Here is a 144,179-nt window from a genome sequence, read left to right on the forward strand (position 1 = left end):
CTGAACTCGAGGACACAGTCGACGTATTTACTGAGCTGTACGAAAGCATGAGCCTTAAGCTAAACATCCGTAAGACAAAGGTCCTCCACCAGCCTGTCCTCACCACACAGCACTGTCCCCCAGTCATCAAGATCTACAGCGCGACCGTGAACACCGTGGACCACTTCCAATATATCGGGAGCCTCTTATCAACAAGAGCAAGCATCGAGGATGAGATCCAACACTCCCTCCAGTGCACCAGTGCAGCCTTCGGCCACCTGAGGAAAAGAGTGTTTGAAGACCAGGCCCTCAAAACTGCCACCAAGATCATGGTCTACAGGGCTGTAGTAATAGCTGCCCTTCTGTATGGCTCAGAGACATGGCCCATGTACAGCAGTTACCTCAAGTCGCTGGAGAAATATCACCAACGATGTCTCCACAAGATCCTACAAATCCCCTGTGAGGACAGGCACACCAACATCAGCGTCCTTGTCCAGGCTAACATCCCCAGCATTGAAGCAGTGACCACACTCGATCAATCTGCTGGGCAGGCCACATAGTTTGCATGCCAGACACGAGACTCCAAAGCAAGTGCTTTACTCGGAGCTCCTTCACGGCAAACGAGCCAAAGGTGGGCAGTGGAAACATTCCAAAACACCCTCAAAGCCTCCCTGATAAAGTGCGACATCGCCACTGATACCTGGAAGTCCCTGGCCCAAGACTGCCCTAAGTGGAGGAAGTGCATCCGAGAGGGCGCTGAACACCACAAGTCTCAACGCCGAGAGCATGCAGAAATCTTGCACAGGCAGCGGAAAGAGAGTGCGGCAAATCAGTCCCACCCACCCCTTCCCTCAGCGACTATCTGTCCCACCTGTGACAGAGTCTGTGGCTCTCGTATTGGACTGTTCAGCCACCAAAGAACTCACTTCAGGAGTGGAAGCAAGTCTTCCTTGATTCCGAGGGACTGCCTATGATATCCATGCTAATATATTACCCTCAACCCCATGAACTTTTATTTTGTACAGTAACCTTTTATGTGGCACCTTGTCAAATGCCTTCTGGAAGTCCAAGTACACCATATCCACTGGTTCTCCTTTATCCACCCTGTTTTTTACATCCTCAAAGAACTCCAGCAAATTTGTCAATGGGTTGGCCATTTAAGACTGAGATGAGGAGGAAGTTCTTCACTCAATGGGTTCTGAATCTTGGAACTTCCTACCCCAAAGGGCTATGGATGTTGAGTCATTGAGTGTATTTGACGCTGAGATAGATAGACTTTTGGACTCTAGAGGAATCAAGGGATATGGGAATCAGACGGGAAAGTGGAGTTGAGGTCGAAGATCAGCCATGATCTTGTTGAACGGCGGAGCAGGCTCGAGGGGCTGAGTGGCCTACTCCTGCTCTTAATTCTTATGTTCTTAATTCGAAACTGGTCTAACCAGCAAATTAGAAATACACGTACAATGGGGGCTGAGGTGTCTGAGTTTCCACGTTTGGATTGTCAGAGCTTGGGGCAAACATTTGGGCCATGGGTTACAGTGTAGCCTGCCTTAGTGCAACATACCATGGTATCAATTCTTACTTTTGCTTCTCTGAAATCATTAACACGAATATGAAATGTTAAGGAAGCACCAGTGCAGGTAGTGAATGTAAAACTCGGGCTTTATCTTGAGAGAATTATGGTTGCCATTTCCTGCAGATATTGTAAGTCCATGGTATAATGATGAGTTGCACCGCTATGATTAGTCAGAGATGTGAAAGGATTATTTATTCTCCATTTTTTCCCTGGCAGAAGTTACTCTGCATTGAAGGCCCCATCATTTTTTCTGACTTCTCTCCCCTCGTGTATGTTCACTATGGCCCTATATCTTTGTTGCTCTCTTCAGAATGTTACTAAATGGTAAAAAAGCCACATAGCTTTTTACTTGGACAATTTCATTACTAAATATTGACATGAAACCAAATTCCGGGATGTGGGCATCACTGGCAAGGCCGGCATTTATTGCCCATCCCTAATTGCCCTTGAGAAGGTGGTGGTGAGCCGCCCTCTTGAACCGCTGCAGTCCCGTGTGGTGAAGGTGCTCCCACAATGCTGTTAGGGAGGGAGTTCCAGGATTTTGACCCAGCGACGATGAAGGAACGGCGAAATATTTACAAGTCAGGATGGTATGTGACTTGGAGGGGAACTTGCAGGTGATGGTGTTCCCATGGGCCTGCTGCCCTTGTCCTTCTAGGCAGTAGAGGTCGCGGGTTTGGGAGGTGCAGCCGAAGAAGCCTTGGCGAGTTGCTGCAGTGCATCTTATACATGATTCACCCTGCAGCCACGGTGCGCTGGCGGTGGAGGGAGTAAATGTTGAAGGTGGTAGTTGGGGTGCCAATCAAGCGGGCTGCTTTGTCCTGGATGTTGTCGAACTTCTTGAGTGTTGTTGGAGCTGCCCTCATCCAGGCAAGTGGAGAGTATTCCATCACACTCATGACTTGTGCTTGTAGATGGTGGAAAGGCTTTGGGGAGTCAGGAGGTGAGACACTCGCTACAGAATACCCAGCCTCTGACCTGCTCTTGTTGCCACAGTATTTATGTGGCTGGTCCAGTTATGTTTCTGGTCAATCGTTACGCCCAGGATGTTGATGGTGGGGAATTTGGTGACGGCAATGCAGTTGAATGTCAAGGGAGGTGGTTAGAGCTAAGATAACAGGAGCACTATAAAGCATTTCTTACATAAACTTGGCCAAGGTAGGTTTTTTGAATGAACATGATGTCTGGTGCAATTTCTAATACTGCAGGTTTCCAGTGGCAATCCAAAGCTAGTGTTGGCTATGGCTCAGTGGGTAGCATCCTTGCCTCTGAGGAAGAAAGTGGTGGGTTCAAGTCCCACTCCAGGGACCTGAGCATATAAATCTAAGCTGAATACTCCAGTGCAATACTGAGGGAGCAGTGTAGTGACAGAGGTGCTGTCTTTCGGATGAGATGTTAAACCGTTGGCCCTCTCTGCTCTCTCAAGTGGACGTAAAAGATCCTATGGCACTATTTCGAAGAAGAGCAGAGGAATTATCCCTGGTGTCGTCTTGGGTAATCCTTGCCACTGGACCAAGACCTAGTTATGTCAAGCCCGTGATGTGGCTGGTATGCAACAGCCACCACACTGTAAAAAAATCCACACACAGACATCTTCCACCCTTGAGGATGTAGTTTGGGTCATTCATTGAAATACCTGTGAACTCATCCTTTTTTGGCGTGGAAGCAAGTCATCCTCGTTTTGAGGGACCACCTATGGGACCTGGCCAATATTTATCCCTCAATCAACATCACAAAAAAAACAGATGATTTGGTTATTCTCACATTGCTGTTTGTGGAAGCTTGCTGTGTGCAAATTGGCTGCCGCGTTTCCTACATTACAACAGTGACAACAATTCAAAAGTACTTTATTGTCTGTAAAACACTGTGAGACATCCGGTGGTCGTGAAAGGCGCTATAGAAACGCAAGTCGTTCTTTGCACTTTTTCAGGTTTGCCAAGCAGTTTGCAGATCACACATTATGAAGTTTACATATTGCTAATAAACACCTATTGTGCCAATCTGTGCTGACATGTTCAAATTGCTCCCTCTCCCCATGCTTTATAACAAACTTAACTCAGCTGAACTGCTCCGAATGAATAATGTGACTGTGTGACTTCCAGCAATTTAACAGTGTGAATTTTACTGTTCATCGTCATAATCATTACTCACTGTTTTAAAATATTGGTTCGGTAACTATTAAGCTGATACTTCATAAAATAATTAACAGATTTTCTCTTCATTATTTCTGATGATGTTTGAATTTCTTGGAAATGCAGGAAGATAAAATTTGCATTAATTTAGCACCTTACACATCCTCAGGACGTCCCGAAGCGCATTACAACCAACGAAGTACTTTTGAAGTGTTGGCTCGGCTGTAATATAAGAAATTTGGCACAGCAAGCTCCCATAAATAGCAGTGAATTAAATGATCTGTTTTAAGTGTTGGTTGAGGGATAGATATCGGCCAGAACAATAGGGAGAACTCCCTTGCTCTTTTCTGAATTAGTGCCAAAGGATCTTTTATGTCCATCTGAGGGGATAGACGGGGTCTCATCTGCAAGGCAGCACCTCTGACATTGCCGCACTCTCTCAGAACTGCGCACTCTGGAGTGGGGCTTGAATCTACAAACTTCGCATTATGAGGCAAGCTTGATACCCACTAAGCCCAGGCTGACACCCAATGGAGGCTCAAGCTGGAAAAGTCAGAGTGTGAATGGGCAGGGTAGTTGAAGTGTTAAGGTATAGAGAGATCAGAATCATGCTTTTGGAGAGAATCAATGAACCACCTTTGAAGTGTAGTCACTGTTTTATGAAGGCAAATGCAGCAGCCAATTGTCACACAGCAAGATCCCATAAAACAGCAAATAGGCAGTTAATGTGGATTTGGAGGTGTTATTGAGGGGGCAATTTTGGCCCAGACACTCAAATCAAATTTCTCTGCACTTTCCTTAGAGTAGAAAATTATAATAACACAATCACAGTAATGAATCAATTGGTATTAGCAATACAGGTTGGGCCTCTGGTGGTCCGGCACCCTCAGGGTCTGACCGGTGCCGAACCAGAGAATTTTCCGAACCAGAAAGGTGGAGGCGAAGCACTCTCTGGTGAGTTTGTAGAGTTCACTATGCGAGTTATTAGCAGCTCCTAGTACCCATTATCTAGCTCAGGGATTCTCAACCAGAAGTCCACGACCACCTGGGGGTTCGCCCTAAATAACCACCAGGATTTTTTTTAAAGGAAAAAATGCGAGGTGGGATCGAGCTGAAACAACTGGCAGCTCCGGTCCAGTGCGGTTTCCCCCCTCCCGACCATCTGCACAATGACGGCGGCAGCTGCTACTGACCCCCAGGTCCTTGTTCGCTGAGAAGGGAGAGACAGTGGTTGCTGAGCGCAGATCCCCCAGCTCGAGCCCTCCGTCCTCTGCTCTCTTCTCCTCTCCTTTCACCAAGTTCCGCTGTATGTAAGGGCGGAGCGGCCTACTGTCCAAACAGTTACAGTGCAACTGGCATAATTCCTCCAGAATCACCTACCTGTCGAACTGATTCAACTTCTAGAGTTACCACCAAAAGCATCCGACTGCACCTTTAACTTATTCTGCGCAATATCGGAAACTTCCGGTTAGCGTATAGATTTTAGCCCAGACACTGCTGCGAGCAATTTGGGAGAAAAATCATGAGTATTAAAACTGTGGGGTTTTTTCCCGCAAACTAATGCCCAACCATGGATGTTTCGGGACCAGAGAGTCCCGGACCAGAGAGGTTCAGCCTGTATATCCTGATATTAACACTCTGTGCATATATAATATATATTGGATCGGATTTTGCGGTGGTAATGATGGTGAAACTGTTCGCAGATAAACTCGGAAATCCTGAAGGTGCGGTCAGTCACTCCCTGCTCCATCACAGATTGCAGTGTGGAACTCCCCAGATCCAACGATCAATTTAAATCACACTGAAAGATGAAAACATCCCCTATTACGCTGGAATATCGCAGTTAAACCCACCCCTTTTCCCTGAAAAAGTTAAGTCTTATTGGAAGAGGTGAAACTGGGTTTTTAACGGCGTATTGACTGCTGAACAACTGTTCTGTCCATAAAAAATGAATTTTTTATTTGTGGAATGGCAACAGTTTCTATTAATATGTTTAAGAATTACAAATGTTAAAAAAAATGTAAGTTTGTTTATGATGTTTTAGTTTCTACCTTAATCCCCTATCTGTATGTTCCAATCTTTATTTTGCTATATTTGTGAGAGACCCAGGTCTTTGGGAATATTTCGCTTCAATATCAATTGATTTTCCAGTACATTTAAAGCAGCAATTATGTTTTTTTTAATTTAATGGAGACAATTTGAAAAATGAGACTTTTTCATTTCTTCCAGGATTCACCGTTACTAGGTTTCTCCTGTGTTACTGTTTTGTATTCTACTCTATTTAAATAAGTAACTTTAGAATTTGTGCATTTTACTTCCTGGTTTGCTGTCTGTGAGAATTCTTCAATATGATTGGCTGCTTAGCCTGCTTGATGACATCACTGTTGTTGGACACTGGAGATTCACTTGATGTGGCAGCAGATTCAAACTAAGGCCTGGAGAACTGAAATTCGCACCACAGAGATCGCGAGATCTTTGTGGGCAACTTTCTTCGAGTTCAGTGATGAGCGCTGTTGCCTTGCCGCTGACCGGAAAATCCGGGCCATTCTATTTGCATCTGATTTAACGGTATTTAGCACACAATCAGCTTTTGGGTAATGCAAGATAAAATGTAGGAATCCAAAATTACTAATGTAAACCATTTGTGTAATATGGTACCTCAATGTCAAGGACACGTTGTGATAGCTATTCAACAATCTGAATGACAGAACATAACAACAAAAGAAATAGGAGCAGGAGTAGGTCATACGGCCCTTCGAGCCTGCTCCACCATTTAATACAATCATGGCTGATCCGATCATGGACTCGGGTCCACTTCCCTGCCCGCTCCCCATAACCCTTTATTCTCTTATCGGTTAAGAAACTGTCTATCTCTGTCTTAAATTTATTCAATGACCCAGCTTCCACAGCTCTCTGAGGCAGCGAATTCCACAGATTTACAATCCTGAGAGAAGAAATTTCTCCTCATCTCAGTTTTAAATGGGTGGCCCCCTATTCTAAGATTATGCCCCCTAGTTCTAGTCTCCCCCATCAGTGGAAACATCCTCTCTGCATCCACCTAGTCAAGCTCCCTCATAATCTTATACATTTCGATAAGATCACCTCTCATTCTTCTGAATTCCAATGAGTCGAGGCCCAACCTATTCAACCTTTCCTTATAAGGCAATCCCCTCATCTTCGGAATCAACCTAGTGAACCTTAGACAGCCATGAACTCTAATATTGAATTCCAAGCAGACAATGGGACCCTGCTTCGAGGCTGCATTGATGTAGCACTGCGCTTACCGACCCCAGTTTTAGTTACTTCGAAAGGCAAGAGTTAGAATTCAGCTCAGACAACAAGGGCAATAAAGTCTTCTCTCATCGACCTCAGGGGTGAAATAGGGGATGGCAAATGAGAGATGACTTCAGGCAATTCCAATTTCATTCCTGCAGGGCAATATAAAAGGGAGATAAACATAGAGACTGGCCCGTGTCATCACCGGCCTGGGGATGTGTCGTACTGTCACGGAATACAAAACGGCAACACAACAGAAGCCTGGTAACTGCGAGTCCTGGCAGAAATGAAATAGTCTCATTTTTCAAATTGTCTCCATTAAATAAAAAAAAACCATCATTGCTACTTTAAATGTACTGGAAAATCAATTGATATTGAAGCGAAATTTGTTCCCAAAGACCCGGGTCTCTCACAAGTGGCAAACGGCTGTGAATTTATTTCTGCAGAAGTGCCGCAATACAACTCAAGATATTCTGTTAACTAAGCAATAAAATACAAGAATGGAACCAATGCTACTGATAGAGTGATCAAACTCCAGTTTACTGCTTGGCCATGGGAAGGATTTATAAACTGTAAGGTGTGATTTATCTTTCAGGTACACAGGAAATTCGACACTGCACTATTTTAGAAGAATGTGAAAGTAAGCACCCCATGGATTTGTAGGGGTCATTTGCCAGGTCTTGATGTGCCAGCAAATAAATGATCTGTTCCTATCTGGAACAGTCTGCTTTATAAATAAAATCTGAAAGCTCGTGCATCATTGACTGCCTTCCAATCCGGCAGGGGGAGAGATAACTTGTTACAATACTCACGGGAAGAAGATGAAATATTAGTATTTGTGTTTGGTAATTTCTGAGGTTAAGACTGTCCTTAATTTCAGTGAGGCCCGCCATGCATGTATGTGCGCAGGTAAGCGAAACAGGCTTTGTATCTCAACTACATGTGGATAAAATTTGCAGGAGGGGAGGGAATTGTAGGCATTAACTGGGTAGGTTGCATCAATATTAATAACCTGGAGAACAAATAATACCGTGCCACTGAATTTAACCAGAGATTATATTTGCAGATGATTCATGCAAATCTAGGTATTATCCAGGTTTTATATATTAGCCGTGGCTCAGTGGGTAGCACTCTCGCCTCAGAGTCAGAAGGTTACGGGTTTAAGTTCCATTCCAAATACTTGAGCACAAAATCCAGGCTGACACTGCAGTGCAGTGCTGAGTGAGTGCTACGCTGTCGGAGGTGCCGTCTTTCAAACAAAAGTCCTGTCTGCCTTCTCAGGTGGATGTAAAAGATCCCATGATGCTGTCTTGAAGAAGAACAGGGGAGTTCTCCCCTGGGTGTCCTGGTCACTATTTATTCCTCAACCAACATCACTAAAAATAGATTGTCTGGAAATATTACATTGCTTTTGTGGGAGCTTGCTGTGTGCAAGCTGGCTCCGTGTTTTCTACATTACAACAGTACTTCATTGGCTATAAAGTGCTTTGGGGCAACCTGAGAATGTAGAAGGTGCTGTATAATGCAAATTCTTTTCTTTACTGTCAGTCCCGTGTTTGACCTACGTTATAACGATTACATTGGGACTGGTATGTCGAACACTTTATTGCAATTACTCCAGAAAGTCGGGAATGGGTCAGTTTTGGGAATTTGCGGGCGCAGAGTTTTGTTCATGGCGAGTGTGTGTATCAGGGATTCGAACACAGGGGTCAGGGCTCTGCTCACCTCCAGGCTCAAATCCCAATCTGTTTTTCCAGTGAGTGGAATTCTACCATCAGCAGTGCAAACTCATAACAATCATTCTTAAATGTATAGGTTTATTTATTTGACAGATACGTCTTTACCCATAAATCCTGTGTAATATTGTGCTGGAAATTCTGTCCTCTCCGGGTGTGTACCACCTGGCAAGGCCTCACAAAAGCCGGTTCTCGGGACGCGATATGCATGCGCCGAAAAATAGCTTTTCCGATCTGTCAAAATTTGGCCATGCAGATCCTCCGCATCCGTGGGAGAAGAACATCCGCGCGGGAGAGATTGGGCTGTTTGCCCAACTCATGCCCAAAGAATGTCCTTCAAACTTTTATACCTGGTAAAACTAGGGACATAGCTTACTTTTGCCAGTGTAAGAGTTTTAAAACCTGTAAAAATGTTATTTAATCTTACATTTTTATGTTAAAAACCCAATCCATTTAAGTAAATTTATTTTAAACACATTAGAACACATTAAAAAAAATGCCCCAAAATATATCTTTTTTCTAAAACATTTAATTAACTTTAATTTCAATGAATTTTAAATATGTGAGTTTTTTTTAAATTTATTATGCTTTGTTTCTTGTTTTAGGGGGTTACTCTCATTGATAGTAATGGTAACTCATAAAAAGGGAGTTTCCATTGTTATCAATGAGAATACTAGTCAGTGACTGGTGGTTCAGGCCCACGTGACTCCAGCATGTCCGTATGTATAGGGAAGTCCTGTCCCCGTGCACTGCGCGTCGAATGAAGGCCTCCGACCGCAATCGAAGGTGCCTCCGGGACCACCAGGTATTTTCCAAAACCTTTTTTCGGGTCCGAGGCATTCATCCGAAGGAAGCCTCCGACCAGAATGCTCCCCCCATTAAAATTTATACATTGCAGACGTTAAGCAGCAGGTCGAATGTTTTTCTTTCCCCAATCAGCTTTCTTCCCTCCTTTTCTCAAGGCGCTAGACCCAATTTCCCACTTGTATTCCACCTGGTTTTGGATGAGAATGAATCGGGGAACCAGCCTGTGGGCTATCCGCCAGTTGTTGTCACTTCATAGAGTCACAGAAAGTTATGGCACGGAAGGAGACCATTCGGCCTATCGTGTCTGTGCCAGCTGAAAAAAAGCTACCCAGCCTAATCCCATTTTCCAGCTCTTGGTCCGTAGCCCTGTAGGTTACAGCACTTCAAGTGCACATCTAGGTATTTTTTAAACGTGATGAGGGTTTCTGCCTCTACTAGCCTTTCAGGCAGTGAGTTCCAGACACCCACGACTATCTGGCTGACAAAAGTTCTCCTCAACTCCCCTCTAAACCTTCTACCGATCACTTTAAATCTATGCCCCCTGGTTAATGACCTTCCAACCGCCCAACCCATGCTTGACAAGGTGGATGCAGAGAGGATGTTTCCACTGATAGGGGAGACTAGAACTAGGGAGCATAATCTTAGAATAAAGGGCCGCCCATTTGAAACTGAGATGAGGAGGAATTTCTTCTCTCAGAGTGTTGTATATCTGTGGAATTCACTGCCTCAAGGAGCTGTGGAAACTGGGACATTGAATAAATGTAAGACAGAAATAGACAGTTTTTTAAACGATAAGGGAATAAGGGGTTATGGGGAGCGGGCAGCGAAGTGGAACTGAATCCATGATCAGATCAGCCATGATCGTATTAAATGGCGGAGCAGGCTCGAGGAGCCGTATGGGTTACTTCCGATCCTATTTCTTATATTCTTATGTTCAATCTAGGCTGCTCATAATTTTATGCACCTCAATTGATTCTGGCAATTTCCACCAAATCTGATATTGGCCGTTTTGACTATTCCACCCAAATATGGGTGGGTGCATTCAAATAGCAAGTAACAACGCCATTCCATAAAAGGGCGACGAATTGCACACCAGAGCACTGGTATTTATTTTTTTTTACAAATTTCTCTCTTCTTTTCAGCCACATTCTGCTGTTGCAGGTTCCTGAAGTTTATGGCAGCCATTTCCTCCTCTCCCCACCAAACCCATCCCCCAACCACCAGAGCAGGCTCCCCTGTAAAGACTGGAATCCCACCAGGAGTGTGCCAAATGTATCTAAACTAAGCTGATACACCCGGACAACCTGCAGGCACCATCAGCGGTCAGGCGCACAACGCACCCCGCCCAACTTCGCACAGAACGGGAAAATCCTGGCGGTTAACTGTTCGGGTGGGGACACCTCCACAGGCTCCGCTCACCCTCTTCTGTCTTGTCCAAGTGTAAAGAGACCTGGGTGTCATGCTACATCAGTCATTGAAAGTTGACATGCAGGTACAGCAGGCGGTGAAGAAGGCAAATGGCATGTTGGCCGTCATAGCTAGGGGATTTGAGTATAGGAGCAGGGAGATCTTATTGCAGTTGTACAGGGACTTGGTGAGGCCTCACCTGGAATATTGTGTTCAGTTTTGGTCTCCTAATCTGAGGAAGGACGTTCTTGCTATTGAGGGAGTGCAGCGAAGGCTCACCAGACTGATTCCCGGGTTGGCTGGACTGACTTATGAGGAGAGATTGGATCGACTGGGTCTGTATTCACTGGAGTTTAGAAGAATGAGAGGGGATCTCATAGAAACATATAAAATTCTGACGGGACTGGATAGATGTTCCTGATGTTGGGGAAGTCCAGAACCACAGTCTAAGGATAAGGGGTAAGCCATTAAGGACCGAGTTGAGGAGAAATTTTTTCACTCAGAGAGTTGTCTCTACCACAGAGAGTTGTTGATGCCAGTTCGTTAGATATATTCAAGAGGGAGTTAGATATGGCACTTACAGCTAAAGGGGTACTGAGGTGAATGATCAGCCATAATCTTATTGAATGGTGGTGGAGGCTCAAAGGGACACACACACACACACACACACACACACACACACACACACACACACACACACACACACACACCATTTCAAAGTTTAGTCACTGTTGTAACATGGGACACACAGCAAGCTCCCACAAACAGCAATGTGATAATGAGCACACCTCTGACAGTGCAGCACTCTCTCAGAGTGTCCACCTAGATTTTTGTGTTCAATTCTCTGGAGTGGGCCTTGAACTCACAACCTTTTGACTCAGAGACAAGAGGGCTACCCTCTGCACCACAGCTGACACATGTATATTCAGCAAGGGTAACTGAATAATCAACAGGAGGGAGAATAAGAACATAAGAACATAAGAAATAGGAGCAGGAGTAGGCCATACAGCCCCTCGAGCCTGCTCCATCATTCAATAAGATCGTGGCAGATTGGATCATGGACTCAGCTCCACTTTTTGCCCGCTCCCCATAACCCCTTATCCCCTTATCGTTTAAGAAACTGTCTATTTCTGTCAGAATGCTGGCAGATTTCCCAGCCCTCTCCCACCCCTCTCAAACACAGGGATGCACCTGTGTCACTCCTACCGTTGTCCCTAACTGAGGTCAACCAATAGCAAACCAGACCCTGGATGAAACATGGGACCAGGTCGAATTTAATGGCAATAAATTTGGACTGGTTTCCCCTCCACTCCTGGAAAGGTCGACACTTCAGTAGGATTTGGGTCTCATATTTCAGAGCAGAGCCATTCTCTTGGGTGCTCACGGTTGATGCTTGTAGGCGGCAGTGTCCAACCATCCACACTGATACAGGCTCCAAATTGTGCAGCTCAGTGATACAACACATTGAAAATAGCTCCTGGCATCATCTATGGGTCAGTGAAGATGCAATGTCCTTCAAAGGTTCTTAAATCATTGGAGGATTGGAAGCAAATTATGCACAAGCAGATATAATCTTAGGTTTTATGCTACCTTCCAGCTGAGAACTTTGGGTGCCTTGAGATTGTAGGCATTTGTAATGGCAGAATCTGATCCCAAAAGCAAGGCTGGTGCAAGAGCTTCCCTGGGCTTGCAGAGGACAAAGCACACCATCGGGGCTGGCTGCCTCTTAGCTGTGAAATCATCGTGCATATCATGTGAAATTCTTCCCTCCAGACACAGCATCTCACTGAACAGCGGGGCATGATTGGACAATCAGACGCAGAGGTCAAGATCACCTGATTTGCAGCCCTCCCCATATTTCTGCTTGTTCATTTTAATGATTGGATAAACAGGAGGTCAGCGAATTATATAAGAACATGATACTGTAAGAAATAGGAGCAGGAGTCGGCCATGCGGCCCCTCGAGCCAGCTCCGCCATTCAATGAGGTCATAGAAACATAGAATATAGGAGCAGTAGTAGGCCATTCAGCCCTTCGAGCCTGCATCGCCATTAAATATTGTCATGTATCTCACATTACTGTATATAACAGTATCTTACCATGCTATACATGACGGTAACTGGATATGACCTGTAACAATAAGCATACCTTACCACCAGGGGTGCACTTGCAGGAAACACTCAATACATGTCCCACTGAGGTATATAAAGAGAGGTCTCAGGCAAGTGCAGCACTGGAGAGCTGGAATTAAAGGTGCAGGTCCTGAGTGAGCTTGACTTCAGCATGTGTCTCGTGTAAGTCAGTACATTAGAGTCAGAACTTAACAAATATGATCATGGCTGATCCTCTATCTCAGCACCATATCCCGCTTTTTCCCCATACCCCTTGATGCCTTTTGTGTCTAGAAATCTATCTATCTTCTTGTTAACTATATTCAGTGACTTGGCCTCCACAGCCTCTGTGGTAGAGAATTCCACAGGTTCACCACCCTCTGAGTGAAAACATTTCTCCTCATCTCGGTCTTAAATTTCCTACCCCGTATCCTGAGACTGTGACCCCCTTGTTCTCGACTTCCCAGCCAAGGTCATGGTTGATCTTTGACCTCAACTCCACTTTCCCGCCCGATCACCCATATCCCTTGATTCCCCGAAGGTTCAGAAATATATCGATCTCAGCCTTGAATATACCCAACGACCGAGCAATTGATCACACCGACCTCGCCACGCCCATCCCTGAGCAAGGTTCCCCCCTGAGAGTGCCAGCTTATAAACTGTCTCCCCCTACGTACAATGGTATTGTTTTAAAGGCTTCACACTGTGAATGATCTTAACTGGGTTAAAAAAAACACCATCAGATCTGAGAGGGATGGGCTTGGTTTTATTCTTGCTTTCATTGAGCCTGCTGCCTCTCTCTCCTGCCTTCCTGATCTATATCAGTCTTATTAAGTTTTCACTCGGTGTGCTAGTTGAAACTAAATCACTAAAACCAGGGGAGGAATTGATTTGTTGTTAAGTGCAGCAATGTCGTGAATGTGCACAAGAAGCTTGTGCGTATGATGCGAGTAGCAAGCAGAGCAGCTCCTTGTCCCCATGTGATCCAAGCTTTAGATGGTCTGAAATCAATCACACGTCATGATTCAGCTCGTAACCCGTGCACTCTCTGGAAGAGAAAATATTTCATCTCACAGCTTGGTTTCTCCAGCGACACAGTCTGAGTCCTAACCCCATGTTCAAATTCCAGATTCAAATACAATTCAGGCCCATATGTTCTCGGGGGTGCGAGCTGCGATAGTGATCGTAAGACACACTGCCTCATTCTCGGAGGTCAGTCCTTTACCTTGTCCTGGCTGATGGACTGCGCGTTACTACGTCGAAGCGCCGATTCGTCATGGGTGAGTGTGGACAGTGAGTTTACCAGGCTGGCTGACCAAAGGGGAGGGGCATCGCTGAACCCGTCCTCACCTCTGGGAAAATTCATGCCCCCCCCCGCCAAACATGGAGCATCATTAGTGAATCAGCATTCCGATCCAATCTGCAGTCTGCACTCCTTCAGGCGCAAGTCCCCCCGGGAATGGGCAGCCATCATTATCATTATCATCATCATCATCATCATAGGTGGGCCCTCGAAAAGAGGATGACTTGCTTCCACACCAAAAAGGGATGAGTTCGCAGGTGTTTCAATGAAGGACCGAATATTCCAGATCCCGAACTACATGGAGAAGGGTGGAAGATGCCTGTGCGTGGATTTTTTTAAAGTGTGGTGGCCGTTGCAAACCAGCCACTACATGGGCTTGACAGAGCTAGGCCTTTATCCAGTGGCAAGGGTTAACCGTGACAACTGGAGACCAGCTCTGCTGCACGGACCTAGTGCACACACATATCGCAGTGTGGGCTGGCCCGTGCTGCCTCTGGGCCCTCGCCTCTTCTGGGTCCCAAACTCGAGCCTCTCCTGGGACCATGCCCACTGACATGTACATTCATACACTTCACAGCAAGGGTCACTGATAACAATTAGGAATGGGGCTCCTGGGGGAGGGAGGTGGGGGCCCGAGACTATCGCTCTGGTTAACTCAAAGCGGATCAAACCTGGACATGCCCTTGGTGTGTGTGTAGCTTGATACCGCACCACCCAGCCAGGGTCATTTAGACATTTAGCAACAGTGTTAAAATGGCCAATAATCAGCAACGCGTTTTGCATCCCACCCCAATTTTTATTTCCGTCGACTTCAGCAGGGAGAGAGGCAAAACGGGCTGCTGACTTGCTATCACCCGTTTTACACCTTGGCCCAGAGTCTAGAATTACTCCGGTGAATGTTAACCAGTAATCAACGCTCCCTTTAAGCTCTGCTCTTGAGGTCCCGTGCAACCAGTGAGCCAGCTTTTAAACAGATAAACTGCGCATGCGCGGAATTTTAAATGGGCCGGGCAGCCCAGTAAACCGAGGCCCCGTCTGCTCTCTCAGGTGAATGTAAAAGATCCCATGGCACTATTTTGAAGAAGAGCAGGGGGAGTTATCCCTAGTGTGCTGTCCAATATTTATCCCTCAATCAACAATAAACTGGCTGCATAGGCCCAAAAACATTAGCCAGAACATTGCCAGTAATATTTTTTTAATTAATGTTCATTTAACATTACAGTTCTGAAAGATATTTAGAAACTGTGTTTATACATCCTTATAATAATTTCTCATTATAATAAAGAAACCCAATAAAACACTTTATACCACACGAGGACTGAATCTCAATATATTTGCTATGAATTTCAGAAGGGAATTGGTTATGTACTTGAAAAGGGAAAATTGAAGGCTATGGGGAAAGAGTGGTGACATGGTAGAAAACACTAAAAACATCCCAATAGTGGATAATCAAGGGGCTATAGGTATGGAGGAACTTAATACAATCACTATCACTAATGAAGTAGTACTCGGTAAAATAATGGGACTAAAGGCAGACAAGTCCCCTGGACCTGATGGCTTACATCCTAGGGTCTTAAGAGAAGTGGCTGCAGAGATAATGGATGCATTGGTTGTAATCTACCAAAATTCCTTGAATTCTAGGTCAGTCCCAGCAGATTGGAAAACCGCAAATGTAACGCCTCCATTTAAAAAAGGAGGCGGACAAAAAGCAGGAAACAATAGACCAGTTAGCCTAATATCTGTCATTGGGAAAATGCTGGAGTCCATTATTAAGGAAGCAGTAGCGGGACATTTCTAAAAGCATGATTCAATCAAGCAGAGTCAGCATGGTTTTATGAAAAGGAAATCATATTTGACAAATTTGCTGGAGTTCTTTGAGGATGTAACGAGCAGGATGGATAAAGGGAAACCAGTGGATGTGGTGTATTTGGATCTCCAGAAGGCATTCAATAAGGTGCCATATAAAAGGTTACTGCACAAGATAGAAAATTCACGGAGTTGAGGGTAATATATCAGCATGGATAGAGGATTTGCTAACTAACAGAAAACAGAGAGTCGGGATAAATTGGTCATTTTCCGGTTGGCAAACAGTGACTAGTGGAGTGCCGCAGGGATTGGTGCTGGGGCCTCAACAATTTACAATCTATATTAATGACTTGGATGAAGGGACCGAGTGTAATGTAGCCAAGTTTGCTGATGATACAAAGATGGGTGGGAAAGCAAATTGTGAGGAGGACACAAAAAATCTGCAACAGGATATAGACAGGCTAAATGATGGTCAAAAATTTGGCAGATGGAGTATAATGTGGGAAAATGGGAGGTTATCCACTTTGGCAGAAATAATAGAAAAGCAAATTAAAATTTAAATGGAGAAAAATTGCAAAGTGCTGCAGGACTGAGAGACCTGGGGGTCCTTGTGCATGAAACACAAAAAGTTAGTATGCAGGTACAGCAAGTAATCAGGAAGGCAAATGGAATGTTGGCCTTTATTGCAAGGGGATAGAGTATAAAAGCAGAGAAGTCCTGCTACAACTGTACAGGGTATTGGCGAGGCCACACCTGGAGTACTGCGTGCAGATTTGGGCTCCTTATTTAAGGAAGGATATACTTGCTTTGGAGACAATTCAGAGAAGGTTCACTAGGTTGATTCCAGAGATGAGGGGGTTGAGTGAAGAGGATAGGTTGAGTAGATTGGGCCTATACACATTGGAGTTCAGAAGAATGAGAGGTGATCTTATCGAAACATATAAGATAATGAGGGGGCTCGACAAGGTGGATGAAGAGAGGATATTTCCACTCATAGGGGAAACTAAAACTAGAGGATGTTTCCACTGATGGGGGAGACTAGATCTAGAGGGCATGATCTTAGAATATCGGGCCGCCCATTTAAAACAGAGATGAGGAGGAATTTCTTCTCTCAGAAGGTTGTAAATCTGTGGAAGCTGGGACATTGAATAAATTTAAGACAGAAATAGACAGTTCCTTGAACGATAAGCGGATAAGGGGTTATGGGGAGCGGGCAGGGAATTGGAGATGAGTCCATGATCCGATCTGCCATGATCGTATTGAATGGTGGAGCAGGCTCAAGGGGCCGCATGGCCTACTACTGTTCCTGCTTCTATTTCTTATGTTCTTATGAGACTAATTGGATAGGTCTGACAAAGAGCTGGCACAGGAACGATGGGCCGAATGTCCTCCTTCTTTGAAGTAAGATTTGATTATTACTCATGTCAACATTCAGCAATTCCTGAAATTGTGCAGTGTATCATGTGACACTCGTACAAGTGTGCATTATTAGTAGCATTTGAATCTCTTATCCAATGGTTACTGCATGTACAGGCATTCGCAAAATTAAAAAAGTGCCACAGTAACTCCTTTAAGAGACATTGGGGGTTGATTTCCAGAGAATCAGAGTGACAGAAGGGAATCAAGGGATACGGGGACCGAGCGGGAAAGTGAAGTTGAGGTCAAAGATCAGCCGTGGCTCACTGGGTAACACACTTGCCTCTGAGTCAGAAGGTTGTGGGTTCAAAGTCCAACTCCAGAGACTTGAGCACAAATATCTAGGCTGATTCTCCAGTGCGGTGCTGAGGGAGTGCCGCACTGTCGGAGGTGCCATCTTTTGGATGAGACGTTAAATCGAGGCCCCGTCTGCTCTCTCAGGTGGACGTAAAAGATCCCATGGCCACTATTTTGAATAAGAGCAGGGGGGTTATCCCCCATATACTGTCCAATATTTTTCCCTCAATCAACAATAAATACAGATTATCTGGTCATTATCACATTGCTGTTTGTGGAGGCTTGCTGTGTGCAAATTGTCTGCCATTGCAACAGTGACTATACTTCATTGGCTGTAAAGCGCTTTGGCACGTCCTGAGGTTCAGAAAGGCGCTATATAAATGCAATGCTGCCTTTCTTTCTTATTGACTGGCGGGGCAGGCCTCGAGGGGCCGTGTGGCCTATGCTTGCTCCTATTTCTTATGTTCTTATGTAGAAAGGATGGTGTGGGGGCCAAGGAGGGAATTGTCGATCAGAGCAAGCGTTTGAAATTGATGCATTGAGGGACAGGGAACCATTGTAAGCTGAGCAAGGATCAAAGCGCTGGGCAACCAGGAGTTAGAACGCGAGGTTTAGTGTTCATCAGTTGTATCAAATTTGGAGAGTCTTGGGTATAGTCGATAACTGCAGCCTAGTGGGGTCCCCTCCCCCCACCGCTCCCCTTTCCTGCCCCCCCCCGAGTTTTTCCGAGAAAGATTCTGACAGATGCTGACAATTTATGATAGTTTGTCACTGAACATTCATTTTGCCTGAAGTAATAACAATATTTGACAGAGCATTGGGCAACATTTTGTAATTACTCTTCCAGCTGGTTCGTCTCATCCTTCGGAACATGTTAGATTTGTGCTGCTACCGGGACAGGAACAGCAGAGCAGATGTTCCCTGACTGACAGCCTGCTCATAGATACTTACAGGTCCATCACCACTTGTGTAGTAGTAACCAGTAAACAGTGACTTCCAGCTGCACTTACAAATGAACAAAGTATATTGCACGTGGATAACATTCGCAGGTTGTCATACTTTTGTAGTCCACACCACCTCAGCTGATATACGACAGTCAATGAACATTAGAACATAAGAAGTAGGAGCAGGAATAGGCCATTCGGCCCCTCGAGTCTGCTCCTCCATTCAATAAGATCATGGCTGATCTTTGACCTCAACTCCACTTTCCCGCCCAATCTCCATATCACTCAATTCCCCTAGAGTCCAAAAATCTATCGCTTTCAGCCTTGAATATACTCAACGGTTCAGCATCCACAGCCCTCTGCGGTAGAGAATTCCAAAGATTCACCACCCTCTGAGTGAAGACATTTCTCCTCATCTCAGTCTTAAATGGCCAACCCCTTATCCTGAGACTGTGCCCCCTAGTTCTAGACTCTCCAGCCAGGGGAAACATCCTCTCCGCACCTACCTTGTCAATCCCCCTCAGAATCTTTTTTGTTTCAATGAGATCATCTCTCATTCTTCTAAACTCCAGAGAGTACAGACCCATTCTACACAATCTCTAAATGAGATGTAATTCATACATGACAGTCCACTTAATGTTCATAGAATCAGAACGGTTCAGCACAGAAGGTGGCCATTCGGCCCATCGAATCCATGCCGGCTCTTTCAAAGAGCGATCCAATTAGTCCCATTCCCCCTGCTCTTTCCCCATATCCCTGCAATTTTTTTCTCATTCAATTATTTATCCAATTCTCTTTTAAAGGCTACTGTTGAATCTGTATCCACCACCCTATCACGCAGTGCATTCCAAATCCTAAACACTCGTTGCGTAACAAAGGTTACCCTCCTGTCTCCTCTGGTTCTTTTGCCAATCACCTTAATTCTGTGCCCTCTGGTTATCGACTCTTCAGCTATTCGAAACAGTGGTGGAAATTGCCCCCACCCGAAATGAGGCGCTCCCACCCCGTTTCGATGGTCTTTAACTGCAGCTGCAGTTCAGGTTGACTCTTTCACTAAATTTAGCTCTTTGTTTTTTTTTGTTTTGATCTGGAAGTTGGTGTAAATGGAGGCGGTGACTACACCTGAGGGGCGGAGATTAGGGGCGGTGCCACGTCACCACAGCTCTGCCCTGCACTTAAAGGGGAGAGCCTGCATGATTTTTAAAGTTTGACCCACTGAGCCACCAGGGAGGGTTTTGGCCGGGCAAGTGACCTGGCACCCAAGAGGGAATGCCAGGCTGCCTGTTGGCGGTCCGGCTGAACCCGGGGGCATAATTGCCGGGCCGACCTGGCAGTTGGCCGACAAAATAAAATATGGCGGCAGCGGCAGTGCGCCCTCCCCTTTAAGGGAAGTCGAACTGCCGGTGCAGAAGGCCACAGCCTCACTGGGCCTCCGGTGAAAGCTTGTTTTGGCAGCGTCGGGCGGGCCGAAGATTTTCGGAGGGGAATGTCACTGTCGAGGGGGTAGATCGGCGGTGTGCACGGTGATGACGCGCTTAACACGGATCGCCAGCAGTGGAGCGGTAAGGGGGGAGGGGGATCGTGGCACCACCGGGAAATCTCAGGAGGGCAACTGAGCTATTAGCAGCCATTCCACCAAAAGTTGCCGGCCACTCCACTCCGCAGCCTGGCCTTAAGGAAATTTCGGCTCTTAGTTTCTCTTTATTTACTCTGTCTAAATCCTTCATGATTTTGAACCCCTCTATCAAATCCCCTCCCCGCCTTCTCTGCTCAAAGGAGAACAACCCCGGCTTCTCCAGTCTATCCAGGTCACTGTAATCCCTCATCCCTGGAACCATTCCTGTAAATCTCTTCAGTCCCCTCTGCAAAGCCTATTAAGTGGTACTACAGTAAAAATTCATCATTTGTAACCATTCGTACCTTAACTTGATTTTACCATCGAAATAATCACTAAACATTATTATTTCTCTTCTTTTCTATGAACAGAAAGTGGTTCTCCTGGAGCGAGGATCGGAAACCAAAGGACACAGATTTAAGATAATTAGCAAACAAATCAGAGGGGAGATGAGGATAATTTTTTACACAGCGATTTGTTGTGATCTGGAATGCGCTGCCTGAAAGGATCGAGGAAGCAGTATCAATAGTAACTCTCACAAGGGAATTGGATATATACTTGAAAAGGAAACATTTGCAGGACTACAGGGGAAGAGCAGGGGGAGTGGGATTAATTGGATAGCTCTTTCATAAGAGCCAGCATAGGCACGATGGGCTGAATGGCCTCCTTCTGTGCTGTATGATTCTATGGGGGCAAAATTGGATTGCATCCCGTTTGGAGGCAGTAACTGCAGCGAGGCGGGAGTTCCTACGCCAGGCATGGAAGTTCCGCCCCTCTCGCGATATTGGGGTTACCGCCCCCGAGAGCGAGTGGAGTGCAATATAACACACTCCACGGGGTGTGAGCGGGCAGAATGGAAATGGGGGGGGTTCAGCACTGTGCACCGTGATGCATAGCGCTGTCGTGTAAACAGAGCCCTCCCTTTCATTAAAGGGGAAGGGCAAGCTGCAGGCTCCGAGGGTGCCTAGCTGGACCGTTGGGGAGCGGGGTGCCGGTGGCACGGACCCCGCGATCCAGCATTCAACAGGCCCCAACTGGTCAGACAGAAGATTTGTTTTTACAGCAAGCACCACCTCCCCTTTAATTAGCGAGCATCCTACAGCCTGGCACGCGCACCCTGAAGCTATCGCAGACATCGCTCGGCGCAGTTTCGGGGGGCGATACCGAATTTTCACTCTGAGGCGAAAACGGGTCGCTGCGCGTGGTGATGATGTCACCGTCGGCGCAGTGGGAGCAGTGAGCTACTGGTTACCGCCGCCAAACAGCCGTGGAATTTAACGGGAGTCGTTAGTGGCGCCGCACCCGGGTAAAAAGTCATTTGTTATCCCGCTAGCACCCCCCGGGGAGGCCCGGAGTGGAGGTGCAAACGGACCAAATTTTCCCTCTATATATTCTTGATACATTATTTGTCTCATAGCTGGCACTATTGTCTTCAAGCTATGGTTCAGGCTCCATCGGAAACCTGAGCCCATAATCGAGGCTGGCATCTCTCCTCCTCGCTCCTCCGATAACCTGCTCTAAATCCATCTTTTGAACCAGGTTTGTGGTTACCTCTCACAAGCTCACTTTTACTGGCTCATCGTCGTTCATTCGCTGCCCTGTCTTATTTAATCCAACTCTCCGATTGTGGGCGTCGCTGGCAAGGCCGCCGTTTATTGCCCGTCCCTTGGTTACCCCTCGAAAAGATGGTGGCACGTCTTCTCCTGGTGTCCTTGCAGTACCGTGTGGTGAAGGTACTCGATAAAACAAGTTGGGACATCGCTCATATTGAAAGCTCTATAGAAATGGAAACCATTGCTCCTGTTTACAGTTCAGTGCAGTACTGAGTGAGTGCTGCATAAGCGGAGGTGGTGGCTTTTTCGAATCAGTGCCTAACCGAGTATCTGCTGTGTTTGGTGGCTCAAATGGCTTTTCACACTTGCACTCAGGAAACCTCCTTCCTACATTCCCAGGGCACTAATCGAATAGAGCAGGGGGATTTCTTGACGGACAATACTCACTCACCCAACTCTGCCAAAAAAACAGATTAACTAGCGATTCACTGTCTGTGGGATCTTGCTGTGAGCAAATTGGCTGCTGCATTTGCTTTCAAAACAACAGCAATTTACCTCCAAAAGTAACTTGTTGGCTGTGATCTGCTTTGGATCTGATGTAGATTATTGTGTTGCAATGCATGCTACTCCATGTCAGAGTTTGTCTACATTTCTTCTCATTCGCAACGAAGAAATCTAATTGACATCAAGAGTCAAAACTTATCCCCATTTCTTCGGACGGATGTTGATTGCGTAGTTGTAGTATCTGAGCCTCTGTGGCATTGCCCCTCCCTATCTCTGTGATCTCCTCCAGCCCTACAACCTTCTGAGATATCTGCGTTCCTCCAATGCTGGTCTCCTGAGCATCCCCGATTTTAATTGCTAAGCTCTGGAATTCCCTCCGTGAACCTCTGCGCCTCTCTACCTTTATCTCCTCCTTTAAGATGCTCCTGAAAACCTACCTCATCTGCCCTAATATCTCCTTATGTGGCTCGGTGTCAAATTTTGTTTGATGACCGCTCCTGTGAAGCGCCTTGGGGACCTTTTACTACGTCAAAGGCGCTATATAAATGCAAGTTGTTGCTGTTGTTGTTGAGCCCAGTTCAGGGTCTTTATTTATGAGCAGCAATACCTCATTACTTTCCTCACTCAAAGGGAAAATATCCTTAATGAAAAAGCGTTTCCATTTGTTGTGTTTCTTCAACACTTCATTACCTTCGAAGCAATTTGTGATGTCCTGAAAGATACCATGAAAATTATTATTCTTTTTATATTCTTCATTGTTTTTTTGACCCCAGCAAAAAAAAGGCATTTTTAGTACCCCCTTCAAAAACCCAGACTCAGTGCCCCCTTCAAAAACTCAGCTGCCACATCCCTCGACATAAGCCTAGCATCGAAGCACTGACCACACTCAACCAGCTCTGTTGGTCGGGCCACATTGTTTGCATGCCTGACACAAGACTCCCAAAGCAAGCGCTCTACTCGGAACTCCTACACGGCAAGCGAGCCCCAGGTGGGCAGAGGAAACGCGTTACAAGGACACCCTCAAAACCTACTTGATAAAGTGCAACATCCCCATCGACACCTGGGAGTCCCTGGCCAAAGACCGCCCTAAGTGGAGGAAGTGCATCCGGGAGGGCACTAAGCACCTCGAGTCTCGTCGCCGAGAGCATGCAGAAAGCAAGCGCAGGCAACTGAAGGAGCGTGCGACAAACCAGACTCCCCTCCCACCTTTTCCTCCAACCACTGCCTGTCCCACTTGTGACAGAGATTGTAATTCCCATATTAGACTATTCAGTCACCTGAGTGCTCACTTTTAGAGTGGAAGCAAGTCTTCCTCGATTTCGAGGGACTGCCTATGATGATGAGTGTCCTTTTAAAGGCTAAGGTCCCTTCAGCATCTCTTCAAAGGCCCAAGCTGAACACTCTTCTTAAATAACTGGGCTGTTTACCCCTTCCTTCAGTCTTGCAATATTTTCCAGTTTAGTGTTCAAGGCTTATTTATTAAATGGAATGTTCCTGACTTCAAAGTCACCTTGAACGTAGCAAAATCTTCCCAAGGTGCTTCAAAGTGGATTTGGACAGAAATTGACACCAAGACAAAGAAGGAGATATTAGGACAGAAAGAAGTAGGTTTTAAGGAGTGTCTTAAAAGAGGAAAGAGAGGTAGCGAGGCGGAGAGGTTTAGCCAGGGAATTCCAGAGCATTGGGCCCAGACAGCTGAAGGCATGGCCACCAATGGTGTGGAGCGATTAAAATCGGAGATGCTCAAGAGGCTGCCTATTTGTTATTTTTGATTTGCTTTCCTTTTCTATTTTGGGGGTTATTCTTTCACTATTTTAGTTCATTTCTTTGCTTTTTTATTTAATATAGAATTGCATAGAATATACAATACAGAAATTGGTCATTTGGCCCAATTAGTCTGTGGGCCGAATGTGTTGCTGTAGTCAATGCTCATTCCCCTTTTCAAGTCCAATTTATACTGTTTCAGGGTTTTATTTTGTGATATTTTATTATTGGCAGCGAGAGATGTCACCAAAAGTCAACCCCAGACCTGCGGAAACTCAAGTTGGGCCACTTCAGCTCAATCGGAATCTGAGACTTCAGACCCCTTCACCTTTGATCCACATCAGATACACGCTGCTGTCACTGCCACGGCAACCTCCAGAGGCGTATTTCACCTTCAGTCACTTTACCTGGTCCAGTGTCAGTTGTCTGCTGTCACGGCGATGACACGTAGCCAAGTGTCTGCTGGATGAGTGACCAGAGTTTCAGTAACAAAGGTGGCACTGTTTAAAAAAAAAAGTGACCTAGCGAGTGGAGATGTCTCATTCGTGGAGACCTTGGTTGGTAATTTCCTGTTCAGCCTTCAGAAGTGCGATGCAAACCTGCAATGGAGTGGGGTCAACTCCCCAGGAAATATGCAGCCTTGGTGCTGGAACACGTGCCCGTTATATTTGGCACTATTTGTAGCCCAGCACCCTATAATAGTCTATACCACTTCCTGTGGTTCAGGTGGGCAGCGGTTAAAGATCCATCACGCTATTTGAAGATGAGAAGAGATTTCTTCCGATTACCCCCCGACATTCTTCCCTCCATCCAAAATAGCTGTAATTTATCTCATGCTGTGCTTGGGATCTTGCTGAATGTAAAATGGCTGCCACATTGACTGACCTACATGACAACAATCACTGTATTTCAAATTAATTCACTGGACAGGAAGCACTTGGAGACCTCCTGAGAGATGTGATAAGACAATATATAATGCAAATCCCTCCCTCCTTTCCTTCCCCTCTCTCCCTCCCTCCCTTCCTTCCTTCCTTCCTTCCTTCCATGTAATTCCTATAAAGGCAATTGTATATCAGTATTCCCTAAGAACAACGGATGTATTAGTGTTTCTTGCAACTAACCACTGTCCTAATTTACTAGATTCCTAACTCCAGGAAGCTTTAGCTAACTGCGGATTGAACAGCCTTACAGGACGCTCGCTATATCAGGGGATAAAAGCACACAGAAACTTCTGTTGAGGAAATGGAGTATCCCAGTGCAAAAAGATTGACGGTATATTGATGATAATGTTATGTATTATGTTAGAGCTCTGTGGATGAGGACAAAATATCTTCAGAACTAGGAAAGATCCCTGGCTCCAATCGTATGCAGTAGCTTCCACATGTTCCTCAATTTGGCAAACAGAACCGAGGTAGTGAGGAGGTCATGCGAAGAAATTTAATTTTTCAGAGATCTGCACACCTGAAAATCTAATAACATGACATATTGGTCTTATCCACTCGAAGGCACCAGAGGGTGACTAATCTGTTGGTGAGTAGGCTGCCGCTTAATTTTGCTGGCATGGAGCCCAAATCATTTCCAAGTGCAATGGCACAGGTAAATTACTTAGGCAACAGACTATCAAAAATGACATTGCCACGTTCCCAGATGGAACGATTCTTTCCAAAAATAAATTAATTCTTAACAAGAGTAAATATCGGGATGCATTTGCAATCAGAATAAAAATTTAATCCAATTTATTGTGAATTATTTTCTTTAGGAGCTAAAACTATCGAACTTTGGATGGCAAATTCTAAGGATTCATGAGATACACCCTAGAATGTATTGGATTCGAGCAAAGGAACGTAGAAACAGAAGGAGGCCACTCAACCCTGAGCCTGTTCTGCCATTCAGTTAGATCGTGGATGATCTGTACCCCAAATCCATTTACCTGCCTTTGTTCTGCACCCCTCGATTCCCTTGCTCAACAAAAATCTGTCGCATTCCATCTTGAAAATTTCAGTTGACCCCCAGCATCCACAGCATTTAAGCAGAGCAAATATGAGAATACCCTTTGTTAAAGTGCTTTCTGATTTCACTCCTGAAAGGCCTAGGTCTAATTTTAAGCTTATAGCCTCTTGTTCTGGATTCTCCCATCAGAGGAAATATTTTCTCTGTGTCCACCTTATCGAATCTGTTATATCTGTAATGTACTTATGAATGACTCGACGAGACAATGTGTTGTACTCAAACTGTAGTGACCTTGGTCCTTTATTTGTAACTCCAGAGTGAGGCACAAGCATGATGGGCAGCCTTTTATACTGGGCCCTGAAAACCCATGCAGGTGACCCTCAGGTCTCCCATTGCAGTGTCCTCTGGTGGAGAGCCTCTACCAGAGGGGCAGGAAACCCCGGTCTCCACCAGTTGCACCCTCTAGTGATGCCAGCATAGTATATACACAGTGTAAACGTTATTGATAATACATCAGGTAACAAGTCACCATCTTATGCAACTATACAGTGACTACACAGTAACTATAGTCTGCATATGTAACAGAATCCCTTCATCATTTCAAATACCCCGATCAGTTCACCCCTCAATCTTCTAAATGTAAGGGAATCCAAGCCAAGTTTATGCAACCTATCTTCATAATTTAACCCTTTCAGCCCTGGTGTTATTCGGGTGATTTCATGCTGCACCCTCTCCTAAGGCCAATATATCCTTCCTGAGGTGAGGTGCCCAAAACTGAGTGCATTACTCCAGATGGGGTCTGCGCTCCTCAAATTCTGCCCTCTTGAGCATCCCTGATTATAATCGCTCAACCATCGGTTGCCTAGGCCTTAAGTTCTGGAACTCCCTACCTAAACCTCTCCGCCTCTCTACTTCGCTTTCCTCCTTTAAGACGCTCATTAAAACCTACCTCTTTGACCCAGCTTTTGTTCATCTGCCGTAATTTCTTCTTATGTGGCTCAGTGTCAAATTTATCTGTTTTGTCTTCTAACACTGCTGTGAAGCGCCTTGGGATGTTTTATTACATTAAAGGCATTATATAAATACAAGTTGTTGTTGTTGTCTGACTAAGGCTCTGTACAATTGAAGTATCACTTCCTCATTTTTGAATTCCAGACCCCTTTGAGAAAAAGGCCAACATTCCATTCGTCTTTTTGATTACCTTTTGTACCTAACTTTTAGTGATTTGTGTACATGGACACCTCAACCCCTTTGCCTATTGACAGCTCCTAGGACTCAATTTTCCCCAGTCATTTGCGCCTTTTTTTTGGCGGGCGCCATTTTTTTTAGCGTATTTATTTTTTTCAACGTCTCCCCCTGCGATCTGAGCTGGCATTACTGACTTTGTTACGATTTTTCTAGGCTAGGATTTTTTGACGTCATGGGGGATTCCCTCATGTCTGCACAGGTTTTTATAATTGTTTGCAGTTTGGCCAACATTTTTTCCTCCGAGGTCGGAGTATCTGGCCACTCCCGATAAACCTTCTGGGCACTTAAGGAAACCTGCGCACATTGAGAAATCGACACTGAAAGATGCCATTGTTTTTAAATCGAAAATTTTGGAGGGAGTCAAGAACACTGTAAAAATCAATAATAAAGTTCAAATTTTTTTACCTGTCAACGTAGTAAATGTAAATTTGTTGAATTTGAGAAGTTTTCTCATTTTTTTACTCACTCACACACCACCACCAAACATCTTGAAGCAGGGCTGGAGGGTCGTCGCTTTGGCCGGCAGAATTGGCCCTGCACCCGGACACAGGAACTAGAAAACAAGCCTTGAGTGGGGGGCTCGGTGGAGGAGAGAGTGAGGGCGAGGTGCCGATCGAAAGGCTTCGAGCCCGGGGAGCGAGGTGGTGATCGGAAGCTTTCTGTACCGAGCCCTGGGAGCGAGGTACCGATCAGAAGCTTTCTGTACTGAGGCCGGGGAGCGAGGTGGTGATCGGAAGCTTTCTGTACCGAGCCCGGGGAGCGAGGTGGTGATCGGAAGCTTTCTGTACCGAGCCCTGGGAGCGAGGTACCGATCGGAAGCTTTCTGTACCGAGCCCGGGGAGTGAGGTGGTGATCGGAAGCTTTCTGTACTGAGGCCAGGGAGCGAGGTGGTGATCGGAAGCTTTCTGTACCGAGCCCTGGGAGCGAGGTGGTGATCGGAAGCTTTCTGTACCGAGCCCGGGGAGCGAGGTGGTGATCGGAAGCTTTCTGTACCGAGGCCGGGGAGCGAGGTACCGATCAGAAGCTTTCTGTACTGAGGCCGGGGAGCGAGGTGGTGATCGGAAGCTTTCTGTACTGAGGCCGGGGAGCGAGGTGGTGATCGGAAGCTTTCTGTACTGAGGCCAGGGAGCGAGGTGGTGATCGGAAGCTTTCTGTACTGAGGCCGGGGAGCGAGGTGGTGATCGGAAGCTTTCTGTACCGAGCCCGGGGAGTGAGGTGGTGATCGGAAGCTTTCTGTACCGAGCCCTGGGAGCGAGGTGGTGATCGGAAGCTTTCTGTACTGAGGCCGGGGAGCGAGGTGGTGATCGGAAGCTTTCTGTACCGAGCCCGGGGAGTGAGGTGGTGATCGGAAGCTTTCTGTACCGAGCCCGGGGAGTGAGGTGGTGATCGGAAGCTTTCTGTACCGAGCCCGGGGAGTGAGGTGGTGATCGGAAGCTTTCTGTACCGAGCCCGGGGAGCGAGGTGGTGATCGGAAGCTTTCTGTACTGAGGCCGGGGAGCGAGGTACCGATCGGAAGCTTTCTGTACCGAGCCCGGGGAGCGAGGTGGTGATCGGAAGCTTTCTGTACCGAGCCCGGGGAGCGAGGTACCGATCGGAAGCTCTCTGTACCGAGCCCGGAGAGCGAGGTACCGATCCGAAGCTTTCTGCACCGAGGCCGGGGAGCGAGGTGGTGATCGGAAGGCTTCTGAGGACTGCAATGAGTGGCGGCGGGACGGGGGGGGAGGCAGGGGGGGGAGGGTGGGGGCAGGGAGAGAGAAGGGGAGAAGTCACAAGACTGTAATTAGTTAAGGGGGGGGGGGGAGGAGGAGAAGTCACAAGACCTTGGGTGTGGTCCATCCATTCAGAACGTGGGGAGAGAAAGAACCTGTCCTGTCTGCTTTCCTGTCGTTTTGAGCTTCTTTCAAAGGTTAAATTTAAGTATGGGGGCAATACTGACAATGTAATGTCTTCTGCGAGCCTTCTGCATCATGGTGCTACGTAGGAGACAATTGATGCGATCATCGCACCAGGAACATCAGAGCCCATAGGGTGCTGGGCAGGAGACCTTACCCACCTCGGGTATATCGAAACAGTGATGCAGACTGTGTCAGAAGACTGAGTTTCTGCAAAGAAGTTGTAAGTGAGATCTGTGAGTTGGTCAAAGCAGACCTGCAACCTAGAAGCATCAGGAGGACTGCTTTGTCAGTTGAAGTGAAGGTTAAGCTGCACTTTTGTTCTATGCCTTCGGATCGTTTCAAGCTACAACTGGAGATGTGTGCGCCATCTCTCAACATGCAACACATGTCTCCATTCGCCAGGTCTTGGCTGCACTCTGCACACATAGGAATGACTTCATCAAGTTCCGCATGATCGCCCATGCAATCCATGACAGGGCTGTGGGCTTCTCCAGGATTGCTGGCTTCCCAAAGGTACAGCGCTGCATTGATTGTACCCAAATCGCCTTGCGAGCACCTTTGAAGAATTCTGAGATGTACAGGAACAGAAAAGGCTTCCACTCCATTAATGTACAGCTCGTGTGTGACGACATGCATCATATCATGTCAGTCGATGCAAGATACCCTGGGAGCACCCATGATGCGTTCATCCTACACGACAGCATTATATCTGCCATATTTCAGCAGCAGCAGCCAGAAGGGCAGAGCTGGCTACTGGGAGACAAAGCGTACAGCCTCGCCACCTGGCTCATGACGCCCCGACGCGTAACCCGGACGGAAGCTGACCGTGAATACAAACATGTCACACACTGCGACGCGTAGCCGCATAGAGAGGACCATTGGGATCTTGAAACAGCGTTTCCAATGCCTGGACCATTCCGGAGGCTCCTTGCTATACTCCCCTGAGATTGTCGGTCAGTTCACTGCTGTGTACTGCATGCTGAGGCAGCATGAAGCAGCAGGAGCTGGTAGTGGAAGATGCACCTGCAGTGAGAGTGGCTGATGATGATGATGTGGAAGATGTAGATGATGAGGAGGAGGAGGACAAGGATGAGGAAACCATGCAAGTGCCTGAGGCCGGAGCACGACGGCGGAGGAGGGCGGCCCATCGTGCCCCTTTAGCGATTGCTCGAGCCTTGCGCCAGCAGCTCATCCATGAACGCTTTGCTGATGCCTGAGTGCTCAGCGACAAGTATTCCACAAGGAAATGTTTACTGTTTGGAGCTGTTCCGTAACGTTGTGTTGTGTTAATGGAACAAATAATAGAAATGATTCAGTTTTAATGTAAAATATATTTTTTCAAAAGTTTAACAAACAGTTCTTTTGTACTTAACTTAACTTTAATAAAGATATTCTTGTATCAAACTTTACTTTAAGATCACTCTTTAAGATCACTTAAAAACTTTAAGATCACTGACAAACTTTTCAACTCGTAAATTTACATAACTTACAAAAAACTTTTAATTTGAGAACAACAGTAACAACCACAACAACAACAGCAAAGAAACCCATCTCTTCTCCACCTTATTCTAAGACCGCCCGCTGCGCTTAGCCTTGGACTCGCCACCATCCCTGCCCGCAGGCGGTGGCGCAGTGATTCTGGGCTTGGTACCAAACTTATTCTTTCTAAGATCTCAGGTACTGCGCATCTGTTGAGGGGTGGGGGGGGGGGGTGGTGACAGGGGGCGACGGTGTCGGGCAGCAAGTTGGAGGGCCCAAGTAGGAAGTTGGAGGGCCCGGCTTTGGGCTCTTCAGAGGCTGGTGTGGGGTTTGGAGTGGGAGTGACAGTTGATTCTGTCAATAGGCACGGGGTCTGGGCATGTTCCCTTATTGCAGCAGCTAATTCTAACATGCCGTCCCTCATGCGCCCTGACAGTGTCCAGTGCCTCAACGACCCGCAACATTTCCTCCCTCATGTTGAGCAAAACTGTCTCAACTACCTGTGACATTCCCTCCCCCATGGTCAGTGACAGTGTTTGTAGTATCTCTGACATTCCTTCCCTGATGGTCACTGACAGAGCATCAGCTACCTCTGACATTCCCTCCCTCATGGCCACTATTCCCTCACTGATTGTCCCAGACATCATTCCCATTTCTCGTGTCATTGCTATTACTTTTCCCGACAGTCCCGCTACCTCATCACTCACCCCACTCCCCACTGATGGCGCCCAGGAGTGATCGAGTACGGTCCTGCTCTCCGCACTCAATTACATCATCTGAACCACATCTGTTAGATCCTGCACCTCAGGAGAGCGCGGTCGAGCTCTCCTTCATCTCCTCCCCACGAGTGTGGCTCGCACCGCAACACTGGGACCTGCAGCCTGGGACGGTGGGGCCCTGGATGTGCCTCCCTTCACCACACCACTGGGAACTGCAACCTCGGAAGATGGGAAACCATGGATTGTCCCACCAACACTCAAACCACAAGTCACGGAAGGGGCTGGCACCGCAATGAGCGGCACCTCCTCCAAAGTCAGTAAAACAATGGGAGCTTCATCCAGCTCCATCTCCTCCCCCTACCCCCCCCCCCCCCCCCCCCCCATGTTCTTGTACTGGAGGGTTGGATTGGAAGATGTTCTCCTCTTCAGGCTCATCTGCGTCTGAATCGTCAGGGTTGGCCTCAAGTTCTGCAAAATATAACAGAACAGTCAAATGGTTAGCAGCAGAGGAGGGGGCAGGGTGGATGGTATGAGTAGGTTCACACATCGCAGGCCAGGCAGCAGGCTGATTTGAAGGACCACGATGAATTTGCAGGACTTACCCTCTCCCTCAAGTGTGGGGCCCAGCTTGTGCAGTGGTGGTTGCTTTTCTCCAGGCAGGACCCATCAAAGCAGCGACTCTCTCTTCCAAGGGTGTCAGTGGGTGCAGATTTGCCGGTCCTCCTCCTGTTCGAGTTCTTTCCCTTTTATTATGTGCCACCTTCCTCTGCAAAGATGAAAACCTAATTTTTTTAAGAGGGTGCCTTTCTGCTGGGTGGGACATACAGATGGTCACATTTACAATTGCAATTCCTTTGAATAAATGAAAATATTACTTACACTAACTACTTAACCAAGGTCCTGCTACTTCTTCTTACACTGGCCTCCAGATCTCGTATTGGTCACCATTGCACAGTAATCTTCTGCAACTGGGTTCCAGCGTTTCTTCATTTCTTTGGGTGGAATATTTATGTGACCTCTGCTGGTGTCCAGCTCGTGCCATCAGTTCTCAATCACAGTAACTGGTGCTTCCACTTCTTCCTGTAGAAATTTGTGGTCCTAGCACCATGTTGCATCTTGTATTGCGACAGCTGCGATTTTCCCAATGCTCTCACACAGCACTCCTTCTCACACACACAACTGGCTCTTTCAAAATGGCCGATTGCCAACTCGGATCTGTACTGCGCATGCGCGTCCATTGCAACGACGTCAGAAACTGAACTTTTTTCCCACGCATGCACAGAAGGTGCGGCATTGTTTTTCAGTGCAGACAGCAGGCTCTACCAGCCCCCCCCCGAGGCGACTGGACAGGCCTTAGACTGTTTCTGTCACTTTGTAACTTCCTGCTCCCGTCTACACAACTTACTGTACTTCACCTCCAAACTTGGTGCCAGCCGTGGCTCAGTGGGTAGCATTCTCACCTCTGAGTCAAAAGGTTGTGGGTTCAAGCCACACTCCAGAGATTTGAACACAAAAATCTAGGCTGACACTCCAGTGCAGTGCTGAGGGAGTGCTGGACTGTCGGAGGTGCTGTCTTTCAGATGAGGCATTAAACCAGGGCCCCGGTTTAATGACTGCCCTCTCAGATGGGTATAAAAGATCCCACGGTATTATTTTGAAGACAAATAGGGGAGTTCTCCTTGGTGTCCTGGCCAATATTTATCCCTCAATCAACATCACTAAAACAGATGATCTGGTCATCATCACATTGCTGATTGTGGGAGCTTGCTGAGCGCAAATTGGCTGCCGTGTTTCCTACATTACAACAGTGACTACACTCCAAAAGTACTTAATTGGTTGTAAAACGCTTTGGGATGTCATGAAAGGTGCTATATAAATGCAAGTCTTTCTTTCTTTAGTTATACCAATTATAGATGTAATCAGCACTACTGAACCAACATATACAAACATTGGCAGACAGGAAAAAAACCACTGGTTTATCTAGCCTGACGCAAACAACTGCAAAGCTTTGTGCATCACAATATGTACACTCCCCACCCCACCCGAAAGCCATGTGATCTCCTGGGAGAGGCGAAAAACCAGATTAAAACCAATTCGAGTGGGGAAATCTGGAAAATTCTTCTCCGACTTCCTTAAGCCATTGAAACTAGTCCAGGAGACTATTCTGACACTGATTAATACAGTACCTACCTTTTGTACGAGATGATCGCCACCACAGCCAGAAACAGGTCCAGTTCTCACTTGAAGGAATTCATTGAATCGGTGTCCACCGCATATGATGGCAGCCTATGCCAGAGGTGTACTATTCTCTGGAAAAAGAACCACCTCTTGACGTCGAGCATAGTTCTGGCCTTACGTAACTTGAGATGGCAACCCTGGTCCTCCCTATTGCAATAACTCATTTACCTGGGAGAATATCGAAGCAAGACCTAAATTTTGTCACATTTACACTGGTGATTGTAAGTACATATTACAGATGTCCACTTTTTGGAGGTATCAGAGGACTGTTGGCACTGGTAGACATTATTCCAGCATGGGCCAACACTTTTGGGGGAGATGAGGACAACATTGAGAATAAAATAAAGAGTGCGGAAAGCCCTAGATAAATATAGATATGATAATCAGTCAATTTGACTTGGATTCTGTGCAAAATTAGAGGACACAAGTTGAAGGTCAACAATCCTCGTAGAACTGGAGATTCAGAGGTATGTTTTGGCCCAGTGTTGGGGATAGCAAAAGCTCTTAATGCAACTTTGATTAATTTCTTTAAAAGGGTGCTGAATAAATATCTGCAGTAATGGGGTTCAAAGTTATAAGGACAAGTACAGACTGTGATCACAAGGTAAATACTGCTAAGGAAGGCCCATCTTCGGTCTATCAGAACTCGATATTTTCATCGTGGCATCCAACTGCTTCTTAACTGATTCCAGAAATTTTATTTCCACTACCTTATCCAGGAGTCTGTTCGACGTGTTGATCACTCTTTATGTTAAGCAGAAGTCCCTGACATCTTCGGTAGCACCTCCCAAACCCACAACCTCTACCACCTGGAAGGACAAGGTCAGCAGGCTCTTGGGAACACCACCACCTCCAAGTTTCCCTCCAAGTCACACACCATCCTGACTTGGAAATATATCAGCCGTTCCTTCATCGTCGCTGGGTCAAAATCCTGGAACACCCTCCCGAACAGCACTGTGGGACATCTTCACCACATGAACTGCAGCGGTCCTTGAATAAATTTAAGACAGAGATAGACAGTTTCTTAACCGATAAGAGAATAAGGGGTTATGGGGAGCAGGCAGGGAAGTGGACCTGAGTCCATGATCGGATCAGCCATGATCGTATTCATTGTGTTCCTAACACAGATGAGACTGCACACAGGGAGGTTAAAGAAACAGTGACCTCAGTCTTTATTAAGACACTCCAGAGTGAGGAACAGGCCGTAGGGGCCGGCTTATATACAGTGCTCCCAAGGGATGCTGGGATCCCTTGGGACTTCAGGGGATGCACTCCCTGGTGGCGGAACATGGGCAAGCATGCTTTAGAGATACACAACATCACTCCCCCCGCAAAGTCAAAGTGAAAACTATTTACAAGGTGAGGCGGTCGGGAGCCTTTCTTTCCCTGGTGGACCGCCTCGGTACAAATGTCTGTTCTGGTGTGATGGCTGTGCCCTCGCTGGGCTGGCGTGTTGTTGGCCCTGCAGGGCTGCTGGGTGAGCCTGGCCTTGCTGGGCTGTTGGGCATGATGGGTTCGATTTCCTGGTCCGGGGTGCTGTCGTTGATCCTTTGGGTGTGTGTTGTGGGCTCGAAAAAGGTGGCGTCTGTTGTGGGTTGTTCAGGGCAGTCTGTGAACCGCAGCCTCGTTTGGTCCAGATGCTTTCTGCAAATTTGTCCATTGTCGAGTTTGACGACAAACACCCTACTCCCTTCTTTAGCTATCACCGTGCCCGTGATCCACTTGGGACCATGTCCATAGTTAAGCACATACACAGGGTCATTCAGATCAATTTCCCGTGACACAGTGGCGCGACCATCGTTTACATTTTGTTGCTGTCGCCTGCTCTCTACCTGATCATGCAGGTTGAGGTGAACCAGTGAGAGTCTGGTTTTAAGTGTCCTTTTCATGAGTAGCTCAGTCAGGGGCACCCCTGTGAGCGAGTGGGGTCTCGTGCGGTAGCTGAGCAGTACTCGGGACAGGCGAATTTGAAGTGAGCCTTCTGTGACTCGTTTAAGGCTCTGTTTGATTGTTTGTACTGCCCGCTCTACCTGCCCATTGGAGGCTGTTTTAAACGGGGCCGCGGTGACATGTTTGATCCCATTGCGGGTCATGAATTCTTTAAATTTGGCACTTGTGAAACATGGCCCATTATCACTGACCAGTGTGTCAGGCAGGCCGTGGGTGGCAAACATGGCCCTCAGGCTTTCAATGGTGGTAGTGGCGGTGCTTCCCGACATTATTTCACATTCAATCCATTTTGAAAAAGCATCCACCACCACCAGGGACATTTTACCGAGAAACGGGCCCGCATAGTCGACATGGATCCTTGATCGTGGTCTGGAGAGCCAGGACCACAAACTTAGTGGTGCCTCTCTGGGCGCGTTGCTCAACTGAGCACACACGCTGCATTGCTGTACACAGGACTCTAAGTCAGAGTCGATACCGGGCCACCACACATGGGATCTGGCTATCGCTTTCATCATTACTATACCCGGGTGTATGCTGTGGAGATCCGAGATGAACGTCTCCCTGCCCTTTTTGGGTAGCACTACGCGGTTACCCCACAACAGGCAGTCTGCCTGAATGGACAGCTTGTCCTTTCGCCACTGGAACGGCTTGATTAGCTCTTGCATTTCAACGGGGATACTGGCCCAGCTCCCATGCAGTACACAGTTTTTTTACTAGGGACAGCAAAGGATCTTGGCTGGTCCAAGTCCAAATCTGGCGGGCCGTGACAGGTGATTTATCATTTTCAAACGCTTCCATGACCATCAACAAGTCTGCAGGCTGCGCCACCATCAACAAGTATGCAGGCTGCGCCAATTCCACCCCCGTGATGGGCAATGGTAGTCGACTGAGAGCATCCGCACAGTTCTCGGTGCCTGGCCTGTGGCGGATGGTATAGTTATACGCTGATAGCATGAGTGCCTACCTTTGTATGCGGGCTGAGGCATTAGTATTTATCCCCTTGTTTTCAGCGAACAGGGATATGAGAGGCTTGTGATCAGTTTCCAGCTCAATTATGAGGCCAAACAGGTACTGATGCATATTCTTTACCCCGAACACTCATGCTAATGCCTCTTTCTCAATCATGCTGTCGGCCCTCTCGGCCTTAGACAAGTTCCTGGAGGCATAGGCGACAGGTTGCAACTTCCCCGCAACGTTAGCTTGTTGTAATACACACCCGACTCCGTATGACGACGCATCACATGCTAGCAAAAGTCTTTTACACAGGTTATACAATACAAGCAGCTTGTTGGAGCATAAAATGTTTCTGGCCTTCTCAAAAGCAATTACCTGGTTTTTTCCCTATGCCCAGTTCTCACCTTTGCGCAATAACACATGTAGGGGCACTAAGAGGGTGCTTAACCCCGGTAGGAAGTTATCTAAATAGTTGAGGAGTCCCAGGAACGACCGCAGTTCCGTGACGTTCTGTGGCCTGGGCGCATTCCTGATAGCCTCTGTCTTGGCGTCTGTCGACCGAATGCCATCCGCCGCGATCTTTCTCCCCAAAAGCTCCACTTCTGTTGCCATGACGACGCATTTCGACCTCTTCAGCCACAGCCCTATGCGATCCAGTCACGGGAGGACCTCCTCCAGGTTTTGTAGGTGCTCGACAGTGTCCCAACCCATGACCAATATGTCGTCCTGTAAAACCACCGTGCGTGGTACCAACTTGAGTAAGCTCTCCATGTTTCTCTGGAAGATCGCTGCAGCCGATCGAATTCCAAACAGGCATCTGTTGTAGATGAACAGTCCCTTGTGCGTGTTGATGCAGGTGGGGCCCTTCGAAGACTCCTCCAGCTCCTGCGTCATGTAGGCCGAAGTCAGGTCAAGCTTGGTGAACATCTTGCCTCCTGCCAGTGTTGCAAATAGGTCGTCTGTCTTAGTTAGCGGGTATTGGTCCTGTAGCGAGAAACGATTAATAGTTACTTTATAATCGCCACAAATCCTGACCGTGCCATCACTTTTGAGTACTGGAACAATCGGGCTGGCCCACTCGCTGAATTCCACTGGGGAGATGATGCCCTCGCATTGCAGTCGGTCCAGCTCGATTTCCGCTCTCTCCTTCATCATGTGAGGTACTGCTCGCGCCTTGTGATGAATGGGTCGTGCCTCTGGGACCAAGTGAATCCGCACCTTCACCCCGGAAAAGTTTCCAATGCCTGCTCAAAAAGGGAAGGAAATTTGTTAAGAACCTGGGTACATGAGGCCTCATCGACATGAGATAGCGCTCGAATGCCATCCCAGTTCCAGTGGATTTTGCCCAGCCAGCTCCTTCCAAGCAGTGTGGGGCCATCGCCCAGGACAATCCAGAGTGGCAGTTTGTGCACTGTGCCCTAGTAGGTGACCTTGACCATGGCGCTGCCCAGGACAGTGATAAGCTCTTTGGTGTACGTTCTCAGTTTCGTGTGGATGGGGCTCAGGGCTGGCCTGAGTGCCTTGTTGCACCAGTCTCTCAAACATCTTTTTACTCATGATGGATTGGCGAGCACCAGTGTCCAGTTCCATGGCTACGGGTAAGCCATTCAATTTTACATTTAGCATTATAGATGGACATTTCGTCGAAAATGTGTGCACCCCATGTACTTCAGCATCTGCCTCCTCTCTCTGAGGCTCGAAATTGCTTTTATCCACCATGGACCGATCTTCCTCTGCCACGTGGTGGTTAGCAGGTTCTGCGGAGCTTGCAGCTCGTCTGCAAGCTCGTTGGAGGTGCCCCATTGTTCCACAGCTCTTGCAAACATACCCTTTGAAGCAGCATGAATAGGCTCAATGGGAGCCTCCACGATGCCAACAAGATGTGAATTGCCTTGCATTCATCCTTTGTTGCGGACTCTGTGTCATCTGGGTCAACTGAGACCTGCTGGCAGTTGCAGACTCGTGGTTTCTGCCCTGTACATTTCTGCTCGCAAACACAGTTCCAATTAATTTATGAACATTGCTAGCACTTGTGTGCTGAGAGATTTGTCTGGTGTTATCACTGGTGGACATAAACGCCTGTGCTATTGCAATGGCCTTACTGAGGGCTGGTGGCTCTACACTCAAAAGTTTTCGTAGGATAGTCTCGTGGCCAATGCCCAGTACAAAAAAGTCTCTGAGCATTTGCTCCAGGTAGCCATCAAACTCACATTGTCCTGCAAGTCGCCTTAGCTCGGCGACATAGCTCGCCACTTCCTGACCTTCAGATAGCTGGCACGTGTAGAACCGATATCTCGCCATCAGCGCACACTCCCTCGGGTTAAGATGCTCCGAACCAGTGTATATAGCTCCTCATATGACTTATCTGTGGGTTTCACCAGAGCCAGAAGATTCTTCATGAGGCTGTAGGTCGGTGCCCCGCAGACGGTGAGGAGGACCGCTCTCCTTTTTGCAGCGCTACCTTCTCCGTCCAGCTCGTTGGCTACAAAGTAATCATCTATCTGTTCGACATAGGCTTCCCAGTCCTCATCCTCCGAGAACTTCTCCAGGATGCCCACAGTTTGCTGCATCTTTGCGTTGGATTCGTATACTCATCGCCAGTTATTGTGTTCCCAACACAGATGAGACTGCACACAGGGAGGTTAAAGTCACAGTGACTTCAGTTTTTATCAAGACACTCCTGAGTGTGTAACAGGCCTTCGGGGCTGGTTTATATACAGTGCTCCCAAGGGATGCTGGGATCCCTTGGGACTTCAGGGGATGCACTCCCTGGTGGCGGAACATGGGAGTGCATGCTTTACAGATACACAACAGTATTAAATGATGGAGCAGGATCGAGGGACCGTATGACCTACTCCTGTTCCTATTTCTTATGTTCTTATGTTCAAGAAGGCAGCTCACCACCATCTGCTCAAGGGCAACTAGAGATGGGCAATAAATGCCGGCCTTGCCAGCGACGCCCACATCCCAAGTGTTATTTCGGAAAGAAGAAAGACTTGCATTTATATAGCATCTTTAACAACCTCAGGACATCCCAAAGTGCTTTACAACCAATGAAGTACTTTTGAAGTGCGGTCTAGATAGAATAGATTGCTTATGGTCTGCGGAAGAAGACAGCTTTATGGCATGAATAGCCTTTTAGCATTCCAAACTTTCTTGCAACACTGCGTTATACTTATCAGTGTCAGACAGGCTGATGTCTGGCGGGATCACTGAATTGCCCTGTATGACAGAATCTTTCCATAACTGCCACTGTAATCATTCATTCACAAGATTACATTAAATTAAGTATGTCTGTGCAGGAACATTTGCTGGTGCATAATCTAGATGTCCCATTTACAATATTGCGACCCTAACTGATTAGATCTTAATGAATTTTTAGAGACATGACAAAGCTGCTTCAAGACCCCGCTGACAGTATCAATTAACAATTAAACCAAGTGACAATGGCACTGCAATCGAGAGCAGATGTTAAACAATAACTATGATAACAAGGTAAAAAACATAGACCTATTATGTATCCAAGAGGCTTATTTTCACAGCACTCGCATTCTCCATTATGTTAGATTATGCAGACAACTATTATAATGTTACCCCAGGAACCAGCACTCATGCATTTTTAAACAAGGTGCATGATTTACAGTCCCATGGTAATATGTATTTTATACACAATGATAAAATCCAAATAGAAGATTACACCCTCGGCGTGACATATTTATTATATCCCCCTGCTCTGTGTTTTCTTACCTTTATCATTATTTCATAACACATGTGTTTACGTACCACCAGAGCTGTAAACACAGCTGCATCTACCTACAAAGATAAATGACAATTAAATCACCATTTGGCATCAAAATCAAAGCACTGCTTCTTTCAATACCTCCCTTTCGCTGATAAACCACTGACAGGTAATCATATTCAAAGATCTTCTATGATTGTGTACAGTTGGAACAAACACATTAAGATCCGACAGCAAACCCCGCTGTAAATTTGAAAGGATGTTTTTTTTAAAAGCGTCTCATCCTTACAATTTTCACAGCGCCATGTTTGTACGTTTTGTTAGATTTTGCAGACAGCTACAACGATGAAAGGTCATCGACCTAAAATGTTAACTCTGTTTTCCTCTCTCCACATACGTTACCTGACCCGCTGAGTGTTCTCCAGCATTTTCTGCTTTTATTTCATCTTTACAACGCCTATCAGTTTCTGTCACGGATTTCCCAGCAAATACTCTTCCGAAAATAAACCATTCCGCACCTCAGAAAGATGTGTTGTTGGCAGATTCACCGGCCATAATAAAGACTAAAAGAAGGAGTGGAGCCTTTTTGGCCCACCGGGGCCACTTCATCCTGAGTCCACATGTGATTGTTCTGCCATGGATTTCCCGTCGAATCTCCCCCAGTGGTTATCAGTTACTCAACACTGCGCTGAGAAGGGGTGAAAGGAAGTCTGATCATTCTCATCTCTCTTCCCTGACAGAAAATCCCAATGGAGCGTCGGCTTGTGGCTCATAAGATAGATGTGCAAAGTGTTCTTCTTTATGGTTCACAATTCTGGGCATGTAACACAGAGCTTCCCTTGGCCCATGTGCAAAATTTGAGACCAAGCTATCAGGCTTATTTTATGAGGAACAAGGGAGACTGTGCAGGATGGTCGGAATCCAACACGCACTAGCCGAACAATCAGTAGAACAACAACTTGCATTTATATAGCGCCTTTGCCATAGTAAAATGTCCCAAGGCTGCTTCCATCCTCATAGGCAGGCCGTTGTACATCAGCCACTACATGGGCTTGACAGAGCTAGGTCTTGGTCCAGTGGAAAGGATTACCCAAGATGACTGGAGACCAGCATTGCTGCACGGGCCTAGTGCACACACAAATCACAGTGTGGGGAGAGAGGTAGAGAAGTGGAGAGGTTTAGGGAGGAAATTCCAGAGCTTTGGACCGAGGCAGCTGAAAGGGCGGCCACCGATGGTGGAGCGTTTAAATTCAGGAATTCACAAGAGGCCAGAATTCGAGGAGCGCAGAGATCTCAGAGGGTTGTAGGACTGGAGAAGATTATAAGGTGGCCAATGTGTATAAGGTGGCCAAGGTTAGTGGGAAACTAGAAGATTGGGAAAATTTTAAACGACAGCAAAGAATGACTAAGAAAGCAATAAAGAAAGGAAAGATAGATTATGAAAGTAAATTTGCGCAAAACATAAAAACAGATAGTAAATGCTTTTACCGATATATAAAACGGAAAAGAGTGACTAAAGTAAATGTTGGTCACTTAGAAGATGAGAAGGGGGATTTAATAATGGGAAATGTGGAAATGGCTGAGACCTTAAACAATTATTTTGCTTCGGTCTTCACAGTAGAAGACACAAAAACCATGCCAAAAAGTGCTGGACATGCTAATGGGACTCAAGGTAGACAAGTCCCCTGGTCCTGATGAAATGCATCCCAGGGTATTAAAAGAGATGGCGGAAGTTATCGCAGATGCATTCGTTATAATCCACCAAAATTCTCTGGACTCTGGGGAGGTACCAGCGGATTGGAAAGCAGCTAATGTAGCGCCTCTGTTTAAAAAAGGGGGCAGACAAAAGGCAGGTAACTGTAGGCCGGTTAGTTTAACATCTGTAGTGGGGAAAATGCTTGAAGCTATCATTAAGGAAGAAATAGCGGGACATCTAGATAGGAATAGTGCAATCAAGCAGACGCAACATGGATTCATGAAGGGGAAATCATGTTTAACTAATTTACTGGAATTCTTTGAGGATATCACAAGCATGATGGATAGAGGTGTACCGATGAATGTGGTGTATTTAGATTTCCAAAAGGCATTCGATAAGGTGCCGCACAAAAGATTACTGCAGAAGATAAAGGTACGCGGAGTCAGTGGAAATGTATTAGCATGGATCGAGAATTGGCTGGCGAACAGAAAGCAGAGAGTCGGGATAAATGGGGCCTTTTCGGTTGGAAATCGGTGGTTAGTGGTCTGCCACCAGGATCGGTGCTGGGACCACAACTGTTTACAATATACATAGATGACCTGGAAGAGGGGACAGAGTGTAGTGTAACAAAATTTGCAGATGACACAAAGATTAGTGGGGAAGCGGGTTGTGTAGAGGACACAGAGAGGCTGCAAAGAGATTTGGATAGGTTAAGCGAATGGGCTAAGGTTTGGCAGATGGAATACAATGTCGGAAAATGTGAGGTCATCCACTTTGGAAAAAAAAACAGTAAAAGGGAATATTATTTGAATGGGGAGAAATTACAACATGCTGAGATGCAGAGGGACCTGGGGGTCCTTGTGCATGAATCCCAAAAAGTTAGTTTGCAGGTGCAGCAGGTAATCAGGAAGGCGAATGGAATGTTGGCCTTCATTGCGAGAGGGATGGAGTACAAAAGCAGGGAGGTCCTGCTGCAACTGTATAGAGTATTGGTGAGGCCGCACCTGGAGTATTGCGTGCAGTTTTGGTCACCTTACTTAAGGAAGGATATACTAGCTTTGGAGGGGGTACAGAGACAATTCACTAGGTTGATTCCGGAGATGAGAGGGTTACCTTATGATGATAGATTGAGTAGACTGGGTCTTTACTCATTGGAGTTCAGAAGGATGAGGGGTGATCTTATAGAAACATTTAAAATAATGAAAGGGATAGACAAGATAGAGGCAGAGAGGTTGTTTCCACTGGTCGGAGAGATTAGAACTAGGGGGCACAGCCTCAAAATACTGGGGAGCCAATTTAAAACCGATTTGAGAAGGAATTTCTTCTCCTAGAGGGTTGTGAATCTGTAGAATTCTCTGCCCAAGGAAGCAGTTGAGGCTCATTGAATGTATTCAAATCACAGATAGATAGATTTTTAACCAATAAGGGAATTAAGGGTTACGGGGAGCGGGCGGGTAAGTGGAGCTGAGTCCATGGCCAGATCAGCCATGATCTTGTTGAATGGCGGAGCAGGCTCGAGGGGCTAGATGGCCTACTCCTGTTCCTAATTCTTATGTTCTTATGTTCTTATTACAGAGATAGGGAGGGGGGAAGAGGCCATGGAGGGATTTGAAATCAAGGGTCAGACTTTTGAAATCGAGGTGTTGCTGGACCGGGAGCCAATGTAGATCAGCGAGCACAGGGGTGATGGGTCCTACAAATCCCCTGGGAGGACAGACACACCAACATCAGTGTCCTTATCCAGGCTAACCTCCCCAGCATTGAAGCACTGACCACACTCGATCAGCTGTGCTGGGCAGGCCACATAGTTCGCATGCCAGACACGAGACTCCCAAAGCAAGTGCTCTACTTGGAGCTCCTTCACGGCAAGCGAGCCAAAGGTGGGCAGAGGAAACATTTCAAGGACACCCTGAAAGCCTCTCTGATAAAGTGCGACATCCCCACTGATACCTGGGAGACCCTGGCCAAAAACCGCCCTAAGTGGAGAAAGTGCATCCCGGAGGGCGTTGAGCATCTCGAGTCTCAACGCCGAGAGCATGCAGAAATCAAGCGCAGGCAGCGGAAAGTGCGTGCGGCAAACCTGTCCCACCCACCCCTTCCCTCAAAGACTATCTGTCCCACATGTGACAGAGTCTGTGGGTCTCGTATTGGACTGTTCAGCCACCAAAGAACTCACATCAGGAGTGGGAGCAAGTCTTCCTCAATTCTGAGGGACTGCCTATGATGATGATGATGATGAGTGTACCATCATTGATGGCAAAAGGGAGGGCGAACAATGGAAGGCTGGACTTCAGAAAGGCTTGTAGGGCCGGAGGAGCTTGGAGAGGATGGATGGAGGAAGACCATGGAGGGATTTAAAGGCAAATACACAGATTTTAAATGTAATTAATTTAATCTCATGACAAACTAGTGACTATCTTTCTTGGGACGGAGGTAAATAAGATGTCTCTTTGACATTGACACACGTGCTGTTGGCAAGTTGCAACCAACTCAAGCCTCCATAGCAAACTCAATAATCCGATACCTGGGCCCGAAAGGACCGGGACATGTGGTCGAGTAACCAGCCTGCTATGCTCGTTCATGGGAACTGAAGGGGTAAGGCTGTTACTGGGGCCTGGGATGTTCACACATCTATGTCAGCTGTGGTTCAGTGGGTAGCACTCTTGCCTCTGACTCAGAGCCCCACTCCAGAGATTTAAGCACAAAATCCAGGCTGTCACACCAGTGCTGAGGGAGTTCTTTCTTTCCACTGGACAGCCGGTTCCCAAACGGGTGGGAGAGTCTCGCTACAAAAGCAGCAGGAAGCTGGTAAACTGAGCTGATCTATCTGCTTAGGACCCTTAAACACACTTGAGTGTACCTAAGTTTTAGTTATGCAATCCTGCGCCTAAGATCTTTGGGTTCGATAAATGGGTGGGATTCTACGGGGGAAGAATGTTGTGCACTCAAACAGAAACTCTATTTATGCAGATTGATAGTTTGGTTTGGCGTGGAGCAGTGTTTTGGATTTTCCTGAGTATCAAGCACCTAACTGACAAAAGAAAACAAATTGTTCGCGTCTGTTAATAAACGTAGAACGTCTGGTTTTCCTGCAATGTGACCCGATACAATGTTTGCTCAGTGTCTGTCTCTCAAGCATCCTCTTGTTCAGAGATTCAGATCACTATTGATTTTATGGGATAGACTTTAGCGGCTGTTAACAAGCCTTCACTGTGCTGGAATGAACTTGTAAATGTTGACAAAGTGCATGTTAGCAAAGTACGTGATCCGGGTTTAAAACGTGTCAACACCGCAGGTTTACCTGGCCTTTATGCATTGAAGCAAAATCTTGTTGGCGCAAAGCTTCTGATTGACTTTAACGAGAAACTCTATTGGGTAAAATTGGTAGGTGTTGCAGCCGTCATTTGGGCGAATAGAATTGCAAAGCAAGGGAAGTCATGTTAAACTTGTATTGAACCATAAATGCAAGTTATTTTCCTTCTTCTAAAATGCCTTCAGCCACCTCCCCCTTCTCCTCTGTTCCCCATCCTCTTCTGTTTATCGGTTTGCTAATTTCGACACCGGTCAATACGGTCCTTAAAAATTGCAAACCAAGAACTAGGGTTTATTTCTAGAGGTATAGAATTTAAAAGGAGGGAAGGTAGGCTAAACCTGTATTGAACCTTGGTTAGACCACACTTGGAGTACTGTGCACAGTTCTGGTTGCCATATTATAAAATTAATATAGAGGCATGGGAGAAGGTGCAACAAAGATTCACAAAAAATGATACCAGAACTGAGAGGTATAACTATCAGGAAAGACTGAACAGCCTGGGGCACTTTTCTCTAGAAAGCAGAATCATAGAATCATAGAATGGTTACAGCATAGAAAAAGGTCATTCGGCTCATCGAGCTGATGGCTGACCCGATAGAGCTCTTTAACATAATGAAATGATTTGATAGAGTTGACATAGAGAAGATGTTTCTACTTGTGGAAGAGACCAGAATTAGGGGCCATAAATATAAGATAGTCACTAATAAATCCAATAGGAAATTCAGGAGAAACTTCTTTACTCTAAGGGTGATTAGAATGTGGAACCTGCTACCACAAGGATTAGTTGTGGCAAATAGCATAAAAGCAGTTAAGGGAAAATGAGTTACGGACGCGAGAGAGAAAGTAACAGCAGGACTTGTTGATAGGGTGAGTTGAAGAGGGATGGGAGGAGGTTTGTGTCAAGGATAAACACCAGCATGGACCTGTTGGGCTGAATAGCCTGTTTATGAACCGTAGACTCGATGCAACTCCATGTAACCCTGACAAATTTAGCACTGTACAAAAACAAAAATACTGCGGATGCTGGAATCTGAAATAAAAACAGAGAATGCTGGAAATCTCAGCAGGTCAGGCAGCATCTGTGGAGAGAGAAACAGAGTTAATGTTTCCGTTCTGATGTAGGGTCATCGACCCAAAGCGTTAACACTTTTTCTCTCCACAGATACTGCCTGACCTGCTGAGATTTCTAGCATTCACTGTTTTTAATTTTAGCAGTGTGACGCCGACGAGACCATGTCGGTGATCTCGCCCCTAATCTTCCGTTGCTCAATCCACATGTGCGTCCGGGGCACTGCTAAATATGTCGGGCTTGTGTTTTTGGTGGACAGGGCATTAGGCCCCCTGCGTGTGTTAATTAGGGGCCTAACGTTTGTTTGAGGACCCTCTCTGGGAAACTTGTTTTCAATGACCAGGCCAAGTGCTGAGCTCCCAACGAAAGGTGAAGTTGCACCATACAGTGCAAGAGTGCTCCCCTGACCCCACTGTCCTAGCGATCCCACCCCACACGTCCACCACCCACCCACTGCCGCTCGACTCCGAAGACTTCAAGTGGCTTGTCATTCGGCACCTGCAAGGTACCACAGGTGGAGGCATACAATGCTAATGAGTCAGGAGGACCAATTTTGGGCCGAAGTCGTGGCTCTCAATTAGGGACCGCACAGCTCTGATTCTGGGTCTGAAAATGCGTCCATGCGAATTTCTTTAAATTCTTTAAAGAAAGAACATGGGCTAGACTTTCCACTTAGCTGGCTATCGCCCAAAAAATGGGTGATGTTCCAGCGTTAGCGATGTTTCAGCTTTCAGGATCGCTGGAAGATCCCCCATTTTTCTGATTGCTACTTTCGGCTTTTTTTTGGGGGGTGTGATAGCCCAACGGTAGCTCAGCGATGTGAAATGGGCTTCAGTGATGTGTAGGCAAGCCGTCCCGAGCAACTGCCTTTCTGCGCATGCGGTTTTTTTTTTGCAAAGAAGGTTTCCCATGAGGTCAGGGGTCATCTGGGCATGCGCAGAAGACAAAGAGGGGGAGAGAGAGAGGAGATATTGGAGAGTCAGACAGGAGAGAGAGATAGAGAGACAGAGACAGAGAGTGACAGAGAGTGACAAAGAGAGAGAGAGAGTGTGATCAAAATAATAACCATCATCAATAATCATCGTTATCATCATTATCATCAATAATCATCATTATTAATAATAGTAAGAAGAAGAATTATGTCCAACCTGGAAGAGTCGTCAGAGAGTGGCCATGATGTGGAGGGGAGGAGGAGAGCCAAACCCTTCTCCAACGAGGCCAATGAGGCCCTCGTCGGGAAGGTGCACTTGCGCTGGGCGCAATTAACCCAGGATGGTGTGGGAAACCTCCACCCTGGGCCTAATGGAAGATTTGGGGCGAGATTACCGATGTGGTCTCGTTGGCGTCCCACGAGGTGAGGGGGTCGGACCAGTGCCGCAAACGCTGGAACAGACTGGCTGCTTCAGCACTTTAAATAGATTTTAAATTGTAATGATCCACATCATATGTAAATGTCCCGGATTGAAATTAAGCTGGTTATTCTTGCATATATTCCATGCTAAGATCTGGACAGGGCTCAGAACCTGCGCCCTTTTTAAGTCTAATTTTGGCACTATCTCCTTTTGGGTTATGTTGGTGGATGGGGGCACGACTGAGTACTGAGGGGTCCAGTCACCTTTACCCAGGCTGTGTCAGTCTCTCCGGCTGCTGTCACTTACACAGTGAGCCAGCCTGGACTGGAGGAGAGCTGCCCTGGCTCACTGTCTGCCCTGGGATGCTTTCAGAGATTAACTCCTGTCATTGCCGAGCTCACCAATGGTCTTGATTTCTCCCGCCCCTCCCCCCTGCCCACCTGGGAGCCCTTCATGGAGATTGTAGTCAAGAGGTTTTGTGTCACGTATTAGATCCTAAACACGATCTTTGTTATAACCATGCATCAATTGTGGATACAAACCGTATTAGCATATAAATCGTATTAGCAGAAACTGTTGTCTTTCATGATAGTACCTAGTCAATTAGCTTATGCCATGCTCTTGTCACGTTTGCAGAGGAAGAATCGGGCTGAACGCAGATGCACAGGACGAGGCCCTGCCCAGCTCAGCATCCTTACCGACAGGGGAACGCGCTGCGGCACTGGTGGGAACCCAGTCACTCAGCCACCCGTGGTGGTGCAGATCCCTCTCTTGCATCACATGAGTAGTGTGTAAAGCAGTGGGAATTCAAAGTAATGTAACGGCATTTCATTATAATATGTGAATAATATCATTTTTTTCATGCAGCTTCTGTACTACGCTCAGGTTAACAACATAAGAAATAGGAGCAGGAGGAGGCTATCTGGCCCCTCGAGCCTGCTCTGCCATTTTATAAGATCATGGCTGATCTGATGTAAGGCTCAGCTGCACTTCCCTGCCCGCTCCCCAAAACCCTTCATTCCCTTATCATTCAGAAGTCTGTCTATCTCTGCCTCAAATATAGTCACTGATCCAGCCTCCCCAGCTCTCTGGGGCAGTGAATTCCACATAGATGTACTACCATATGATGTATTAATATGCAACATCTCTCGATCACATTTTTTGTAGTAGTGCTGCTCCTCCTACGTATGCCAGCGCAGCGCAAGAATGTGTACTCATCTACATAAGAATTAGGAACAGGAGTAGGCCATCTAGCCCCTCGAGCCTGCTCCGCCATCCAACAAGATCATGGCTGATCTGGCTGTGGACTCAGCTCCACTTACCCGCCCGCTCCCCATAACCCTTCATTCCCTTATTGGTTAAAAATCTATCGATCTGTGACTTGAATACATTCAATGAGCTAGCCTGAACTGCTTCCTCGGGCAGAGAATTGCACAGATTCACAACCCTCTAGGAGAAGAAATTCCTTCTCAACTCGGTTTTAAATTGGCTCCCCCGTATTTTGAGGCTGTTCCCCCTAGTTCTAGTCTCCCCGACCAGTGGAAACAACCTCTCTGCCTCGATCTTGTCTATCCCTTTCATTATTTTAAATGTTTCTATAAGATCACCCCTCATCCTTCTGAACTCCAACGAGTAAAGACCCAGTCTACTCAATCTATCATCATAAGGTAACCCCCTCATCTCCGGAATTAGCCGAGTGAATCGTCTCTGTACCCCCTCCAAGGCTAGTATATCCTTCCTTAAGTAAGGTGACCAAAACTGCACGCAGTACTCCAGGTGCGGCCTCACCAATACCCTGTACAGTTGCAGCAGGACCTCCCTGCTTTTGTACTCCATCCCTCTCGCAATGAAGGCCAGCATTCCATTCGCCTTCCTAATTACCTGCTGTACCTGCAAACTAACTTTTTGGGATTCATGCACAAGGACCCCCAGGTCCCTCTGCATCTCAGCATGTTGTAATTTCTCCCCATTCAAATAATATTCCCTTTTACTGTTCTTTTTTTCCAAGGAGGATGACCTCACATTTTCCAACATTGTAATCCATTTGCCAAACCTTAGCCCAGTCGCTTAACCTATCTAAATCTCTTTGCAGCCTCTCTGTGTCCTCTACACAACCCGCTTCCCCACTAATCTTTGTGTCATCTGCAAATTTTGTTACACTACATTCTGTCCCCTCTTCCAGGTCATCTATGTATATTGTAAACAGTTGTGGTCCCAGCACCAATCCCCGTGGCACACCACTAACCACGGATTTCCAACCCGAAAAGGACCCATTTATCCTGACTCTCTGCTTTCTGTTCGCCAGCCAATTCTCTATCCATGCTAATACATTTCCACTGACCCCGCGTACCTTTATCTTCTGCAGTAACCTTTTGTGTGGCACCTTATTGAATGCCTTTTGAAAATCTAAATACACCACCTCCATCGGTACACCTCTATCCACCATGCTTGTTATATCCTCAAAGAATTCCAGTAAATTAGTTAAACATGATTTCCCCTTCATGAATCCATGTTGCGTCTGCTTGATTGCACTATTCCTATCTAGATGTCCCGCTATTTCTTCCTTAATGATAGTTTCAAGCATTTTCCCCACTACAGATGTTAAACTAACCGGCCTATAGTTACCTGCCTTTTGTCTGCCTCCTTTTTTAAACAGAGGTGTTACATTAGCTGCTTTCCAATCTGCTGGTACCTCCCCAGAGTCCAGAGAATTTTGGTAGATTATAACGAATGCATCTGCTATAACTTCCGCCATCTCTTTTAATACCCTGGGATTTCATCAGGACCAGGGGACTTGTCTACCTTGAGTCCCATTAGCCTGTCCAGCACTACTCCCTAGTGATAGTAATTGTCTCAAGGTCCTCCCTTCCCACATTCCCGTGACCAGCAATTTTTGGCATGGTTTTTGTGTCTTCCACTGTGAAGACCGAAGCAAAATAATTGTTTAAGGTCTCAGCCATTTCCACATTTCCCATTATTAAATCCCCCTTCTCATCTTCTAAGGGACCAACATTTACTTTAGTCACTCTCTTCCGTTTTATATATCGGTAAAAGCTTTTACTATCTGTTTTTATGTTTTGCGCAATTTTACTTTCGTAATCTATCTTTCCTTTCTTTATCGCTTTCTTAGTCATTCTTTGCTGTTGTTTAAAATTTTCCCAATCTTCTATTTTCCCACTAACCTTGGCCACCTTATACGCATTGGTTTTTAATTTGATACTCTCCTTTATTTTCTTGGTTATCCACGGCTGGTTATCCCTTCTCTTACCGCCCTTCTTTTTCACTGGAATATATTTTTGCTGAGCACTATGAATGAACTCCTTAAAAGTCCTCCACTGTTCCTCAATTGTGCCACTGTTTAGTCTCTGTTCCCAGTCTACTTTAGCCAACTTTGCCCTCATCCCACGGTCGTCCCCTTTGTTTAAGCATAGTACGCTCGTTTGAGACACTACTTCCTCACCCTCAATCTGCATTACAAATTCAACCATACTGTGATCACTCATTCCGAGAGGATCTTTTACTAGGTGATCGTTTATTATTCCTGTCTCATTACACAGGACCAGATCTAAGATAGCTTGCTACCTTGTAGGTTCTGTAACATACTGTTCTAAGAAACAATCCCGTATGCATTCTATGAATTGCTCCTCAAGGCTATCCCATGCGATTTGATTTGACCAATCGATATGTAGGTTAAAATCCCCCATGATTACTGCCGTTCCTTTTTCACATGCCTCCATTATTCCCTTGATTATTGCCCGCCCCACTGTGAAGTTATTATTTGGGGGCCGATAAACTACGCCCACCAGTGACTTTTTCCCCTTACTATCTCTAATCTCCACCCACAATGATTCAACATTTTGTTCATTCGAGCCAATATCGTTTCTCACAACTGCCCTGATATCATCCTTTATTAACAGAGCTACCCCACCTCCTTTCCCTTCTTGTCTATCTTTCCGAATTGTCAGATACCCCTGTATGTTGAATTCCCAGTCTTGGCCACCCTGCAACCGCGTTTTTGTAATGGCCACCAAATCGTACCCATTTATAATGATTTGTGCCGTCAACTCATTTACTTTATTTCGAATGCTGCATGCGTTTAGGTCGAGTGTTTTAATACTAGTTTTTAAACCATAATTTTTAGTTTTGACCCCTCTTGCAGCCCCTTTATATTCATACATATTGTCCCTTCCAATCACCTTGTGGTTTACACTTACCCCAGTGCTACTCTGCTCTGTTGCCTCCTGCCTTTTGCATTCTTTCTTGGGGTCCTGTTCATCTGAGCTCTCACCCACTGTTCTCATCAGCTCAATACGCTCAGTTGTGTTTTGCAGGTCACCCAGCTCAACAGGTGCAAAGGGAGGCTGCACCTGTCCCTTTGCAGGTGATTATCACCATGGGTGGTGAGGACAGACCACTGAGCCAGAGGAGGAGAGAGATATGAAAACATAGGAAGATGCTCCTTGCATCCGAGTCACCGTTGTACCTGCGGTCACTTTGTTGTTTTTGACAGAAGAAGTAGCGGGCCCAAGCGACTTGCAGGAGGCGGCCTCAAGGTGTCCAACAGTGTCCACGCCGACCCCACAGAGGTTGAGTCAGCGAGGTCGGCACGCGCTGCGACGGGCAGATCCGAACGAGGACATGACCACACTGTGCAAGGAGAGCGTCGACCTCAGTTGCGAGCTCCTCCAGGCGTGTGACGTGTTGACCGGGAACATTGGCACAATGTCCGCTCGCATATCAGAGGGAATGGAATGCATGGTTGTGGCAATGGGCCAACAGACCGCCGCCATCCAAGCCTTACAGCATGCGATACTGTCAGGAGACGGCACTGCACCCCAATGTGCCGTCCCACCAAACGCCAGCACAGATGTGAGTCAAGGAAGGACTTACTTCTGGCTCGGAAGTCGTTTCATCCGAAACATCTTCTCCTCTTCCATCGAAACATAGAAACATAGTAAATCGGTGCAGGAGTAGGCCATTCGGCCCTTCGAGCCTGCACCACCATTCAATATGATCATAGCTGATCATGCACTTCAGTACCCCATTCGTGCTTTTTCTCCATACCCCTTGATCCCTTTAGCCATAAGGGCCACCCCCTTGGAGGATGTTGCCACTGTCACATCCCTCTCAACAGCAGCAGGCCTTGAGGTCACCTACTGCAAGTTGTCCTGGTCCGGTTACCTAATTACAAAGGGGGGCGGGGACACGGCGGGTGGGGGGGTTGGTGTGGGGGGGTTACATTAGGATCTGGAGGGAAGCGTGGCCGCAGGTAGAGAGGGGGGATTGTTATTGTTATTGTTAATTGTTTTAACATTTATTGTTGGTTGACTTGTTTAAAAATCTTACAATTTGTTAAATTATTAAAAATGTTTTATTGAATTTTACAATTGTCATGCAGTTACTTCTATTAACGTAAGGTAAAACATGAATACAATTGTTGGAAAACAATGGCCAGCTCAGGCCAGTATGTTTATAAAGTCCATCCTGTGAGCGTAAAGAGCTTCAGTCACCTGTCGAATGGAGCAGTGTGTGGTGTGCTGGGAGGTACTGCAAATGTCGCCAGCTGAAGCCTGAAAGGAGCCCGATGCATAGAAGGATAGTGCCGCAATAACCATTAACTCAACGGTCATTGCGGACCTGATGGTGTTGGTAGGCTGCAGATCTCACGTGGTGAGCTGGCATATCTCAACGATGACCTCCTTTCGGAAGCACAACCTCGTAAGGCACGTGTTATCGGACAAGTTCAGGTATGATCGCTTATCCCTGTAAGTTCATTGGGTGTAAGGTCTCCTCCTGCTTTCTATCCAATAGTTTTGTGAAGCTTTGTTACCCCTTGTCATGCCCCAGGTGGAACTTGAATAGAACAGTTTAGTGATCACAACTCCTGTGTGCACACTGCAAAACTCTTTTTAACCTGAATTGTGGCTTGCACTGATTTCTGTCCAATAATTTCTTTCTCGTAGTGCCGAGTAGTGCCCACTGGGAGCAACTTTTCTCCAGCGATCTTCTCGGCGAGCGATCAGCCCGGCGATATGTGGGCGATGTGGTGAAAGTTGAGCCGGCGATCATTGGGCGATGTTCCGGGCCAACTTTCCACTTTTAAGCTAAAATGAGCGATAGCTTGCCTATTTGGGCGATAGATGGGCAACAGCCCAGCGATCATCAGTGGAAAGTCATATGTCAGGAACCAGAGAGCTCGCAGAATGATGGTGAGGAGGCCTTAGCCAGATCGGGTGTTCAGGGAGAGGCGCTCATACCTGCACCTGAGTGAGGCAAACTGCCAATGATTCAGGGAAGGCCGACAGCCTAGAAGCAGGAGGACGACGGCACTACCCATAGAGGTCAAGGCGACTGCAGCACTAGCCTCCTATGCTTCTGGCTCATTCCAGGTTTTAACTGGGGACGTATGCTACATCAAGCTCCCCATGACCACCCAGGCAATGCGTGACAAGGCTGTGGGGTTCTCGAGGATTGCAGGGTGCGATTGACTGTAACAGTTGTGTATAGAAGAACTCCACGAGGCTGAATATTGTGAGCTAAACTTAGTGTGACCTTAATCTTCTTTATTACTACTCCAGAGTGCCTAAACAACATGGCAACCAACCTTTTATACTGGCCCTGAACATGTGTGCAGGTGACCATTAGGATTCCAACAGTCGCGCCCTCTGGTGACAAGTATTACAAACTTACATACATAAAAGTATCCACATCGCCTTGCGAGAACCTTTGAACAATTCAGAGGTTTACAGGAACAGGAAAGGTTTCCACTCACTTAATGTCCAGCTGGTCTGCGACGACATGCATCAGATCATGGCAGTTGATGCCAGATACCCAGGGAGAACCCACAATGCTTTCATCTTATGCGAGAGCACTATATCTGCCACTTTGCAGCAGCAACCAGAAGGGCAGAGCCTGCTGCTGGGGGACAAAGGTTATGGGCTTGCCACCTGGCTCATGACCCCCTCTCCACAATACCCGGACAGAAACTGAGCGTCGGTAAAACATGTCCCATATAACCACACGCAGCATCATTGAGAGGACAATAGGAATACTAAAGCCGCGTTTCCAATGCCTGGACTATTGTGTCTGTAAGCACTCTAGTAATGACTCCACGAGGTAAGGTATTGTACTTGAACAAGGTATTGTTGTGACCTTAGTCCATTTATTGCAGCTCCTGAGTGAGGTACAGCATGGTGAGCTCCCTTTTATACTTGGTTACCTGCAATGTACAGGTGACCCCTAGGTCTTCACCAGTTGCACCCTCTGGTGGTACAGGCATAGTGTATATAGTGTGAAGATATATCTCGTGGTCTTATGTAACTGTACATTGAGTGTACAGGGTATATACTTATGTTATACATACACAATATGGACAATCTGGAGGCTACCTACAATATGCCCCTGAGATGGTCGGTCAGTTCACTGTCATGTGCTGCATGCTGCACAACTTAGCGATAATGAGGCAACAGGCACTAGAAGTTGAAGAGCAATCTCAGGCGAGAGGGGATGAGGATGACGACGAGCAGGCTGATGAGGAGGAGGATGAGGAGCAGCAGCAGCAGCAGGAGGAAGCCATGCCAGCACCTCAACCCGCAGGATGACAGCGGAGGAGGGGGTCCTCGAGTAAATATAGCCATTGCAAGAGCTTTGCGTCAGTGGCTAGTCCTTGAACATTAAATGGAACATTGATATATTAACAGTGCAGTGTAGATGTGTGGCATGGCGGCCCCGAACTGAAAGGACCATCAGCAGGTCGGGGCCTTCAAAGGAGCAACATGGAGCACACCACTTCAAGGTACAGCGCGTGCTGGAGAGCGACGGCTGAGAAGAGGGCGGCTCGATTGGACATCACCAAGGTCCAGGTCACTGATTGGAGCGTGGGCAGGTACAGCAGGAGCAGCGAGGTCGGGGCGAAGGAGCGGCGAGAGATTGCAGAGCGACGTGATCAGGGCCCAGGAGAGGCGTGAGTTCGGGGCCCAGAAGAGGCAACAGCCTAGGGGCAGCACGGGCCACACACACTGCGATATGTGTGTGCACTAGGTCCGTGCAGCAGAGCTGGTCTCCAGTCATCCTGGTTAATCCTTGCCACTGGACCAAGACCGAGCTTTGTCAAGCCCATGAGGTGGCTGCTGTGCAACGGTCACCCCATGTCAAAAAAATCCATGCAAAGGCATCTTCCACCCTTCAACATGTAGTTCGGGATCTGGAATATCAGGTCCTTCAGTGAAACACCTGTGAACTCATCCTTTTTGGCGTGGAAGCAAGTCATCCTCTATTATTCCCTTGCTATATAGAGACCCATACTAGAGAGAAGGTCACTCTGTGACCAGTAACCTTTATTAGCTAACACTGAAGTGGAGAAGATGGGTGGAGCTTTCCCTTTTATACCTGAAAGTCCAGGTTAGGAGTGCCTCCCACAAGTTCATCACCTAGTGGTGAGTGTTCTCATGGTGTAAACTTAGGTCAGTTTATACGTGGATTGCAATGAAAGTTGAATACATGACATCACCTCCCCCGCAAAGTCTTATTGGGATCACAGGTTAAGTCTCTGGTGGTTTACGAACCCTTGCAGAGCGCCTGAGTTGGGACTCCGGTTGTTGGGCGCTGGCCTGAGTGTCTGCTGTTTGCGGTGCCTCAGGCCTGACCAGACTGCCCACAGTGACTGGGTTCTCCTCCACTTGGTTCCGGTGTTCGGTCACCTGTGGTGGAGTGAACTCTACATCGTGTTCTTCCTCTGCTTCTTCTGTGTGGTTGCTGAACCTCCTTTTTGTTTGATCCACGTGTTTGCGACAGATTTGTCCATTGGTAAGTTTAACTACCAGAATCCTATTCCCCTCTTTGGCAATCACAGTGCCTGTGAGCCATTCAGGCCCTGCAGTGTAGTTGAGGACAAAGACAGGGTCATTGACATCAATACATCATGCCCTCGCATTCCTGTCATGGTAGTCACATTGTGACCGGCGCCTGCTCTCAACAATTTCTTTCATGGAAGGGTGTATAAGGGAAAACCTGGTTTTGAGCATCCTTTTCATTAGCAGCTCTGCGGGTGGAGCCCCTGTGAGTGAGTGTGGTCGGCCAACAGGAGGCGTGATAAGCAGTTTTGTAGGGAACCCCCTTGGATTCTGAGCATCCCCTGTTTGGTCATCTGCACTGCTCGTTCCGCCTGGCCGTTTGAGGCCAGCTTGAACTGTGCCATTCTGACATGGTTGATATAATTTTCTGCCATGAAGTCCTGGAATCCAATGCTTGTAAAGCACGGGCCATTGTCGCTGACCAATTCATCCGGTAGACCATGGACGGCGAACATTGCCCCTAGACTTTCTACCATGGCAGAGGATGTGCTTGACTGGAAAATGTCACACTTGATCCATTTGGAGTAGGCGTCGACGACAACCAAAAACATTTTTCCCATGAAAGGACCTGCGTAGTCCACATGGATGCGTGAACATGGCTTGGCGGGCCAGGACCAGGGGCTAAGGGGGGCTTCCCTGGACGCATTGCCCAGCTGGGCACACGAGTTCCAGGTCTGCATCTATCCCTGGCCATCAAATGTGTGACCTGGCAATTGCCTTCATCATGACAATGCCCGGGTGCTCATTGTGGAGTTCTCGGATGAACGCCTCTCTGCCCATCTGGGGCATGACTACTTGGTTTCCCCATAGTAGGCAATCGGCCTGAATCGAGAGTTCATCCTTGCGCCTGTGAAATGGTTTAAATTCCTCAGGGCATGCCCCATACGTGGCTGTCCAGTCCCCATTCAGGACACATTTCTTGACTAAAGACAGTAGTAGGTCTCTATTTGTCCAGACTTTAATCTGACAGGCTGTCACGGGTGAATCTTCGCTTTCGAAAGCTTCAACAGCCATGAACATCTCAGCAGCATGCTTGGTTGCCCCCTCGGTGGTGGCTAGTGGGAGCCTGCTGAGTGCATCGGCGCAGTTTTCAGTGCCCGGTCTGTGTCGAATTGTGTAGTCATAGGCGGCTAACGTGAGTGCCCACCTCTGTATGCGGGCCGATGCATTTGCAGTTATGGCCTTGTTGTCAGCCAAAAGGGCTATTAGAAGTTTGTGATCTGTCTCCAGCTCAAATTTCCTGCCAAACAGGTACTGGTGCATTTTTTTTACTGCATATACACATGCAAGCGCTTCCTTTTCTACTATCCCGTAGCCCCTTTCTGCCTGGGACAGACTTCTGGAGGCATAAGCCGGCTGTAACTGACCCTTGGCATTAACATGCTGCAACACACACCCGACCCCATAGGATGACGCGTCGCACGTTAAAACAAGTTTCTTACACAGGCCATATAGCGTTAAAAGATTGTTGGAGCATTACAAATTGTGTGCTCTATCAAAAGCCCTTTCCTAGCTGTCCCTCCAGACCCATTCGCGATCTTTGCGTAGGAGCACATGTAGCCGCTCTAACAGCGTGCTCAATTTGGGAAGAAAGTAACCAAAATAGTTCAGGAGCCCCAGGAACGAACGCAGCTCCGTCGTGTTACGGGGTCTGGGTGCTTTCTGAATCGCTTCCATTTTGGACGCAGTAGGTCAGATCCCGTCTGTTGCTACCCTCATCCCCAGGAATTCTACCTCTGGAGCTAGGAAGACACACTTTACCTTTTTCAGTCGCTGACCGACCCGGTCCAGTCTGCGTAGCACCTCCTCCAGGTTGTGGAGGTGTTCTTCAGTATCGCAACCCGTGATGAGGATGTCGTCTTGAAAAACCAACGTCCTTGGAATCGACTTGAGGAGACTTTCCATGTTTCGTTGAAAGATCGCGGTGGCCGAGCGAATCCCGAATGGACATCTGTTGTACTCAAACAACCCCATGTGCGTCGTGATGGTGGTCAGCTTCTTCGACACACTCGCCAGCTCCTTGGTCATGTAAGCTCAGGTGAGGTCCAATTTTGAAAAAAGTTTGTCCCCGGATAGCGTCGCAAAGAGGCCCTCCGCTCTCAGAAGCGGGTACTGGTCTTGGAGTGACACCTGATTGATGGTGGCCTTGTAATCACCACATATCCTGACCGACCCATCTGCCTTGAGCACCAGCACGAGCGGGCTCGCCCAGTCACTGGGCGAGATGATGCCTTCCCTCAGCAGGCGGTCCACTTCACCTTCTATCTTTTCACGCATCACGTATGGCACCGCTCTGGCCTTGTGGTGTACTGGCCTGGCGTCCGGGTTTATGTGAATCACTACCTTGGTCCCCATGAAAGTGCCAATGCAGGATTGAAATAGTGAGTCAAATTTGTCCAGGACCTGTGAGCATGATACTCGCTCCACAGAAGAAATTGCATTGACATCGCCCCATTTCCAGTTCATGACAGCAAGCTAACTCTTCCCCAGTAGTGCGGGACCATTCCCCGGGACAATCCAGAGTGGCAACCTGTTCTCCGAATCTTTGTGGGTCACGACTATCGTGGCGCTGCCTAGTACCGGAATGATCTCCTTTGTATATGTCCATAGCTGTGCGTCAATCGACAATAATTTTGGCCTCCTGGCCTTGGACACCCACAACTTGTCGAACTGTTTGATGCTCATCAGTGACTGGCTGGCCCCTGTGTCTAGCTCCATTGATACTGGGATGCCATTGAGAAGTATTTTCATCATTATCGGTGGCCTCCTGGTATATGAACTGTATTTGTGCTCCACATGAACTCGCTAAACTTCAGCTTCCAGCGATTTCCCCCAGTGTCCATTTGGCCTCGTAGGGCTTACATCAGGCCCGTCCTCCTTGGCTCCGGCTTCTCTGGCGCTAGAAGGTCCTTCATCAGGGAGTACGTCCTGCATCCACAAACCGTCTGGAGATGAGCCCTGCGTTTGTTGGCCAAATCCTGTCCCAGCCATTCCTTAGTGACGAAACTTTGCTGTAGTCTCTCAATAAAATCGTCCCAATCATCACCAACACAGTACCTCTCGTCTGTGCTGCTAGTGGCCATGCTCGTGTGGTTTAAATCCCAGTTTCTCATCGCCAATAATATGTCCTTACTATACAGTACAAATGCACACGAGGCCCATAATAGAGAGAAGGTCACTCTGAGACCAGTAACCTTTATTAGCCAGCACTGAAGTGGAGAAGATGGGTGGAGCTGAAAGTCCAGGTTAGGAGTGTCTCCCACAAGTGCACTGCCTAGTAGTCAGTGTTCTCACGGTGTACAACTTAGGTCAGTTTATACATGGATTGCAATGACAGTTGAATACATGACATCCTCGATACAACGGACCACCTGTGATGATGAATCCTTGAATGCTTTGCTGCATGAAGGCTGAGCAGCACGTTTGATCATTCACCATGTTGACTGTTTGTTGCGTTAATTTAAAGAATAATGTTTATGATTCTGGTTTAATTTTTTTTAAATACGTTTATTAAACATGTTTACACTTGTACTTAACTTAACTTTACTAAAAATATTTTTGTTTTAAACTTTACATTTTTCCATTAAGATCACTTACAAACTTTAAGCTTTTCAATTAAGATCAGTTAAATAACAATAACGTAAGAACAATAGTAACAGCAGCAAACAAACTTTAGCTGCAGCCCTCTCTCCTTCCCTTGTTATAAGACTGCCCGTCCGCCGCGCTTTACCTTGTTGCCTCTACCCTTGGCTGGTGACCTAGGCCTTCTCCCGCGAGCATCTCCTGGACAGCGATGTTCTTGTTGGCGGATGTGGTCAGACTGAAGAGATAGCATTGTGGAAGGCCCAACTCGGGCCTCTTCAGCCTCTTCCTCGGCCTGTGGATGAACTGGCACAGTACCTGAGGTTGGTCTGGGATTGGAGTGTGATTGGCAGCAGGTGATTCTGGTCATTCGCCGCTGGGCAATGAGAGCCTGGGCGTGTTCCCTTATTGTAGCAGCTACCTCCAACATTCCCTCCCTAATCTTCCCTGACAGTGTATCAAATACCGCCGACATTCCCTTCCTAATCTGCCCCGACAGTGTATCAGCTATCTCCGACGTTCCCTTCCTAATGTGTTGCGACATTGTTCCCATTTCACCCGAGAGTGTTGCTGCTTCTGACGACAATCCCGCTATCTCACCATCCACCCCACCGATGGTGTCCAGGAGTGATTGGGTAAGCTCAATGCTCTCCCCACTCATTGCCATGAGCTAAACCACGTCTGTTGGATCCTGCATTTCAGGAGAGCGCTCTCGAGCTCTCCTTCCCCATCTCACCCTGGGTGTGGCTCGCTGCAACCCACTGGGACCCGCAACCTCGGACTGTGGGTCACCGTGAAATGTACCGTAGCTCATAGCAGTCCGGAAAGGGCTTGGTAAATCCCTGTGTGGCAGCACCTCCTCCAGATTCAGTGTCACAGTCTCAACATTGGGGCCTTCCCGCTCCCCCTGATCCTCCTGCTCATCCTCGTCCTGGTCTTCCTGTGGAAGTTCTGCATGAAAGACTTCATCCTGGTCAGGCTCCTCTGTGAATGATTGTTTTTCTGCGGCAGGGGCTTGTGATTCCTCAGGGATGGACGTAACTTCTGCAAAATATAACGGAGCAGACAATCAGTCAGCAGCAGGGGAGGGGGCAGGATGGCATGAGTAGGCCACACAGTGCAGGCTCATTTGAAGGACCACGATGAATGAGGACTTACCCTCTCTCTGTAAGCTGGGCCCAGCTTGTGCTTGTTGACCTTTTCGAGCCAGCACCAATCACACCAGCGATCCTCCCTTCCAGGGGCATCAGTGGGTTCACATTTGCCGAACCTCCTCCAGTTCATGTTTGCTCTGTTGTTGTGCGAAACCTTCCTCTGCAAAGATGAAAATAGAACTTTTTAAGAGAAATGGTCTGCTGTGGTGGCACACACAGATGGTCACATTTACAATTGTAATTCCAGTGCATAAATGAAAAGATTACTTTCACTAACTGTTTGGCCAAGGTCCTGCCACTTCTTTTTGCACTGCCTGTCAGTCCTCTAGGTGGTCACCATTGCAAGATAAATCATCTCCAACTTTGTCCCAACGTTTGTTCATTTGTTTTGGCTTTAGTTTTGTTCTGAAGCTCGTGCCATCGGCTCCCAATGATAGAAACCAGGGCCTCAGTTTCATCTGGTCTTTGTCCCATGATCCATATTGCAGCTCCGATTTTTCTACTCACAAGCAACTCCAAAAGTGCGCAGGTACACCCCTCACATGGAAACCGGGAATTTGTTTTTTGGGTGCCTTTCGGCCCGGGATAGGAGTGGCATTGACTGAGGGGAGGGGGGGTGGCATTTGGCCCGAGATAGGAGTGGCACTGACTGTGGGGGTTATTCAGCCTCGGATAGAAGTGGCACTGATGGTGAGGGGGGGGGGGGGGTGCCATTCGGCCTGGGATAGGAGTGGCACTGACTGGGGGGGTGGCGGGAGGCCATTCAGCCCGGGATAGGTGTGGCACTGACTGGGGGGGTGGCGGGAGGCCATTCAGCCCAGGATAGGAGTGACATTGGGACTCTACAATTGCTTATGTCTTGCTGCATCTTATATGTTTCACTTTCCAGCCTCAGCCCTTCAGTGCGTCCCATGTTACCCTGGCAACCTCAGTTTTCGGCGCAGACCTAAGCTCCACACACACAATCTGCGCCGCTCCAAATTCAAAGTTTATTCCGGTGAAACTTGGAACTTTATTTTGGGGCCAGTCAGGCCATTATAAAAAAATCGGACATACCTCGACGACTGCGCCAAAAGTCAACCGTGTGGAAAATTGAGCCCCTCAAAGTTGCTACAATGATTATTTTAGAAACAGAAGTTAAATCACAATTGTATGGAAGTCAAGAAACTATCTGAATGAAGTGAATTTTATGGGCTATATTTAAACCTGCTGACAAGAAGCAAAAGCACAGAGCCTGAGGTAAGTGAACTCATGCAAGGGCATTTAATTTTGCAACTGTATGATAGCCGTCACATTTCTCGATTGTGCTGCAAATATGGCGATTATCACGTAACTGGGTATGGGCTCCATTAGATTTCATGTGATGGAGCATCAGTTTCATCAAGTCAGATAAATGCAGCCAAACCTGGATCAATGCTGAACACCAAACTGGGGGTTGGAGTACAAGAGTACGGAAATCTTGCTACAATTGTACAGGGCTTTCGTGAGATCACACCTGGAGTACTACGCACAGTTTTGGTCTCCTTATCTGAGGAAGAATATACTTTCCTCGGAGGCGGTTCAAACGAGGCTATTCATAGTGATGCTGTTTTACTGAAACAAAGGTTGACTAGATTGATTCCTAGGATGAGAGGGCTGTGCTTTGAGGAAAGGTAGAGTAGAATGGGTCTATACTCTCTGGAGTTTAGTAGAATGAGAGGTAATCTCATTGAAACATATAAGATCCTGAGGGGGATTGACAGAGTAGATGCTGAGAGGATATTCAAGATGGAATGCAGGTACATCAAGCAATAAGGAAGGCAAATGGCATGTTGTCCTTTATTGCAAGGGGGTAGGAGTATAAGAGGAAGGAAGTCTTGCTACAATTGTACAGTCTCGGTGAGACTATACCTGGAGTACTGTGCACAGTTTTGGTCTCCTTATCTGAGGAAGGATATACTTGCCTTAGAGGCGGTGCAGTGAAGGTTCACTAGATTGATCCCTGGGAGGAGAGGGTTGTCCTATGAGGAGAGATTGAGTAGATTGGGCCTATACTCTCTTGAGTTGAGAAGACTGAGAAGTGATCTCATTGAAATATATAAGATGCTGAGGGGGATTAACAGGGTAGATGCTGAGAGGTTGTTTCCCCCTAGCTGGAGAGTCTAGAACCAGGGGTCATAGCCTCAGGATAAAGGGTCGACCATTTAAGACTGAGCTGAGTAGGAATTTCTTCACTCAGAGGGTCATGAATCTTTGGAATTCTTTACCCCAAAGAGCTGTGAATGCTGAATCATTGAGCATATTGAAGACAGAGATCGATAGATTTTTGGATGCTAAGGAAATCAAGGGATATGGGGATCGGGCAGGAAAGTGGAGTTGAGGTAGATGATCAGCCATGTCGGAGCAGGCTCGAGGGGTCGTATGGCCTACTCCTGCTCCTAATTCTTATTTCTTATGTTCTTATGAATCAGAATGTCCGCACTCAGAATAACTTTGTGTTTTGGGAACAAAAGCACACGGAAATCCTTTGCAAAGGAATTTTATAAATCACTGGGGCAGAAATGAAATATTCCATACTATCATTTTGATACCAAAGCTGAGAGGTTATACTTATCAGGAATGACTGAATAGGCTGGGGCATTTTGCTCTTGAAAAGAGAAGGCTGAGGGTTTTAAGATTACGAAAGGATTCGATGGGCTAGAAGTAGAGAAGATCGACCCTGAAATTCCGGTTTGGCCTTCCCGTGGACATTTTAGAGAAAAAATCCACACTTACCTTAAGCTGCTGCCCACGTCCGCACTTCCAAACCTGTAGCCTCCTACGTGGGGACATGAGCAGTGCTGGAGCTGGTGTCACATGGCTCTGGGCAGCCAATCAGTTAAGGTATCATAGTAATAGGAGTTGCGCAGGGTCCTAAACTCCGATGAGGACAGACACAAAACACCCAAAACACAGTCCCAAACACCCAAAACACTCATAAAAAATAGAAAATAATTAAACTACATTCATTTAAATTAAAGTTATTAATGTCTTAAAAAAAATAATTTCACGATTTAAAAACATATTTTTTTTAAATAAACTTACCATTGTCGGGAGGGTTTTTAATGATAATATATGTTTTAATAACTTTACTTTTAGATGGTTTTGTGTTTTTTAAAACACTTGCATCTATAAAAGTAGGCTGTGCGCCTGCTTTTTCAGGCGCAAGATTTTTGAGGACATTTGTAAATATTGGAAATTTCCATTTACAGGTGTCCTCGCTCCTGATCTGGCTACGATCTGTCAAGCCAGAAGCTTGACAGATCAGAAATGCTAGTTTCCAGCGCATGCGCATTGGGTCCGTAGACATTCTGTACGGACCCGGGATATCGGAATTTCAGGGCCGATGTTTCCACTTGTGGGGAGTCGAAAACTAGGGACCATAAATATAAGATAGTCACTAATAAATCCAATAGGGAATTCAAGAGAGCTTTCTTCACTCAGAGAATGGTGAGAATGTGGAGCTCACAACTTGTACCACATGGGATATTTGAGGGGAACAGCATAGAGACCTTCCGGACATACTCGGGGACCGAGGGTCTAGTGAGAAGGAGGAACTGAGGAAATCCTTATTAGTCAGGAAATTGTGTTAGTGAAATTGATGGGATTGAAGGCCAATAAATCCCCAGGGCCTGATAGTCTGCTTCCCAGAGTAATTAAGGAAGTGGCCCTAGAAATAGTGGATGCATTGGTGATCATTTTCCAACAGTCTATAGACTCTGGATCAGTTCCTAAGGATTGGAGGATAGCTAATGTAAGACCACTTTTTAAGAAAGGAGGGAGAGAGAAAATGAGGAATTATAGACCGGTTAGCCAGACATCAGTAGTGGGAAAAATATTGGAATCAATTATTAAAGATGAAATAGCAGCGCATTTGGAAAGCAGTGACAGGATCGGTCCAAGTTAGCATGGATTTATGAAAGGGAAATCATGCTTGACAAATCTTCTAGAATTTTTTGAGGGTGTAACTAATAGAGTGGACAAGGGAGAACCAGTGGATGTGGTGTATTTGGACTTTCAAAAGGCTTTTGACAAGGTCCCACACAAGAGATTGGTGTGCAAAATTAAAGCACATTTTATTGGGGGTAATGTATTGACGTGGATAGAGAACTGATTGGCAGACAGGAAGCAGAGAGTCGGGATAATTAGTTCCTTTTCAGAATGGCAGGCAGTGACTAGTGGGATGCCACAGGGCTCAGTGCTGGGACCCCAGCTATTTGCAATATACATCAATGATTTAGATGAAGGAATTAAGTGTAATATCTCCAAGTTTGCAGATGCCACTAAGCTGGGTGGCGGTGTGAGCTGTGAGGAGGATGCTAAGAGGCTGCAGGATGACTTGGACAGGTTAGCTGAGTGGGCAAATGCATGGCAGATGCAGTATAATGTGGATAAATTTGAAGATATCCACTTTGGTGGCAAAAACACAAAGGTAGAATATTATCTGAATGGCGGTAGATTAGGAAAAGGGGAGGTGCAATGAGACCTGGGTGTCATGGTACATCAGTCATTGAAAGTTGGCATGCAGGTACAGCAGGCGGTGAAGAAGGCAAATGGCATGTTAGCCTTCATAGCTAGGGGATTTGATTAAAGGAGCAGGGAGGTCTTACTGCAGTTGTACAGAGCCTTGGTGAGACTTCACCTGGAATATTGTGTTCAGTTTTGGTCTCCTAATCTGAGGAAGGACGTTCTTGCTATTGAGGGAGTGCAGCGAAGATTCACCAGACTGATTCCCGGGATGACAGTACTGACATATGAGGAAAGACTAGATCGACTGGGCCTGTATTCACTCGAGTTTCGAAGGATGAGAGGGAATCTCATAGAAACATATAAAATTCTGATGGGACTGGACAGGTTAGATGCAGGAAGAATGTTCCCGATGTTGGGGAAGTCCAGAACCAGGGGACACAGTCTAAGGATAAGGGGTAAGCCATTTAGGACCGAGATGAGGAGAAACCTCTTCACTCAGAGAGTTGTTAACCTGTGGAATTCTCAACTGCAGAGAGTTGTTGATGCCAGTTCATTGGATATATTCAAGAGGGAGTTAGATATGGCCCTTACAGCTAAAGGGATCAAGGGGTATGGAGAGAAAGTGGGAGTGGGGTACTGAGGTGAATGATCAGCCATGATCTTATTGAATGGTGGTGCAGGCTCGAAGGGCCGAATGGCCTACTCCTGCACCTATTTTCTATGTTTCTATGTTTCTATGTTTCTTACCTGTAGAACAATCGGGCATTGTATTCATTCTCATCAACACTTACGCGTCGGAGAGAGCAACTTTATTAGATTCTTAGATTATTAGAATATCTAGCCATTTATTTTGTTGCTGTTTGTGGGAGCTTGCTGTGTGCAGATTGGCTGCCGCGTTTCCTGCTTTGCTACACTTCAAAAGTACTTCATTGGCTGTAAAGCGCTTTGGCATGTCCTGAAGTCATGAAAGGTGCTCTATAAATCCAAGTCTTTCTTTAGTCTTTCTTTTATTTGCTTACAAACTAAGGCATACGGTAGCATAGTGGTTATGTCTTTATTCTTTCCATATCACCCAGCATGACAACATGAAAAATTCCCTCAGCCAATCGATGCTTCTGTTTCTGATAAAAGTAAAATAATTCATGAAGGATTATAACCAGAAGAACAATGAAGTAGAATAGATGATTTTTTTTTCCTACACGGAGCATTATTGGAACACAAGTGTTTCACTGCAAGTATCAATTGAGGCAGAGATTATAAAATCATTTCAGAGGGATTTTAATTAATATTTGAAGAGGAAGACCATCAAAGGGCAGGGAAGTGGGATTAGAATAGATTGTGGCAGTGGAAGAGCTGGCTGCTGCTCAGGCATAATGGTCCCTGTGCTGTAATTTCTATGAAGCCATGATTCTATGATTATAATTTGCCTGCTACTTGTGTATCAGGAAAATGTCACCATCTGGAATGAACTGAGCAGGCACATTTTATTTTTCCAATAGAATGTGACACTGATTTAGGACAAAAAGAAAAGTAAGACTTGCATTTATATAGCGCTTTTCACAACCTCTGGATATCCCAAAGCTCTTTACAGCCAATGAAGTATTATTTGAAGCGAGAGATTGTAGAGGGACGTGATCGGGGCCCAGGAGAGGCGAGGGCACAGGGGCAGCATGGGCCAGCCCACACTGCGATATGTGTGCCACTAGGTCCGTGCAGCAGAGCTAGTGTCCAGTCGTCTTGGGTAATCCTTGCCACTGGACCAAGACCTAACTCTGTCAAGCCCGTGTGGTGGCTGGTGTGCAACGGCCACCACACGTTAAAAAAATCCAAGCACAGGCATCTTCTACCCTTCAAGATGTAGCTCGGACCTGGAATTTTAGTCCAACATTGAAACATCTGTGAACTTTTTGACGTGGAAGCAAGTCATCCTCGATTCGAGGGACTGCCTATGATGATGATTTGAAATGTAATCACTGTTGTAATGCAGGAAATGCGGCAGCCAATTTGCACACAGTAAGTTCCCACAAACAGCAATGTGATAATAGCCAGATAATCTGCTTTGAGTGACGTTGATTGAGGGATAAATGTTCACGCAGGACCACTGGCAAGAACTCCTTTGCTCTTCTTTAAAATATTGCCATGGGATTATTTATTTCCACCTGAGAGAGCAGACGAGACCTCGGTTAAATGTCTCATCTGAAAGACGGCACCTCACACAGTGTAGCAACTCCCTCAGGACTGCACTGGAGTGCCAACCTTGATTGTTGTGCTCACTTTTCTGCAGTTGGACTTCTTGACCTAGAACCTTCTAATTTAGAAGCGAGAGTGCTACCCACTAGCACCCACTAGCACCCACGAGCACCTATTATCACCTGCTAGCACCTGAAGGGGTAGATTTTCCCTCCGTGTGGTTTTCGGATAGTGGGCCTGCTGCCCGATAGTGCCAGTGGGAGGCCCGGTCCATTTTCAGGGCTGCGGCTCATTAACATTGGGTTGGCAAGTGAAAGACGGGCACCCAAGGTGGCAACCTGCTGCATTTGGGCCACCGCAAAATTGGGTGTGGCGTGCAACCCTTGGACCCAGAGAAAGATAGACTGGGGTGGGGAAGGCGTGCTAGCTTGGGGGTGGGGGTGGTGGAAGTGGGGGAACACTTTATTTTTGTGGTGTCCTGAGGAGCACTCCTGCTGGCCCCATGGACATGAGTAAGTGCCTAACTTCAGGCTCCTCTTGGGCAGGTCTGCTGGCTGACTCAGGGTGGTGAATGCAGTGCATGCGCCCACCAATCAGTTGGTTCCTGAGCTGGCCTCAGACTCCTATTGATGAGATGAAGAGGAATGTCTTCTCTCAGAGGGTTGTAAATCTATGGAATTTGCTCCCTCAGAGAGCTGTGGAAGCTGGGACATTAAATAAATTTAAGGCAGTGATAGACAGTTTCTTAACCGATAAGGGGATAAGAGGTTATGGGGAGCGGGCAGGGAAGTGGACCTGAGTCCATGATCAGATCAGCCATGATCATATTAAATGGTGGAGCAGGCTCGAGGGGCCATATGGCCTACTCCTGCTCCTATTTCTTATGTTCTTATTTCTTATGTCACAGGATTTTATTTAGATAACTCAATTGGCTGTGTGCCTGATTCTGCCTATTCCAAGGACCCTGGCAAATTGGCGGAGATCATGGCAAACAGCAGGAATGGGACAGGAGGCTCTTCTGCATAATTTGTGAAGCGCTACCTCACCATTTCCGATAGGCAGGGTGCCTCAATATGATCCTTCGTGTAGTGGAAATCAAAGTTTTTCAATGCCTCTATTAAAATATTACATAGAATTTGCTAGAATGTACAGCACAGAAACAGATCAATCGGCCCAACAGCCTCCTCCCCCCTCTCTTCATCTAATCCTATCAGCAAATCCTTCTATTCCTTTCTTCCTCATGTTCTTATCTAGCTTCCCCTTAAATGCATCTATGCTATTCACCTCCACTGTGGTGTCAGCTGTGGTTCAGTGGGTAGCACTCTCGCCTCTGAGTCAGAAGATTGTGGGCTCTAAGTCCTAGTCCAGAGACTTGAGCACAAAAAAAGCTAGGCTGGCACTCTACTGCAGTGCTACATAAGAAACATAGGAAACATAAGAAATAGGAGCAGGAGTAGGCCATTTGGCTCCTCAAGCCTGCTCCACCATTCAATCATGGCTGAACTGAGATCTGATCATGGACTCAGCTCCGCTTCCCTGCCCACTTACTCCATTATCGCTCAAAAATCTGTCTATCTCCACCTTAAATTTATTCAATGTCCCAGCTTCCACAGCTCTCTGGGGTAGAGAATTCTACAGATTTACAACCCTCTGAGAGAAGAAATTTCTCCTCTTCTCAGTTTTAAATTGGCGGCCCCTCATCTTAAGGCTATGGGCTAAAACCTCCACTTTTTTTGCATGCTTAACACCCACTTAACGCCCATTGTACCGCTGAAATGACGTATAGTGCGCATATTTCGCCCACTTTGGCACAAAATGGAAACGCGGGCATTTTTCAGAAATTTATCGGCAAGTGTTACTTTCCCCATGTGCTTAACGCCAGGAAAAAATATTACTGCCCATCCACTTTTTTGGGGCAGAATCAGCAGGATGGGCGAATTCAACGCCCATAATATCGCCCAGCGTTACTTTCCGCATGGAATTAGCGCCGAGATTCAATATTAGCGCCCGGCAACTGTTTTTTGTCATAAAGAGCATATTTACCCAAACTAGCGGCCATGGAGATCGCCCATCATCAATTTCACCACTTCACACACATTGCACCGACAATATCGCTCACTCAAAAAACCGTCCACTAAAAGTGTAACTAACCCGGAACAAATTGCAGCGTTATGGACGCCATATTGTAGATCACATGTCGCGTCCTTTAAAAGGCTGCTGTGCTTCAACCTTGGCGGAGTTCGGATGTACTCTGCAGGTCGTTGGAGTTGATGTGAACATCTCTAAAAATATCTTGACCACACTGTGACCGATTGGAATTGAAGAGGAGTGCTCGTTGGGACATTCCTTGTTTGTGTGCAATCGGTGGAAAGCAGAGAGGTACTGCAATGGGGCCTGTCCTTTCTCACCCTCTCTTGGTGACCAATTACATGCAGCAGACTTGACATTGCCGAAGGAATGCTGCATTGCATTATGTGCCCAATGTACGAAGTGACAGGCAGATGAGGAGGACCAGATGTTACACCTCCCCGCAAGTACAAGGAGAATCATTCTTACCTCAACTTGTCCAACACCACCTGCCTTCGGAGACTGCACTTCCACAAAAAGTTTATCACTGAGGTATGCCAGCTGATAAGGGCAGACCTACAGCCTGCCAGCACCATCAGAACGGCACTGTCCGTCAAGGTCAAAGTCACCGCGTCACTGTCGTTCTGTGCCTCGGGTTCTTTTCAGGCCACAACTGGCGACATTTGCAGACCTTCTCAGCATGCCACACATCGCTGCATTAGACAGGTCACTGAAGCGCTGTACACATGCAGGAGAGACTTGATCAGCTTCCCTATAACCAGGGAGGCACAGAGTGAGTAGGTCCTCAGGCGATGCTTCATTGGGGGGAGGGGGGGTGACGGCCAAAGTGCTGCTTGGATGGATACGGGAGAGGACAGTCCCGAGGTGGGAGTGTGCTCCGAGCCATAAGCAAAAAGTTGATGCTGGCTATCATATGTGGTTGGCAATGGGGGTGCGTCACTTTGGGGTGCAGTGCGGTGCTCCAGGACCACTGGGAGCCCACTGCCACCAGTGTTCCTGGCTACCAGCTCCAGGGCCTCCTCTATCCCTTCCATTTTATATGTTGTTTGTTGGACAAAAACTCGGTGCCAACTATGTTCTTGATGCTTAGTGGGCTTTTTGCTGCTGGTGAATCTCCGTCGTTCCTCCCACAACAGCTAGACAAGCACACACCACAGCCACACACGCTTTCAGTGCCTCTGAGCTCCCTCTCTCTCTGCCTCTTCTTATGCGCATGTCATGATGACCCTTGACCTCCTCAATCGCGGGAATCGAGCGTTGCTATGCCATTGCCAAAGACGGCCACACTTTACGGCAAAAGGTTAGAAAAAGTTAATGCTATTGCCCATTTGATATCGCTTGCAGTAACGCCCATTTTCAAAAATGTAAACTAGGTGTTTTGAGAATGGGCGAGAAGCCAGCAATCTGAAAACCCTTTTTTAACACCCACGTCGGAAATAACGCCCATTTTTGGGTGATAAGCTCAAAAGTGGAGGTTCTAGCCCTATTTCCCCTAGTTTTAGTCTCCCCTATGAGTAGAAATATCCTCTCTGCATCCAACTTGTCATTCACCCTCATTATCTTATAAGTTTCAATAAGATTACCTCCCTTCATCCAAGTCATTAATGTAGAGTGTAAATAGTTGAGGACCCAGCACCGATCCCTGCGACCCCCCCCCCCTAGTCATTGTTTACCAACGGGAAAATTACCCATTTATCCCGACTCTCTGTTTTCTGTTAGTTAGCCAATTCTCTATCCATGCTAATATGTTACACCCAACCCCATGAGCTTTTATCTTGTGCAGTAACCTCTTATGCTGGGGGAGTGCTGCACTGTTGGAGGTGCCACCTTTCGGATGAGACGTTAACCGAGGCCCCGTTGGCTCTCTCAGGTGGATGGAAAAAATTCCATGGCACTATTTCGAAGAAGAGCAGGGGATTTATCTTTGGTGTCCTGGGGCCAATATTTATCCCTCAATCAACATAACAAAAATAGATTATCTGGTTATTATCACATTGTTATTTGTGGGAGCTTGCTGTGCACAAACTTGTTTCCACGTTTCCCACATTGGGAATTACAGTGACTATACTCCAAAAGTACTTCATTGGCTGTAAAGCGTTTTGGGAGGTTGCCCTTGAGAAGGTGGTGGTGAGCTGCCTTCTTGAACTGCTGCAGTACTTGTGGTGAAGGAACTCCCACAGTGCTGTGAGGGAGGGAGCATCCTCAACAGAAACTAGTCTCCTAGACATTCTTTCCTCTTTGAAATAATAAGATCACCTTCAACTACTTGCACTTATATAGCATCTGTAATATAGAAAACAATCTAAGGAGAGATGAGAAGGGGGTAACTGAAAACTTGATCAAAACGCTCAAAAGGGTTTGAAGAGGTGGAGAATGTAGCTGAGGAGTTGTGCATCGTTTCAAAGAGAAAAGCCAATATTTACCTGTCAGAACCATGTGCATGAGGTGCTGGGACTTAAAATTTAGCAATTGGAAGCTTAAGATGGTGAAAGTCAAAACTTACCTTGCCTTGGAGACTAACTAGCTCTTCATTCTTTATTAAATCAGGGATACTGTTGCCAAAAAATATTGTTGAGGCTGGGGTTCAATTGAAACTTTCAAAACTGAGATTGGTAGCGTTATGTTAGGCAACGGAACCAAGGCGGGTAAATGGAATTAGGATACAGATCAGCCATTGAATGATCTCATTGAATGGCGGAACAGGCTCGAGGGGCCGAATGGCCCACTGCTGTTCCTGTGCGCATGAAGTTGAACAAACCTTGTTTGGAATTTTTAAATTCACCAGCCTCCCAGCATTTACAAGCCAGCCAAAGCTATACCCATATATATCGAAGAAGGCTATAAATAGTAAATAGTAGCTTTGGAACTTTGACATCGGAGCCCATTGAAGGAGCTGTAAATTTTCATTTTCATTCATAATGTAAAAACGACAAATGAGGTATTTCAGAGGTCTTTCTCATTTCAGCAATAGCCAATATGAAAAACTCAAATGTCCAATTCATGTCAGATAATAGAAGTCATGTGGGATGGCATATTTCAAATGCCACGGGCCTGAAGGAATGGTTTTGTTATGTTTTAATAGAATTTCTATTTGGCTTTTGCCACTCCTAATTCAATCCTCACTATTGTAGGTGATTATAAAAAACAATATTGTGGATGTCACATTGGGTGAATCAAATAGAGACAGATTAGAGCTAAATTATCCTGCCAATGGCCGCATTACCTTCATAGTGATCTGTCTGCATATTGGGTGCAAGGCGGAGGCATCATTGAGAGAGGGGGAAAGAAAGTGAGAGACAGAGACAGAGAGAATGTGTGAGAGAGAGTATACTGGGCAGTCTTATTTCAAATGTTACAGAAGAGCTGCCAAATTTAAACAGTTTCTTTTCTTACTACGATTTTCTCCCAAGGAAGATGGATTCTGTTCATTTGTAATTGGCACTTTCCAACATGCTGAGCGACCACAAGCAGATCACAAATGATCAACTATGCAAAGTTACTAAGATAACATCATAGAATCATTGGAAATTACGACACAGAAGGAGGCCATTTGGCCCGTCGTGTTCATGCCGGTCGAAAAAGAGCTACCCAGCCTAATCCCACCTTCCAGCACTAGGTCCGTAACCCTGTAGGTTACGGCTCTTTAAGTGTACATCCAAGTACTTTTTAAATGTGATGAAGGTTTCTGCCTCTACCACCCTTTCAGGCAGTGAGTTCCAGACCCCCACCACCCTCTGGGTGAAATTGTTTTTCCTCATCCCCCCTCTAATCCTTCTAACAATTAATTTAAATCAATCCCCATGGTTATTGACCCCTCCACTAAGAGAAACAGTTCATTCCTATCCATTCTATCTAGGCTCCCTCATAATTTTATACACCTCAATTAAATCCCCCCTCAGCCTCCTCTGTTCCAAAGAAAACAACGCAGCCTATCCAATCTTTCCTCATAACTAAAATTTTCCAGTGCTGGCAACATCCTCGTAAATCTCCTCTGCACCCTCTCTAGTGCAATCACATCCTTCCTGTAATGTGGTGACCAGAACTGCAGAACAGGTGTGACATCCGAAATCCAGAAACTTCGGGACCGAGGCCATTCTGGATTCCAGGTATTTCCGGATTTCGGAACATCTTTGCCTGGGCCGAGGAAGGTAGGTCAAGGGAAGTCGGTCAGGCCGCCGGAAGTCGGGGGGTGGGGGTTGATCGATCGGGTCGAGGTCGGGGGGGGGGTGTTCAGGGGGCGCGGTCGGGCCGAGGTTGTGGGGGGGGGGTGCGGTTGAGTCGAGTCGAGGGCGGGGGGGGGTCAGTCAGTCGAGTCGAGGTCGGCGGCGGGGGGGAGAGTTAGGCCGAGGTCGGGGAGGGGGTCGGTCAGTCGAGTCAAGGTCGGGGGTGGGGGTGGGAGTCGGGCCGAGGTCGCAGGGGGAGATCTGTCGGGCCAAGCGAGATCGGGCGGCCGGACATTGGGCCGAGGTGGGGGGAAGGGCAGATGAGGTTGGACCGAGACGGGGAGGTTGGGCCACCGAGGTGGGGGAGTCCAGATTTCAGAATATTCCAGATTCCGAAACTCCGGATTTTGGACGTCACACCTGTACTCAAACTATGGCCTAACTCGTGTTGTATACAGTTCTAGCATAACTTCCCTGCTCTTGTATTCTATGCCTCGGCTAATAAAGGAAAGCATTCTGTATGATTTTTTTAACTACCTCATCGACCTGTTCTGCTACCTTTAAGGATCTGTGGACATACACTCCAAGGTCCCTCTGTTCCTCCACACCTCTCAGTACCCACCCATTTATTGTGTATTCCCTTGCCTTGTTGCCTCTCCCAAAATACATTCCCTCACACTTTTCTGGATTGAATTCCCTTTTCCACTTTTCTGCCCAACTGACCAGTTCATCGATATCTTCCTGCTGTCTGGGGCTTTCCTCCTCACTGTCAATCACACGGCCAATTTTTGTATCATCTGCAAATTTCTTTACCACGTCCCCTATATTTAAGTCTAAATCATTAATATATACTATAAAAAGCAAGGGACCGAGTACTGAGCCCTGTGGAACCCCACTGGAAACAGCCTTCCAGTCGCAAAAACACTCATCAACCATTACCCTTTGCCTCCTGCCATTGAGCCAATTTTGGATCCAATTTGCCACTCTCGCTCGGATCCCATGGGCTTTTACTTTTTTGATCAGCTGCCACGTGGGACCTTGTCAAAAGCCTTGCTTAAATTCTTGTAGACTACATCAAATACACTATCCTCATCGACCCTCCTTGTTACCTCCTCAAAAAATTCAATCAAGCTAGTCAGACATGACCTTCTCTAAACAAAATTCATGCTGACTGTCCTTGATTAATCTGTGTCTTTCTAACTAAAGGTTTATACTGTCCCTCAGAATTGATGCCAATAATTTGCCCACCACCGAGGTTAAACTAACTGGCATGTAATTACTCGGTTTAACCCTTCCTCCCTTTTTAAACAATGGTACAATGTTAGCAAATCTCCAATCCTCTGGCACGACTTCTGTAGCTGGGGAGGATTGCAAAATGATGGTCAGAGCCTCTACAATTTCCTCCCTTGCTTCTTTCAATAGCCTTGGATATATTACATCCGGTCCTGGCGATTTATCTACTTTCAAAGATGCCAAACCCCTTAATACTTCCTCTCTTACTATGTTTATCCCATCCAATATTTCACTATCTTCCTCCTGAACTTCAACGTCGGCATTGTCCTCCTCTTTTTTGAAGACAGCCGCAGAGTATGGATTAAGTATCTTACCCACATCCTCCGCCTCCACACATAGATCACCATTTTGGTCCCTAATAGGCCCTACTCTTTCCTTAGTTATCCTCTGGCTCTTTAGGTAATTATAAAACATCTTTGTGTTTTCTTTGATTCTACTTGCCAGTATTTTTTCATGCCCTCTCTTTGCTTTCCTAATTTCCTTCTTAATTTCATCCTTGCACTTTCCATACACTTCCAGGCTTTCTGCAGTATTGAGGTTTTGTTATCTGATATAAGCTTCCCTTTTATCGCCTTATCTTATCGCCGCATCTTATCATCCAGGGGGCTCTAAATTTGGCAGTTCTCCCCTTTTTCTTTGTGAGAACATGTTTTCCCTGAACTCCAAGGGCTGGATTTTCGGTTGTCTATACCCCCAGTAAGCGGCCAGAGGGGGTGTTAATGCGAGCGTTAGAGCTTAGTGACCGGGAGCATTGTTTTTAGCGCCCCGACGGAAAATTCATTAGAGGCTCACCGGGGGTGCAAACCATTTGCGCCCGGCTACTGACGATCGCTCTGATCAAAAATTATTCCTGGTGCAACGCCCACGCTTGCGTTCCAGTCAGTAAATTCGGTGTGTGCGTCTCATTGAGCGCCCGCCAATAACAACGTCTGGAAAAACAGTCAGTGTAGGCTTGCAGAGTCGTTAACTGGCGGCTATTTAAAGGGATGAGGAAACGCTTCCCTCGGAGGTCACAGTCAGTGCAAAGTTTACACACAGCACGATGCGTGAGCCTCCCAGTTTGCAGCGGCAGACACATACAACAGTTCAGCGTTACAAAAGGTAAGTTGCTAAACTTTGCTGGGTGCATTACTGTGCCGCCAGCATCGCATTGTACGTACGGATTTCATGTCCTACAGAAAACAACAGACATGATTTTTGCAGCGCGACAGCTGCAGGAAAAATGCAGAGAACAGCACCAGCCCTTATACATGGCCTTCTTTGACCTTACAAAGGCCTTTGACACTGTCAACTGTGAGGGTCTATGGAGCGTCCTCCTCCGTTTTGGATGCCCCCAAAAATTCGTCACCATCCTCCGCCTGCTCCACAACGACATGCAAGCCATGATCCTGACCAACGGATCCATCACAGGCCCAATCCACGACCGGACTGGGGTCAAACTGGGCTGTGTCATTGCCCCAACCCCCCTCTCAATCTTCCTCACTGCCATGCTCCACCTCAGAGTCAACAAACACCCCACTGGAGTGGAACTAAACTACAGAACCAATGGGAACCTGTTCAACCTTCGCCGTCTCCAGGCCAGCTGCAAGACCACCTCAACCTCTGTCGTCGAGCTACAGTACGCAGACGACGCCTGCGTCTGCACACATAGAGAGGCTGAACTCTAGGATATAGTTGATGTATTTACTGAGGCGTATGAAAGCATGGGCCTTATGCTAAACATCCGGAAGACAGGACCAGCCTGTCCTTGCGCACAGTGATGATGCACAACCGTGGATCGGCAGCAGCAGAGCAGTAGGGGGAGGAATCGGGGCACTGCTGGGAAAACTCAGGAAGGCAATTAGACTATCAGCGGCCATTCCACCAAAAGTCAGTGGCTGCCGATTTGCCTGGCCTGTACACATAGGGAAGGGGTAGGCACTGCCAATTCTTTAGATTGTGTGAGACATTGAGGTTCACATGAAGGCATTGGAAGGTGAATGGAAAGGATACTCACCCTGACGACCCTCGTTGAATTTATTGTGACTTTGCCTCGTTGTTGTGGCCACCGCGCTCCGGGCTGCAACTTGCTCACCCACCTCCCTCCACAACCTTGTCAAAACCCATAGGCACTGGCCTTCGTGCCCCTACAGCAAGGCACGAAGGGCAGTGGGCGAGAAGCGGGGAGATAGCTGGCGTCCTCCTTGCTCCTCCATTTTCGCGCTCTGAAGACCCTGTGGAGCTGGAGCTGCTCATGAGCTAACTCACCTTTAAGACTCAGATTTTTCCTGGATCTGTATCGGAGTTCGGCGCAGGCACAACGGGTCTGCAAAATTTACCAACCAAACTTTAGTTATCGCCTCCCCTCCAGCTGTGGTGTGCGACAACTGATTTAGCGCCCCTGTCAGCTCTTCGACCGATTCTGACGAATTTCTGGGCGAGAGGCGCAAACTTTTTCAAGGCGCTAAAAGTACCACTCCGCCTGGATTAACGCCGCAACAGAAGCACGAGCAAATTTATCCCCCCATGTATCTCCCTCTTGAATGCCTCCCACTGCTCTGACACTGATTTACCTTCAAGTAACTGTTTCCAGTCCACCTTTGCTAAATCACTTATCAACCTAGTAAATTTGGCCTTCCCCCAATTTAGAACCTTTACTCCTGTTTTTTCTTTGTCCTTATCTATAATTATGCTAAAACTAACTGAATTATGATCACTATCACAAAAATGCTCTCCGACTGATACCCCTTCCACCTGCCCAAAACTAAATCCAGAACCGCCCCACCCCTCCCACTCTTGTTGGGCTTGTTACCTACTGGCTAAAAAAAGTTCTCCAGAATGTAATTTAGGAATTCTGTGCCCATCAAATGGTTTTCTGAGATCAGTCGTCGGTCTTACTAACACAGTTCTCAGATAATTCAAGCAATGGCTTCACGCCTTTGATTGTATCCCCTTTGCTGGAACAGATGGAAGAATTCTTGTGAGATTGAACATTTTCACAGATTGGCACACAGATAAGCTCATTTGTGGAGTCGCCTCATTACCCTACTTGAGTTAGAACAGGTGGTTGAGTCCTTGGCCAGTAGCAACGCATCTGGGTTGGATGATTTCACGGCCGAATTCTACAGATGAGATTTCTCCATCATGTCAGTCCAACAAGCTGCCAGAAAGCTGCCTTGCGCTGCCCGCAAAGAAAGGGAAACAATTATATCGCGAACAGAAGCTACCGGGCAAGCTCCTGTGATTAGCACAATCTGCAGAATATTAAACAAGACCTTGACATCATAATTAGAGAACTACATAGCCTTGTTTGTTGACAATGATCAAGTAAGGTTGATGCAGGAAATCTGTAGAGTTTTCCGTTCCTTCCCCAAGTCCTGTTAGGTGCCCATGCCAGCTGTTCTCTCGTACCTTGAGCAATTGGCCATTCTAAATGAAGCTATACAACTATCTTTGTTGATATTTAAATCAAATGCCCCCTTTTGACAAGGCCACTAGAACCCACAAATTAACAATTTAAGACTATAACGAAAACCTTCAGTCAAATTAGAATTTGGTTGCCAGAGGGTGATGATGCACTCCAGTTCCTCCAGCAAAAATCAGCTTTGCAAGAGCCCAAGCTGGGGTTTGAACTTCACATAACTAATCCAGGTTAATCAGACCTCTGGGAACATTACCACTACACCAACATAGCAACATAGAAACATAGAAAATAGGTGCAGGAATAGGCAATTCGGCCCTTTGAGCCTGCACCGCCATTCAATATGATCATGGCTGATCATGCAACTTCAGTACCCCATTCCTGCTTTCTCTCGATTACCCCTTGATCCCTTTAGCCATAAGGGCCACATCTAACTCCCTTTTGAATATATCTAACGAACTGGCCTCAACAACTTTCTGTGGTAGAGAATTCCACAGGTTCACAATTCTCTGAGTGAAGAAGTTTCTCCTCATCTCGGTCCTAAATGGCTTACCCCTTATCCTTAGACTGAGACCCCTGCTTCTGGACTTTCCCAACATCGGCAATATTCTTCCTGCATCTAACCTGTCCAATCCCATCAGAATTTTATATGTTTCTATGAGATCCCCTCTCATTCCTCTAAACTCCAGTGAATAAAGGCCCAGTCGATCCAGTCTCGAGTGTCAGGAAGGGAAGGAAGGAAGAAAGTAAAGGAGCAAGGAAGCAACCTCAGGATGTCCCAAAAGTACTTTACAGCCAATGAAGTTCTTTTGAAGTGTTTTCGCTGTTCTAATATAACAAACGTGTCCGCCAATTTGCGCACAGCAAGGTCCCACAAACTGCAATGAGATTCATGATTAGACAATCTGTTTTTGTGTTTTTGGTTAAGGGATAAATATTGGCCCAGGACACTGGGGAGAACTCCCCTGCTCTTCTTCAAAATAGTGCCATGGGATCTTTTACGTCCACCAGAGAGGGCAGACGAGGCCTTGGTTTAACGTCTCATCCAATAGACGACACCTCCGACAGTGCAGCACTGCCTCAGCACTGCACTGGAGTGTCAGCCTGGGTTATGTGCTCATGTCTCTGGAGAGGGACTTGAACACACAACCTTCTGACTCAGAAATTACTGGTTATACCAGTGACCTTCCCGAAACAGAGTCATGCAAGTTCATATACGTTGATGACATTGCCTTGGCCATGCAAAACACGAATGTGTCTGCCACCGAGGAGACCCTGACCAGTGATTTACAGAAGATGGAGGCCTACTTCCGCCGAAGGCGACACCGGCCAAACCCTCAAAAGACCATCACCTCGACATTCCACCTCAACATCCATCAAGCAAACCAAGCTTTGACAATCTCCTTTTGCGGCGCAGAGGTAAACCATGCCAAAAAACCCTTCTATTTAGGAGTTACGCTTGATCGCAGCCTGTCATTTAAACAACATCGCCAAAACCTTGGGAAGAAACTAAAGAGTAGGGTCAACTTAATCCAGAAGCTCGCCGGATCCACATGAGGAGCAGGCGCTCAAGCCCTCCGTATGGCAGTACTCACCCTGGTGTACTCTACAGCGGAATGCTGCTCTCTGGCATGGCTATCAAGTCCGCATGTCAAATCAATTGATGTGCAGCTGAATTCTACTATGAGAATTATCACCGGTACGCTTGGCTGCCCGTACTTGCAAACATCGCATCACCACACCTACACCGCAGTCTCCACACAATACAACCACGACACTCGCAAAGAACACAAGAAATAGAGGCAGGTGTAGGCTATACGGCCCCTCGAGCCTGCTCCGCCATTCAATAAGATCATGGCTGATCTGATCATGGACTCAGCTCCAGTTCGTTGCCCGCTCCCCATAACTCTTTATTCCCTTATCGCTCAAAAATCTTTCTATCTCCACCTTAAATAATGACCCAGCCTCCACAGCTCTTGGGCAGAGAATTCCACAGATTTATAACCCTCTGAGAGAAGAAACTCCTCCTCATCTCAGTTTTAAATGGGCGGCCCCTTATTCTGAGACTATGGGCCCAAAATTGATGAAGGCCAAGGCCCGCCCAAGGTACCGTTGATGGCTGCCTAGACACCGGGCGGAACTTTGCCAGGAAGATTCCTCTAAAAGAGGTGGCAGTACCGCCAAACAGCAAAATAGCGGCTTACACCGTCAATCTGGGCGGCAGCGGGCGGGAGCTCTCAATCTCGGCGGCAAAGGCTCTTGCGCCTAAGTGCCACCGAGGATGGAGTTGGGCCCAGGGAGGGAGGAAGAGCTGAAAATAAAAAAGCATGACAAAAAAAACCCCAAAACAACAGAACATCTTCAGGGGACCCCATCCACGTAAGTCGCTGTGAAAATAAAATTATAAATATGTTCACGAACTTGTTTCCGTTCTTCATACCTACCATCGGGGTTAGACCTGCCTCCACGCAACAGTCCTTCCCCCTACTGGCATTGACTCCCACCGACTCCCGCCCCGCACCAATGTGGCAGCTCGGTGGGCAGGAGGCCATTTGCGCTACTTGGCCGCCAGACGATGTTAGCGGGCGGTTCCCGACGGGGAAACTGGGAGAGAGAGGAAACCGAAGGCAAAACTCGGCGGCAGTCAGCGGCAGCAGAAAGCAATGGGCGGTAAGGCCACCAATATCGGGCCCCATGTTCCTAGTTTTAGTTTCCCCTATGAGTGGAAATATCCTCTCTGAATCCATTTTATCGAGCCCCCTCATTATCTTATATGTTTCGATAAGATCATAAGAACATAAGAATTAGGAACAGGAGTAGGCCGTCTAGCCCCTCGAGCCTGCTCCACCATTCAACAAGATCATGGCTTATCTTGCCGTGGACTCAGCTCCACTTACCCGCCCGCTTCCCGTAACCCTTAATTCCCTTATTGGTTAAAAATCTATCTATCTGTGATTTGAATACATTCAATGAGCTAGCCTCAACTGCTTCCTTGGGCAGAGAATCCCACAGATTCACAACCCTCTGGGAGAAGAAATTCCTTCTCAACTCGGTTTTAAATTGGCTCCCCCGTATTTTGAGGCTGTGCCCTCTAGTTCTAGTCTCCCTGACCAGTGGAAACAACCTCTCTGCCTCTATCCTGTCTATCCCTTTCATTATTTTAAATGTTTCGATAAGATCACCCCTCATCCTTCTGAACTCCAATGAGTAAAGACCCAGTCTACTCAATCTATCATCATAAGGTAACCCCCTCATCTCCGGAATCAGCCCAGTGAATCGTCTCTGTATCCCTTCCAAAGCTAGTATATCCTTCCTTAAGTAAGGTGACCAAAACTGCACGCAGTACTCCAGGTGCGGCCTCACCAATACCCTATACAGTTGCAGCAGGACCTCCCTGCTTTTGTACTCCATCCCTCTCGCAATGAAGGCCAACATTCCATTCGCCTTCCTGATTACCTGCTGCACCTGCAAACTAACTTTTTTGGGATTCATGCACAAGGACCCCCAGGTCCCTCTGCACCGCAGCATGTTGTAATTTCTCCCCATTCAAATAATATTCGCTTTTACTGTTTTTTTTTCCAAGGTGGGTGACCTCACATTTTCCGACATTGCATTCCATCTGCCAAACCTTAGCCCAGTCGCTTAACCTATCTAAATTTCTTTGCAGCCTCTCTGTGTCCTCTACACAACCCGCTTTCCCACTAATCTTTGTGTCATCACCTTTCAACCCTCTGAATTCCAATGAGTATAGGCACAAACTACTCAACCTATCTTCATAATTCAACCTCCTCATCTCCAGAATCAACCTAGTGAACCTCCTCTGAGCTGCATCAAATGCAAGTATATCCTGCTTTAAATACGGAGACCAAAACTGTACACAGTACTCTGTGTGGCCTCACCAATACCCTGTACAATTATAGCAGGACTTCTCTGCTTTTATACTCTATTCCCCTTGCAATAAAGGCCAACATACCATTTGCCTTCCTGATTACTTGCTGTTACTGCATACTAACTTTTTGTGTTTCATGCACACAGACCCCCAGGTTCCTCTGTACCACAGCACATTGCAAATGATCTCCATTTAAATTATAATTTGCTTTTCTATTTTTCTGCCAAAGTAGATAATCTCACATTTTTCCATATTATACTCCATGTGCCAAATTGTTGCCCATTCAATTAGCCTGTCTATGGGCTCAATTTTGGCCCACCCCTTTTTTCGGCGCACTTACCGGAGATGTGCCGCTTTTCTCCGTTCAGAAGTGTGCCGAAAAAAATCGCTCCCCACTTTGCCCGCTGTCCGGCCTCTCCTCGGAGCGTGGCCAGTCGAGTCGGGGGCGGAGCCAGTGTCCTGCACTGAAAGCATTGCCGGGACGTCTGCACATGCGCATTGGAATCGGATCGCGATGTCTGCGCATGCGCAGTAGCGCCGAAATTTGGCAATTGACCATTTTTAAAAGGAATCGTAGCTGCTTGTGTTTTGCTGTCCCATGAGTTTGCTTCCTGCAACCTGTGTGTGCAGTTGGCAGTTCCTGTTCCTATCCCTGGCCGAGTGGTCTCCCGGTCGCCCCGCCCCTATCCCTGGCCGAGAGGTCTCCCGGTCGTCCCGCACCTCTCCTTGGCCGAGTGGTCTCCCGGTAGTCCCGCCCCTATCCCTGGCCAAGTGGTCTCCCGGTAGTCCCGCCCCTATCCCTGGCCTAGTGGTCTCCCGGTAGTCCCGCACCTATCCCAGGCCTAGTGGTCTCCCGGTCGTGCCGCCCCTATCCCAGACCGAGTGGCCTCCCGCACCGGCCGACCCACTGCCTTCCCGGGATGAGTTTTCAGATGAAGGTGGGACTTACTTCTATTTTTTATTTGTTATTGAGTGCTTATTGCTTTTTGTGCTTTGTTTGATGCTTTGTAAGTCTTGGTGCTTTAGGTGCAGGTCCTCTCTGCTTCCCTTCCCGCCCCAATCCCAGGCCGAATGGCGTCTGATGTACCTACCTGAGCTGATTTCTTAACTTTCCGCAAGGGTTTTCTGAAGTGGCCACATAGCTGGCCTAAGTAGATTTGGAGTAACTATTAGCTAGCCAAAGTGGCCTAAATGGGCAGAACTGGCATGGGTGGCTGGTAATGCCCCCTTTTGAGAAAAACTAAACGAAACTAAAAAAATCGTAACTAACTCACTTACACTGGTGCAAATTGAATGTGCAAAATGGGGATTTTTAAGATACGTCAGAAAAACCAAGTTACTCAAAAAAAAAAAAAACGGAGCAACTCCTGGCCAAAATTGAGCCCCATATCACTTTGCAGAGTTTTTGTGCCCTCCTCACAATTTGCTTTCCCACCCATCTTTGTATCATCAGCAACCTTGGCTACATTACACTCGGTTCCTTCATCCAAATTATTAATATAGATTAATAAAGTCATGCCGATCCAGGCCGACTTGAACAACCTACTCCAACCTGTCTCAAATCTAGAAGGCCATTTTGGACCGTTGCCAAAGCTCTTCAGCGATCTCCCCTCAGCCTTGATGACCGATGACGAAATGCTTGGAACAACTGCCAATATACGGTATGGATTCCGCTCAGAGGAGCACACAGTACAACCTGAAGGATCAAACCTTCCTCGCAAACAGTGGACAACCATCAACCGCCTCAGAACCGGTCATGGTAGCTGCTGCCACCTTCTCCATAGATGAAAGATTAAAGCATCCCCATCATGCGACTGTGGAGCTCCTAATCAGACCCTGGAGCACATCATTGAGCATTGCCCTCAGAGGGAATTTGCAGGCAGCTTACAAGATATGCATGTTGCTACACCGGAAGCTTTGGTCTGGATATACAACTTGGATACTGACATTTGGTTTGCTTTGCTACTACCATACGAAAGAAGAAGAAGAAGCTATTTTAAGAGAAGTGCTAAATATTGTGTTCCTAACACAGATGAGACTGCACACAGGGAGGTTAAAGTAACAGTGACCTCAGTCTTTATTAAGACACTCCAGAGTGAGGAACAGGCCTTAGGGGCCTGCTTGTATACAGTGATCCCAAGGGATGCTGGGATCCCTTGGGATTTCAGGGGATGAGCTCCCTGGTGGCGCAACATGGGAGTGCATGCTTTACAGATACACAACATCACTCCCCCCGCAAAGTCAAAGTGATATCTATTTACAAGGTGAGGCGGTCGGGAGCCGTCCTTTCCCTGGTGGACCGCCTCGGTACAAATGTCTGTTCTGGTGTGTTGGCTGTGACCTCGCTGGGCTGGCATGTTGTTGGCCCTGCAGTGCTGCTAGGTGAGCCTGGCCTTGCTGGGCTGTTGGGCGTGATGGGTCCAGCATGGTGTCGTTGATCCTTTGGATGTGTGGTGTGGGCTCGAAAAAGGTGGTGTCTGCTGTGGGTTGTTCAGGGCACTCTGTGAACCACAGCCTCGTTTGGTCCAGGTGCTTTCTACAAATTTGTCCATTGTCTAGTTTGACTACAAACACCCTATTCCCTTCTTTAGCTATCACCGTGCCCGCGATCCACTTGGGACCATGTCCATAGTTTAGCACATACACAGGATCATTCAGATCAATTTCCCGTGACACAGTGGCGCGACCATCGTTTACATTTTGTTGCTGCCGCCTGCTCTCTACCTAATCATGCAGGTTGGGGTGAACCAGCGAGAGTCTGGTTTTAAGTGTCCTTTTAATGAGTAGCTAAGCCTGTGAGCGAGTGGGGTCTCGTGCGGTAGCTGAGCAGTACTCGGGACAGGCGGGTTTGAAGTGAGCCTTCTGCGACTCGTTTAAAGCTCTGTTTGATGGTTTGTACTGCCCGCTCTGCCTGCCCATTGGAGGCTGGTTTAAACGGGGCCGAGGTGACATGTTTGATCCCATTGCGGATCATGAATTCTTTAAATTCGGCACTGGTGAAACATGGCCCGTTGTCACTGACCAGTATGTCAGGCAGGTCATAGGTGGCAAACATGGCCCTCAGGCTTTCTATGGTGGCGGTGACGATGCTTCCCGACATTATTTCACATTCAATCCATTTTGAAAAAGCATCCACCACCACCTGAGTCGATACCAGGCCACCACACGTGGGATCTGGCTATCGCTTTCATCATTACTATACCCGGGTGTGTGCTGTGGAGATCCGAGATGAACGTCTCCCTGCCCTTTTTTGGTAGCACTATGCAGTTACCTCATGACAGGCAGTCTGCCTGAATGGACAGCTCGTCCTTTCGCTGCTGGAACGGCTTGATTGGTTCTAGCATTTCAACGGGGATGCTGGCCCAGCTCCCATGCAGTACACAGTTTTTTACTCGGGACAGCAGAGGATCTTGGCTGGTCCAAGTCCTAATCTGGCAGGCCGTGACAAGTAATTTATCATTTTCAAATGCTTCCATGACCATCAACAAGTCTGCGGGCTGCGCCACCATCAACAAATTTGCAGGCTGCGCCATTTCCACCCCCGTGGTGGGCAATGGTAGCCGACTGAGAGCATCCACACAGTTCTCGGTGCCTGGCCTGTGGCGGATGGTATAGTTATATCCTGATAGTGCGAGTGACCACCTTTGTATGCGGGCTGAGGCATTAGTATTTATCCCCTGGTTTTCAGCGAACAGGGATGTGAGGGGCTGGTGATCGGTTTCCAGTTCAAATTTTAGGCCAAACAGGTACTGATGCATTTTCTTTACCCCGAACACACACACTAATGCCTCTTTCTCAATCATGCTGTAGGCCCTCTCGGCCTTAGACAAGCTCCTGGAAGCATAGGCGACAGGTTGCAACTTCCCCGCAACGTTAGCTTTTTGTAATACACACCCGACTCCGTACGACGCGCATCACATGCTAGCACAAATCTTTTACATAGGTTATACAATACAAGCAGCTTGTTGGGGCATAAAATGTTTCTGGCTTTCTCAAAAGCAATTACTTGGTTTTTCCACATACCCAGTTCTCACCTTTGTGCAATAACACAAGTAGGGGCTCTAAAAGGGTGCTTAACCCCCATAGGAAGTTACCAAAATATTTGAGGAGTCCCAGGAACGACCGCAGCTCCCTGATGTTCTGTGGCTTGGGCACGTTCCTGATAGCTTCTGTCTTGGCGTCTGTGGACCGAATGCCATCTGCCGCAATTTTTCTCCCCAAAACTCCACTTCTGTTGCCATGAAGATGCATTTCGACCTCTTCAGCCACAGCCGTACGTGACCCAGTCGCTGGAGGACCTCTTCCAGGTTTTGTAGGTGCTTGCCGGTCCTGACCCATGACCAATATGTCGTCCTGAAAGACTACCGTGTGTGGTACCGACTTGAGTAGGCTCTCCATGTTTCTCTGGAAGATCGCTGCAGCCGACCGAATTCCAAACGGGCATCTGTTGTAGATGAACAGTCCCTTGTCCGTGTTGATGCATGCGAGGCCCTTCGAAGACTCCTCCAGCTCCTGCGCCATATAGGCCGAAGTCAGGTCAAGCTTGGTAAATATCTTGCGTCCTGCCAGCGTTGCAAATAGGTCGTCTGCCTTAGGTAACAGGTATTGGTCCTGTAGCGAGAAACAATTAATAGTTACTTTATAATCGCCACAAATCCTGACCGTGCCATCACTTTTGAGTACTGGAACAATCGGGCTAGCCCACTCGCTGAGTTTCCCTGGGGAGATGATGCCTTCATGTTGCAGCCTGTCCAGCTCGATTTCTACTCTCTCCCTCATCATGTGAGGTACCACTCGTGCCTTGTGGTGAATGGGTCTTGCCTCTGGGACCAAGTGGATCCGCACCTTCGCCCCGGAAAAGTTTCCAATGCCTGGCTCAAAAAGGGAAGGAAATTTGTTAAGAACCTGGGTACATGAGGCCTCATCGACATGTGATAGCGCTCGGATGTCATTCCAGTTCCAGCGGATTTTGCCCAGCCAGCTCCTTCCAATCAGTGTGGCCATCGCCCAGGACAATCCAGAGTGGCAGTTCGTGCACTGGGCGCTCGTAGGTGACCTTGACCATGGCGCTGCCCAGGACAGTGATAAGCTCTTTGGTGTACGTTCTCAGTTTCGTGTGGATGGGGCTCAGGACTGGTCAGAATGCCTTGTTGCACCACAGTCTCTCAAACATCTTTTTACTCATGATGTATTGGCTAGCGCCAGTGTCCATTTCCATGGCTACGGGTAAGCCATCCAATTTTACATTTAACATTATAGGTGGACATTTCGTCGAAAATGTGTGCACCCCGTGTACTTCAGCATCTGCCTCCTCTCTCTGAGGCTCAAAATTGCTTTGATTCACCATGGACCGATCTTCCTCTGCCACGTAGTGGTTAGCAGGTTTTGCAGAGCTTGCAGCTTGTTTGCAAGCTCGTTGGAGGTGCTCCATTGTTCCATAGCTCTTGCAAACATACTCTTTGAAGAGGCATGAATAGGCTGAATGGAAGCCTCCACAACGCCAACAAGGTGTCAATTGCCTTGCATTCATCCTTGTTGGGGACTCTGAGTCATCTGGGTCACCTGACGCCTGCTGGCAGTTGCAGACTCGTTGGTTCTGCCCTGTACATTTCTGTTCGCAAACACAGTTCCAGTTAATTTCTGAACATTGCTAGCACTTGTGTGCTGAGAGATTTGTTTGGTGTTATCACTGGTGGACATAAACGCCTGTGCTATCGCAATGGCCTTACTGAGGGTCGGTGTCTCTACACTCAAAAGTTTTCGTAGGATGGTCTCGTGGCCAATGCCTCGTACAAAAAAGTCTCTGAGCATTTGCTCCAGGTAGCCATCAAATTTACATTGTCCTGTAAGTCGCCTTAGCTCGGCGACGTAGCTCACCACTTCCTGACCTTCAGATTGCTGGCACATGTAGAACCGATATCTCGCCATCAGCACGCTCTCCATTGGGTTAAGATGCTCCCGAACCAGTGTACACAGCTCCTCCTCCTTATCTGTGGATTTCACCGGAGCCAGAAGATTCTTCATGAGGCTGTAGGTCGGTGCCCCGCAGACTGTGAGGCGGACCGCTCTCCTTTTTGCAGCGCTTCCTTCTCTGTCCTGCTCGTTGGCTACAAAGTACTGGTCTAGCCGTTCGGCATAGGCTTCCCAGTCCTCACCCTCCAAGAACTTCTCCAGGATGCCCACAGTTTGCTGCATCTTTGTGTTGGATTCATATTCTCGTCGCCAGTTATTGTGTTCCTAACACAGATGAGGCTGCACACAGGGAGGTTAAAGTAACAGTGACCTCAGTCTTTAATAAGACACTCCATAGTGAGGATCAGGCCTTAGGGGCTGGCTTATATACAGTGCTCCCAAGGGATGCTGGGATCGCCTGGGACTTCAGGGGATGAACTCCCTGGTGGCAGAACATGGGAGTGCATGCTTTACAATACACAACACTAAATCTTTTAAATAAATGGGTTATCACCTCCATTGAAATAGTGGAACGATTAATTTGTCATAAAATGTGTTCAGCATTTATGCTGAGCAATTTCAAAGCTAATGCTTTTTTCAATGTGGCCTTTCTCTACTAACCCACGAGGAGAGGTCCGGTAGTGTCTTGGACTGACTTACTCCCTGCTTTCTCCTCCATTATCAGGTTTTATTCTTCTCACTTAACGCCTACACCTCATTTCTCCATGACTACTTATACGATGAGAGCACAGCAAGTAGGATCACTGCACATGTAAGATTAAACATGAACAAACTCTGCAATTCACCTCAACATGCAGTATCACAAAAAGTTGAAACACAAAGTAGACTCATAACTTTTTTTAAATTGGGGAAGATTTATGCTGCGGACTGCTTGTAACAAAATCCTACACACATTTACACAGAGAGCATTTTTGATTTTGCTACATGAAGCACACCGTGGAAATCTCCCGCATATTTTAATACTTTATTACATGTTAGGGCAGGTTTAACAGTACATTCGCTTGCTGCGAAGACTTACCACACCCCCGCCAATCAGTGCCTATTGGGAAATCGTGGACACGCTCCCAATAATTTCCTGATATTCACTCCCATCATCACAAAAAACAAATTACCTGGTCGATATCACATTGCTGTTTGTGGGACCTAGTTGTGCGTAAACTGGCTGCCGCGTTTCCTACATTACAACAGTGACTAGAGTTCAAAAAGTACTTTATTGTAAAGCACGTTGGGACGTCCTGAGGTCGTGAGAGGTGCTATAGTAATGCAAGTCTTTCTTTAATCTTTCTTTTATAAGTTGAAAACACTAAAGGATACATTAGCATAATAGTTATGTTACTGGACTGGTAATCCAGAGTGATCCAGCAACATGAGTTTAATTCCCACCGCAGCAGCTGGGGAATTCAAATTCAGCGAATTCAATAAATCAAGAATAAAAAACTAGTGTCAGTAATGTTGACCATGAAACTACCCGATGTCCTTTAGGGAAGGAAATCTGCCGCCCTTACCCGGTCTGGCCTATACGTGACTCCAGACCCACAGCAATGTGGTTGACTCTTAACTGGCCTCTGAAATGGTGGCTCACCACCACCTTCCCAAGGGCAATTACGATTGGCAATAAATACCGGCCTTGTCAACGACACCCACGTCCCATGAACAAATAATTTATGAATATTCCTTTGACATGATATAAACAGAACCCCATTAATTTCGCATTGATTTTATTTATTATGTTCCGAAGCTTTCCTTGTTCAGGATATTGTAGTATTGTGACATAGTTCTGAATTATATTGATAATCTTGGTTTAGTAATGGAATGTATAAGATATTCATGTTAATTCGAACTGTAAGATATATTTTTTAAATCAGCAATGATACAATGTATTCATCGACAAGTTCGAAGAGAGATGAGGGGCAGGATTTGTGAATCACTGACAACCATCATGAGTTACTGGACACTGGGGAGGTACAAGTCGAGTCGAAACAGGCTAATGTGGACTCCATATTCAAGTAGAGAGATAATACTGACACTGGCAACTGCAGAACCATTAGTCTCATTTCCATTTCATGGGTCATAGGATTACATAGAATTTATAGCACAGAAACTTGCTGCTCGACCCAACTGATCGATGCCAGTGTTAATGCTCCACATGGACCTCCTCCCACACTACTTCATCTAACCCCATCAACATATCCTTCTATTCCTTTCTCCCTCATGTGCTTATCCAGCTTTCCCTTAAATGCATCTATATTATTCAAGTTAACCACTCCCTGTGATAGCAAATTGCGCATTCGAACCACTCTATGGGTAATATTTATTAGTAACTATCTTATATTTATGCCCCTTAGTTTTTGGACTCCAGATAAAATAATGGAATTGATTATCAGGAATCAACTGGCTACTTATCTGTGCAGCAATAACCTAGTAAACAATAGCCATAACCTGGTAACCAATAGCCATAACCTAGTAAACAATAGCCAACACGGATTCAGATGAGGCAGGTGCTCCCTGACCAACATCTTTGAGGAAGTGACATCTCAGGGGGGACTGTGGGAAGGTTCACTAGGTTGATTCCTGAAATGAAGGGGATGACTTATGAAGAAAGGTTGAGTAGGTTGGGCCTCCACACATTGGAGTTCAGAAGAATGAGAGGTGATCTTATTGAAACATATAAGATACTGAGGGGATATCGACAAGGTAGATGCAGAGAGGATGTTCCCACCAGTGGGGGAATCTAAAACTAGGGGGCACAGTTTAAGAATAAGAACTGAGATGAGGAGGAATTTCTTCTCTCAGAGGGTCGTGAATCTGTGGAATTCTCTGCCCCAGAGAGCTGTGATGGCTGGGTCATTTAATATATTTAAGGTGGCGTTAGACAGACTTTTGAATGTTAAGGGAATCAAGAGTTTTGGGAAGCAGCAGGGAAGTGGAGCTGAGCCCAAGATCAGATCAGCCATGATCTTGTTAAATGGCGGAGCAGGCTTGAGGGGCAAATGGTCTACTCCTGCTCCTATTTCTTATGTTCTTATGTAAGCCCCATATTGTGTTCTGCATGGATTTCCAAAAGGCTTTTGACAAGATTCCACAGGAAAGTCTTTCAGTTGAAATCAAAGCCCTGGGAATGGATAGGAAGCAGGGTGACCAGCAGAAAACCATGAGTGCTCATTAAAAGGATTATGCTGGATTAAGGGAAGTACTGAGTAGGATGCCCTGGGGCTCAGTTGTGGGACGACAACTGTTTCTAATTCATGTAAACTGTTGTGTTCATACTCTGTTTGTTTGTTACAATGACCCTCACTAGGCAGGCATTAGGACCCTTTGGGAGCTATTCACACATTGCTGTAAACATGCTGGTTCATGCTGGTTATGGGACACCATTTTGGAGAGTTGCTATAAAGGACACAGTTAGTTACATTACTCCTGTTTCAGTTAGTCTGCTTATTTACGTACACAACATGCTGCATTCCCTCCAAAAGCCCCAACTGAAGAACGGAGATTGGGTCAGGGTTAAGCGCCCAAACCGGGGTCATAAGCTCGCATCTTCACTTTTGCCTCCAAAACAGATCGGGCGAAAGTTCAGCCCTCCACACCTAAGCTAATGATGGAACTTGATGGAATGCTCGTAGACTGACCCCAATTCACAGGCCAACAGACCAGCAGGATGGAACACAGGCACCGTTTTATTTCACAACTGAAAACCTCGATCAAACACCGCAAGCACCACGCCAGTCTCAGAGTATCAGAACACGGCCTGGCTATCTCAAGGACTTTGCCTGTTCATAGATTGTGTTTTCAGAAGGGGGGAAATATGTTGTGTTCATACTCTATTTGTTTGTTACAGGACACGAGAGAGGCATTAGGACCCTGCGTGAGCTATTCACACACTGCTGTAAACAGAAAGATTGCAAAGTGCTGCAGAACAGAGGGACCTGGGGGTACATGTGCATGAAGCACAAAAGGTTAGTATGCAGGTACAGTAAGTGATCAGGAAGGCAAATGGAATCTTGGCTGTTATTACAAAGGGGATGGAGTATAAAAGCAGGGAAGTCTTGCTACAGCTATACAGGGTATTGGTAAGGCCACACCTGGAATACTGCGTGCAGTTTTGGTTTCCATATTTACGAAACGATATACTTGCTTTGGAGGCAGTTCAGAGAAGTTTCACTAGGTTGATTCCAGGGGTGAGGGGGTTACTTATGAGGAAAGGTCGAGTAGGTTGGGCCTCTACTGATTGGAATTCAGAAGAATGAGAGGTGATCTTATTGAAACGTATAAGATTATGAGGGGGCTTGACAAGGTGGATGCAGAGAGGATGTTTCCACTGATGTGGGAGACTAGAACTAGAGGGCATGATCTTAGAATAAGGGGCCGCCCATTTAAAACTGACATGAGGAGAAATTTCTTCTCTCAGAGGGTTGTAAATCTGTGGAATTTACTGCCTCAGATAGCTGTGGAAGCTGGGACATTGAATAACTTTAACATAGAGATAGATAGTTTCTTAAACGATAAGGGGATAAGGGATTATGGGGAGCGGGCAGAGAAGTGGAGCTGGGTCTATGATCGGATCAGCCATGATCGTATTAAATGGCAGAGCAGGCTCGAGGGGCCATATGGCCTACTCCTGTTCCTATTTCTTATGTTCTTATGCTGGTTAATGCTGATTTTGGGACACCATTTTGGGGAGTTGCTATGAAGGACACAGTTAAGTTACTCCTCTTTCAATTTGTCTGTTTATTTACGAGCACAACATAAACGGCCTGGATTTAGAAACTCAATAGAGCGCACTCAAATTTGTAGATGATTCCAAACCAGGAAGGGCAATGGAACCAGAAGAGACAGCTCAGAACTGACAGAATGACTTGGATGCAATATCTATGTGAGCAGAACAATCGCAGAGGAAATCTAAATGCAGATATGTACAAAGTACTGAAAGAATAATCGGTGACATCCGCGCTCCATGGATGAAGTTGAAAGAGACCCAGGTGTCGCACTGGAAGTGCATTCATGGGCCGAGAGTTTCCTCCGGGTGCAACCCAGAATTTAAACACGAAAATGCCAATGTCAGGTATCCGCCCAATCACAGTAGACTACGCCCAAATTTAAAATGGGCTTATATTGGCGTAAACAATCGGGATCCGAGGAAATTGTCGAACCCACACTTTCTTTGAGTCTTAAAATTTAAGTTTCAACGAATTTCACCATCATTCATGCACATGATCTGATAGAAACAGTAAAGAGGAGGAAGAGCATCCGGGAGGGCGCTGAGCTCCTCGAGTCTTGTCGGCGAGCGCATGCAGAAACCAAGCGCAGACAACGGAAGGAGCGTGCGGCAAACCAGACTCCCCTCCCACCCGCTACTTCAACTACTATCTGCCCCACCTGTGACAGAGACATTAATTCCCATATTGGACTGTACAGCCACCTGAGAACTCACTTTTAGAGTGGAAGCAAGTCTTCCTCGATTTTGGGGGACTGCCTATGATGATGATGATGTGCAAAGTAAATTTAGTAGATTCCTTTAAAATAAATTGCGAGAGTAGAACATGGAGACCTATGTTTAAGATTAGTAAAGGTAAATCTATGACCGGTATCAGGAAATGATGCCTCACACAAAGACTGATCATCATCTGCAATAGACCTCCAGACAGAGTAGTGCAGCTAAGATCCCTGGAACCATCTAAGAAACAACTGGGCATGACAAAAGAAAGAAAGACTTGCATTGCTATAGCGCCTTCCACAACCTCTGCACTTTACAGCCAATGAAGTACTTTTGAAGTGTAGTCACTGTTGTGACGTAGGAAAACCAGCAGCCAATATGTGCACAGCAAGCTCCCACAAACAGCAATGCGATAATACCGGATAATCTGTGTTAGTGATGTTGATTGAGGATAAATATTGGCCAGGACACCAGGGATAACTCCTCTGCTCTTCTTCGAGATAGTGCTGAGGGATCTTTTACATCCACCTGAGAGAGCAGACGGAGCCTCAGTTTAATGTCTCATCTGGGAGATAGCACCTCCGAAAGTACAGCAATCCACAGTACTGCACTGGAGTGTCAGCCTAGATTTTTGTGCTCAAGTCTCTGGAGTGGGGCTTGAACCCACAACCTTCAGACTCCAAGGGATGGGTCTCTATCCACTGAGCCACAGCTGACGCCTAAACGTGCTTCAATGGGCGGACTTTGGGATCTTGCTGCAGAGGAGGACAAAGGGTTTGATTAGGGCAGGGAAAATGGAGTACGAGAAGAAGCTTGCAGGGAACATTAAGACGGATTGCAAAAGTTTCTATAGCTATGTAAAGAGAAAAAGGTTAATAAAGACAAACATAGGTCCCCTGCAGTCAGAATCAGGGGAAGTCATAACGGGGAACAAAGAAATGGCGGACCAATTGAACAAGTACTTTGGTTCGGTATTCACTGAGGAGGACACAAACAACCTTCCGGATATAAAAGGGGTCGGAGGGTCTAGTAAGGAGGAGGAACTGAGGGAAATCCTTATTAGTCGGGAAATTGTGTTGGGGAAATTGATGGGATTGAAGACCGATAAATCCCCAGGGCCTGATGGACTGCATCCCAGAGTACTTAAGGAGGTGGCCTTGGAAATAGTGGATGCATTGATAGTCATTTTCCAACATTCCATTGACTCTGGATCAGTTCCTATGGAGTGGAGGGTAGCCAATGTAACCCCACTTTTTAAAAAAGGAGGGAGAGAGAAAACAGGGAATTACAGACCGGTCAGCCTGACATCGGTAGTGGGTAAAATGATGGAATCAATTATTAAGGATGTCATCGCAGTGCATTTGGAAAGAGGTAATATGATAGGTCCAAGTCAGCATGGATTTGTGAAAGGGAAATCATGCTTGACAAATCTTCTGGAATTTTTTGAGGATGTTTCCAGTAGAGTGGACAAGGGAGAACCAGTTGATGTGGTATATTTGGACTTTCAGAAGGCTTTCGACAAAGTCCCACACAAGAGATTAATGTGCAAAGTTAAAGCACATGGGATTGGGGGTAGTGTGCTGACATGGATTGAGAACTGGTTGTCAGACAGGAAGCAAAGAGTAGGAGTAAATGGGGACTTTTCAGAATGGCGGGCAGTGACTAGTGGGGTGCCGCAGGGTTCTGTGCTGGGGCCCCAGCTGTTTACACTGTACATTAATGATTTAGACGAGGGGATTAAATGTAGTATCTCCAAATTTGCGGATGACGCTAAGTTGGGTGGCAGTGTGAGCTGCAAGGAGGATTCTATGAGGCTGCAGAGCGACTTGGATAGGTTAGGTGAGTGGGCAAATGCATGGCAGATGAAGTATAATGTGGATAAATGTGAGGTTATCCACTTTGGTGGTAAAAACAGAGAGACAGACTATTATCTGAATGGTGACAGATTAGGAAAAGGGCAGGTGGAAAGAGACCTGGGTGTCATGGTACATCAGTCATTGAAGGTTGGCATGCAGGTACAGCAGGCGGTTAAGAAAGCAAATGGCATGTTGGCCTTCATAGCGAGGGGATTTGAGTACAAGGGCAGGGAGGTGTTGCTACAATTGTACAGGGCCTTGGTGAGGCCACACCTGGAGTATTGTGTACAGTTTTGGTCTCCTAACCTGAGGAAGGACATTCTTGCTATTGAGGGAGTGCAGCGAAGGTTCACCAGACTGATTCCCGGGATGGCGGGACTGACCTATCAAGAAAGACTGGATCAACTGGGCTTGTATTCACTGGAGTTCAGAAGAATGAGAGGCGACCTCATAGAAACGTTTAAAATTCTGACGGGGTTAGACAGGTTAGATGCAGGAAGAATGTTCCCAATGTTGGGGAAGTCCAGAACCAGGGGACACAGTCTAAGGATAAGGGGGAAGCCATTTAGGACCGAGATGAGGAGGAATTTCTTCACCCAGAGAGTGGTGAACCTGTGGAATTCTCTACCACAGAAAGTTGTTGAGGCCAATTCATTAAATATATTCAAAAAGGAGTTAGATGAAGTCCTTACTACTAGGGGAATCAAGGGGTATGGTGAGAAAGCAGGAATGGGGTACTGAAGTTGCATGTTCAGCCATGAACTCATTGAATGGCGGTGCAGGCTAGAAGGGCCGAATGGCCTACTCCTGCACCTATTTTCTATGTTTCTATGTTTCTATGATGGGCTGAATGACCATCCTTACCTGTAAATCTTCTGAATTGTGTACTCTTGATTTTTAGATTAATTGTATATTTAATATATATATATTATGAATAAATACAATCAATTTTATTACCAACAATAATTTTAATTAAATTCCTTTGGTTTAGTTTGTTAATAAAATTGTGAACCCCTGGACTCCTGTTCATCATATTCTCACCTCCTCACAAGCTGCCCTTACCCTGCACATCCCACTGCCTAGCTGTGACTCCTGCTGTCTGCAAGCTCACGAGTGGCTTACCCCCATCCTCCGCACTGCCACTTGACAGTGGAAAGGAAGGAGAGAGATGAGAGGGTGTTGTGACATATGGGACCATACTGTAGTCTGGTCTGCTTCGGGTCAGCTACTGCTCAGTTTTCGCATTTCAAGAAATCAAGGCCCACCAACACAACTAATGCCGAGAGCTGAAGCGAGACATTTTCTCTTTGGAAGAAGGAATTAGGACCTCCAAGCTGCAGAAACATAAAGGGAAAAGAGATTAGAACTCACGAACTCCAAATGATATCGAATGGCTCATTTGTCTGCACCATCTAATCCATTGGGTAAACTCTCGAGAAACGCGAGTACAGGTTCAAATAAAGAAGTCTTGACACTTGATCCGTGGGACATTTTGATACCTGCAGCTTAAGTCGACCTCTCTTAGGTTGGGAGATTCCATACTTATCTGGTAATCCTCTTCCAGACAACTGAGGTTTTAGTCTTTCTATTCTGTTGCTTTTTATCGCCCGCTAGTCTCACAAAAATACCATCAATATACACCCAACTAGGAAACGTGTCGCACATGGGTAAGAGTATCTACAAAAAACGTACTGTATAAGTAAAAGGTAGACTACCAGTAGTCTTTACTTTGGATACATTTTATATCCTTTCCGACCTTCGATTTGTTGCATTAGATTAGATTGGATTGGATAACTAACTGCTGAAACTATAATGATTTTCTGCTACTCGGGGACTGGCAGTATGACAAAGCCTAAAGCCTTTTGGTCAACAAATTGGAGCATGCTGTTGTGCATACAGAGGCTCACCATTATCTTGTTCAGATTGTAAATCAGAGTTCAGGGCAGCATCTCCTTGCAGAACCAGTGTACAAAAAGGATTTCCTCTGAGTCGATTGCTAAATCATCAAGAATGTTCCGCTGACACGGTGGGTTGTAAAACCGAAGGTGGATTGATATTATTGCCCATCCCATAGATGCACAACGTTGAACAAGTCACACTCCGCTTTTATAGGTGACCCAACTGCCCAGCGTAATTGTGAATCAATTTTATAGGTGTCAATCTTTACATCTTTGGCAATCAGCGTGGTTAGTCAATGAACCAAGAATGTGACTGCTATAGTGAGTGATGTGCTCGGGAAAAAACATAGATAGAATAGAAGTAACTGAGATTAATAGGCAAAAACACCTCTTTTTAAAGTGATAGGAAAATATAACAATTATAACTGAGTGATCCATATATTTTAGCATCAGTATAATATATAAAGTGTATAATAGTTCGACTGCATGTCAGTCATTTGATATAATGCTCTGTAAATTCACTATTACTGGATCGATGAGAATGTGGAACTCGCTATCACGTGGAGCGGATGAGGTGAATAGCGTAGATGTGTTTCAGAAGAAGCTGGATAAGCACATGAGGAAGAAAGATATTATGTCTGTAATGTATTTATGAATGACTCCACGAAGCAATGTGTTGCACTCAAACTATAGTGACCTTGGTCCTTTATTCGTAACTCCAGAGTGAGGCAGCCGCACGGTGGCTGCCCTTTTATACAGCCCCTGCCATCAGGGCAGGAAACCCCGGTCTCCACCAGTTGCATCCTCTGGTGCAAACCTTATTGATAGTACATCAAGTAAACAAGTCCATATCTTATGCAACTATACAGTAACTACACAGAGAGTATATCTATAGTCTGCATAGATAAAAAAAAAGGAATAGAAGGATATGCTGAGAGGGATAGATGAAGTAGAAAGAAAGAAAGACTTGAATTTATATAGATCTTTTCATGATCACCAGACACCTCAAAGCACTTTAAAGCCAATGTAGTGCTTTTGGAGTGTAGTCACTGTTGTAATGTAGGAAACGCAGCAGCCAATTTATGCACAGCAAGCTCCCATAAACAGCATATGTAATAATGACCAGATAATCTGTTTTCATTATGTTGATTGAGGGATAGATGTTGGCCGGGATAAGTAGGGAGGGAGGAGGTTTGAGGTCTTACCGCAGGTAAAGGGTACACAGCCAGATAGGTAATGGGTGACCAACATGAAGAGCAGTGCAAGGAAGGTAGTGCAGAGGTCCCCTGCGATCATCCCCCTGCAAAACAGATACACCACTTTGGGTACTGTTGGGAGGGGATGACTCATCAGGGGAGGGCAGCAGCAGCCAAGTTCATGGCACCGTGGCTGGCTCTGCTGCACAGGAGGGCAGGAAAAACAGTGGGAGAGCTATAGTGATAGGGGATTCAATTGTAAGGGGAATAGATAGATGTTTCTGCGCCGCAACCGAGACTCCAGGATGGTATGTTGCCTCCCTGGTGCAAGGGTCAAGGATGTCTCGGAGCGGGTGCAGGACATTCTGAAAAGGGAGGGTGAACAGCCAGTTATCGTGGTGCATATAGGTACAAACGATATAGGTAAAAAATGGGATGAGGTCCTATGAGACAAATTTAGGGAGCTAGGAGCTAAATTAAAAAGTAGGACCTCAAAAGTAGTAATCTCAGGATTGCTACCAGTACCACGTGCTAGTCAGAGTAGTAATCGCAGGATAGCTCAGATGAGGAGTGGTGCAGAAGGGAGGGATTCAAATTCCTGGGGCATTGGAACCGGTTCTGGGGGAGGTGGGACCAGTACAAACCGTACGGTCTGCACCTAGGCAGGACCGGAACCAATGTCCTCGGGGGAGTGTTTGCTAGTGCTGTTGGGGAGGAGTTAAACTAATATTGCAGGGGATGGGAACCAATGCAGGGAAATAGAGGGAAGTAGAATGGGGGCAGAAGCAAAAGATAGAAATAAGAAAAGTAAAAGTGGAGGGCAGAGAAACCTAAGGCAAAATGCAAAAAGGGCCACATTACACCAAAATTCTAAAGGGGCAAAGTGTGTTAGAAAGACAAGCCTGAAGGCTCTGTGCCTCAATGCGAGGAGTATTCAGAATAAGGTGGACGAATTAACTGCGCAGATAGCAGTTAACGGTATGATGTAATTGGCATCATGTAGACATGGCTCCAGGGTGACCAAGGCTGGGAACTCAACATCCAGGGGTATTTAACATTTAGGAAGGATAGACAGAAAGGAAAAGGAGGCGGGGTGGCATTGCAGGTTAAAGAGGAAATTAATGCAATAGTAAGAAAGGACATTAGCTTGGATGATGTGGAATTGGTACGGGTGGAGCTACGGAATACCAAAGGGCAAAAAACGCTAGTGGGAGTTGTGTACAGACCACCAAACAGTAGCAGTGAGGTTGGGACAGCATCAAACAAGAAATTAGGGATGCGTGCAATAAAGGTACAGCAGTTATCATGGGTGACTTTAATCTACATATTGATTGGGCTAACCAAACTGGTAGCAATGCGGTGGAGGAGGATTTCCTGGAGTGTGTTAGGGATGGTTTTCTAGACCAATATGTCGAGGAACCAACTAGGGAGCTGGCCATCCTAGACTGGATGATGTGTAGTGAGAAAGGACTAATTAGCAATCTTGTTGTGCGAGGCCCCTTGGGGAAGAGTGACCATAACATGGTAGAATTCTTTATTAAGATGGAGAGTGACACAGTTAATTCAGTAACTAGGGTCCTGAACTTAAGGAAAGGTAACTTCGATAGTTTGAGGCGTGAATTGGCTAGAATAGACTGGCAAATGATACTTAAAGGGTTGATGGTGGATAGGCAATGGCAAACATTTAAAGATCACATGGCTGAACTTCAACAATTGTACATCCCTGTCTGGAGTAAAAATAAAACAGGGAAGGTGGCTCAACCGTGGCTAACAAGAAAATTAAGGTTAGTGTTAAATCCAAGGAAGAGGCATATAAGTTACCAGAAAAAGCAGCAAATCTAAGGACTGGGAGAAATTTAGAATACAGCAGAGGAGGACAAAGGGTTTAATTAAGAGGGGGAAAATAGATTACGCGAAGAAGCTTGCCGGGAACATAAAAACTGACTGCAAAAGCTTCTATAGATATGTGAAGAGAAAAAGATTAGTGAAGACAAAAGTAGGTCACTTGCAGTCGGATTCAGGTGAATTTATAATGGGGAACAAAGAAATGGCAGACCAATTGAACAAATACTTTGGTTCTGTCTTCACGAAGGAAGACACAAATAACCTTCCGGAAATACTGGTGGAATGGGGGTCTAGTGAGAAGGAGGAACTAAAGGAAATTCTTATCAGTCAGCAAATTGTGCTCGGGAAATTGATGGGATTGAAGGCCGATAAATCCCCGGGGCCTGATAGTCTGCATCCCAGAGTACTTAAGGAAGTGGCTCTGGAAATAATGGATGCATTGGTGATCATTTTCCAACCGTCTATCAACTCTGGATCAGTTCCTATGGACTGGAAGGTAGCTAATGTAACACCACTTTTTAAAAAGGGGGAGGGAGAGAGAAAGTGAGTAATTATAGACTGGTTAGCCTGACATCAGTTGTGGGGAAAATGTTGGAATCAATTATCAAGGATGAAATAGCAGCGCATTTGGAAAGCAGTGACAGGATCGGTCCAAGTCAGCATGGATTTATGAAAGGGAAATCATGCTTGACAAATCTTCTGGAATTTTTTGAGGATGTAACTAGCAGAGTGGACAAGGGAGAACCATTGGATGTGGTGTATTTGGACTTTCAAAAGGCTTTTGACAAGGTCCCACACAAGAGATTGGTGTGCAAAATCAAAGCACATGGTATTGGGGGTAATATACTGACGTGGATAGAAAACTGGTTGGCAGACAGGAGGCACAGATTTGGGATAAACAGATCCTTTTCAGAATGGCAGGCAGTGACTAGTAGAGTGCCGCAGGGCTCAGTGCTGGGACCCCAGCTTTTTACAATATACATCAATGGTTTAGATGAAGGAATTGAGTGTAATATCTCCAAGTTTGCAGATGACACTAAACTGGGTGTCGGTATGAGCTGTGAGGGGGATGCTAAGAGGCTGCAGAGTGACTTGGACGGCGTAGTGAGTGGGCAATTGCATGGCAGATGCAGTATAATGTGGATAAATGTGAGGTTATCCACTTTGGGGGCAAAAATGCGAAGACAGAATATTATCTGAATGCTGACAGATTAGGAAAAGGGGAGGTGCAACGAGACCTGGGTGTTATGGTTCATCAATCATTGAAAGTTGGCATATAGGTACAGCAGACGGTGAAGAAGCCAAATGGTATGTTGGCCTTCATAGCGTGGAGATTTGAGTATAGGAGCAGGGAGGTCTTACTGCAGTTGTACAGGACCTTGGTGAGGCCTCACCTGGAATATTGTGTTCAGTTTTGGTCTCCTAATCTGAGGAAGGACGTTCTTGCTATTGAGGGAGCGCAGCGAAGGTTCACCAGACTGATTCCTGGGATGGCAGGACTAACATATGAGGAGACACTGGATCAACGGGGCCTTTATACATTGGAGTTTAGAAATATGAGAGGGGATCTCATAGAAACGTATAAGATTCTGACGGAATGGGACAGGTTAGATGTGGATAGAATGTTCCCGAATGTTGGGGAAGTCCAGAACCAGGGGACACAGTCTAAGGATAAGGGGTAGGCCATTTAGGACTGAGATGAGGAGAAACTTCTTCACTCAGAGAGTTGTTAACCTGTGGAATTCCCTGCCGCAGTGAGTTATTGATGCCAGTTCATTGGATATAGGAGTATGGAGAGAAAGCAGGAAAGGGGTACCGAGGGAATGATCAGCCATGATCTTATTGAATTGTGGTGCAGGCTCAAAGGGCCGAATGGCCTACTCCTGCACCTATTTTCTATGTTTCTACGAGTGGATCATATGCACTGGTGCAGACCTATTGGGGCAAATGGCCTGTTTCTATGCTGTAAAATTCTATGTAATAGGAAAGTAAAAATAAAATAAACAAAAATAATAAAAAAGCATGTGACACAATCTCCTGAGGGAGGTGAATGAAAACAGGAAACACATTGACAAAGAGAAAACTCTGTGAAATACCTCCTTGCCCTTGAAATGATCAAAAATGCAACTGTTCATTTAACTCTCTAATCATTGGTACGACTGCACTAGGAACACTGTGCACAATTCTGGCTGCCACAGTACAAAAAGGACATTGCAGCTATTTAAAGGATACAGAACTTGGCAAGGCTTCTTCGGCAGCACCTCCCAAACCCACTACTTCTACCACCTAGAAGGAAAAGGGCAGCAGGCGCATGGGAACAGCATCACCTCCACGTTCCCCTCCACATTACACACCACCCTGACTTGGAAATATATCGCCGTTCCTTCATCATCGTTGGTTCAAAATCCTGGAACTCCCTCCCCCCTAACAACACTGTGGGAGCACCTTCACCACACGGACTGCAGCGGTTCAAGAAGGCGGCTCACCACCACCTGCTCAAGGGCAATTAGGGATGGGCAATAAATGCCGGCCTTGCCAGCGACGCCCACAACCCATGAACCAATTTTTAAAAAGAAAGGAACCAGAATGACTGAGGGCATGAGGGGATTGGATTATGAGGAGTGGTTATGTAATTTGTGCATTTTCTCATTGGAAAAGGGGAGATTGAGAGTTGACACGATTGCTGTTTTTAAGATTCTCAGGGAACTAGATAATGTCGATCGTGACAAGCGGTTGCACCTTGTCCAGAACAATAGAACCAGAGGACACGGCCTGCGCTTGGAGAGGGCTACATTCAAATCTAATCTGTGGAATTATTCTTTTCGTGAATGAGTGGTCAATCTATGGAACAGGCTTCCTAGGAAGATGATTGAAACAGGTAGTATTGATTCACTCAAATGCAAATTAGGTAGATTTCTTTCAGAAAATAACATTTTGGGACACAGTATCTGAGTAATTTGAGACAACAACAACAACTTTTATATAGCGCCTTTAACGTAGTGAAACATTCCAAGGTGCTTTGCAGCAGTATTATGAGATTTTTTTTAAAAATTCGACACCGAGCTGCATAACTAGAAATTAGTGCAGGTGAACAAATGCTTGGTCAAAGAGGTAGGCTTTAAAGAGCATCTTGAAGGAGGAAAGAGAGTTAGAGAGGGGGAGAGGTTTAGGCAGGGAGTTCCAGAGCTCGGGGCCAAGGCAACAGACAGCACGGCCATCAATGGTTGAGCGATTATAATCAGCGATGCTCAAGAAGGCAGAATTAGAGGAGTGCAGACATTTCGGGGGGTTGTGAGGCTGGAGGAGATTACAGAGGTAGGGAGCGGAGAGGCCATGGAGGGATTTGAAAATAATCTGACGTGTGGAGAGCGTTGTGGGCCCGGGAGGACGAGGTGACCTTGGACCTGTGGCTCCCAAAGCTCTCCTCTACTGGGGGTTTTCCTCGACTCATGTCTGGGTCTGTTGTAGACTCAGTAATAGAGATTGATTGCTGTGATTGGTCAACACCTCCATTAACATTGTAACACGCGACTAGCACGATGGGAGAAGACGAACTACATGGACCTTGGTCATTCTTCGTCTAGCGATTCCTACCTACGTCATTCCTCGCTGACCCGCTGAATTCCAAAGTTGGTGTCTCCACTGCCCCCATGGGACCTGAAACACAGAAACTTGTAGGATATTTTTCAGCATCTTGCTAATATTGGCATCCACCACAATTAACAATGTGCCACTTAAAAATATTTGAGTTTGGAAATTGCAGTGAATGATGTTATCATACATGCATTTGCAAAGATAAGCCCTGCGAAGAGTTAAAGAAAACTAAGACTGCTATTTGTTCTGCTAAAAGGTGATTGGAAAAGAGGATAGTGGACAACTATAGTAATAATGGGAAAAGCTTTCTCAGCGACGTCAAGAGTCGCAGCACCATCAAAGATTGTAATGGGCCAGTGAAAAGATGCTCAAGGACAGGTTAGAAAGGACACTCAGGGTATGGCAGGAAACCTAGATGAATACTTTACATTGGTCATTACTCTCGAAAATGATGCTCAACTGACAGCTTTAAGAGGAGCTGCTAACCGTAAAATTGTTAATATTAAGATAGATGAGGACATTGTCTTAGATAGAATAAGGATCCTTAAAATAGCTCGGGCTGCTGCCCCAGAAGATATCCCTAGGTACCCAGATAGGCTTAACGAGATGGGTCTCTATACTTTAGGCTCAGGGGCGATTTAATTGAGGTTTAGAAAATAATGAAGGGACTAGATTGTGTTTGTGTGGAGCAATTATGTTTAAATTGGATTGCATCGGCGATGCGTCACAGAAACAGGCCATTTAGCCCAACCAGTCCATGCTGGCGTTTATGCTCCACTCGAGCCTCCTCCCGTCTTTCCTCATCTAAATCTTTCAGCATAACCCTCTATTCCCTTCTCCCTCATATGCTTATCTAGCCTCCCCTTAAAGAAGGACATAAGAACATAAGAATTAGGAGCAGGAGTTGGCCATTTAATATGGCCAGTTGTCGTGGTGCACATTGGTACCAGCGACATAGGTAAAAAAAGGGATGAGGTCCTACAAAGCTAGGAGCTAAATTAAAAAGTAGGACCTCAAAAGTAGTAATCTCGGGATTGCTACCAGTGCCACGTGCTAGTCAGAGTAGGAATCGCAGGATAGCGCAGATGAATACGTGGCTTGAGCAGTGGTGCAGCAGGGAGGGATTCAAATTCCTGGGGCATTGGAACCGGTTCTGGGGGAGGTGGGACCAGTACAAACCGGACGGTCTGCACCTGGGCAGGACTGGAACCAATGTCCTAGGGGGAGTGTTTGCTAGTGCTGTTGGGGAGGAATTAAATTAATATGGCAGGGGGATGGGAACCAATGCAGAGAGACGGAGGGAAACAAAAAGGAGATAAAAGCAAAAGACAGAAAGGAGATGAGGAAAAGTGGAGGGCAGAGAAATCCAAGGCAAAGAACAAAAAGAGCCACTGTACAGCAAAATTCTAAAAGGACGAAGGGTGTTACAAAAACAAGCCTGAAAGCTTTGTGTCTCAATGCAAGGAGTATCCGTAATAAGGTGGATGAATTAACTGTGCAAATAGATGTTAACAAATATGATGTGATCGGGATTACGGAGACGTGGCTCCAGGATGATCAGGGCTGGGAACTCAACATCCAGGGGATTCAACATTCAGGAAGGATAGAATAAAAGGAAAAGGAGGTGGGGTAGCATTGCTGGTTAAAGAGGAGATTAATGCAATAGTTAGGAAGGACATTAGCTTGGATGATGTGGAATCTATATGGGTAGAGCTGCAGAACACCAAAGGGCAAAAAACGTTAGTGGGAGTTGTGTACAGACCTCCAAACAGTAGTAGTGATGTTGGGGAGGGCATCAAACAGGAAATTAGGGGTGCATGCAATAAAGGTGTAGCAGTTATAATGGGTGACTTTAATATGCACAGAGATTGGGCTAGCCAAACTGGAAGCAATACGGTAGAGGAGGATTTCCTGGAGTGCATAAGGGATAGTTTTCTAGACTAATATGTCGAGGGACCAACTAGGGGGGAGGCCATCTTATATTGGGTGTTGTGTAATGAGAGAGGATTAATTAGCAATCACGTTGTGCGAGGCCCTTGGGGAAGAGTGACCATAATATGGTGGAATTCTGCATTAGGATGGAGAATGAAACAGTTAATTCAGAGACCATGGTCCAGAACTTAAAGAAGGGTAACTTTGAAGGTATGAGGCGTGAATTGGCTAGGACAGATTGGCAAATGATACTTAAGGGGTTGACTGTGGATGGGCAATGGCAGACATTTAGAGACCGCATGGATGAACTACAACAATTGTACATTCCTGTCTGGCGTAAAAATAAAAAAGGGAAGGTGGCTCAACCGTGGCTATCAAGGGAAATCAGGGATAGTATTAAAGCCAAGGAAGTGGCATACAAATTGGCCAGAAATAGCAGCGAACCCGGGGAGTGGGAGAAATTTAGAACTCAGCAGAGGCGAACAAAGGGTTTGATTAGGGCAGGGAAAATGGAGTACGAGAAGAAGCTTGCAGAGAACATTAAGATGGATTGCAAAAGTTTCTATAGATATGTAAAGAGAAAAAGGTTAGTAAAGACAAACGTAGGTCCCCTGCAGTCAGAATCAGGGGAAGTCATAACGGGGAACAAAGAAATGGCAGACCAATTGAACAAGTACTTTGGTTCGGTTTCACTAAGGAAGACACAAACAACCTTCCGGCTATAAAAGGGTTCAGAGGGTCTAGTAAGGAGGAGGAACTGAGGGAAATCCTTATTAGTTGGGAAATTGTGTTGGGGAAATTGATGCTATTGAAGGCCGATAAATCCCCAGGGCCTGATGGACTGCATCCCAGAGTACTTAAGGAGATGGCCTTGGAAATAGCGGATGCATTGACAGTCATTTTCCAACATACCATTGACTCTGGATCAGTTCCTATCGAGTGGAGGGTAGCCAATGTAACCCCACTTTTTAAAAAAGGAGGGAGAGAGTAAACAGGGAATTATAGACCAGTCAGCCTGACCTCAGTAGTGGGTAAAATGATGGAATCAATTATTAAGGATGTCATAGCAGCGCATTTGGAAAGAGGTGACATGATAGGTCCAAGTCAGCATGGATTTGTGAAAGGGAAATCATGCTTGACAAATCTTCTGGAATTTTTTGAGGATGTTTCCAGTAGAGTGGACAAGGGAGAATCAGTTGATGTGGTATATTTGGACTTTCAGAAGGCTTTCGACAAGGTCCCACACAAGAGATTAATGTGCAAAGTTAAAGCACATGGGATTGGGGGTAGTGTGCTGACGTGGATTGAGAACTGATTGTCAGACAGGAAGCAAAGAGTAGGAGTAAATGGGTACTTTTCAGAATGGCAGGCAGTGACTAGTGGGGTACCGCAAGGTTCTGTGCTGGGGCCCCAGCTGTTTACATTGTACATTAATGATTTAGACGAGGGGATTAAATGTAGTATCTCCAAATTTGCGGATAACACTAAGTTGGGTGGTAGTGTGAGCTGCGAGGAGGATGCTATGAGGCTGCAGAGTGACTTGAATAGGTTAGGTGAGTGGGCAAATGCATGGCAGATGAAGTATAATGTGGATAAATGTGAGGTTATCCACTTTGGTGGTAAAAACAGAGAGACAGACTATTATCTGAATGGTGACAGATTAGGAAAAGGAGAGGTGCAACGAGACCTGGGTGTCATGGTACATCAGTCATTGAAGGTTGGCATGCAGGTACAGCAGGTGGTTAAGAAAGCAAATGGCATGTTGGCCTTCATAGCGAGGAGATTTGAGTACAGGGGCAGGGAGGTCTTGCTACAGTTGTACAGGGCCTTGGTGAGGCCACACCTGGAGTATTGTGCACAGTTTTGGTCTCCTAACTTGAGGAAGGACATTCTTGCTATTGAGGGAGTGCAACGAAGGTTCACTAGACTGATTCCTGGGATGGCGGGACTGACCTATCAAGAAAGACTGGATCAACTGGGCTTGTATTCACTGGAGTTCAGAAGAATGAGAGGGGATCTCATAGAAACGTTTAAAATTCTGATGGGTTTAGACAGGTTAGATGCAGGAAGAATGTTCCCAATGTTGGGGAAGTCCAGAACCAGGGGTCACAGTCTAAGGATAAGGGGTAAGCCATTTAGGACCGAGATGAGGAGAAACTTCTTCACCCAGAGAGTGGTGAACCTGTGGAATTCTCTACCATAGAAAGTTGTTGAGGCTGATTCACTAAATATATTCAAAAAGGAGTTAGATGTAGTCCTTACTATTAGGGGAATCAAGGGTTATGGCGAGAAAGCAGGAAGGGGGGTACTGAAATTGCATGTTCAGCCATGAACTCATTGAATGGCGGTGCAGGCTAGAAGGGCCGAATGGCCTACTCCTGCACCTATTTTCTATGTTTCTATGTTTCTATGATCATAGCTGATCATAGACTCAGCTCCACTACCCTGCCCGCTCCCCATAACCCCTTATTCTCTTATCGGTTAAGAAACTGTCTATTTCTGTCTTAAATTTATTCAATGACCCAGCTTCCACAACTCTGAGGTGGCGAATTCCACAGATTTACAACCTTCTGAGAAATGCATTGAGCCTCCCCTTAACTGGGTAGGTTAGGGAGGAACAGGGTTCACGCTTACATTGTGTAAGGGCAGAACTAGGTTCTTCATTTCGCAGTGAATAGTAGACCTGTGGATCAGGCTTCCAGCTCGTATGGTGAATACTGATTCGCAGAATACCTCCAAGAGAGAGCTGGACTGGTTTCTGGCCGGGGTGGAAATCGGCACCTGCTCGGGACCATAAATATAAGATAGTCACTAATAAATACAATTGATAATCGAGGAGAAACTTCTTTACCCAGAGAGTGGTGAGAATGTGGAATTCACCACCGCAGGGAGTGGTTGAAGCGAATGGCGTAGATACATTCAAGAGGAAGCTATTAAGCACATGGGGAGTCTCGAAGCAGGGGTCACAGTCTCAGAATAAAGGGCCGGCTATTTAGGACTGAGATGAGGAGAAATTTCTTCACTCAGAGGGTGGTGAATCTTTGGAATTCTCTACCCCAGAGGGCTGTGAATGCTTAGTATTTGAGTATATTCAAGACAGAGATCGATAGACTTTTGGGAACTAAGGGAACCAAGGGGTATGGGGATTGTAAGGGGTTTTCACAGGGTTGTTGTTGTGCCTTGGGTGTCTCTCTCTGGGCTTCTGCCCTCACAGCTTATGCCTGGCCTGTGAGGTACCCTGAGTGCTGCAAGAGCACCCCTGGAGAGACTGTGTCCACAGCTTATGAAGGGGGTTTTGAGACTCGTGCGTCCCCACAGCTTATGCCTAGCCTGTGAGGCACCTGTGAGTGTCAAACACTCCTAACCCCTTCTTCCCTAGCCTGTGACACACAGTTGAGCGTTTTCAGGTGCTCCTAGCTTCCCTTACACGGTTCTGACATAAGACTCACGATCAGGAGATGTAATACAATAGAACTGAGACAAGGTGATTCCAAGAGGAACTTTAGGCTTCCAATTTATTTGGCAAGGTGTAACTCAACAAACAGCAATACACCAACAGAACAATCCCCCTAAATCCCACTAAACGGACACAACGAAAATCTTTACACCAGTACAATGCCCAACCTCCCACCTTTCCTGGCCTAACTGAGTTGGGAGTTCTGGGGACCAGAGGTTATACTCACTACTGTGCCTTCCGCAGTCTGGTGGTTTGTTTCTTCTATCTTTGGTGTCTTCGGACATTGGTTTTCCTTCAGTGTCGAGAGGCCTGTGGTTGTGGTTGTTGAATCACGAGGGCAGGGAAAATCATCACTCCTTTTTTTCACTACGTCAGAAACCCCTTTTTTATAGCCAGATTATCCAGTCTGCCTCTCCTGCTGAAGTCGATTCTTCTCATTGGTGGACTTTTGATTTTGAAAAATGCAGCAGTTTGAGGTTTTTAGGTTTTTTTTCCACTGATCTTAACCTACTCAAGGTTTGAGTGGGTGTTGATTGCATTGGCCTCCTGTAGCCATTGTGCTAGTCTGGCCTGAGCCAGATATTTCTATGCCTGATGAAAAAGGTGTTGGAATATGTATGTGGCATTGTTTAAATGCTAATGTTTTCAAGGGGCAAATTTCGAGGGTATACAGTTCCCAGACAATTTGATTAGTTCCAATGTCCAAATTGGCCCTTTTGATATTGACTCCACCCCTTTTCTTGCAGACCTTTAAAAAAATCCCAAATTCGATTAAAGTTCATAGTTTCTTCCATGTGCACTTTAGGATTTCAAACTTTCTGGTAGATAGTTCCAAATTAAATTCCCTTTCCTATGAGTCCAAACACTGGGGGGGGGGTCTCCATTTGTGTCCCAAAGTTTTCCTTCCATCGGTTTCAATTCACAGCACAGACTGATCCCACAGCCCTTTTCCTTCTGGGTAAAATGAGGGGGTTTTCGTCCTCCCCTACATAATCCCCCATCTGACACAGTCAGACACCACTCGAGTGTGTCAAAGTTCAGGGTGGTGAGAAAACCCTAGGTCTCCCAAATTGCCCAACTTTCCCCAGTTTAACTCTAAACTGATCCCGTCGATATATATCGTAATTCCTTTTAACGCGGTACTAAACACAGAAATCCAACAGGTTACAATACACGACAGCAACATACATATATGTACTTAAGGTTACAGCAGTAATTGTACATTGAGTCTCATTTCGGTCTCAAACGTAAAACAAAGAAACCTGCCCTGCAAACTCCCCAGGAGCCATGTATGAAAAACGCAGTCATCCCTGGAAATAACAAAACCGCCTAAGTGTCGCGGTCAAACTTTGTTTACACGCCTTGAGTGTTTAGCAACGGCTCTCCTGGCTGTGTAGTAGCCTGAGGAACTGCGTTCTTTTTCTTTTTCTCCTGAGCTTACAGCTTGTAACTAGCAGATACTCTACAATCAGGAGTTGGCCGATTACTAAGGCATGCGATCCCACCCGGATCCATGCAGGTATGTCTGCCCGTATTCCCAAATCCCACCATGCTGGGGGTTTAATCTGGGCAATCTCCCCTGCTAGAAATTCAGTTTTCTGCTCCATGGTGTAAAAATGTTTTTGAGACAAATCCACTGCCTGGAGGAGGGCTGTAAGTTTCTCAGGTAGTGGGGCAATGGGATAGCCAAACTGGGCGACATATTGTTGTAGATGGCTGAGGTTGTTTTGTAACCTGAGAAGAATCGTGGAAGGTTCAGGGATGGGTGTGATTCTGGTGTGTGCCACTTGAACCTCTGCCCTGGGTTTAAAGCAAAAGCTGCTGTACGGAATTGGACACCACCTTCCCGGTCCGTGTTCATACCGTTGGGCACTTGTGGTGACACAATATGTCCCACCGCCTACATATGCTACCTGTGGAGGCATGTGGTTAGGGGCCATTACCTCCATTGTGCAATTGATAGGCTCTGCCCCAGCAGTGCTGAACCCGCATTGTGGCCTTGCAAAAGCGTTCAAGTGCTGGGGGCACAGGATTACCTGTGCTCCCCTGCTCCGACAACCCGAGAGGTCTGTACCTGTCATAGTGTGCTCCCACATTGTGACATAAGGTGGGACCTCTTGGAATCGAACATGCACCCCTCCACGAATGACTCCCACATTCTCCACTCGGTACAGGGGTGCTGGTCGTGGGGACGCCCCCATCACGGGCATCCTGACCACCACACCCATGATGGTATGATTTGACTTTCCACAGTCCACCGCTACCGGGTAGGCTTTCGACGCTACACGAAGTTGGCAAGGACTCAAAACATTATCGTAAGGGTGCAGTGCTGCTAAGTGCTGGTTGCTGATCCAGGAGGGGACCTGTCCCTGTCTCAGATCCTCGAGGTTACTCCGTCCCTCTCCCAGCAACCAGGCTCCATAGAGCACGCACACCTAATTTTGGGCGGCTTGATCGGAGGCGTTTCTATCCTCCCGAATCAAGGCGTTTACAGCCCTGGCCTGCGCCTCCAATTGAGAGATAATCTCCTTTAAGTGAACTGTCATTGCCACCTCTTCGTGGAGCGCGGATCCCACTATGGTATTCTCTTCCCCCAGGACTTTGCGCAGCTGATTCTTTAACCCATTTATCTGAAGGGCCAGCTGCATGTTATCCAAACTGTTTATGGCGGACGCCCCGGTGTTAAACCCCGTAAGAATGTCATTTAAAGTGCCATGCTTCTGCCTGCCCGGTTCGGCCCTATCCCACTGTTTATACAAGTCTGCCACTCTCGCATCCCCAAAGTCCAGTTCATTGAACTTCCGGAACATCTCCCGCAGCAGAACCTGGTATAACAGCTCGGTTTCCCGGGGACACCACGTAGGTAGGCGGACTTCTGTCAGATTTAGCACCACTGATGCCACTGCGTAGTGTACCCCCTGATAAAATAGTTTCTCGGTAGGGACCAACACTAAACCATTCCCCCGGCCCCCTGGTTGTTGTCGGGCACTTGTGTGGGACGGTGGGCTTGGCCGTGGGTGGGGGCTTCCTTTCCCGCACTACAAGTTCAGTGGCATTTACTGGTACCCGGGGATTAGGGATCACACACGCCTCCCCGCTGCGATCCCATACCACCCCATCCCCGACATCCTGCCACCACCTATAAAAAGCAATGGAGACCCCCTCTGAACACACGCAAGTGGATCCCCACATACACAAATAAATTCCTTGGTCGTACGCCCACCATTTCTCCCAGCACACCGTTACCCCGCCGGATGACCCCATGATGGTTCGGTAGGTATCATTATCCAGACGTTCCCAGTCCGAGTGTCGGTCTCCCATGTCCCTCTTGAGCTTTCTGAGCCACCACCACCGTCCCAGAGGTATGTCCCTTGGCAAGTTAGGCATACCTTCCTGCCTTCTGTCACTCTCACTCTGGAAGTGGCCACAGTGATCTCCGGGCAGGGGACGGAGGCCTCTCCGTAGGTAAAGTCCTTATGGTTGGAGTACTTGGTGGAGTTCGATCCCAACCACCCAGGCCATTTCCCCTTGTGGGAGTAGGTGACCCGGCCATCCGCCACCGGAGTCCCTTCTCCTGTGGTCACTGTCGGTGCTCTGCCCCCGGAGCATCCGAAAACTAGGGAGTCCTCGGTGTCCCCTCGGTGCAGATCCTTAGCGATACCAGCATCACTAACGTCCAGTAGGGAGGTGTTGACATCTGAAAGGCAAGAAGAACATGGCCTTGCCTTGAGAGAACTCTCCAGGCTCGGCCCACTTAACATGTTCCAAACACAAAAATGCTGTACCCAACCGTCACTGCCTTACCTAAACACATATACTCACAACACAAAGTAACAAAACAGGAAGGGAAAATATACACACCGCCACCCGTCCCCGGGTGGCCAGGCTATATCCTGTCACTGTACAGGCGTCGACGACCACTTGGCTGACCGTACCCTGGGGACCAGGATGTCCTCCGCTGAGGGGCTCGTATGGTCCCCCTTAATGAGTCTTGTGCTGCCCTCCAAGGCCCTCCCGACCCCGGATAATCGGTGGGAGAACCTTGCTAGTGCAACAGAGCACCTCCCTGTTGTCTTTCGCCGTATCAATCTGGGGCGGGAGGCTAAGTTAACAGGGGACCACGGCGCCCTGGGCTGTGGCACTCTGTCACTCCTCCTTACTGTCGGTGCAGAGTCCCACGTTATGGGCTGCAGTGCCATCTCCTCCACCTCTTGGGCTAGCCCCAGCTGATCCACCATGGGAGGTTCAGCTTCCCCTTGAACCTTGCTAATGGTAGAGCCTTTCTCCCTACTTCTGTTAGTGGGCTGGGAACCTCTACCCAGTGGTGGGATAGCCTCACAGGAGCAATGAACCAGCCCCGGCTGTAGAGCTTCGGGGCCCGCTGCCTCCTCCGGAGCCTCCAAATCCACTGGCGCCTGTTCTTCCCCCAGTGTCTGATTCCCTTCCCTTGCTCGTCCCCTCTGTTTTTTTACCTCTTTTGGGGTCAAACAATTTACACTGATTAATGTGATACCACTTCACCCGGCGAGGCAGTCGAACCGCATAGACCATAGGGCTAGCCTTGTCGACTACGCTGTATGGTCCCATATATAATGCTTCAAAAACCCTGACCCGAGCATAGTTCCTCACCATGACCTGGTCCCCTATCTCCCATTTGTGGTGTTTGCTGGGTTCTAGCAGCAATCGGTTACTCTGATGCTGTCTGCCCATGTTACTAGCAGCCTGCCAGTGAATCTGTTTCAGGTGTTCAAACAGGTTCCTGACAAACCGGTCCCGGTTCACCTCTCGGAGCTGCCCTTCGGTGAGAACCGACGCCAACACATGCACTGGGGTTCTCATGATCCAGCCCGTCATCAGCTCATGGGGTGAGTAGCCTGTGCTCTTTGACTGACTGGCCCGGATTCCCATGAGGACCAACGGTAAGACCTCCACCCACTTGTTCGGTGAGTCTCCCGTCTCCTTGCGCAGCCTTTCCTTTAGGGTCCGGTTCAAGCGTTCTACGGGGCCTGAGGACTGAGGGTTGTAGGCGACATGCCATTTGGCTCTTATCCCCAGCACCTTTAGGGTGGCCTGCATCACCTGGCCGGTAAAGTGGCTTCCCCGGTCGGACTCCACGATTTGAGGTAGACCCCACCGAGAGAACACCTCCCTCACCAGGATTTTTGCAGTCCCCACCGCGGTAGCTGTTCAGCAAGGGAAGGCTTCCACCCACTTGGAAAACACATCCACCAGGACGAGGCAGTATTTATAACTTCCCTGGGCGGCCGGTAGGGGTCCGATGTAGTCGATCTGGATCGACTGCCATGGTCCCTCTACCCGCCTGACGTGTCCCATAGACGCCTTCCTTTTCTGAGGGTCTGGGTTGTTTGCAGCGCAAACCAGACAGCCCGCACAGAAGTTGCGGACGTCTTCCCGGAGGTCTGGCCACCACCCTGCCTTTTCTACCCGTTGCCAGGTAGATTCCGGCCCAGGGTGTCCCGCACCTGGACCCTCATGGGCCAGCTGAAGAAATTCCCTCCGGTATTGTGGCGGCACTACCCATTTGTCCCCTTTAAACAACATGCCTTCCCGCACAGCAATATCTACAGCACTGTATGGGCCCTCCGCCTTTTCCCCCCTTTTGATAGCAGCCAAGGCAGCCTTCAGGATCGGATCCTGCATCTGGACTACTTTAAGGTCCGGGGCCGCAGCCGCCCCTACGCTCCCTTGTGTCCCTGGCTTGCTTCTTGCTGCTGCTATCCTGCCTGCCTCATATGGGTCCCATGGGCGACCTGTGCGAGCACCTTCCCTTGCCAGCAGGTCTGCCTGCTGGTTACCTTCCCCCCGTGGCTCAGTTTTGGAGTGGGCCTTTACCTTATGGATATATACATCCCCGGTTTCTCCCACTGCAGCCACGATCTTTTCTAGCAGGGGTTTGGTCACAAGGGGCTTCCCATCCGCAGAGGTGTACCCCCGGCGTGACCAAATCGCCAGATACTCTGTACATGAATTGCAAGTGAACATGCTATCCGAGCAAATCGTGTATGGGGTAGGGAATTCCTCGGGGTGTGTGACCACATACATCACCGCCGAGAGTTCCGCCTGCTGGGCGCTCAGGGTGCATGGGAGTTTAAGAGCCAAGGCAATTCCTGCCTTGGGATCCCAAACTCCGCAGCCCGTGAATCTTGTACCCTCGGACACTGAACTGGAGCCATCAACGTAGATCTCACGGCCTGTGGGGTGTGTCCCTGCCCGAAATCCAAAGTTAATGTCCCATACTCCCTCCACAGAGCATCGATGCGGCTGCCCTGGATAGATTAAATTTGCTGCGAGCCTGGGCTCGCAGAGGCCCTTGACCTTTAAAGTCATTTGGGAGAGGAGGAGGGTCCAGCGAGTGATTCTAGCACTGCTCACTGTCCCGTCCTTAATCCTCCCGTCCAACAGCATCTGCATCGGGGTATGATGGGTGAGGAGTGTAATGGGGGATATTCCGGTAAAGATCTGAGCTCTCTTTACTGCCCAGTGGGTGGCAAGCAAGTGCCTCTCACAATTGGAGTATCCCTTTTCTACCTCCGTGAGGACCCTGGAGGAGTACACCACTGCTCTCAGCTGACCGTTTCGCCCCTGGAGCAACACTGCACTTAAGCTGTCACCACTGGCTGCCACCTCCAGGAAGAATTCCTCCCCCCCATCAATTGCCCCTAGGGCTGGTGCTACCTGCAGGTCTCTCTTAAGACGGACAAATGCTGCCTCACAGTCCTCGTCCCATTCCCACTCGACCCCCTTATGTAGGAGCCTGAGCAGAGGGGCGGCAATGGCTGCATAGTCCTCGATGAAGTCCCTACAGTAGCCAGTGATTCCCAGGAAAGACCTTACCCCCGACACATCCTTAGGGACAGGGAGTTCCTGCACTGTCTTTCTTCTAGCCTCATCAATGGCCCTTTCTCCTGCCCTTATCGTCAGGCCCAGGAATTTTACCTCTCCTAGACCTATCTGGGCTTTCTTGGGGTTAACTTTAAAATCCCCTTCCTTCAGTAAGACCAGCAGTTCGGCCAGCAGTGGATCGTGTTCCTCACTGCTGTCTGTGAACAACAACAGGTCGTCCACATACTGGACCAGCTGGTGTGGCTGGCTGAAGCCTTTTAAGCAGTTCGCCATGCATTGGTGAAAGATGCTGGGACTATTATGAAAGCCCTGTGGGAGGCAGCTCCATGTATACTGCTGTTCCCGGAAGGTGAAGGCAAACTTGTACTGGTCTTCCCTCCGTACAGGGATAGACCAGAACCCGTTGGATATATCCAACACTGTGAACGTGGTTGCGGATGCAGGGATTTCCCCTATCAGATCCGCAACCACCGTTACTGTGGGAGCACAAGCTGGGATGTTTTTATTGAGCACCCTATAATCCACCGTAGCCCTCCAAGAATTGTCCGGTTTCCTAACCGGCCAAAGCGGGGAGTTGACATGGGTGGCTATGGATCTCAAAACACCCTGCTCGACAAGCGAGCTTAAAGCTGTCTCCAAATCTGCTTCTGCCTCTCGGGGAAAGCCATACTGCTTTTGCGGGCGGGACATGGGAACCCATCTATTCGAACCTACACTCCTGTGACTCTCCCACAGTCATGTTTATGGGTGGCAAATGCTGCAAGATTTGCTTGCACATAGGCCCGGTACTCGGCCGGGGTGTTACAGACCAGAACCTCCAGGTCGTAACCCCCTTTTGGCTTCATTGTACACAGAGTCCCTTTTCCCTGTTTCTTATCAATAACCATGACTTCTCCCTCTGCTCCCGTGCCCACTGTGCCCCATAGACAGTGATTCCTCAAGTCTACTAGGATCTGGCGAGCGATGATAAAATCAGCCCCCAAAATCCCTTTTCCCACCTGCTCCCAGTTCATCAGGACGCACTTCCATTGTGTTTGGAGTGCTCCTAAACGAACTGCAAGCGGGACTGAGAAAAACCCAGCCTTCTCATTACCTGTGAACCCAACTAGTTGATACGGCACCCCGTTTGATAGAGGTGAGGTTGCGGGGTCCTCCGAATGGACTATCGTGCTGGAAGCACCGGTGTCCAAAAGGTAGGTACCCAATACATCCTCAACCTCCATCTTGATCCAGGGTCGTCCCCAGGGGTCATATTCTAGTGGGCACAGGTATGCAGGCTGGGTCTGGGCTAGTCACGGCCTCTGTACTGACCGGCTTGCTGGTGCTTCCCTGCCTGTTGCCGTGGCTACCTTCCCAGTCCCCTCCAGTGCTGTCCTCACTGCAGCTACTATCTGGTCAAGGGATGGTGAGGAGCTCGCTCCACTTCCCCCACTCTGGGCGGCTCCTGAAGGACTTCTCCCCCCATATCTCTTTACTGGGCTCCTGCAATCCCTTTTAAAATGCCCAGCTTTCCCGCACCCGTAGCACACACCCTCCTTATCAATCGAGCGGCCACCCTCCTGGTGCCATTCCCTTTTGGGAATCGAGTTGGGTTTTACTTCATTTACCCGACCTTTGGAGGTTTTCTCCTCCTCCCCTCCTCCATTCCGTTGGACCAGTGCCAGTTGCCTGACCACTGCTTCCTCGGTGAGGTTGGGGTCCCGGGAATCGAACCACAGTTCTGCCCTGGCCTTGAGCCGGGGCAAGCAGTTTGCCACCAGCATCCTCAGCCAGCGGCCAGTCTGTACTGCGGAAAGATTCGCCCGGTCAAGGAGCTCCCCACAGGCTGCATGGTATACCACCCACAGCCTGTCCGCAAACGCCTGCGGGGTTTCCCCTGCGAGCTGCCTTGTCCTTTCGACCCGTTCGAAAGGACTGCCGTCATCAAAGCCCATAGCCTCAAGGACGGCCCTCTGGACCTCAGTAAATGTACGCTGTCCCCTCCGGCATTCTGCCAGTAGGGCCTGGTACAATTTGGTGTCCAGAGAAAAGAGCAGCAGCTTAGCTGTCTCTGCGTCGTCGCACCCATTAATTTCCCCTGCCTGCATCACCTCCATGAAGTGGATAGATGGGTCCCCGCTGCGAGTGAGTTTGGCCAAATGGGCCACCATGGCCCTGAGTGATTGAACTCCGTGGGGAATAATAAAGTCGCTCTCCAGCGGTCCCCAACCTTGGCCACCTCCCTGTGGAGGACCGTACTTGCGCTGCCTGACCGGGCACATCTGCCCTGGTTCAGGATCTTTCTGCGTTGGTCCCTCTACCTCCGGCTGTCCCACCATACCCGGTGCAGCAGACAGTGCCTAGTCGCCTGATCCAGCCCTTAACTGACCCTCGGCTGGAACCTCACATCCCTGCTGCCAAACGGGACACATTGGTCCTGCCCCCAGCCCTGGGTATGCTACTACCTGCGTGCCCCGCCCCTCCTGGTACCCCACCGGACAAACCACCGGTGCCTCAGGAGGCGGTCGGGCGTCTCTTGCCTTTGGATTCTCCTCTACCCCCCAATACTCTCCTTTGTCCCCTGTGGACCCTCCAGGTCCTATCAGGGCGACCATCCCCTTTGCCTGGGATAGAGCGTGGGTGAGAGTTTTAATCCTCTCCTGGCAGGGACCGTGATCTGCAAACTCACTGCTACTGGCCACTTTATAGGCTGTCTGTACGTCTTTTAATTTATTCTCCAGTTCCCAAATTTTCTGGGTGTACCGAGAGTTCTGTTCCCGGAGGGACCCCTCACTACCCTTGGCCTCAGTGACCTGACACTGAAGATAGTCCCGGCTATTTCGGAAGGTCTCCTCCAACTGCCGGTTCCTTTGCTGCTCCTCAGCTAATTCGGCCAGCAGGTTGTCCCCAACCGCAGCCCGGATAGCAGAGAGCTCCTCTGATTTCTGAAGACTCTGTTCTAAGTCCTTCACCCGCTGGTCGAGCTTTCGGACTTGGCGGGTGAGGCAGATAAGCCAGATGGCCTTTTCCACCCTGTGGTTGTGGTCCTTCCCTGCTGTCCACTGAGCAGCAGCATCCACTGGGCGCTCTGCCTGAGTGAGGGCTTGCACCCAAGGTTTGGTGAGGTTCACCTTGCCAAAAATGTATGAGGAAATTCTCTCCTCCATTTTAGTTTCCTCTCTTATCACCTCATCTGTTATATTAACATCTCCTGTTTGCTTAAGTCCCTTCGTGGTCGCCATGTTCTGTAAGGGGTTTTCACAGGGTTGTTGTTGTGCCTTGGGTGTCTCTCTCTGGGCTTCTGCCCTCACAGCTTATGCCTGGCCTGTGAGGTACCCTGAGTGCTGCAAGAGCACCCCTGGAGAGACTGTGTCCACAGCTTATGAAGGGGGTTTTGAGATTCGTGCGTCCCCACAGCTTATGCCTAGCCTGTGAGGCACCTGTGAGTGTCAAACACTCCTAACCCTTCTTCCCTAGCCTGTGACACACAGTTGAGCGTTTTCGAGGTGCTCCTAGCTTCCCTTACATGGTTCTGACATAAGACTCACGATCAGGAGATGTAATACAATAGAACTGAGACAAGGTGATTCCAAGAGGAACTTTAGGCTTCCAATTTATTTGGTAAGGTGTAACTCAACAAACAGCAATACACCAACAAAACAATCCCCCTAAATCACACTAAACGGACACAACGAAAATCTTTACACCAGTTTAGCAGTACAATGCCCAACCTCCCACCTTTCCTGGCCTAACTGAGTTGATAGTTCTGGGGACCAGAGGTTATACTCACTACTGTGCCTTCCGCAGTCTGGTGGTTTGTTTCTTCTATCTTTGGTGTCTTCGGACACTGGTTTTCCTTCAGTGTCGAGAGGCCTGTGGTTGTAGTTGTTGAATCACGAGGGCAGGGAAAATCATCACTCCTTTTTTTCACTACGTCAGAAACCTCTTTTTTATAGCCAGATTATCCAGTCCGCCTCTCCTGCTGAAGTCGATTCTTCTCATTAATGGACTTTTGATTTTGAAAAATGCAGCAGTTTGAGGTTTTTAGGTTTTTTTTCCACTGATCTTAACCTACTCAAGGTTTGAGTGGGTGTTGATTGCATTGGCCTCCTGTAGCCATTGTGCTAGTCTGGCCTAAGCCAGATATTTCTATGCCTGATGAAAAAGGTGTTGGAATATGTATGTGGCATTGTTTAAATGCTAATGTTTTCAAGGGGCAAGTTTCGAGGGTATACAGTTCCCAGACAATTTGATTAGTTCCAATGTCCAAACTGGCCCTTTTGATATTGACTCCACCCCTTTTCTTGCAGACCTTTAAAAAAATCCCAAATTCGATTAAAGTTCATAGTTTCTTCCATGTGCACTTTAGGATTTCAAACTTTCTGGTAGATAGTTCCAAATCAAATTCCCTTTCCTATGAGTCCAAACATTGCGGGGGGTCTCCATTTGTGTCCCAAAGTTTTCCTTCCATTGGTTTCAATTCACAGCACAGACTGATCCCACAGCCCTTTTCCTTCTGGGTAAAATGAGGGGGTTTTCGTCCTCCCCTACAGGATAGTGCGAGAAGATGCAGTTGAGATAGGAGATCAGCCATGATCTTATTGAATGGCGGAGCAGGTTTGAAGAACCAAATGGCCTCCTCCTGCTCCTAATGCGTATGTTCTTATGTTCTTACATGTTGATGGGGTTAGCTGAAGAGGGGGTGGAGGAGATTTGTGTGGAACATAAACAACAGCATGGACCAGTTGGACTGAATGTCCTGTTTCTGTACAGTAAAGATATTGTAATACATGTGCAGCATCGAGAATCCGGCGTTCCGGAATGCGGAATGTTCCGGAATCCAGACTCCGGACCGATCGGTGGCAGGGTCGTGTGGAATCCATAAAATGTTCCGGAATCCAGACCCGACGACCCTGCCGACCTCGGGCCTCACCTCCACTCTCCTTGCCCTGCTCTCCGCTGCTGCCCTTACCTCGGGGCCTCCTCGCCAGCCTGCCCGAACACCTCCTCGGCGAGGCCAGACGGCCCGAACACCTCCTTGGCGGGGGCGAACGGCACAAACACCTCCTCGGTAGGGCCAGACAGCCCGAACACCTCCTCGGCAGGCCAGATGGCCCAAACACCTCCTTAGCAGCGGCGGACGGCCCGAACACTTCCTCGGCAGGGCCAGATGGCCCGAACACCTCCTCGGCAGGCCAGACGGCCCAAATACCTTCTTGGCGGGGGCAAACGGCCCGAACACCTCCTCGGCAGGGCCAGATAGCCCGAACACCTCCTTCACAGGGCCGGACGGCACAAACAGCTCTTCGGCGGGACCCCCCCTCAACCTCCATCCCCATCCCACCTCCCCCTTTTATGATGTTCAGTAATCCAGAAATACCCGAACCTGGGCTCAGGTGTTTCCGGATTTGTGACATCAGAAAACAAATTGAAAATCCCAAAAAGCCCGGAATGCAGAACGGCCTCGGTCCCGAGGGTTCCGGATTTTAGGCTCTGCACCTGTACTGTGTAAGAGGTAGGTATCCTGTAATATCAATTAGAGTCTATGTGACCTCCTGGAAGAGTTTCAATCACTTAAAGGGGTTGGAGAGAAATTTTCCAGATTTTTTTCCCCAATTAGCCTGGGCTTTTATCTGGCTTCTTGCCTGTCCCAAGTGATTACAGGGCTCGGGGTAGGTGGGGAGTGTCTATATTGTGAAGCACAAGGCATCACAACTACATGGGACATTCTGGATGGACCAGTGAATCTTTTGCACGCCATCATTTTAGTATGTTCGCGTAACATACATGTATCAAATTAATCTGTCCATTATTTTAATGAAGATATTAATCTGTTTATTTTAAATGGGTTAACATCTCCATTAATATAGCAAGGGGACTTGATATGAGTGTGTTACATGCTCATACCATAATACCACGCACCACCAGACCCACGACCTTTAACACCTAGCAGGACAAGGGCAGCAGCCGCATGAGAGCACCACCACCTCCAAGTTCTCCTCCATCTCACACACACCATTCTGACTTGGAAATACATTGGCCGTTCCTTCATCGTCACTGGTTCAAAATCCTGGAACTCCCTCCCTAACAGCACTCTGGGAGCACCTACCTCTCACGGACTGCAGCGGTTCAAGAAGGCGACTCACCACCACCTTCTCAAGGGCAATTAGAGATGGGCAATAAAGGCTGACCTTGCCAGCGATGCCCACATCCCGTGAATGAATAATTTAAAAAGTTATGAAGGGTGTTAGCCTACTGGTGTTAGTACTGGGCTACCAACCCAGAAGGTGCAAGTTTTAGATCCTATTGGGGCAAGCTGTGAAACTGAATTTAAATATTTGGGCTGTCACAGAAAATAACCACGAATGCTGCTGGATTGCATTAAAATCCAACTAATTCACTGCCACATTTATCCATTCTGGTCTACACACAACTCCAGTCACTCAGTACATGGTTGATTCTTAATGCCCTCAGGGCAACTAGAGAGGGTACAGAGGAGATTGTGATTGCACTAGAGATGGTGCAGAGGAGATTTATCCGGAAATGCGAGGACTGGAGAATTTTAGCTATGTGGAAAGATTGGAAAGGCTGGGATTGTTTTGTTTGGAACAGAAGAGGCTGAAGGGAGACTTGATTGATGTGTATAAAATGTTGAGGGGCTGAGATAGAGTGGATAGGAAGGACCTGTTTCCCCCAGCAGTGAGATCAATAACCAGGGGGAATAGATTTGAAGTAATTGGTAGATGGATCACAGGGGAGTTGAAGCAAACTTTTTTCACCAGAGGGTGGTGGGAGTCTGGAACTCACGGCCTGAAAGGGTGGTCGAGGTAGAAACCCTCTTCACATTTAAAAAGTACTTGGATGTGCACCTGAAGTGCTGTAACCTGTAAGGCTATGGACCAAGAGCTGGAAAGTGGGATTAGGCTGTGTAATATATGTATCTGTGAGTATGCTCATAGGTTGTAGAGCTGTTGCATTGTGAGTAGCTTAGCCAGTCATGTGATGTTACAAGACTCAATAAAACCCCAGTCAGTTGGGTCTAGGTCATCCACGATGAGGTATGCGGTTGTGAGCCTGGTGGATGAACTGATAATGTAGTGTGATTGTTAAACCTTTGTTAATAAACCAACTAGTTCTTAATAGCAATGTGTTGCTATAAATTCTTAAGCAATGAACCCATGAAGCAAATACATTACAGGCTGGATAGATCTTTTTCAGCTGAATGACCTCCTTCTGTTGTGTACATTTCTGTGATTCTATGAACTAGGAATGGGCAATCAATGCTGCCTTACCGGCATTGCCCACATGCCAAGAACAAATAAATAAAATGTTATTTCCAGGCTATAATGGTTTTGAAAAAGATAACCTGCTACCCTGTGGAGAGACTTCCTTTTATATCGTGGGTGCAGTCAGTCAATAGCAGTTACATGCCATCACTTACTACATACCGCATTCCCCAGGCAACACAAGGGATAGGGACAAATCTAAAGTACAGTATCAACTGTGACTCAGTGAGTAGCACATTTGCCTCTGAGTCAGAAGGTTGTGGGTTCAAGTCCCAATCCAAGAACTTGAGCACATAAAATCTAGGCTGACAATTCAGTGCAGTACTGAGGGAGTAGTATGCTGCAGGATGGAGTTGAGAACACTTGAGTCAAAGGCAGAGTCTTGATTGAGGGGATCTTTGCTGAGAGCATGCAGAAGTCAAGTGCAGGCAGCAGAAAGAGCGTGCGGTAAACCTGCCCCACCCTTCCTTACTCTCAACGACTATCTGTCCCACCTGTAACAGGGACTGTGGTTCTGGTGTTGGACTGTTCAGCCACCTAAGGACTCATTTTAAGAGTGGAAGCAAGTCTCCCTCGATTCCGAGGAACTGCCTATGATGATGAGGGAGTGCTGCACTGTTAGAGATGACATCTTTCAGATGAGACGTTAAACCAAGGCCCTGTCTGTTCTCTTAGGTGGATGTAAAAGATTCCATGGCCCTATTTCGAAGAAGAGCAGGGGTTTTAACCCCGGTGTCCTGGCCAATTTTTATCACTGAAACAGATTACCTGGTCATTATCACAATGCTGTTTGTGGGAGCTTGCTGTGCACAAATTGGCTGCTGCATTTCCCACATTACAACAGTGACTACACTCTAAAAGTACTTCATTGGCTGTAAAGCGCTTTGAGGCGTCCGGTGGTCATGAAAGGCGTTATATAAATGTAATCCTTTCTTTCTTTTTAATGTTGGGTAATTGGATTGGTTTAAAAGATTTTTGTTAGTAGAGCGTATTAATGGTTATGGAACCAAGGCAGATAGATGGAGTTAAGATACAGATCAGCCATGATCTAATTGAATGGCGGGACAGGCCCGAGGGGCTGAATGGCCTGCTCTTGTTCCGATGTTTGGAGGGAAATGTGACTGTGAGTCTTAGAACAATTGACATAACTTTGTAAACAAAGTAAAATACGCTTTTTAGAAAGAAGCTGTTATTTCATAATATGTCACATGAGCAACAGATAGATAAAAGCAGAAATTTTGCATCTTTATGGAAAATCTGCCACATCTTTGCAGAAAATCAGGCGATATTATTTGGTTCCTTTTAACTGCTGTTTTAGGGTTGTCAGCCATGGCTCAGTGCATAGCACTTCTATCCTCTGAATCAGAAGGTTGTGGGTTCAAGTCCCACGCCAGTGACTTGAGCATATATTCTTGCCTGAAACTACAATGCTGTACTGAGGGTGTGCTGCACTGTTGGAGGTACTGTCTTTCAGATTAAACATTCAACCCTCTCAGGAGGGCCCATGGTGCTATTTCAAGGAAGAGCAGCAGAGTTCTTCCTGGTGTTCTGGGCAACATTTATCCAGCAACCAAATTATCTCTTTATGGGAGCTTGCAATGTGCAAATTGGCTGCTGCATTACAACAGTGACTGCACTTCAAAAGTGTGTTAAAATGCTTTGAGACATCCTAAAGTCGTGAATAAATGCAAGTTCTTTCTTTGTATTGGTATCAATCCCAGATATATGACCATGCCACTTTAAAGAAAATTCTGTACCTGGAACCTGTAGAAATATAGTCATAGCACTTGAAAAATTACTCTAATGCAGCAGACTGCCATGAAAATTTATCTTTTAGATGATTTTATTGCATGGTTACCCTAGGCAATTAAACCAATAAATCTTACTGTCAAAAATCTTGAACGCCAGCCAAGAATAAATGAAATGCATGGAATTTGTAAATTCAGGTTTATGACACCTTGTTTGGGGAGTTATTTATCAGTTGAGCTTCATTCCCTGCCCTGCAATTATTATTTATTGTATAAAAGCACATCACTGAATTTTAATTCGCACACTGTGTGACAAATGTTTGCAATCAGGTGAATAAAGCTCATGTAGCAATACCACGGATTTAGGAATTTAATTGTTGTTAATTTGTGCTCATTAAAATGAGACTGGGGTTGTAAAATAACATTGCCACAGAGTATGGATTGAAAGCCTCCTTAAGCGTGTTCCGGCTTTAAGTGGTTATCCTGCATGAACCGGCGTGGAGGTTCGTGGAGACCACACATAGAGAGAAAAGAAGGAAACACTTAACTGTTCTCAATAGCTGCATAACCTATAATCAATAGGTTGTCAGATGTCCATTATTGTAATAAAGTACTGGAGTTATATGGTGCTGGAACACATGCAAAACACAGCCTTTGTAACACCCAACAGCATTTGAGGTGACTTTATTTTATTTACTGCACCTCTAATTTCCCTGGTAATAACCCCAGTATATCACCTCACGGATATGTATCTTGACACATTTCACATGCAGTGAGTAAAGCCATTAAAAAGATAAGGGGGCAATTCAGGCTACTGTGGAGACACGGTGTGACCCAGTTTACACCAGCAGCAAGATTTGAGGTATTTCTGGTAACATGTTAAAGCGAGCGTCGCTTTTAATAGCATTGGGAGACACCCTGCACATTGCTCAGAAGATACAAGGGCAGGGACGTTATGTCAAGTAATGCTCAAAGTATTTGGTGCCTTATCCCTTTAAGCTCAAAGTCCAATTGCTGAAGCCAATTCGAAGGTAACTGATTCTCTGTAGATTGGTAGATGACTATGCAAGCAACAAAACTCTCTCCCCAGCCCCCCCCACGTGCACCCACGTACCCCCTCGGATGCCACTACACACCCAGTCAGGAAGTCCACAAGGACATGTTTTTTTTTCTCTTCTATATGTAATTTGTAAAGATTATTATGCATCTGTAACAACCTGTGACACTCTGGAGTGTGACAGATGTGTGCTTATAAATCGATATAATGATTGGTCTTTTAAGAATACTTACAGAATCCAGGCTGGCAGTCTGGTGCAGCGCTGAGGGAGTGCTGTACTGTCGGACGTGCCATTTTTTGGATGAGTTGTTAAACTGATGTTTGCTCTCTCAGGTGGACATAAAAGATCCCATGGCATTATTCAATGAAGAGCAGGGAGTTCTCCCCAGTTTCCAGGCCAATATTTATCCCTCATCCAACATCACTAAAAAAATAGATTATGTAGTTATTAAGTTGTCAGCTGTAGCTCAGTTGGTAGCACTCTCTGAGTCAGAAGATTGTGGGTTCAAGTCCTAGTCCAGAGACTTCAGCACAAAATCTAGGCTGACACTCCAATGCACTGCTGAGGGAGTGCTGCACAGTCAGAGGTATTGTACTTTGGATGAGATGTTAAACCAAGAACTGGTCTGTCCTCTCAGGTAGAGGTGAATGATTCCACAACATTATTTAATGAAGAACAGGGGAGTTCTCCCTGATGTCCTGGACAATATTTATCCCACGACTTCACTAAAACAGATTATCTGGTCATGGATCTCATCACAGATTGTGGGAACTTGCTGTGTATTAACTGGGTGCCTCATTTCCTACATTACAACAGTGATTACACTATATTTCAATAAGTATTTCATTGGCTGTAAAGTGCTTTGGGACATCCTGAGGTTGTGTAAGGCGCTACAGAAATGCAAGGCCGCGATTTTGCATATCTTGGCGGGTCCGTCGCGGTCAGGGTAGGTGGAAGCTCCTGACCTCTCTGCTGGCTCCAGCCCTCTATGTAGAAATGATTTCACGTTGATTGGCCTTGTTAAACTCGCCCAGCGTGTTTCGCGGGCGAATTGAAGGAAGCGGATCTGATGACGTCATTTGATGACGCGTCATCAGCCAGTTTCCTTAAAGGGACGATGGCCACATTTTGACAGTTGTGCTGTCAGTGTTCTACAGCATTGAGCTGCTGCAAACATATTGATGAGCACTGGCTCTCCCATGATTCCATCCATATGATTATGGAGGGAGTCACCGCTCGCAGGAAGGTTCTTTTTCTTTCTAATGGGTGGAAGAGACCTCCCCAGGAAACCAGCACAGCCTGGTTGCAAATTGTACAGGAAGGCACAAGCAGGGATGTGGTCAGAAGGACCAGGTGGCAGTGGCACAAACTTTTCAATTATCTCAGTGGATCACAAAACATTACTGCAAAGTCACACTGAACCTCAACCTGCTGTGCTTCTCATCACATCCCCATGACTCTGCCTTCCCTACCTTACTCCTGCACATCAACTTACATAGCAACATAGAAACATAGAAATTTACAGTGCAGAAGGAGACCATTTCGGCCCATCATGTCCACGCCGGCTGACAAAGAGCCACACGGTCCTTGGTGAGCTAAAGGTTACATATAAACCTATGAACAATGACGGAAAGGCAAAGAACATCCAGCCCAACCAGTCTGCCTCACACACCTGCGGCACCCCATAATGAAACATTCTATACTCCACTCCAACCGGAGCCATGTGGTCTCCTGGGAGAGGCAAAAAACAGATAAAAACCTAGGCCAATTTAGGGAGAAAAAATCTGGAAAAATTCCTCTCCGACCTATCCAAGCAATGGAAACTAGTCCAAGAGATCACCCTGGCCATATTCTATTCCTTGCAGTACTTATCATTATATCTGCGCCGTCCAACAAAAGGTCATCCAGTCTAATCCCAATTACCAGCTCCAATCCGTAACCCTGCAGGTTACGGCACTTTAAGTGACCATCCAACCATCTCTTAAAAGTGGTGAGCGTTCTTACATTCACCACTCTTCCAGGCAGCGAGTTCCAGATCCCCACAACCCTCTGTGTAAAGAAGCACCCCCCCCACCTCAAATCCCCTCTAAACCTTCCACCAACCACCTTAAAACTATGCCCCCTCATAATAGACTCCTCCATCAATGAAAATAGACCCTAACTATCCACTATGTCCAGGCCCCTCAATATTTTGTACACCTCAATGAGGTCTCTTTTCAACCTCCTCTGTTCTAATGAGAACAAACCCAGCCTATCCAATCCGTCCTCATAACTAAGATTCTCCATTCCAGGGAACATCCTAGTAAATCTCCTCTGCACCCTTTTCTAGTGCAATTACTTCCTTCCTATAATACGGTGACCAGAACTGCACTCAGTACTTTAGCTGGGGTCTAACCAAAGTATTATATAATTTAAGCATAATCTCCCTGCTCTTATATTCTATGCCTCGGCCAATAAAGGCAAGCATTTCGTATGCCTTCTTAACCACCTTATCCACCTGGCTTGCTACTTTCAGGAATCTGTGGACAAGCACTCCAAGGTCCCTTTGTACATCTACACTATTAAGTGGCCTACCGCTTAACGTGTATACCCTTTCCTTATTAGCCCTCCTAAAGTGCATCACCTCACACTTCTCTGAATTAAATTCCATTTTCCACTGCTCTGCCCACCTGATCAGTAGATTGATATCCTCCTGCAGCCCATGACTTTCCTCTTCATTATCGACCACACAGCCAATTTTAGTGTTGTCTGCAAACTTCCTAATCATACCCTCTATATTCAACTCTAAATAGTTGATATATACCACAAAAAAGGACCCATTACTGAGCCCTGCGGAACCCTACTGGAAACATCCTTCCAGTCACAAAAACATCCATCAACCATTACCTTTTGCTTCCTTCCTCCAAGCCAATTTTGGATCCAACTTGCCACTTTGGCCTGGATCCCATGGGCTTTAACCTTCATGACCAGTCTACCATGTGGGACCTTATCAAAAGCCTTGCTAAAGTCCATATATATTACATTGTACGCACTACCCTCATCGACCGTCTTAATTACCTCCTCAAAAAATTCAATCAGGTTAGTCAAACACGATCTTCCCTGAACAAGTCCGTGTTGACTGTCTCTAATTAATCATTGCCTTTCCAAATGTAGATTTATCCTGTCTTTCAGGATTTTTTTCCAATAATTTTCCCACCACTGAGGTTAGGCTGACAGGCCATGTAATTACTCGGCCTATACATTTCTCCCTTCTTAAACAAGGGTACTACATTAGCAGTCCGCCAGTCCTCCGGCACCATGCCCAGGTCCAAAGAGGACTAGGAAATGATGGTCAAGGTCTCTGTTATTTCCTTTTTTACTTCGATCAACAGCCTGGGATGCATTTCATCCAGGCCTGGGGACTTATCTACTTTCAAAGCTGCTAAACACCTTAATACTTCCTCTCTCGCTATATTTATTTCATCCAGAATATCACACTCCTCCTCGATAGCAGTATCTGCATTGCCCCTTTCCTTTGTGAAGACAGATGCAAAGTAGTCGTTAAGAAGCTTACCAACATTTTCCGCCTCCACACAAAGATTACCCTCATGGTCTCTAATAGGCTCTACCCTTTCTTTAGTTACCCTCTTACTCTTAATATATTTATCGAACATCTTAAGGTTTTCCTTAATTTTACTGGCCAAGAATTTCTTGAACTCCCTCTTAGCATTCCTAATATCCTTTTTAATTTTATCTCTTAACTTTCTATATTTCTAAAGATTCTATAGTATTTAGCCGTTGGCATATGACATATGCATCCCTTTTTTTCTTAATCCTCCCCTGTAAATCCCTAGACATCCAGGGGCTCTAGAATTATTTTTCCCAGACTTTTTCTTTAAGGGCACATGTTTGGCCTGAGCCTTCCGGATCTCCTCCTTGAATGCCTCCCACTGTTATAAAACTGATTTACCTACAAGTAGCTGTTTCCAGTCCACTGTGGCCAAATCACTCCTTAACTTAGCAAAATTAGCTTTTCCCCAATTCAGAATTTTTATTCCAGGCCTATCCTTGTCCTTATCCATAACCAACTTGAATCTGACTGAATTATGGTCACTGGCACCCAAGTGCTCTCCCACTAATACCCCTTCAACCTGCCCAGCTTCATTCCCCAAAACTAAATCCAAGACCGCCCCCTCTCGAGTTGGGCTTGCTACATACTGACTAAAAAAGTTCTCTTGAATGTATTTCAAGAATTCCGCACCCTCTATACCCTTCACACTAAATTTGGCGCAATCAATATTTGGATAGTTAAAATCCCCTACTATTACTACCCTATGGTTTTTGGACTTCACAGCAATTTGCCTACATATTTGCTCCTCTATCTCCCTCCCACTGTTTGGGGGTCTATAATACATGCCCAGTAGTGTGATCGCCCCTTTGTTATTTTTCAATTCGACACATATGGCCTCATTTGATGATCCTTCTAACATTTCCCTTCTCACTGCTGTAATAGTTTCTTTAATCAGCACCCTGAACCCTTCCCCCCCCCCCACCCCCGCTTTTTACCCCCCTCTCTATCTTGTCTAAAAATCCTGTAGCCAGGAATATTGATCTGCCAAAACCTGCCTCTCTTTCAACCATGTTTCTATAATGGCTATAATGTCATACTCCCAAGTGTCTACCTGTGTTCTTAGCTCATCCGCCTTATTCGGTATACTCCTTGCATTAAAGTATATAATATTCAGCACAGGAAGACCTCCTTGCTTACTACACGCTAAGCCCTGTTTCCTCTGTCTTACAAATTCGCTTTCTAGATTCTTGTTGTCCAATTTCTGCTTTACTTCATTCCCTTTTGAATTTGTTCTCAGGTTCCCATCCACCTGCCAAGCTAGTTTAAACTCTCCCCAACAACACTAGCAAAACTCCCCGCCAGGATATTGGTCCCGGCACTGTTGAGGTGCAGCCCATCTGGTTTGTACAGGTCCCATTTCCCCCAGAAGCGGTCTCAATGCCTCAAGAATTTAAAGCCCTCCCTCCTACACCAACTTTCTAGCCATGTGTTCATCCTCTCTATCCTTCTATTCTTATACTCATTAGCATGATGCACTGGTAGTAACCCGAAGATTACTACCTTTGAGGTCCTACTCTTTAATTTTCTTCCTAGCTCCCTGAATTCTTCCTGTAGGACCTCATCCCTCATTTTACCTATGTCGTTGGTCCCGATATGGACCACGACCTCTAGCTGGTTACCCCCCTCCCAGAATGCCCTGCATCTGCTCTGTGACATCCTTGACCCTGGCACCAGGGAGGCACCAAACCATTCGGGAGTCACATCTACAGCCGCAGAAACGCCTGTCCGTTCCCCTAATTATAGAATCTCCTATCACTAGGGCTCTTTTATTCTTCGTGCCTCTCCCCTGTGCAGCTGAGCCACCCGTGGCACCTTGGAATTGGCTCGGGCTGCACTCCCCAGAGGCACCATCGTCCTTACTGATACTCAAAAGTGAATATCGGTTTGAAAGCAAGATGGACTCAAGGGGGACTCCTGCACTACCTGCCTAGCACTCTTACTACGTCTGGTGGTCACCCACTTCCCCTCTGCCTGCACACCTTTAAGCTGTGGGGTGACTGTTGTGTATGCAATAACTGTTGGACTGAGTACTGTTTAACTCCAAGAGGTATAATCTTGGCTCTGCTTTATTAAGGCCCAAAGTGACTAATATACAAAATGGCTGGCCTTTTATACTTGGGCTGCACACACATGCGTGCAGCCCAATGGCCTCCAACAGGGACGCCATCTAGTGGCTAGTGATCCCAAAAGTACATACATGACAATATCCCCCTCTGAGATATTAACAGCCTTTTACAAATTGAGATTGTCCAGCGTTTTACGCTCTTGGGTTGACCACCTCAGTTCAACTCCAGCCTTGGGTGAGTATTCAGAGTCTGTTGTGACTGGTGGCTGGGTGGGTGACCTAGTGGGACTGGCAATGGCTATGTCAGTGATTGAGAGTCCATTTTAATTGAACATGTCAGTGATTGAAAGTCCCGATTCACTGATGACCACTGAGTCCTCTGATGACTGGGGGTAGGTTGGTTGGTTGTCGATTGTCTCTTCCTCCGACTGTTCCAGTTCATCTGTGTGCCGCAGCTTTGTCTGATCCATATGTTTCCTGCATGTTTGCCCATTTTTGAGCTTGACAATAAATGCTCTGTTGCCCTCCTTGGCTATGACAGTACCAGCGATCCACCATAATTCAGAACATATACAGGATCATTTAATATCGCGTGACACAGCTGCACAATCGGGATACCCTTGCTGACTTTGTCTTCTATATTCAACATGATTATTCAAGTCAGGGTGCACAAGAGATAGCTTGGTCTTAAGACCTCTCTTCATCATTAGCTCAGCAGGTGAGACCCCGGTAAGCGTGTGTGGTCTTATCCTGTAACTAAGCAGTATGCATGACAGGTGGGTCTGCAGTGACCCTTGGGTTACTCACTTCATACTCTGCTTTATGATTTGGACAGCACGTTCTGCTTGCCCATTGGATGCAGGTTTGAATGGTGCTGACCTTACATGTTTGATACCATTAAGTTTCATGAACTCTTGAAACTCCTGACTGGTGAAGCACGATCTGTTGTCGCTAACAACAATGTCAGGCAGACCATGTGTCGCGAATATGACACTGAGAATCTCAATGGTAGCTGTGGATCTGCTGGATGACATGATTATACACTCTATCCACTTTGAATATGCATCCACCACAACTAAAAACATCTTCCCCAGGAATGGACCTGCAAATTCTATGCGGATCCTGGACCATAGTTTGGACGGCCACGACCACAGACTCAACGGCGATTCCGCTGATGCTTTGCTAAGCTGCATGCAAGTGTTGCACTGATGCACACATGATTTCAGCTCAGAATCAATTCCTGGCCACCATACATGAGACCTGGCAATGGCATTTCATTCATGTGTGCTATGTAGCTCATGCATAAATTTCACTCTCTCTTTCTTGGGCATAACAACACGATTCCCCACAGTATACAATCCGACTGAATCACCAATCACCTTTGAGGATGCAACTCTTCACCACTGATAAATTCGGGTCCTGGCTGGTCCAAGTCTTAACTTGTCGAGCCGTGACAGGGCTCCTTCACTCTCAAAAGCATCCATAACTAACAATAGGTCCGCCGGTTGTGGCGTTTCCACCTCCGGTGTGGGCAACGGCAGACGGCTCAAAGCATCGGCACAATTCTCGGTGTCAGGTCTATGGCAAATGACATAATCATAAGCGGATAATGTCAGCGCCCACCTCTGGATGCGGGATGAAGCATTGGTATTGATACCTTTGTTTTCAGAGAACGGTGAAATGCGTGGCTTGTGATCTGTCTCCAGTTCAAACCGAAGACCAAACAGGTACTGATGCATCTTTTTAACCCCATACACACAGGCTAGTGCTTCTTTCTCGACCATGCTATAGGCTCTTTCCGCTATAGACAAACATTTTGAAGCATACGCGACTGGTTGAAGTTTACCCGACTCATTAGCTTGTTGGAATACGCAACTAATTCCATATGTCGAAGCATCACAGGCCAATACTAAATGTTTACATGGGTCATAACGTACCAGCCGCTTGTTAGAGCAAAGAAGATTAGTGGCTTTCTTAAAAGCTCTGTCTTGAGACGTACCTCACACCCAGTAGTTGCCTTTTATCAGCAGCATGTGCAGTGGTTCTAATAAGGTGCTCAATTTAGGTAGGAAGTTACCGAAGTAGTTGAGTAGACCCAGGAACAAACATTCTGCGGCTTGGGTGCATTTTTGATGGCCTTGGTTTTTGTGTCCATGAGCCTGATGCCGTCAGCAACAATCTTCCTCCCCAGGAATTCGACCTCTGGTGCCATGAAGATGCACTCTGAACGTTTCAGTCTGAGTCCCACTTTGTCCAGACGATGTAGAACCTCTTCCAGGTTGTTCAGATTTTCCTCTGAGTCACAATCTGTGATCAGGATCTCATTTTGGAACATGACGGTTCTGGGAATGGACTTCAGTAGGCTCTCCATGTTCCTCTGAAATATTGCTGCAGCCAAGCGAATTCCAAAAGGGCACCTGTGATAAATAAACAGTCCTTTATGCATGTTAATGCATGTACGTCTCTTCGACGTCTCAACCAGCTCCTGTGTCATGTAGGCCGAAGTCAAGTCCAGTTTGGTGAACGACTTCTCCCCGGCTAAGGTTGCAAACAAGTCATCAGTCTTCGGTAACAGGTACTGATCCTGTTTCGAAACGCTGTTGATCATAGCCTTGTAGTCTCCACAGATTCTGACTGTGCCATCACTTTTCAGCACAGGAATAATGGGGCTTGTCCATTCATTAACTTCAACCGGGAATCTGTCCAGTTCAATTTCGATCTTCTCCCTCATCATATACGGAACTGCCCGAGCTTTATGATGGACGGGTCTTGCATCCGAGTCCACGTGGATCTGCACCTTGGCTCCCGTGAAGTTGCCGATGCCTGGTTCGAACAGTGAGGGGAACTTGCTCAGTACTTGGGCACATGTATCTTTCTCCGATGACAACGCCTTGATGTCATTCCAGTCGCATCTGATTTTTTCAAGCCAGTTCCTGCCGAACAGTGTTGGGCCATTGCCTGGGACAATTCATAGCGGTAACTTGTGAACTACACTGTCATACGACACTTTAATTGTGGCACTGCCAATCACCGTTATGAGTTCTTTGGTGTATATGAGCAACTTGGCATTGACTGGACTCAGCCTGAGCCTCACAGCCTTAGTATCCCACAGCTTGTCGCATGCCCTCTGGCTCATTATCGATTGACTCGCGCCCGTGTCCAGTTCCATCGATACCGGCACCCCATTAAATTTCACGTTGATCATTATCGGTTTGCTTTTAGTTAAGAACGAATACAGTCCATACACTTCCTCCTCTGGTATGTCGGATTGCGCATTCGGATCCGCGCTAGTCTGACCATCATCCTCCACGTGGTGTGTCACAGCACGCTTGCTCATCTGCGGACACTTGCGCTGGAGATGCCCCAATCTCAGACAGGCTTTGCAGATATTGCTTAAATCGGCAATGCTGGTGCGGTGATTTCTCCCACAACGCCAACACGGAGAAATTGGATGCATTCCCGCTGGTGGACCTTGGGCAGCCACAGGTTTTGCGTACGCAGTCGGGTAGGCCCTGCCATATGCTGCTCTGCCGAACGCTAAATCAATCACATTTACAGTACTCACCGAGTTTAGATTTTTCACTGCTATCTGCTTTAGACTTCTATCCGTCGTCGTGCATGACTGAGCGATCATGACGGCCCTGTTCAATTCCTACGTCTCTACCACCAGTAGTTTACTCAGGATCACCTCGTGGTTGATGCCAATTACAAGAAGTCCTGCAGTCCCGAATTTAGATGGTCCCGCTAGACGTCTCAGGTCGGCAACGAATTCCGTCGCAGTCTGGCCCTCTGAGCGAACGTGAGTATAAAATCTGTTTCTCGAGATGATGATGCCTTCATCTGGCTTAAGGTGGTCCTGTACCAGTGTACACAATTCATTAGACGTCTTCTCTGTTGGACTGACAGGCAGGAGCAGATTCTTTATCAGACCATAAATTTTTGGACCGCAAACCTTGAGGAACACCGCTTAGCGCCGATCTGCATCGCCGACCTCCTCTATTTTGTTGTCCACGAAGAACTGGCTCAAACAGTTCACAAAGTCTACCCAATCTTCTCCTTCCACAAATCGCTCCAACAATCCAATTGTCCTAATTTTTGCATGCAAAGGTTCTTGTTGCATCATCGCCAAATGTTGTGTATGCAATAACTGTTAGACTGAGTCCTGTTTAACTCCAAGAGGTATAACCTTGGCTCTGCTTTATTAAGGCCCAAAGTGACTAATATACAAAATGGCTGGCCTTTTATACTTGGGCTGCACACATGTGCGTGCAGCCCAATGGCCTCCAACAGTGACACCATCTCGTGGCTAGTGATCCCAAAAGTACATACATGACAGTGACACCTGCTATCCACGTAGCTCTCAGCGTCTCGGATGCACCGTATTGACTCCACCTGCTTCCCAAGCTCCGAATTGTGGAGCTCGAGTAGTTGAAGCTGGAGACACCTCCTGCACACTTGGTGGTCTACGCTGCGTGAAGCATCCAGGACTTCCCACATATTCACTCCACGGGACTGAGCTGCACTGCCATCCCTCTAGTTAGACTTATCTAGTTTAAAATCTACTTAAAAAGAAATAGAGAAAAGAAAGATATTTACCAACTCACATCACCGACCTGTGTGAATGCCCGAACTCACTGACCTCTGTGGCCTCCCAACCTCTCAGCCTCCAAACTCATGACCTCTGAACTCCCGACCTCTGTGGCCTCCAAACTCCCGATCTCCGAACTCCCGGCCTCCGAACTTCCGAATCGTCAACCTCACAGTGCCTCCCAATTCGCCGACCTCATAGGGCTTCTCGACTCACCGATTCGCCGAACTCCCGACTCGCCGACTCACCGACCTCCCGACTCACCGACTCACCGACTCACCAAACTCCCGACTCGCCGACTCACCGACCTCCCGACTCACCGACTCACCGACTCACCAAACTCCCGACTCGCTGACTCGCCGAACTCCCGACTCACCGACTCACCTATTCAGCAACCTCCCGACTCACCGATCTCCCGACTCACGGACCTCCCGACTCACCGACTCACCGACCTACCGACTCACCGACTCACCGACCTCCCAACTCACCGACCTCCCGACTCAGCGACTCGCCGAATGCCTGACTCACCGACCTCCCGACTTACCGACCTCCCGACTCACCGACCTCCCGACTTACTGACCTCCCGACTCACCGACCTCCTGACCCCCACCGACCTCCCGACCCACCGACCACCCGACTCACCGACCTCCCGACTCACCGACCTCCCGACTCACCGACCTACCGACTCACCGACTCACTGACTCACCGACCTCCCGACTCACCGACTCACCGACCTCCCGACTCACTGAGTCACCGACCTCCCGACTCACCGACTCACCGACCTCCCGACTTACCGACCTCCCGACTCAGCGACTCACCGACCGCCCGACGCACCGACCTCCCGACTCACCGACCTCCCGACTCACCGACCTCCCGACTCACCGACCTCCAGACTCACCGACCTCATGACCCACCGACTCACCGACTCACCGACCTCCCGACTTACCGACCTCCCGACTCACCGACCTCCCGACTCACCGACCTCCAGACTCACCGACCTCCCGACCCACCGACTCACCGACTCACTGACCTCCCGGCTTACCGACCCCCCAACTCACCGACCTCCCGACCCACCGACTCACCGACTCACCGACCTCCCGACTTACCGACCTCCCGACTCACCGACCTCCCGACTCACCGACCTCCCGACTCACCGACCTCCCGACTTACCGACCTCCAAACTCACTGATCTCCCGACCCACCGACTCACTGACCTCCCGACTTACCGACCCCCCAACTCACCGACCTCCCGACCCACCGACTCACCGACTCACCGACCTCCCGACTCACCGACCTCCCAACTTACCGACCTCCCAACTCACCGACCTCCCAACTCACTGACTCACTGACTCACCGACCTCCCGACTCACCGACCTCCCGACCCACCGACCTCCCGACTCACCGACCTCCCGACTCACCGACCTCCCGACTCACCAGCCTCCTGACTCACCGACTCACCAACCCACTGACCTCCTGACTCACCGACCTCCCGACTCACTGACCTCCTGACTCACCGACTCACCGACTCACCGCCCTCCCGACTCACTGACCTCCCGACTCACTGACTCACTGACTCACCGACCTCCCGACTCACCGACCTCCCGACCCACCGACCTCCCGACTTACAGACCTCCCGACTCACCGACCTCCCGACTCACCGACCTCCCGAATCACCAGCCTCCTGACTCACCGACTCACCAACCCACTGACCTCCTGACTCACCGACTCACCGACTCACCGACCTCCCGACTCACTGACCTCCCGACTCACCAAATCGCCGAACGCCCGACTCACCGACTCGCCAATTCACTGACCTCCCGACTCACCGACTCACCGACTCACCAAACTCCCGACCCACCGAACAGCCAACTCACCGACCACACGACTCACCAACCTCCCGACTCACCGACCTCCCGACTCACCGACCTCCCGACCCACCGAACTGCCAACTCACAGAACTGCCAACAAACTGACCTCCCGACTTACCGACCTCCCGACCCACCTATCTCCTGACTCACCAACTTCCCGACTGACCGACCTCCTGACCTCCCGACCCACCGACCTCCCGACTCACCGACTCCCGACTCACCGACTCACCGACCTCCCGACTCACCGACCTCCCGACCCACTGGCCTCTCGACTCACCGACCTCCCGACTCACCGACCTCCCGACTCACCGACTCCCGACTCACCGACTCACCGACCTCCCGACTCACCGACCTCCCGACCCACTGGCCTCTCGACTCACCGACCTCCCGACTCACCGACCTCCCAACCTCTCAACCCACCGACCTCCCGACTCACCGAACCACCGACCTCCCAACTCACCGACTCACCGACCTCCTGACCCACTGACCTCCCGACCCATTGACCTCCCAACCCACCGACTTCCCAACTCACCAACATCCCGACTCACCAACCTCCCGACTCAATGACCTCCCGACTCACCAACCCACCGACCTCCCGACCCACTGACCTCCCGACTCACCGACCTCCCGACTCACCGACATCCCGACTCACTGACCTCCCGACCCACCGACCTCCCGACCTCCCGACCTCCCGAATCACTGACCGCCCGACCTCCCGTCCCACCGATCTCCTGACTCACCGACCTCCCAACTGACCGACCTCCCGACCTCCTGACCCACCGTCCACCCGACTCACTGACCTCCCGACTCACCGACTCACCGACCTCCCGACTCACCGACCTCCCGACCCACTGACCACTCGACTCACCGACCTCCCTACTCACTGACCTCCCAACCTCCCAACTCACCGACGTCCCAACCCACCGAACTCCTGACCCACCGACCTCCCAACTCACCGACCTCCCAACCTACCGACCCACCGATCTCCTGACTCAACGACCTCCGGACTGACCGACCTCCCGACTCACCGACCTCCCGACTCACCGACCTCCCGACTCACCGACCTCCCGACCCACCGGCCTCCCGACCCACCGACCTCCCAACTCACCGACCTCCCAACCTACCGACCCACCGATCTCCTGACTCAACGACCTCCGGACTGACCGACCTCCCGACACACCGACCTCCCGACTCACCGACCTCCCGACTCACCGACCTCCCGACTCACCGACCTCCCGACTCACCGACCTCCCGACTCACCGACCTCCCGACTCACCGACCTCCTGACCGACCGACCTCCCGACCCACCGACCTCCCGACTCACCGACCTCCCGACTCACCGACCTCCCGACTTACTGACCTCCCGACTCACCAACCTCCAGACTCACCGACCTCCCGACCCACCGACTCACCGATTCACCGACCTCCCGACTCACCGACTCACCGACTCACCGACCTCCCGACTCACCGACTCACCGACCTCCCGACTCACCGACCTCCCGACTCACCGACCTCCCGACTCACCGACCTCCCGAATCACCGACCTCCCGACTTACCGACCTCCCGACTCACTGATCTCCCAACCCACCGACTCACCGACTCACTGACCTCCCGACTTACCGACCTCCCAACTCACCGACCTCCCGACTCACCGACATCCCGACTTACCGACCTCCCAACTCACCGACCTCCCGACTCACTGACTCACTGACTCACCGACCTCCCGACTCACCGACCTCCCGGCCCACCGACCTCCCGACTCACAGACCTCCCGACTCACCGACCTCCCGACCCACCGAACTCCCGACTTACAGACCTCCCGACTCACCGACTCACCGACCCACTGACCTCCCGACACACCGACTCACCGACCTCCCGACTCACTGACCTCCCGACTCACAAGCCTCCCGACTCACCGACTCACCAACCCACTGACCTCCCGACTCACCGACTCACCGACTCACTGACTCACCGACCTCCCGACTCACCGACCTCCCGACTCACCAGCCTCCCGACTCACCGACTCACCAACCCACTGACCTCCTGACTCACCGACTCACCGACTCACCGACCTCCTGACTCACTGACCTCCCAACTCACCAACTCGCCGAACGCCCGACTCACCGACTCGCCAATTCACTGACCTCCCGACTCACCGACTCACCGACTCACCGACCTCCCGACTCACCGACCTCCCGACCCACTGACCTCTCGACTCACCGACCTCCCGACTCACCGACCTCCCAACCTCTCAACCCACCGACCTCCTGACTCACTGACCCACCGACCTCCCAACTCACCGACTCACCGACCTCCTGACCTACTGACCTCCCGACCCACCGACCTCCCAACCCACCGACTTCCCAACTCACCGACATCCCGACTCACCAACCTCCCGAGTGAATGACCTCCCGATTCACCGACCCACCGACCTCCCGACCCACTGACCTCCCGACTCACCGACCTCCCGACTCACCGACCTCCCGACTCACCGACCTCCCGACTTACCGACCTCCCAACTCACTGATCTCCCGACCCACCGACTCACCGACTCACTGACCTCCCGACTTACCGACCCCCCAACTCACCGACCTCCCGACCCACCGACTCACAGACTCACCGACCTCCCGACTCACCGACCTCCCGACTTACCGACCTCCCAACTCACCGACCTCCCGACTCACTGACTCACTGACTCACCGACCTCCCGACTCACCGACCTCCCGACCCACCGACCTCCCGACTTACAGACCTCCCGACTCACCGACCTCCCGACTCACCGACCTCCCGACTCACCAGCCTCCTGACTCACCGACTCACCAACTCACCGACCTCCCGACCCACCGACCTCCCGACTTACAGACCTCCCGACTCACCGACCTCCCGACTCACTGACCTCCCGACTCACCAGCCTCCTGACTCACCGACTCACCAACCCACTGACCTCCTGACTCACCGACCTCCCGACTCACCGACCTCCCGACTCACTGACCTCCCGACTCACCGACCTCCCGACTCACCAGCCTCCTGACTCACCGACTCACCAACCCACTGACCTCCTGACTCACCGACTCACCGACTCACCGACCTCCCGACTCACTGACCTCCCGACTCACTGACCTCCCGACTCAATAGCCTCCTGACTCACCGACTCACCAACCCACTGACCTCCTGACTCACCGACCTCCCGACTCACCGACCTCCCGACTCACTGACCTCCCGACTCACCGACCTCCCGACTCACCAGCCTCCTGACTCACCGACTCACCAACCCACTGACCTCCTGACTCACCGACTCACCGACTCACCGACCTCCCGACTCACTGACCTCCCGACTCACTGACTCACCGACCTCCCGACTCACCGACCTCCCGACCCACCGACCTCCCGACTTACAGACCTCCCGACTCACCGACCTCCCAACTCACCGACCTCCCGACTCACCAGCCTCCTGACTCACCGAATCACCAACCCACTGACCTCCTGACTCACCGACTCACCGACTCACCGACCTCCCGACTCACTGACCTCCCGACTCACAAGCCTCCCGACTCACCGACTCACCAACCCACTGACCTCCCGACTCACCGACCTCCCGACTCACCGACCTCCCGACTCACCAGCCTCCCGACTCACCGACTCACCAACCCACTGACCTCCTGACTCACCGACTCACCGACTCACCGACCTCCCGACTCACTGACCTCCCGACTCACCGACCTCCCGACCCACCGACCTCCCGACTTACAGACCTCCCGACTCACCGACCTCCCAACTCACCGACCTCCCGACTCACCAGCCTCCTGACTCACCGACTCACCAACCCACTGACCTCCTGACTCACCGACTCACCGACTCACCGACCTCCCGACTCACTGACCTCCCGACTCACAAGCCTCCCGACTCACCGACTCACCAACCCACTGACCTCCTGACTCACCGACCTCCCGACTCACCGACCTCCCGACTCACCAGCCTCCCGACTCACCGACTCACCAACCCACTGACCTCCTGACTCACCGACTCACCAACTCACCGACCTCCTGACTCACTGACCTCCCAACTCACCAACTCGCCGAACACCCGACTCACCGACTCGCCAATTCACTGACCTCCCGACTCACCGACTCACCGACTCACCGACCTCCCGACTCACCGACCTCCCGACCCACTGACCTCTCGACTCACCGACCTCCCGACTCACCGACCTCCCAACCTCTCAACCCACCGACCTCCTGACTCACTGACCCACCGACCTCCCAACTCACCGACTCACCGACCTCCTGACCTACTGACCTCCCGACCCACCGACCTCCCAACCCACCGACTTCGCAACTCACCGACATCCCGACTCACCAACCTCCCGAGTGAATGACCTCCCGATTCACCGACCCACCGACCTCCCGACCCACTGACCTACCGACTCACCGACCTCCCGACTCACCGACCTCCCGACTCACCGACCTCCCGACTTACCGACCTCCCAACTCACTGATCTCCCGACCCACCGACTCACCGACTCACTGACCTCCCGACTTACCGACCCCCCAACTCACCGACCTCCCGACCCACCGACTCACAGACTCACCGACCTCCCGACTCACCGACCTCCCGACTTACCGACCTCCCAACTCACCGACCTCCCGACTCACTGACTCACTGACTCACCGACCTCCCGACTCACCGACCTCCCGACCCACCGACCTCCCGACTTACAGACCTCCCGACTCACCGACCTCCCGACTCACCGACCTCCCGACTCACCAGCCTCCTGACTCACCGACTCACCAACTCACCGACCTCCTGACTCACCGACCTCCCGACTCACCGACCTCCCGACTCACTGACCTCCCGACTCACCGACCTCCCGACTCACCAGCCTCCTGACTCACCGACTCACCAACCCACTGACCTCCTGACTCACCGACTCACCGACTCACCGACCTCCCGACTCACTGACCTCCCGACTCACTGACCTCCCGACTCACCAGCCTCCTGACTC

This window comes from Pristiophorus japonicus, chromosome 6, assembly GCF_044704955.1.
Source record: "Pristiophorus japonicus isolate sPriJap1 chromosome 6, sPriJap1.hap1, whole genome shotgun sequence".
Classification (NCBI taxonomy): Eukaryota; Metazoa; Chordata; class Chondrichthyes; family Pristiophoridae; genus Pristiophorus; species Pristiophorus japonicus.